This window comes from Tachypleus tridentatus, chromosome 7 (genome assembly GCF_004210375.1).
Source record: "Tachypleus tridentatus isolate NWPU-2018 chromosome 7, ASM421037v1, whole genome shotgun sequence".
NCBI classification, from domain to species: Eukaryota; Metazoa; Arthropoda; class Merostomata; order Xiphosura; family Limulidae; genus Tachypleus; species Tachypleus tridentatus.
This window is the reverse complement of record NC_134831.1, coordinates 171,249,696-171,393,874: the sequence shown is the minus strand read 5'-3', so window position 1 is coordinate 171,393,874 and position 144,179 is coordinate 171,249,696. Positions and strand designations below refer to the sequence as shown.

The 144,179-nt window shown below is 33.9% G+C and overlaps 6 protein-coding genes and 1 non-coding gene across 25 annotated transcripts in view; 3 read left to right on the top strand and 4 right to left on the bottom strand.

Moving 5' to 3' along the window:
- Positions 1-29,912: 29,912 nt before the first annotated feature.
- LOC143257221 (uncharacterized) lies at positions 29,913-37,866 on the bottom strand. Of its 2 annotated transcripts, none has more exons than XM_076515630.1 (3): positions 34,063-37,866; positions 33,492-33,581; positions 29,913-30,028 (listed from the first exon to the last, which is right to left on the bottom strand). In XM_076515630.1, the coding sequence occupies exons 1-3, from the start codon at positions 34,220-34,222 to the stop codon at positions 29,976-29,978; spliced, it is 303 nt and encodes a 100-aa protein (XP_076371745.1). In that variant the 5' UTR covers positions 34,223-37,866; the 3' UTR covers positions 29,913-29,975. The 2 variants fall into 2 exon arrangements, with proteins under 2 accessions (XP_076371745.1, XP_076371747.1); XM_076515632.1 differs by lacking the exon at positions 29,913-30,028 and having other exon boundaries at positions 31,108-33,581; positions 34,063-34,188; positions 34,508-37,866.
- A 2,358-nt stretch (positions 37,867-40,224) lies between these two features.
- LOC143257222 (myophilin-like) lies at positions 40,225-50,705 on the bottom strand. 3 transcript variants are annotated; one of them, XM_076515633.1, is made up of 5 exons: positions 48,080-48,159; positions 47,174-47,231; positions 42,966-43,102; positions 41,684-41,894; positions 40,225-41,057 (listed from the first exon to the last, which is right to left on the bottom strand). In XM_076515633.1, exons 1-5 carry the CDS (start codon positions 48,142-48,144, stop codon positions 40,887-40,889), a joined length of 642 nt encoding a protein of 213 aa, XP_076371748.1. In that variant the 5' UTR covers positions 48,145-48,159; the 3' UTR covers positions 40,225-40,886. The 3 variants fall into 3 exon arrangements, with proteins under 3 accessions (XP_076371748.1, XP_076371750.1, XP_076371749.1); XM_076515635.1 differs by lacking the exons at positions 47,174-47,231; positions 48,080-48,159 and adding an exon at positions 50,532-50,705; XM_076515634.1 differs by lacking the exons at positions 47,174-47,231; positions 48,080-48,159 and adding an exon at positions 49,703-49,895.
- Positions 50,706-57,876: 7,171 nt separating this feature from the next.
- On the top strand, positions 57,877-91,158 carry LOC143257220 (uncharacterized). 13 transcript variants are annotated; one of them, XM_076515623.1, is made up of 6 exons: positions 57,877-58,258; positions 70,211-70,298; positions 78,644-85,276; positions 85,836-85,980; positions 87,975-88,027; positions 88,776-91,158. In XM_076515623.1, exons 4-6 carry the CDS (start codon positions 85,944-85,946, stop codon positions 90,717-90,719), a joined length of 2,034 nt encoding a protein of 677 aa, XP_076371738.1. In that variant the 5' UTR covers positions 57,877-58,258; positions 70,211-70,298; positions 78,644-85,276; positions 85,836-85,943; the 3' UTR covers positions 90,720-91,158. The 13 variants fall into 13 exon arrangements, with proteins under 13 accessions (XP_076371738.1, XP_076371742.1, XP_076371736.1 ...); XM_076515621.1 differs by lacking the exon at positions 57,877-58,258 and adding an exon at positions 64,773-65,161; XM_076515622.1 differs by lacking the exon at positions 57,877-58,258 and adding an exon at positions 64,773-65,173.
- A 2,750-nt stretch (positions 91,159-93,908) lies between these two features.
- LOC143257219 (putative serine/threonine-protein kinase DDB_G0280133) lies at positions 93,909-102,800 on the top strand. 3 transcript variants are annotated; one of them, XM_076515614.1, is made up of 4 exons: positions 93,913-93,985; positions 99,109-99,153; positions 99,499-99,941; positions 101,008-102,800. In XM_076515614.1, the coding sequence occupies exons 3-4, from the start codon at positions 99,526-99,528 to the stop codon at positions 101,681-101,683; spliced, it is 1,092 nt and encodes a 363-aa protein (XP_076371729.1). In that variant the 5' UTR covers positions 93,913-93,985; positions 99,109-99,153; positions 99,499-99,525; the 3' UTR covers positions 101,684-102,800. The 3 variants fall into 3 exon arrangements, with proteins under 3 accessions (XP_076371728.1, XP_076371729.1, XP_076371730.1); XM_076515613.1 differs by lacking the exon at positions 99,109-99,153 and having other exon boundaries at positions 93,909-93,985; XM_076515615.1 differs by lacking the exon at positions 99,109-99,153 and having other exon boundaries at positions 93,944-94,126.
- A 2,546-nt stretch (positions 102,801-105,346) lies between these two features.
- TRNAH-GUG (transfer RNA histidin (anticodon GUG)) lies at positions 105,347-105,418 on the bottom strand. Its single transcript has one exon. It is a non-coding gene; the product is annotated as a tRNA-His (tRNA).
- Positions 105,419-113,457: 8,039 nt separating this feature from the next.
- On the bottom strand, positions 113,458-132,434 carry LOC143257218 (prostaglandin E2 receptor EP3 subtype-like). The gene is made up of 4 exons (XM_076515612.1): positions 131,616-132,434; positions 120,788-121,201; positions 118,306-118,558; positions 113,458-115,334 (listed from the first exon to the last, which is right to left on the bottom strand). Exons 1-4 carry the CDS (start codon positions 132,024-132,026, stop codon positions 115,219-115,221), a joined length of 1,194 nt encoding a protein of 397 aa, XP_076371727.1. The 5' UTR covers positions 132,027-132,434; the 3' UTR covers positions 113,458-115,218.
- Positions 132,435-135,011: 2,577 nt separating this feature from the next.
- The window catches only part of LOC143257217 (recQ-mediated genome instability protein 1-like), a 13,745-nt gene continuing 4,577 nt past the window's right edge, over positions 135,012-144,179 (top strand). The window contains exons 1-7 of one of the 2 annotated variants that reach the window (XM_076515610.1): positions 135,012-135,269; positions 137,938-138,084; positions 138,269-138,382; positions 140,034-140,153; positions 140,749-140,882; positions 141,671-142,184; positions 143,248-143,341. In XM_076515610.1, coding sequence (XP_076371725.1) covers positions 135,159-135,269; positions 137,938-138,084; positions 138,269-138,382; positions 140,034-140,153; positions 140,749-140,882; positions 141,671-142,184; positions 143,248-143,341 — 1,234 coding nt within the window. In that variant the 5' untranslated portion in view covers positions 135,012-135,158. Of the gene's footprint in view, positions 135,270-137,937; positions 138,085-138,268; positions 138,383-140,033; positions 140,154-140,748; positions 140,883-141,643; positions 142,185-143,247; positions 143,342-144,179 lie in introns of both variants that reach the window. The other variant, XM_076515609.1, reaches the window with a different exon arrangement.

The window sequence follows — 144,179 nt, the reverse complement described above, 5'->3', positions numbered from 1 at the left end:
ACTCCTAGCTAGACTAATTATCACAGTTTCTTAAATAACTCCTAGCTAGACAAATTATCACAGTGTCTAAATCACTCCTAGCTAGACTAATTATCACAGTGTTTTAGATCACTCCTAGCCAGACTAGTTATCTCAGTGTCTTAAATCATTTCTAGCTAGACTAGTTTTAAATCACTTCTAGCTAGACTAGTTATTTCAGTATCTTAACTCACTCCTAGCTAGACTAATTATCACAGCGTCTTAAATCACTCCTAGCTAGACTAATTATCTCAGTGTCTTGGATCACTCCTAGCTAGACTAATTATCACAGTGTCTTAAATCACTCCTAACTAGACTAATTATTACAGTGTCTTAAATCACTCATAGCTAGACTAGTTTTCACAGTGTCTTAAATCACTCATAGCTAAACTAATTATCACTGTGTCTTAACTCACTCATAATAGACTAATTATCACTGTGTCTTAAATCACTCCTAGCTAGACTAGTTATCTAAGTGTCTTAAATCACTCCTAGCTAGATTAGTTATTTCAGTGTCTTAAATCATTCCTAGCTAGACTAGTTATTTCAGTGTCTTAAATCACTCCTAGCTAAACTAGTTTTAAATCATTCCTAGCTAGACTAGTTTTAAATCACTCTTAGCTAGACTAATTTTAACTCATTCCTAGTTAGACTAGTTTTAAATCATTTCCAGCTGCACCAGTTTTAAATCACTCTTAGCAAGACTAGTTTTAAATCACTCCTAGCTAGACTGGTTTCAAATCACTTCTAGCTAGACTAGTTATTTCAGTGTCTTAAATCACTCATAGCGAGACTTGTTTAAATCACTCCTAGCAAGACTAGTTTTAAATCACTCCTAGCTAGACTAGTTGCATCACTTTCTCACACTATAATCAGTCTCCCATGATATAAAAACTGTTATAGATTAAATTCTTAGTTGCTGACTTGTTCTTCGCCAGTGACAAACGGTGTATCTCTCAAACCGTGCTGTTAGTGCAGAACTGCATATAAAAACTTAATGTTAAGTATCGCCATGGAATAAAGATAATTATTTACAAACGTTGATCGTGAAGCAATAAAAGATGCCGACATTTTGCACGTGGTCGTTTCTGGTTCGTTAGTGGCTCAGTGAAACGATTTCAACGACTATTACGTTGCTATAACGACAATTAGTATTTTCTCAGAAGTAGATATACGTTTCATCCGATGAGAATGAGGAAGACCAAAAGGTGAAGAGGACACAAATAGTTTCTTGAATGTGGAGAAACTTGGCCTGATTATACAACTGGTGGGACTTAAGAGACGCTTGCTTTGCTTAAAACCATTGATGTTAATTTCGAAATTCCTTAAAAAATTTGCTCCAGAACTGTGATGGTTGATGAATCAATCAAAGAAAGATTTATATAACTCCCCTCATTCTCAACGTGCTTGTTTCTTGTATGTGTTCTCTCTAGTACACTGACAGATGCTCGTAATAAATTTGTTTGTTTTTAATTGGTTTGGTTTCAATTTCGTGCAAAGCTACACGAGGATTATCTATGCTAGCTGTCCCAATTTAGCAGTGTAAGACTAGAGCGAAGGCAGCTAGTCATCACCACTCACCGCCAGCTCTTGGGCTATTCTTTTGACAACAAATAGTGGAATTGACCGTCACATTATAACGCCCTCACGGCTGAAAGGGCGAGCACGTTTAGTGTGACGGGGATTCGAACCCGCAACCCTTATATTACGAGTCGAGTGCATTAACCACCTGGCCATGCCGGCTGTTTGTTTTTGAATGTCGCGCAAAGCTACACGAGGGCATTTTGCGCTAGCCGTCTGTAATTTAGCAATGCAAGATTAGAAGGAAGGCAACTAGTTATCACCACCCACCGCCAACTGTTGGGCTACTCTTTTACCAATAAATAGTGGGTTGACCGTCACATTATTACGCCCTCACGGTTGAAAGGACAAGCATAGTTTGGAGTGACAGGGATTCGAACGCATGAGTCTAAGCCAAACCTAAGCAGTTTGAAACGATAGTTTTGAACTTTGATAGTTCGATTCAAAGTTTTAGTTTGTTTGTTTTGAAATTAAGCACAAAGCTACACAGTGAGCTATCTGTGCTCTGCCCACCACGGGTATCGAAACTCGTTTCTAGCATTGTAAGTCCGCAAACATACTGCTGTGCCAGTGGGGGTGAGGACAAAGTTTTAGTATCTCGTATTTTATGGTTTCCCGCGTTTATTCTTCTTTGATTATAAGTATTTAGATGTGATTTGTAATAAATACAACTAATCGCTGGAGTGAAAAGTTATCTCCAAATTCATTCGAACAATTTTAATTTTCCTAGATTTATTTTTAAAATTGTCTGCTTCCTTATTAAAAATGGTTATATTTGTTTGTTCGTGTTCAACTACAGTGCGACACAACTGGCCACCAGTATCAAACTTCAAACCTCACTGATAGGATTAACCAGTAGATGTGCATTTATTTATTGGTAGACAATTATTAATCAAAAAACAGTTGATGTTCGACGTTATAGGCCTCCCAGGGCTCAGAGTTAATCTTGAGTGCTTATTTTTGTAAAGTTAAAATTCGGGGCTCGCTGAGACAGTCCATTGCGTAGCTTTGCGCCTAAACCAATCTGTTGTCATCTTCAGCGAAGTCCTAAGAATTATTCGATCATGGGTCCTCTTGATTCAAATGATGGCATAATAGCTACTCGAAAGGATCCTACCTCAAATATAATCCCTTTCAAGAAGTTCCTGAGACTTCAGCAGATTAGTAATTAGTAAATAGTTAGTAATAAGAAAAGGGTGAGAAATTAATAATTACACTTAGGCAATTGTGTAGTCTACTAACCATAACAACATTAAAGAAAATACAGTTTAAGTGGTTATTATCACAAATATTAAGCCTACTGGGTTCTATTGCTTGGCTAACTTTCAGCTCTTAAACTTTAATTTTCAAAATCTTTTACGTCATACATGTAGTTGGAGTTCCTATTAAACTTTCCTTTTTTTACAGACCTTTTTATTTTGATTTTACTCAAAGTTTTTTAGAGTTCTTTCTCTAGCCGCTTTTCCTAATTTTTAAGTAACAGAGAAAAGACAGTTAATCTACACCACCCATTGTTAACGCTTGTATTATCTTTTTACCAAAGAAAAGTGGAACTTACCCTGACGTAATAGCCTAACGACAAGCATGTTCGGTGGTGACAAGACGATAGAAAAATCTGAAGTTATTTTCACATAATTCTGGCTCGAAATCCTATAAATAAATTAAAACAAAAGGGTGATGTTTTTTTAAACACACTCTACGCAATGTACTATCTGTATTCTGCTCACGACGAGGAATCGTACCTGAGATTCTAACGTTATAAGTCCAGAAACGCACTGCTGGCCCCATTGAAGTGAAATAAAAAAGAATAAGACATGTCGAGACTAAGTGATTTTTTTATCAATAACGTTCGTCGTTTGTCTGATTCTCTATACACATTTGTTTCCCAGTATTACTGTTATGTCATATATTATTAGGTTGCTAACATCTTCCCTTGTGTTAATTATACTTGTCATAAGACATTAATATCAGGCCTGTTATATTTCAAACTCTGCATTCTTTATCTAGTCCACTAAGAATTTTCAGGAATTAATAGAGTGTATAATAATAGTGTTCCAACAACATTATATTTGTCAGATCCATTGTCGACAATGCGTTTTGCTTCATCCAGAACTCATCACACAAGCTAGAACACAATAAAGGCAATAGGGAACGGAACACTATTAACATAAGGCATTTATTACAACAGCAACTGTTATAGTGTGAACGCTTTTTCCAAGCTGGTGAAACGTGATTGTAATTAATGCATTACACTATGTAACACAAATTTTGTTCCTGGATGGTATGTGTTATTTCTTAATTGTCATGTCGTAAAAGTACAGAAAATGGTCATTATTCCCTTCAAACTTTGCTTTTGTGACCTGGATAATGAAATTTAGAAATTAACATTTTCTATGTGAAAACGGACATATTTGTTCATTTTTCTGTAAAACAACATAGAATAAATACATGTATTTATACTTGATACAAAATCATATGTTTAGAAGTGGGTTTATTCAGATTTGGGACTGTAATCTGAAATCATGTGTAATAGAAAAATATAGTATCAATCATGTTTTCGTTATACGCTCCCAGGTCACAAAAGCAAAGTTTGAAGAGAAAAATAGGTCTTTTCAATTTACTTTAGTCATAAGTAATAGGGAAATAACACTTTCTGTCCAGGAACAAGAAAAAGTAAAACTTTTGTTGCATAGTGTTATCAATAGGCTTATCGTATTTTTTGACAATACATTCTTTATCTAGTCCGTTAAGAAAATTTAAGAATATTCCCCGTTTCTGTGCTTTTCTTACAAGTTCCAGAGCGCCATGCAACTCTATAGTAGATATTTGCACTTCAGAATAGACGAACCCAGTTCGAATGTGTGAGGCACCTCAAAATATTTTTGTCGCTTCCACCTGTTGGTGTGTTACAAGAGTGACAATCATTTTACATTGCTGGTGGTATTAATATAAATATCTCTTAATAAATCCCAAACACCGAAAAGTTGTAAATCAAAAAACCTTTTCTTTCAAGTAAACTAGTCGTACGTATTAAGTTTTTAACATCTGCTGTCATCTTGTTTTCAACCAAACAATCGGGTCTAGATGCCCACGGTTTTTTATGCTCATGTTTTTTTTTGTAATCTAATAATCATGTTTCCACGTCCACACCATCGCCATGTTTTATTGATAAAAACGAGATTTAAAACCTTTATGTTAGCCGGACGTGACAACATTTTTAAACTATTCACGAAATGAAATAGTGAACGGTTTTTCTCTTCTTTTCGACACTCAATGAGCCACAAGGTTTCTTTTTAGCAGTTTCCTGTATTTCCGTATCTAACAAAGAAATATAAAAAAGACAAATTTAACAAACTAGTATAGCACCAGGTTTTCCCAAATACTACACTGCTCCGTATAGAGTTTGGTTTATTTTAAATTCCATCCGAAATCGAACAGAACCAATGTTCTCCAGCTACTATGTCACTGTCTTTGCTTACAAAAAGTTTCTTGGATAATATCCTATCTTAAAGAGCTTTTAACTTTAATTTAGTATCATGAGAAATATTACTGAAAATATCAATTATAAAAGAACATTTGTCATATCAAACTTTGAAAATCGATGTTTGTTATTATCACGTAAATAATTGCATTGTTGTTTAACGACAAAGTTGGGATTCCTCTTAATAAATTTTAACACGTTTTCGTAAACGTGGAACAAGATGTGCACTTGGCTTTTAAAGATCGGAAGGTCTAAGGTTCGAGACATTTCAAGCTTTGGGCAGTTTTAACTGAGGCTGTCCACATCGTTTGAATCCTGGTCGCACCAAACATGCTCGCCCTTTCAGCCGTGGGGGCGTTATAATGTTACTTTCAATCCCACTATTAGTCGGTAAAAGAGTACCCCAAGAGTTGGCGGTGGTTGGTGATGACTAGCTGCCTTCCCTCTAGTCTTACACTGCTAAATTATGGACTGCTAACACAGATAGCCCTCGAGTAGCTTTTTGTGAAATTCAAAAACAAACAAACCTTTTCCATTAAATATATGACTCTATGTTCGTGTTCTTTCTCTCTTACGCAATAAAGACCAATTCGAATCGACTCATTTCTCTTTACCAGCATTTTTATTTACTTCTGCTTAGTTTAGCAACTTGTAACTTTAGATTGGTTTGCTTTGAATTTTGCGCAAAGCAACACGAAACTTATCTGCGCTAGCTGTCCCTAATTTAGCAGGGTAAGACTAGAGGGAAAGCAGCTAGTCATCACCACCCACCGCCAACTCTTGGGCTACCCTTTTACCGACGAATAGTGGGATTGACCGTCACATAATAACGCCCCAGAGGCTAAAAGGAGCGAGTATGTTTGGTGTGATGGGGATCGAACCCCCGACCCTCAGATTAGGAGTCGCTTACTTTAACCACCTGGTCATGCCGGATCGTATATTTTTGGTAATTATTTTGTAGTTATCATTGCTTTAATTTCTCAACACTTGAAGTATTCACGTGAATAAGAGGCAATGTTTCAGTTATTAAAAATATAATTAGGCAGTTTAAAATTATCTGAGTTATGCAGAGAAATAAAAGCTATTTATTGATTCTACGGCGAAATTAAAATTTATGCAACCCCAACCTAAGTAAAAAACGACTTTAAAAATAACATTTAAGATGGTGTTTGTTTTTGAATTTTGCACAAAGCTACTCGAGGGCTATCTGTGCTAGCCGTCCCTAATTTAGCAGTGTAAGACTAGAGGGAAGCCAGGTAGTCATCACCACCACCGCCAACTTTTGGGCTACTCTTTTATCAACGAATAGTGGGATTTACCGTCACATTATAACGCCCGCACGGCGCGACGGGGAGGCGAACCCGCAACCCTCAGATTACGAGTCGCCCGCCTTAACACGCTTGGCCATGCCGGGCCTAAGATGGTGCTATGTATAATTAACTCAATTCTGTCCTCAACAGTTATTTAACATTTTATTTTTATCAAATAATAATAATAGAAAATTTATCCATTTTCTTTAATCTTTTGACGGGCCATTAATCATACTGTCTGGCTAACAGTCACCGCTCCCCAAGGAATAAAAAAACAAACTAAAGCTAAGATTATATAGTTGGTAACACTGACTTAGACTTGACTTTACTAAGACTAGAAATTCAGTCTCTGATTATGCAGTTAACCACTTGTTATGTGGTCGTGTATAAATTATGCAAAAAATGGCGTTGCGAACACGTAATCGCATCATATTCAGGTCTGAATATAAAAATATTACTATTTTTAAACACCGGTGAAACTGAGCCCATGGAGACATAATATAGTTTCAGTGCAAAGCCAAGCAAGAAGTTGTCTACGCTTTAACCACCACACATATCGAATCCTGGATTTTAACGTTGTAAGTCCCTAAATTTCATTTCAAATTACTTCGGGTCCTTTCGTGTAGGAGTAAGTCTCTCGACTAGTAATATGAGAGTCGCGGGTTCGAATCCCCGTCACACCAAACATGCTGACCCTTTCAGCCGTGGGGGCGTTATAATGTGATAGTCATTCCCACTATTCGTTGGAGAAAGAGTAGCCCAAGAGTTGGCGGTGGGTGGTAATGAATCGCTGCTTTCCCTCTAGTCTTACACTGCTAAATTAGGGACAGCTAGCGCAGATAGCCCTTGAGTAGCTTTGAGCGAAATTCAAAACAAATCAGTTCGTGTTGAAGTTTACGTTTTTCACACATTACACTGAAGATTTTTTCACACATTATATTCAATAAACGAACTGTGTAAACACCGTGTAGACCGTTTGTATTGTGTTGAAGAAAGAGTGTTGTGAAACCAAATCTCATGACGACATAATACGCACGCGCCAGTTGAATAAAAATATTTCTTAATTAATTAACCCTTTATTTTATTGTATCAATATTCCCTGTTGTAGCACATTTATAGATGGCGTCATAGGAAGATAATTAAAAACGAAAACAGTGAAACGAATAAATAAGTACTTCTTGAAGTTGTCCTGCTATTTATTGTTTGGTCTTTAGAACTCGATGTTTTGCTTCACGAAATGTTATTCCTGGAAATGAAAATTTTATAACCGTTTTAAAATTGTTTTAAACCACTTATTTTCAGCGTGACGTAATTCTGTACCAAAATTGTTATAATTATGTTAATTCTTGAACTTTATTTTCCCCTTGTAGTAACAGACGATTTAAAGAAACTTTGATCCGCACATTAGTTTAAACGTAATGTGTTAAACATCTCCAGAAATGAAGAGATGGCAAACTGAGATGTCTAGCTACATATCTCGTTATTGTAATCCCAAGATTTGATCATCAAAACATACTTAATGTGTCGTTTCATTTTATGCTAATTGGTACAATGAATGTAAAGTTTTTTTCTGATGGGTAGACACGTGTATATTATCCTAATTAACAGAACAATTCATAAATGTAAACACTTTATGTAGAAAACTTATCAATCGCATGTGTCACCCAAATAAACAAATTTTGTGAAATAACTTGATTATATACAGTATTATATACAGTGTTATACACAGTATTATATACAGTGTTATATACAGTATTATATACAGCATTATATACAGTGTTATATACAGTATTATATACAGCATTATATACAGTGTTATATACAGTGTTATACACAGTATATATACAGTATTATATACAGTGTTATACACAGTATTATATACAGCATTATATACAGTATTATATACAGTGTTATATACAGCATTATATACAGTATTATATACAGTATTATATACAGTGTTATACACAGTATTATATACAGCATTATATACAGTGTTATATACAGTGTTATACACAGTATTATATACAGCATTATATACAGTGTTATATACAGTGTTATACACAGTATTATATACAGCATTATATACAGTGTTATATACAGCAAATCCCACATTTATCTTTTCCTCTCTAACTTTCGTGAATTTAAAGTTATTTTGAACAAGAGTGAATCTGTCAAACATGTTACCATCTATATTAAAACGTTCACTACCAATGTCAAACATGTTACCATCTATATTAAAACGTTCACTACCAATGTCAAACATGTTACCATCTATATTAAAACGTTCACTACCAATGTCAAACATGTTACCATCTATATTAAAACGTTCACTACCAATGTCAAACATGTTACCATCTATATTAAAACGTTCACTAGCAATGTCAAACATGTTATCATCTATATTATCAAGTTCACTACCAACTGTCAAACATGTTATCATCTATATTATCAAGTTCACTACCAACTGTCAAACATGTTATCATCTATATTATCAAGTTCACTTCCAACTGTCAAACATTTTATCTATATTAACACATTCATTTCCAATCGTCAAACATGTTATCATCTATATTAACACATTCACTATCAACTATATCAACTATATTATAACTACAAAACAAAGATGTTCAAATATTATAATTACTCATAAAGCGGACAACAGTGCTGTCGTTAAACAGTATTGAAAGTATAACAACAAACGACTTTATTTCTAAACTAGAATTTTCTGTTTAATTGTATACTCAACGTTTCGCTTTACAGTTTCTTTAGTAACGCTTTGCTAAAACTAAAACCATAATTTACAGTACAAAACTTGATCAGTTTATAAAACTGTAAAGCGAAACTTTAAGTTGTTAATTAACTAAATAAATAGTTTAATATTGAAAATTTGTATGTAGAAAGTGCGCAACTTGGTCATACTGAGTCTAACTTGGTCATACTGAGTCTAGACGTGCTAGGGTTGTGAATATAAGTATCTTTTACTCTATGGCCTGTCGTTGCTTTCTCAAAGTCAAGCATTTACAAACAAGTGTTAAAATTTTGAGAACTCTGTCCTCGCTCTATTGATTCTATGATCAACTTTTACCGAACGGATATTTTGTATTTTAAATATTTTTTTAAAGAAAATCGTACGTTTGTGTTTTATTGTCTTTCGAGTTTTAGAAACGACATTAAATGAACTGGAAATAACAGTGAACTACTCGCAATAGTTGCCCCTACTTGGCTCGATAATAAACTTGAAGACTTATGACGCTAAAATTCGAGTATTTTTACTCGTTGTGCAGTTTAACGCTTGACAACAATAGTAACTGACTCTAAGTAACTCAGTTGTAAACTTGAAGGCTCATAACGCTAAAATTTGGAGTTCTATATCAGCTTACTGTGCATCTTTGCGCTTGACAACAAAGAAACTTATGATAACTAAATAATTTATTCATCGTTTCTGCCTAATTTGGTTCTTTTCTTCGTAAAAATGCAAATGTAACCAGAAGTAAAAATAATATTTTTTTACTAAACAAACAACAGTAACAAAGCTGAGAGTATTTTAATAAATAGCATTTGATTGCAGCTCACAAAGTCTGCGTTTTGAGCCGTGTCATGTTACCCTTGGCAATGTTAGTAATTGTGTCATGCCGTTTTTGTTTGTTTGCCAAGTTAATAAATAGCTAATGACTCTCTATTCCGGGTCAACAGTTCGAAATTTTGGATGGCCATGGATCCTCACCAAATTAGTCAGCCCATATTTAGTCCTGCTTAAAATACCAATGAGTAATTATTATGGTTATCCTCAGCTGATTAGGCTTATCTGAATACAAATGATATGTGTTTTATTTACACCCCGTGTTATGACTCTCTTTGATTTTTGTCCTCTACCTATAAAAATCTAAACACTTATTATGCAATTATGCAATAATTTTTGCATAAATTCACAAAAATAATGGATCGCTGCTAACTTCATCTAGTGATGAAATATGACAAACACTGTTAAATAGGCTCTGTCATCCTCTCACTGATTATAACAGCTGAGATTGACCAAGGAGTTAGCGTACTGGGCTGCAAAACTAAGGTTTCATGGTTCAGGTTCTTAGCTTAGTACTCTATGGTCATGGGTCCGTTATAACAGTAAAGGTCAGTCCCACTATTCGATCTCAAGAGAAGCCCAAAAGTTGGTGACGAATGGTATTAACTACCTTTCTTCCTGTAGTTTATCACTTCGAAATTAGGGTCATAGAGGGCAGATAGTCCTGAAGTATGGAAGAAACCCTGGACTACAGAAATGTTTGGAAGAGGAACAACAACAGAGACGTTTGGTTTTATATCATTGTTTTAGTGTCTCGAATAATGATTAGGTCGATCAATCATGGACTAGTTGATGTATTGTTTACTACAGGTTGAGTCCGCATGCTGCATCATATTGATGTATTACAGAGATGGCTGGTATGGGTGTTAAAAACTTCAATTATTGATGTATTACAGAGATGGCTGATATGGGTATTAAAAACTTCAATTATTGTTTACTACAGGTTGAGTCCGCATGCTGCATCATATTGATTGATATTTTACAGAGATGGCTGGCATGGGTATTAAAAGCTTCAATTATTGATGTATTACAGAAATGGCTGGTATGGATATTAAAGACTTCAATTATTGATGTATTACAGAGATGGCTGGTATGGGTATTAAAAACTTCAATTATTGATGTATTACAGAGATGGCTGGTATGGGTATTAAAAACTTCAATTATTGATGTATTACAGAGATGGCTGGTATGGATATTAAAGACTTCAATTATTGATGTATTACAGAGATGGCTGGTATGGGTATTAAAAGCGTCAATTGAGATAAAGTAGAAGAACAACATTTAACCTTCTTAGGTCATCTTCAGGTTAACAATGACAGTTTGAAACTGACCATTGCTGGGAACCTGTCTTATGGAAGAGAATGTGAACGGATACGAGATTGTAGGGGGCGTAGCAGTTAGATATTAAGTTAGTAATTTATATAGGTATAAAGGTGTTTCTTTATATTGGTTTAACTTCTTGTATAAATAGGGTTTCTTTGATTTTGCGTTTGTTTTTCTTTGTTTCTTAACTTAATATGTTGGTGTTTATTTGATTTTCTGAGTTCAAAAACATGGGACAGTATTTTTTTTATGTTCATTAAATCTGGTTTCGTTTCTATTTCGCTGCTCGTTTCTCCGATAGAGAAGTCGTAGCAGCTGTTGCATTGTATTTTATAAGTACTGTTGGTGTTACGTTTGTCACTGTAGTTTTCACAAAGTGTAGATTTTAGGCTCGTATCCGGTGTTTGAATGAATTTAGAGTTTACTGGAATGTTATGTTGTCAGTTTTTCAGATGTTGGTTATTTTATCAGAAATATATGTTATGTGTGTGTGTGTTTTCTTATAGCAAAGCCACATCGGGCTATCTGCTGAGTTCACCGATGGGAATCGAACCCCTGATTCCAGCGTTGTAAACCCGTAGATTTACTGCTGTACTAGCAGAGGGCATATGTTATGCAACAGTGTAAGGTTTTATAGTTTGTTGTTTCTTTGAATTTATCATCGTTTGTTTGTTGTTAACCATGTTGTTGGTACAAGTGTGTGTGTATAATTTTTTCAACAGTCTTTGAAGAAAATTTGTTGATGTTGATGAAGTGTTGTTTTATTTTGTATAATTCATCGTTAATTTTATATGGTAAGCATAGTTTTATGGCTGTGTTTATTTGGTTTCTTAATATGTTGAGCTTTCGTTTTGTTTCATGTTCTGAGTGTCTAGTGTGGGTGATTTTTCTGTGGATTTCTGTTTTGAATTGTGTATTGGTTCTTGTAATCTTGAGGTTGAGAGATGCCATTTGGTTAGGTTTTTTCCTGTTCATAGGTGAACTTAATGTTGGGGTGTATTGAGTTAACGTGACTGAAGAAACAAGGTGTGCGTTCTGTAGATGTCATTCCAGTGATGTATCATTAACATACCTGTACCAGTATAGTGGTGGGTATGAAGATGAATAGATCGTTCGAGATTCAGTCTGTGTCATGATAATTTTGGCCAGAACTAGACACTGGATAGCCCATACTTAAGCCATTTATTTGTAGGTAGTTTTGGTCATTGAGCATAAAGTTAGTTTTACTGCTAATGAATTCTACTTACTGGATGTGTATTAATTGGTTGGGGTCTTGGATATAAAGTTTTAAAGGTACCTTGCAGGCTTCAGTTGTTGGGACTTTTGTGAAGAGAAAGAGATGACATCAAAACTGGCCATTAAGGCTTTATGGTTTAGTAATTCAAAAATAGATTTAAAATTAAAATGTTTTTTTTTTTAATAAAGTAGGCAAGTGGTGTTACATATGTAGAAAATGTCCATGCTATGTTTAACTAACACCGATTTTGGTAAGATATAATCGTGTACACAAAAACCTAACACGTTTCTACGAAATATTTATAACTGGTTTTAGTAGCTCGTTAAAACAAGTAATAGAAGACAGTGGATGTTATATACAGCAACAAATACGAACTGCAAGCAAGGAGCCATGATAGTGTGTGACCGTACAGTAAAAACAAAATCGTTATTAGACTATTAGTCTCGGAAGAATCTCGGTTGTTTCGAGACAGCTTCGTATTTCCCAGAATCGATAGACTGTTGGCAGGGATCTTCTGATAAACAATTGTACATGATAACGGGTTGTTTCCTGGCACACTTTGTATCCATGGAGAAACCATTAAAATATTTTTAGTTCATTCTATGTTGTTGTTTTTTATTGTATTTAGCTGAAAAATCAAGCAAAAAAATTGTCCATTACCGTGATAGAACGTTGAATCAAATACCCTAAAACAACAATGCACATGACTTTTAAATCAAATTGTAGGCCATCCAGTGTCGGAAACAAAATACTAATTTACTGTTTTCTTTTGTCTTGAGGATTTTAGTTTTACTCTATTTTGCGATTCATTTAGTCGATGTTTTTAATCAATAGTTAACCGAATATAACTAACCTTCAAAATGAATGCATGATTCGTCTAAAAGTTTGTATTCTTTGTTATTCTACACACGGTAATGATAACAAATGGACAGAAGCTAAGATAAATCAACTGTTGTGAAGCTTAGGAAACTTCTTGGTGTTGTTTGAACAGAATAGGCACAATAAGTAATCTGTCAATCAATACTCTTTCAGTTGTTTAAAAACACTGAAAATGGACAAAAATGAGTTTTCTTTCTTTCTGGGTGTTTTTTATTAAATATTTTTTCGTAGAGACTTTTCTTACTCTGACATCGGCCTGAGAATATATTTTATGTATTAGTTACCTCGAGATGGAAGTGTCCGCAAAAAATTATATGTGTTCTAAATGTTCGTTTTATATGTAAACCTAAAACAAGGCATGAGGACAGAAATATGTTGATTGAAGTAACTAACTTATATATCTGTTCTTCTCACGAATTGGAAATTCCAAAGAAGTAAGAATACTACTATTATTCCAGAGTTTCACTAAATACCCTTGACTTAAATACGCGAAATGGTTGTATTATTTGCTATGTACATCTATACTACTAGATGGCGCTACAGTCAAAATTGAATCACTAATAAGGTAAAAAAAAGTGCTACTGTATCCTAGATTTATCTATTTTAAATTTTCACAAAATAGCAGTTATAAATTTAAGATTTTGTAAAGTTATGACAGATTTGTGAACTAAAAGTTATTTTTTACAGAAAAAAGTTTTCCAAACTCACTCGTTCAGCTCTTCGTTAAACACTTAATAAAAACGATCCATTTAATACAATGAGGCTCCAATTACATTATCTTTGGGGTTACGAAAACGAGTTTGATCTTTAGTTTTATCTATGACCGATAGAACTTGTAACTGTTCCAAGAAGGAGTTATTAAGTTATAATCTTTTCGTCACTGACAGTAATCTCAATCAATTTTATCGATAATAAAATCCAAAAACATTAAAGCCATTATCACATCCGTCTCTTTCTAAGCGATAATTTTGGAACAACTGGACCATCAAAGAACTTTGCTAGTAAATCAGCATTAGTTAAATGATTGGTGCATACCTCGGTAATGTTTAAATATCTGAGTTAGGAGCAGTGCATTTATTCTGACTTTCCTTTTGTTTAGAATAATATTATTACTGAATTAAAATAAATAACCCAAAAAAAGAATGTGCAACATTCGATAGATCAATCATGTCCAATCAAAGCATGAGTAACATTCGATAGAACAGTCGTGCCCAATCAAAGTGAGAGGAACATTCAATAGATTAAGTATGTCCTATCAGAGCGTGTGGAACATTTTATAGATCAAACATATCCAGTCATTTAATTCATAGCTATTCATCAAGTAAATTATCTTTTGGTGATTTAAACAGTCACAGGCTGTTTAATAATAACCTAAATTTTAGATTTATCCATAATGAATATTTTGTCATTTATTGAATCAATATGGAGACTACACGCGGTGTCGCTGATGTTTTTGTCAATATCATAGTGTTGTTCTTTGAAACTTTTAGTAAGTAGTTTTTCATTCTTCGTGAATATAAACACAGTTATGTTGCTCTCTACTTATTTATTTTTTACTAATTAATAAAAACTTGAGCACATTTTTGATTTCACTAACTCCCGCTAGAGTATGCACGGTATTTATTAGATTAAACACTCATTATATCTGTTGTACTACAACTTAGTGAAGTTCATCAGTTTAACATAACAGTATTAGGCCTAGTTTTACGGTAGTGTCAATATCATCCACCTAGATCAAATTCAAGAATACTTCTATTATACTAATTAGACGTGAACGTTAGCTGGAACTTCTTAATGCTTCGGTGTTTTAGAATTATTTGTTTGTAACCAAGGAGAAAAACTGTGCAATAGGTCACCTGTCCTGCACTCACCACAGGTATTGAAATGCTGATTTTAGCGTTATAAGCCGCCAGAAGCCAATGGAGATACGGTTGTTGTTTGTAATTAAGCACAAAGCTGCACATTGGGTTATCTATGCTCTACCCACCAAGAGTGTCGAAACCCGGGTTCTAGCGTTGTAAGTCAATAGACATACCGCTGTGCCGCTGGGATCTGGAGGTTCGGTCCCTCATCGGTAATTGTATGGTTGAGTAATTTGCATATTGTATACAGAGAGATGAAAAGTAAAAATAATTTAGTCTCCCGATAGGACAGTGGTAAGTTAACGAACTTACAACACCAGGATATGGGATTCGATTCGCTGCGGTGGACACAACAGATAACTCAATGTGACTTTTCTGTAAAAATAAACGAACAAAAAAGAAGTTTTAGTCTGTGGAAGTTGGAACGTACTTTTAAAAAATGTAGATACAATGTAACAGTATAAAGTACCTTGTAACCCGTCATGGCTAGGTGATTAGGGGCACTCGACTCGCAATCTAAAGGTCGTAGGTTCAAATCCCTATTCCATTAAACTTGCTCACCCTTTTAGTCATGGGGAGTATTATAAGGTGTCAGTCAATCCCATGGCGATGACCAGCTGTCTTCCTCTAGCCCTTTACTTCTAAATTAAGGATGGCAAAATTCAAATCAAACTCCTTTGTGTAATATACAACGTAATTAGTTCTATCTATTTCATTTTATGTTTATTCGCAGCCTGTATTGTTTGGGATAAAGTCATTTGTCCGTTATCAGAATGTTCGCTGCTTCTGGACTTCTTAGGCTGTTATTTTTTATATGTTTTGAAGTTAATGGTTCTACATTATATTTATATTATAAATCTCGTCACCAATCATATCTGGGGCGTAATAATATCCGGTTAATCCTACTTTTTGATAGATAAAGAGTAGCCTAAGAGATGGCGGTGGGTGGTGCTAACTTTAGACTATCACTTCTCAATTACAAACGGCTAGCTCGGCATGGCCAGGTGGGTTAAGGCGTTCGACTCGTAATCAAACATGCTCGCCCTTTCAGCCGTAGAGGCGTTATAATATGTCGGTCAATCCCACTATTTGTTAGTAAAATAGTAGCCCAAGAGTTGGCGACCTTCCTTCTTGTCTTACACTGGTAAATTATGGACGGCTAGCACAGATAGCACTTGAGTGGCTTTGTGCGAAATTAAAAAAAAAAAAAAACGGCTGGCGTAAATAGCCCTCTAGTTGCAGCAAGAAGTTCAACGTAACAGTTTACAGCTGTTTCTCTAATACAACAATAAAGTTATTTGAGCTTTCTGTCTGGTTTTTAGTAGATCTGCTGTCCAAAGAAACTGAAAACAGTCAAACTTAGTAATAATCATTACGTAACTTACCAATACCTTGAATATTTTGAGTTAAAGCTATGTCAAGGTATAAACTGTAGAATATTTAACTATTTTTAAGTATTTTTGTGTCTGTTTTAAAGATAAATTTACAAATCTTTTATCTGTTTTAGCTCCTAATCAGTTTATGAAAACCTAAACATTCCATACCACTACTGTTTTGAACACTATTATTTGATTTCCAGCGTTTGAGGCAAAATCTCTAATTTTAAACAATACAATCTCAATTTTAAGTTCTAATTCAGTCTTATTTCAGGGGAATAGTTACCAAGTTTAAATCATTGTCAAGCATTAAGAAAGTAATACAGACTGTGAACGAAAGAATGGTAAAGCTAAAGTAATGTATTCCACTGAGTGAAATGAGTTTATCAGAGCAGATGTTTAACTCATTACAATATTCCTCAGTCATCGAACACCTAACGATGGTTTACCTGATGGAAACGTTGATGTATAAAGATTTGGCTGCAAAGTTGAAAATGGAGCGACACGAACAGATTTCGTCTGATTTAAGCCTAATGCGAAACGTTCAACTAAGTACAGAAGGAGGCAAAAGGTTTCCATCTGATGTAGGCCTAGTGCGGAAACGTAATGTTCAAGTAAGATAATGTCGAGATGACTGTCTTTGTTGATAAGACGTTTAAAAAAGTTACAACCATAAGGACAAGACTTGTACATCAAGGTTACCTTAAAATATAAGGGATCAACTTTTAATTTTAAAGGGATCTCTTACAATAATAACTGACAGAAAGGACAACGAAGTATTGAATAATAAAGTTTTAATACGGTAAGAGGAAATAAACTATTAAATTATTGATAAAGTTATCACAAGCTTTATATGGTAACAGCAACAGACCGCCAAAGTATATATATATCTTACATTAGATTCACATTTCTAGTTCTTTATTGGTTAAGATAGTGCAATGAACGAGGAATGCAATCAGCAACATCGCTGCTCATCTGTTATTTCTAAGTTATACTGTATTGTGACGAAAGTACTTTAGAATACAGGCTACGCAGCGCGTGGCTTTGAAGGTCGATGAAATGGTCGTTACGCACGTTCTGTAACAGTTTTGTCTATTCATTGATTTCACTGCTACCACACTCTTTACCAGCTGTCCTCTCCTGCTTAGTTTAGGACGTACTCACTTTCAGCTTGTTTAGTTTAGATGCTCAGAACAGTTTACAAGAAGTTATAAATTAAGATAATGGTCATGAATGCAATTATACAGACATAAAATACATCTTTGTTTGTGTGTATACCTTTTGTTCTGTAATAAAAATACCTATAATTATTATAAGTAACTACCAATTAGTTTACGTATTTCTGAAGCTAGGGTTAAAGAACATAAAGCTAAAGAATTCCCCATCAGATGTCGCTTTCTTCAGTATGTTCGAAAAGCGTTTGTCTCAACGTTTTGAAACTTCCATCATGCTGCCTGATCTCAAAACTTGAAGAACGTGAAATAATGGCACCAGTTGACTATATTGCAAAACGCTGAAGTCAACTTGAGTACATGTGCTTTTCCTTAAATTCCAGGCTCAATCCCATTTTAGCTTCAATTCGTTTTCACGTCATTTAAAAGCCACAATTACCCTACAAATCTTATATCCACTGTTTAGTGATCGCGAAAATTGCCTTAACAGACGGCACTTTAAATGTTAACAGCCGATGGTGTTATTCCGCACCATATAACACAACAGAGGAAAAGCAATTCCAATGTTATGACATAAAGTTCGACCCGTCACGTGACGCTTTCCACTCTTTTGAGTCTTCCTCTCATAACATGGATGGAGATCAGTCGTCCGACGACATTTTATTAAAATTATAAAAAAGTGGTGAAAGGATATAATCTCCACCTCACGTCTATAAATCAAGTCGTAGTGACATTTATTTGAATTAGAAACTCGGAATCGTACATTTTATATAAGATGTTTATAGTTATCACTTGTGTACGAAGTGAAGCAAAACCGTGTTAAGACTCAATGTAAGGATGTGTTTCCTACACGTCGATAAAATTTTATAATGTGTTCGAACATTGACTAAATGAATCTTGTTTATAACATAGCAATACTTCTACTGCGATTTCCTTGTCACATTCACCCCTGACTAGAACCACCTCCTTCAACTACTTCCTTGTCACATTCACCCCTGACTAGAACCACCTCCTTCAACTACTTCTTTGTCACATTCACCCCTGACTAGAACCACCTCCTTCAACTACTTCCTTGTCACATTCACCCCTGACTAGAACCACCTCCTTCAACTACTTCCTTGTCACATTCACCCGTGACTAGAACCACCTCCTTCAACTACTTCCTTGCCATATTAACCTCTGACTGAAACCACTTCTTCAAGATAGACTGATTTAAACTATTTTTTCCACTAATTCCGTGCAACATTAACGTCTGGTTTAACATACCTCCTTCACTAGTTCCGTGCGCCATTAACGTCTGGTTTAACATACCTCCTCCACTAGTTTCTTGCGACATTAACGTCTGGTTTAACATACCTCCTCCACTAGTTCCTTGCGATGTTAACGTCTGGTTTAACATACCTCCTCCACTAGTTTCTTGCGGCATTAACGTCTGGTTTAACATACCTCCTCCACTAGTTTCTTGCGACGTTAACGTCTGGTTTAACATACCTCCTCCACTAGTTTCTTGCGACATTAACGTCTGGTTTAACATACCTCCTCCACTAGTTTCTTGCGACGTTAACGTCTGGTTTAACATACCTCCTCCACTAGTTTCTTGCGGCATTAACGTCTGGTTTAACATACCTCCTCCACTAGTTCCTTGCGACGTTAACGTCTGGTTTAACATACTTCCTCCACTAGGTCCTTGCCACATTAACGTCTGATTAAAACTACTTCCTACAGCTAGATCCTTGCTATATGTTCCGGCATGAGCAGGTGGTTAGGGCGCTTGACTCGCAATATGTGGATCGCAGGTTCGAATCCCCGTCACAGCAAGCATGGTCGTCCTTTTAGCCATGGGAGCATTCTAATGTTCCGGTCAATACCACTATTTGTTGGTAAAAGGGTAACCCAAGAGCTGGCGGTTAGTGGTGATGACTAACTGCCTTTCCTCTGGTCTCACTACTAAATGAGGGACGGCTAGCACAGATAGCCCTTGTGTAGCTTTGAGCGAAATTAAAAAAGAAACAAACAATTCTTGCCACATTAACATCTGGTTTAAACTACTTCCTTCAGGTAGTTCCTTGCCATATTAAACTCTAACTAAACCAAATCTAACGGTTAATTTCCTGCCACATTAATTATATAGATTTAACGTTTACACATCACGACAATAATTATTTAATCAGCTGGTCATCATTTAACCATAGTTGGTCACATTTACACACACAAAAGTTATCACAATGGAAATGTTACATCTACACACACAACTTTAGTCACTATGAAACGTTACATCTACATACACAACTTTAGTCACTATGAAACGTTACATCTACACACACAACGTTAGTCACTATGAAACGTTACATCTACACACACAACTTTAGTCACTATGAAACGTTACATCTACACACACAACTTTAGTCTCTATGAAACGTTACATCTACACACACAACTTTAATCACTATGAGACGTTACATCTACACACACAACTTTAGTCTCTATGAAACGTTACATCTACACACACAACTTTAATCACTATGAAACGTTACATCTACACACACAACTTTAGTCACTATGAAACGTTACATCTACACACACAACTTTAGTCTCTATGAAACGTTACATCTACACACACAACTTTAGTCACTATGAAACGTAACATCTACACACACAACTTTAGTCTCTATGAAACGTTACATCTACACACACAACTTTAATCACTATGAAACGTAACATCTACACACACAACTTTAGTCTCTATGAGACGTTACATCTACACACACAACTTTAATCACTATGAAACGTTACATCTACACACACAACTTTAGTCACTATGAAACGTTACATCTACACACACAACTTTAGTCACTATGAAACGTTACATCTACACACACAACTTTAGTCACTATGAAACGTTACATCTACACACACAACTTTAGTCACTATGAAACGTTACATCTACACACACAACGTTGGTCACTATGAGAAACGTTACATCTACACACACAACTTTAGTCACTATGAAACGTTACATCTACACACACAACTTTAGTCACTATGAAACGTTACATCTACACACACAACGTTATTCACTATGAAACGTTACATCTACACACACAACTTTAGTCACTATGACATCTACACACACAACTTTAGTCACTATGAAACGTAACATTACATCTACACACTACTTTGGTCACTATGAAACGTTACATTTACACACACAACGTTAGTCTCTATGAAACGTTACATCTACACACACACTTTAATCACTATGAGCGTTACATCTACACACACAACTTTAGTCACTATGAGCGTTACATCTACACACACAAACTTTAGTCACTATGTCATCTACACACACAACTTTAGTCTCTATGAAACGTTACATCTACACACACTTTAACTGTCTCTATGAAACGTCACTACACACACAACTTTAGTCACTATGAAACGTTACATCTACACACACAACTTTAGTCTCTATGAAACGTGGCGTTACATTTGGTCTCTATGAGCGTTACATCTACACACACAGCTTTAATCACATCTACACACACAACTTTAGTCACTATGAAACGTTACATCTACACACATCACACTTTAGTCTCTATGAAACGTTCACTATGAAACGTTACATCTACACACACAACTTTGGTCACTATGAGAAACGTTACATCTACACACACAACTTTAGTCACTTTAGTCACTATGAGTAACATCTACACACACACAACTTTAGTCACTATGAAACGTTACATCTACACACACAACTTTAGTCTCTATGAAACGTTACATCTACACACACAACTTTAGGTCACTATGAGAAACGTTACATCTACACACACAATGAAACGTTTGGTCACTATGAGCGTTACATCTACACACAACTTTGGTCACTATGAAACGTTACATTGTCACTATGAAACGTAACATCTACACACACAACTTTAGTCTCTATGAAACGTTACATCTACACACACAACTTTAGTCACTATGAAACGTTACATCTACACACACAACTTTAGTCTCTATGAAACGTAACATCTACACACACAACTTTAGTCACTATGAAACGTAACATCTACACACACAACGTTAGTCACTATGAAACGTAACATCTACACACACAACTTCGGTCTCTATGAAACGTTACATCTACACACACAACTTTGGTCACTATGAAACGTTACATCTACACACACAACTTTAGTCTCTATGAGACGTTACATCTACACACACAACTTTAATCACTATGAAACGTTACATCTACACACACAACTTTAGTCTCTATGAAACGTTACATCTACACACACAACTTTAATCACTATGAGCGTAACATCTACACACACACAACGTTGGTCACTATGAAACGTAACATCTACACACACAACTTTAGTCTCTATGAAACGTTACATCTACACACACAACTTTAGGTCTCTATGAAACGTTACTATGAAACGTTACATCTACACACACAACTTTAGTCTCTATGAAACGTTACATCTACACACACAACTTTAGTCACTATGAAACGTAACATCTACACACACAACTTTAGTCACTATGAAACGTAACATCTACACACACAACTTTAGTCTCTATGAAACGTTACATCTACACACACAACTTTAGTCACTATGAAACGTTACATCTACACACACAACTTTAGTCTCTATGAAACGTAACATCTACACACACAACTTTAGTCACTATGAAACGTAACATCTACACACACAACTGATCATTATAGATCGTTATCTAAATAAAACTGTGTGTTGAGATGTTAAATTAGAGTATACATTAATGACATAACTGTGTGTTGAGATGTTAGATTAGAGTATACATTAATGACATAACTGTGTGTTGAGATGTTAGATTAGAGTATACATTAATGACATAACTGTGTGTTGAGATGTTAGATTACATTAATGACATTTTTGTAAGAGTGTGTCTAATAGAAAGTTTTTACAAGAATGTATGAAACAAAGACCGAAATAAAACAAAACAAAACCCGAGGAAGCTTTCAAAACCTTATAGAATGTGATAGTTTAATGATTTTTATAGAAAGTTTCTTTATGGTGTAAATTCGTGTTACGACGAAACTTTACCCATAATGCTCAAATTATCTGGACTGGGCTGTTTGTATTCATGAACTGGAAGCCATCATTGGTTGAAACTGCTTTACATGATTTATCGTCACGATAGCTCACAGGAGACAGTGAATAGAGTAAAGCCATTAAGAGGTGATTAATTAAATCATACGCGAGTTCAGACACGATATTAAGAAATCAAAACTGAATAAGAGCTAACTATTTCTGGATGTGATGTGCTTTTATTTAAATGTAATTATGTTAACATGACACAGGTGATCTTAACCTATTTTAAACTAGAACTTGAAGCGTTTGGAATAACCTTACTAAACGGTAAGAATTATAAAATTTATTAGTTTTACCTGTCTTTTGTTTCACTTAACTTTATAAACCGATTGTTTACATTGTGGTTTACTAATACATTCTACAAATTTATCTTTAATTTCTCACCACAACATCAAGTATTTCACATTACCCGCTGACCACAGTCATGTCGTAACAGTAGAATACATCATTTATTCACGACCGTGATGTACCAGGTCATCCCATATGTAATGTCTGAAAATTTAATACAGAAAGTGCATCATTATTTCTGTCGTTATAGAAGACTTTAATGACTAAAATATATAGTAGGACGTGTATAAAAATGTTCAGACAAATAAAAGAAACTAACCAAACTCCACCTTTTCATATCATTAATCAAATAAACCATTATGAAGATGGATGTGTCTGAGGAGCACATTAGACATACAATGCTTTATGAGTTTAAAAAAGGTAATGGTGCAGCAGAAACTATACGAAACATTCAAGGTGTTTATGTTGAGGAGTCTTTGAATGAAAGAAAATGTCGAAGGTGGTTTTAGAAGTTCAGATAAGATGACTACAACTTAAGTGATGTGTCACGTTCAGGTCGTTCTGTTGAGTTTAATGATGACTTGCTGCTGGCTGCACTTGATGAAAATTGTGCTGTAATAGTTGAAAAACTACACTGAAGCTTAATTCAATCCATTCAACAGTTCACCATCATCTGCAACAGCTTGGAAAGGTATCAAACTTGGAAAGTGGGTCCCCCATGATTTGACGAAGCTAACGTTAGAGCAGGAGTGGACATTTGTACTTCTCTGCACTCTCGTGAATGTAACATACCTTTTTTTTGGGACAGGTTAGTGACTGGAGATGAAAAATGAATATTTTATAAAAATGTTAAACGATGCAGACATAGGCTTAGTGCAGGTAAACTGGCTAAAGCACAATCCAAAATGGACCTTCACCCTAGGAAAGTCTTGTTAAGTGTTTGGTGGGATATTATTGGTGTGATCCACCTTGAGTTGCTGCCATTGTCAACAGTTAGAGCGCTTGAATGTTGCACTGAAAGAAAAGAATCCTGCTTTAATCAATCGCAAATGTGTTGCGTTACACCAGGATAATGCACGGCTCCATACAACAAGGATCACATCTACAAAGATAGAAGAGCTAGACTGGGAAAAACTTCCACATCCTCCTTATTCTCCAGATCTTGCCACATCTGATTATTATCTATTCCAAAGTTTGCAGATCCATCTTGATGTAAAAGAGCTTGGAACACATGAAGATGTCTAAACTACCCTCTCTACATTCTTTTTCTCCAAACCCAAAGAATTTTATAGAAATGACATTCAGAAATTTGTGAATCGTTGGCAGGAAGTAATTAATAATAATGGAACTCACATTATTGATTAAATAACATTAAAAGCGTTTGAAATCTTTTCTGATATTCTAAACCTAAAGTCAGACATTACTTAAGGGATGCTCTGATATTTAATATTTAATATAATGGTAAATCCTTGTTCGTGTAGCAACAGGTTTCACCAGCATCCTGATTATAGGTAGTAACATCCTATGTTATACTTATTTACGATTACTCACACGTACATAGTGGTAAAGGTTTCAGCTTTGAAAGAAGTAAGGTCTTTATTGTATCTTTTAACTTGAAATGTCACAAAAGGAAACGATATACTTATCATTTTCAATTGTTTTTTGGGCTTTTCGTAAAGCAACTTTTCACCAACAGGATTTTAATCATTGTTTCCACAATTTCCAGTTTGTTCCTGTTGGGCTATTTTGCTCTCTTCCATTTGTTTTAGAGCAAAGCCACATTGGACTAGCTACTATGTTCATCACAGAATCGAAACTCGCATTATAGCGTTATAAGTCTATATACTTAACACTGTCTCATCGGAAGATTATTCCTTTTCATTGAAATATCTTTAAAAGATTATTCTAGTTTTTCTCAAAGAAAGAAAGTTTATCTTCGAATAAAACGTTAGCGATGTTTTTGGCCATAATCCCAATAATATATTATGAGGTTTAGCCAGCTTAAGGTAATAATTCAAAATAATTCTTATCATGAAAGTATAATAAAACAACAGGAAAAACAATAAAATAAACATAACAAATATTCTAACTCATAATGACAGTAACACCACATTAAAAGATAGAATAGAGTAAAACTTACTTACAGTATACATAATAAACTCTTTAATGGTTTTCTTCATGCACTATATGTATAAAAACAATAAACAAAACAGTTAACCGATTAACAAAATTGGGTTAAAACGATTCCTTGGGCACAAAAAGACAAATCAAATTAATGATACCAAACATGGTTTTTTCCATTAGTAAGATAAATAACGGTTCTTGAAATTCTTCATTTGTCAAATGTGGTGTACTTCATCGTCTGATCAATAAAAGTACTTGGTTAACAAAACTATCCAGTCAACAAAAATGTATTAAACAGAATATTACTCCGTCTATAATGAAAATACTATGACATAGCTAACAAAACAGAAATAAAACGTTTTATAAATGAACCAGATGGCTTCTGGGACGGCTGGGAAAGATTGATACCATGAGTAGAAAAGGTTACACAGAGTGGATGACAGCCCTCGCGAGGGAGCGAATAACGACGTTTTAATTAACTTTCACTACCACGTGGTTTTCGCGTGCTGTTTTAACGAGGATAAATTAGTCGACTGAGATGAAGCTAGAAACACTAGATCATTAATATCGATATATTCTTAATTCATGATCGTTTCATAGCCAAAAAAAAATCTTGCATAATTTTGGCCCTTGGTTTTTAGGTAATCGTTATTCGTGGAGTTTCAAAGCTGTTTGTTTAACTTGTGTATTTATAATTCACTGTTTCTCTGTAGTTTAATTTAGTTTTTGGTTTCAAAGCTGTTTGATTTAATTTGTGTATTAATAATTCACTATTTCTCTGTAGTTTAATTTAGTTTTTGGTTTAAAAACTGTTTGATTTAATTTGTGTATTTATAATTCACTATTTCTCTGTAGTTTAATTTAGTTTTTGGTTTCAAATCTGTTTGATTTAACTTGCGTATTTATAATTTACTATTTCTCTGTAGTTTAATTTAGTTTTTGGTTTCAAAACTGTTTGATTTAACTTGTGTATTTATAATTCACTATTTCTCTGTAGTTTAATTTAGTTTTTGGTTTCAAAACTGTTTGATTTAACTTGTGTATTTATAATTCACTGTTTCTCTGTAGTTTAATTTAGTTTTTGGTTTCAAAGCTGTTTGATTTAATTTGTGTATTTATAATTTACTATTTCTCTGTAGTTTAATTTAGTTTTTGGTTTCAAAGCTGTTTGATTTAACTTGTATATTTATAATTCACTATTTCTCTGTATTTTAAATTTAGTTTGTGTTACCCTCCGCCCCTCTTGGCGACACTTTTTGTTCGCTTGTTTCTTTTTGAGCACAAAAAAGCACAATGATCCATCTACCTTGCCCACCACAAATAATAAAACTCGGTTTCAGCTGGGTCACTAGGAGGGGTCACATTTACTGACCAGGAAATTGATCGTCATTGCTTGCTGTAAGCAACGAAAAGTAAAAAGAATTGGATTATTTCAGCTGGGTCACTAGGAGGGGTCACATTTACTGACCAAGAAATTAATCGTCATTGCTTGCTGTAAGCAACAAGAAGTAAAAAGAGCTGGATTATTCAGAAGCAACAACCAATCATAATTGAGCAGGTTTCGTGAAGTATTAAGTATATCTAACTAGAATGTATCTCCCGCGGAAAATTAAGCGGTGCAGAAAGACAAAAATTTTCTGACCTAAAAGAAAAACTGAAATTTTGGTTTCACTTGTAATGATCATAACAATAGATTAAGCGTCGTCTCTCTTACCGGTTATATTTTTGGGTAGCACATTTTAGGATATCAAAGCGAGCTATATACAGTATAAATTACATCGCGTTTAATTAATCGTTCAAAATAAAATCGAAAATTTTATAAACCTCCATCAACTTAGCAACAGATGTCGCTTTTTCACTGGTGAAAACAATATTTAGATTATCTTTTTCTTCACAAAGGATAATTGAGTTTTGTTTTTGTTGTTTGCTGTTTGTGTCGCGTATTATTGTTGTAGATTTTATAATTCATAAGTAAAAGATAATAAAGTTAATGGGTAAAATTAAAAATAATTGAAGCTTAAAATAATGATAAATATACTCAATAATTACAACAAGTTAAACTTCTTTCAACAAATTAATCAACGACACAAGCCAAAAATTAACAAAATGACTCACCTTAAGAGTGGTTCAAGTTGACACAAAATTACATTAATTTACAACAGTTTAGCTAAAATACAGTTTCTTTTAGTGCTGAATTTATGAAGCGTAATTTAATGAAAATATCATTTCTCTCTCTATCCTCATTAATACCATCCCATTATCTTTATCCTTAACAATACCATCCTTATATCTTTGTCTTTATTTATATCATTCCTCTATCTTTATCCTTATTAATACCATTCATTTTTCTTTATCCTTATTAATACCATTCCTCTATCTTTATCCTTATTAATACCATCCCTATATCTTTATCCTGATTAATACCATTCATATATCTTTATCCTTATTAATACCATTCCTCTATGTTTATCTTTATTAATATCATCCCTATATCTTTATCCTTATTAACACCATTTCTCTATCTTTATCCTTATCAATATCATCCCTATAATTTTATCCTTATTTATACCATTCCTCCATCTTTATCCTTATTAATATCATCCCTATATCTATATCCTTATTAATATCATCCCTATATCTTTATCCTTATTATCGTCCTCTATCTTTATCTCTATATCCCTCCGTCTTTGTCCTATCATCCCTATATCTTTGTCCTTATTATTATCATCCCTATATCTATTCCTATCCTCCGTCTTTATCCTTATTAATATCATCCCTATATCTTTATCCTTTTTAATATCATCCCTATATCTTTATCCTTATTAATACCATTCCTCCATCTTTATTTTTATTAATATCATTCCTATATCTTTATTCTTATTAATATAATCCCTATATCTTTATTTTTATTAATATCATTCCTCTATCTTTATCCTTATTAATATCATTCCTCCTACTTTATCCTGGTTCATCAATCTTTCTCCTTCTTTGTTCTGGTTTATACAGTTCTTTAACTCTCTTCGTTCTGACTCACCCAATCTTTCTCTTTTTGTCCTCATTAAACTAGTCCATTTCTCTTTGTCCTAGTCAGTGCAGTCCTTTTCTCTTTGTTTTCATATATTCAATCCTTCTATCTTTGGCCTGACTCATCGAATTCTTTTCTCTTTGTACTCATATATTCAATTCTTCCTCCTATTTTTCCTGACTGTTTTGACAAAATTACCATCTCTAAACAATTAAACGACTTTTTTGGTTTCAGATTTAAGACTCCTTTGTATTTGAGGCAGTAAAAAATAAATATCAGGATGCATTATTGATTGCATAGTTTTGTTCCCAAGTGCTGTATTAGTTTACTACATCAACGATAAAAGATGTGACGCCATAAGTTAATTTCTTACCCCTTTTACGTGCACCCGAATACAAAGAACCTTTGTATTACTTGATCCTATAAAGCTGCGTCCTTAATGTTATCTAATTACATCAAACGAGCTTTGGGGTATATCGAGTCAATTCATAGCACTAGATAATAAATCAGTTCAGTTATTAGACTGACAAATGTGTATGATCTGTATTCCAAATATATAAATATATATATATGTGTGTGAGTTATTTGTATTATCCAATCATGGAAGAGGTATATATGTGTGTGTGTGTGTGTATTAATTGCATTCTATATATATGATTATATTAATTGTCATGGTGTTTAAGGTTTAGTTCAACTGTCGTCTAGAGTGATCCTATTTTCACGTGATAACCCCTTGAATTTATTTTGTGATCAATATTTATTGATAATCAAATAAATTGTATTCATTTTATCGTTTTATTAGTCATGTATGATATTTTTGTAATGCCTTTCGCTGTGGGTGAAATAAGTTTATTCTCCTTAAAGACGGTGAAATCGATTTCCATCCTTAATTTTACCCGTCAGATGGCGCTTTGAACATAATTATATAAATACTATCTTTTTCGAAATGTTTCATGATTCTGTGAATACCGAGCTTCACACTAACTTGTATTAGTTACTTAGAAATCTTATCAAAAATGCTGTTACTCTTAACCGATTTTTTTATATGCACGTCAGATGGCGCTCAAAGCATAAAGTTTAAAAATGAAACCGTTTCTCGTCCATCTTGAAATAGCTTCTCAAAATCTATTGTTCTTTTTGTGACTTGTTAAACCAATAGAATATAACTATCTTACGTTTGTGCACCATGATATATTGCATCACAACTCCAACTAACCGACTTCCGAATAGCACTAAATATACTAACTCTTCCAAAACAGCTCGCAGAACCTACAGACATGCTTTCATCTCTTGTAGACATTTTGAACTGTGTATTAAGTTAACGTTTACCGGCTTTAGCAGTTATATGAAATTAACTAAAGTTTAGCTTAAACATTATTATGAATCATGAAATGAAAACATCATACTTACTTCTACTTAACCTAACCGTAGTTAAACTTTAAACAAACTGGATTATTGGCCAACAATCACAATATCTTTCGAGTTCAGAAAAAATTAACAAACAACAAGACAGTAGGAAAGAAGTTTTGTTTGTTCTTTTTTTTAGCAGAAAGATACACAATAGACAATCGGAACCTAGATTTTAAGCCTTCTTTTAGTAATGTCAATCGTCCCTCTTACCTCTGACCCTAGGGAATAAAATGAATAACAATCAGTTGTTAATAAAGTATCATGGTAATTGCTTAAACAAATTACAGGTTTAAACATAAGTTATGAATGCCATCTAGCGAGAAAAGTTTTATTGAATACGTACTTAGCATAGGTGGTGCTATCTCATGAAATATGTTGTACAAAATGCACCCCCAAACAGAGTAATGCTATCGAGTAAAATAAATTGTATAAAATACACTTTAGACATAAGTAGTGTCATCTAGTAAGAGAACTTGTAAAGAATACACCTCGAGCATGGTTTCAAGCGTTGTATGTTCGCAGATATACCGTTGTATCACTAGGGGGCTATCTTATGAGATAAATTACATAAAAAAACACTTTAAGCATACAGTAGGTAATTCCATCTACTTAAATATGTCGCATAATATACACATTAACCATTTGTTGTTGTATCTACAGAGCGTCGAAAAGTCTGGAACCATACGGGATTTGTATCTTTTATTAATTTTAAATACACAACTGACTACGGTAGTGTCAAAGTACCAGATGGTCGAGTTAAACTAGTTTCGAATTACAAGGACAGAACATAGCTGTATAATTCGTTGAAGTGCCTATGATTTTAGACTTTTCCCTGTAGGGAAATAAGTCGAATAAAATAAACATTAAACACAGGCACTGTCTACTAGTGAGATAACCTCTATAAAATATACATCAAACGGTAGTTATGGTATTTAGCGAACTAATTTGTTTAAAAAAACACTTCACCAATATATGTGGTATCGCGAACTAGTTATATCAGATAATTTTAAACATTTGTGCTGCCATCTAGTGAACGCATCTTGCTATTTATTTGAAAATTGTTATTTTGATGTTTCACTTAACAGCGCTCGTTGTGACAGACCTCAGCATATTTTAAATGTTTCTTTCCGTAACTGATTTTCCTTGAGGTGAATATTACAATGATCCAGTCTTTCATATTTGTACATATATATTTATACATATAATTTACTATTACCTGTATTACATTAGGCGATTATTCAACTGTGACAAGATAATTATGTAAAAATATTTTTTTTATTATAAACGTATGCCAGCCAAGTTGTAAATAAACACAATGTAAAAATGTAAATGACATATTTATTTATATGTACAATATTAATACCAAACAGTCAAGTAAAGTAGAACAAAATGAAAAGGAAGGACTACATTTAAAACAGCAAATCTAAATATTTGACTAATATTAGCTTGTTATAAACAAAAATAAAAAAATCTTTTCTAATCGCAAGGATCTCCAGAGTACAGGCTATAATGTGGGATATATAATCATCCTAGGTCTTGGAGGTGACTGAACAGGTAGGACCAACATTGTGGTGGGAATACACCGTCTATCAGTCTTAACCTTCGTTCGCCAGTCTTACGTGAAGAATAATTAAACAACAAAATAACCTGTATCTTGGGGATGCTTTCGATTACTGCAGTGTTTCTGATTTGTGTTTGAGCTTGTTTTTGTTTATAACAAATTATATATATATATATATAAAATGTTACACGCAATAAATGTGTTCGCGAAAAATCGCCCATTCCATTTTTAATAGAGAAATCCATAGAGACTAAAAATCCGCTTTGATTCAATCCAACTGTAGGCCATACGATAAATAAATAATTATTTTTATCATCCCTATTTTGGTCGTTGTGTGTGGATAGTTAATCTGAATAGAAATTAGAGATTAACATACGTTAAGCCATCATATACGTCACAGGGGAGTGTTGGATGACCCTCTTCGTAAAAGCTGTTCTTGTTTTACGATTATCGTTATACAATGAAACACGTTCAATCATCAACAATACAGCTGTTTCCCTGTTTGAAAGTTTTGGTATCATAGCATATTATTAATGGTAAGAATAGAACCCGAGATCAGATCTTCTCTAGGAGTGTTATGAGACAAAGCTACCACGTAACTGATCGTCAAAAACAATTTGAAAATATATATTAATACGAACTTTTAAGTGAAAGTGAGAAAAGAATGTATAATAATAAGTCGCCCTAACTATATCTAAATGTTAAGGCCTTTCGCCCAATAATACCAAGGGTCGTCAGGCCAACCGGAATGTAACAGGCAGAGAAGTGGGTGCGAGGCTATTTAAATTGGAAAGTTTTTGGACAACAAATGTTTCTCTGTGAACTACTATTTCATATTTTGTAAGTTGTTTTATTTATATCATCAGTCATTACAATTAAAACAAGAAATATTTAAGTACCACATTATTTATTTATTTATTTTAACACATTATATTAGTATTACTAGCAGAAATTCCGACCTACTGGCAGCTATTTGTATTAACAATTGCTATTCGTTGTATTCAAGCCTCGTTGAAAAAATTTATAAAATTCGGATATTTTCAGTTCTAGTATAAGTAATACAAGTCATGTTCTTGTTGTGAGTAGAGTACGTTATTTAGAAGTGTTGAATAAGTAGTTGTTATACACACCGTAGTTATTTTTAAGTCTGAATCGTGAATACTCAAAGCGTGAAATATTTTATGAATTTTTGTTTGTGGTGTCATTTTATTTAATCTTACAGTCACATACATAGATACGTGTATACATGCAATGCTCATTAAAGTATTATTTACTTTAAATAACAATTAGCGAAATTAATCTATACACATGAGGTTGCATTGGGGTTCGATTATAAACATCAAATTACTTATACTTGGTGTAGGACAAGAGAAAAACATATTTTAGGGCAACAAAAACAAACAAATACAAGCTTTATTAGAGTATTAACGGTCATAATGGACAAAGGTCTAGATGATTGGTTGATTCACAGGAATTTTGTATTAAGAAAAGCCGTCAGTCAAGTGTTAAAAATTTACTACCTCCCTCTAGTGGCTGTTAAATACGTCAAATATAAAAGATACAATAGCTTATTATTTCAGTCGTCTTACAATAAACTCCGTTTTAATAAACTATTTGTTCCCCAGTGGCTGAAGGCTAAGCTTACGTTCTTACAGAACTTTCTATAAAAACAATACTAGTCTAGTAGAGTTAATAGTAATTATGCCACCTAGAGGCCGACCGTAAATATATAGATAATACACACAGCTTTCAGAGTAAGTCTTTCAATTTGTATATCTGCATTCTTAATTGTCTTCCTACATTTTTATCTATCATTTTATTGTTTTCTGGTATAATAACATTATATAACTAACATATCCTTTGAATAACGTTGTATATTAAGTTAAAGGGTAACATTTCCCGTCTGGGTCATGAGATTCTCCAGAGATTCTCCTTTTCGGACAGTACTGATCGTATGAACGTTATCACTTCTCCCATTGTGTCACGGTGAACAATTGTACCGTCTTAATACCGGACAGGTAATTTTACTTCCACCGTTTCGAAGAACGTTGCTTGTGTAAAAGAGAAGCATTTCGCCACTCCTTTTACAAAAACAACACATTCTGATTGTTTAAACTTACATGAAAATAACGGCTGTTCCGGAGTCCCGAGATATAATTCCATGTCCTTTCCGTTCAACTGGAAATCGTCACGGTCAACTAATCTCAGCACTGAAAAAAAAGAACAAATAGCGTTTATTATTTGTCTTACAGTAAACAATTTATACTCAAATAGCAAGTTATTAATCACGTTGAATCGTGTTTTATCTACATTAAATTATTATAAGTAATTTAAACAAGAAACATTCAATCTTGAAAAACCGGAGCGAACTCCAGCTTCGGAAACCAATTTCTGATCATTTTCTTCAAAGCTTCAACCTTTTGTGCTTTTAGCGGTTCCGGATCAAATATTAACATTAAAATCAAACTCACGTCTTCTTCGATACGACGTTCTAATATATACACTATACACTCGGTAAAAAATAAATATTTCAACATTTCTTTTTTCAATTCAAGGAGGAATAAACATTGAAAACATTAATCACTTAAACCACATAACACTCAAACTTAAACCTGAACGTTTTGTGTGTTTCACAGATTAATCATCTGGCGAAATGTTAGGAGTTTTGTTATCTTATTTAGATTCTCCTACCTGGTTTAGCTTCCACACCAAGTGAGACGGTTGACGTTAGCAGGTGTTTTATTTTGCCCACTAAAGACGTATTTTTGGAGATTGGATAACTCATCTTCAGAACGAGGTGTATCTCTTGTATAACCACTGAAAACAAAATGTTACATGAAATTTGCAGCATGCATCAAGAGGTATTGTTAGCATCTCGTGTTCAGCCAATCAGAAGCGAGTAATTTCCTGATTGGTTACCTGTAGATTAGGTGTCGCTCGAACACAGTGTAAACACTTCTATAGTAATATCTGTTGATTAATTAATGTTTCTCGTAGCTAAAGTCTCTGTTAATTGATATTTGTGTAAGCTAACGTATCTGTTAATTAAGTAATATGGGTGTGTAAGCTGTTATTTAATTATTTTTTTCTGTGAGTTAAAGGAACTGTTAATTAATATTTGTTTGAGCTAAAATACCTGTTGGTCGCGGGTTCGAATCCCCTTCGCACCAAACATGCTCGCCCTTTCAGCCTTGGGGGCGTTATAATGTTACGGTCAATCCCACTATTCGTTGGTAAAAGAATAGCCCAAGAGTTGGCGGTGGATGGTGATGACTAGCTGCCTTCTCTCTAGTCTGCTAAATTATGGACGGCTAGAGCAGATAGCCCTTGTATAGATTTGCGCGAAATTCAAAAATAAAAAAAACACAAAAATAACTGTTAGTGTTTGTATGAGTCATCTACACGCAGCCATCTCAGACTAAATGTTTAAACAACTTGAATGAACGTATCAGAAAGCAACACACAACTTGAATTAAAGTATCAGTAAAACATTACACAACTTGAATATTTTATAGCTCACAACACACAACTCGAATGAACGTATCAAAAACAGCACACAACTTGAATTAAAGTATCAGAAAGCAACACACGACTTGAAAGAACATATCAGAAGATGACAGAGAACTCGAATTATTGTTCGAATCACTTAAGCAAAACTATTTTCTGTCTACATACTAAACACGATTTAAAAATTAGCAATCTGTAACAGAATTGGACAGTACACCTGAATACACGTGGTAGTAATCGTCCATCTGGTTTAGTACACATGAATGCACGTGGTAGTAATCATTTACCTTGTTTTAACTTTAGGGCTAGTAATTATACAGTAAACTTTGCAACGTCCCCACAAAGTTGATGTCTCTCACTGAAAGGTGATGATATTCACGCGCCATTATAATTTGTTACGCCCTCTGTTTTATCTTCGTTTGTACTCACGTGACAAGAGTTTTATAGAATATACAGGTAATAATATCCGTGCATACTATTTCCACTCATATACGGGATTTAGATGGGCCGGAAAATTCGTTAAAATAAACACACGTATCTTGTTCTTTGCCGCCCTCTAGTAACGAAAAATAATGTTTAGATGAACGTTTTTATTTCATTTTCTTAAGCTAATATACAAGAAATTAAACACACAAAACTGGTATAATAGGTTTCACACTCTAGCTTCTGCTAAATATTTAGATCATACCAGCAACCAACGTCAATGTTATTTTTGTTTTGTTTGAAATTTTGAGTTTAATCCCTGTGTGTTCAGAGATTATGAAAGTTACTTTTACCTCACGAGATAGATCGATGATTTGTTTCAAACTGGACAGATAATATGGTCATGCACAGGTAGCAGGTGACACTATTGCTGGACAACCGCCCATTGGACTTATGCTAATAATAGGTCATTTGTTGACAACTCTTCTAACCTTTTAGAACAACATATTTTAATTTTTCTTTCTCGTTTGTTTCGCCCGTTGAAAACTGACCACCACATACACACTTTTCTCGGATGACTTATAAACAGGTCTCTGTTCGAACCTTCTTTTGCTACCTAAATTACTTATTTATTAAAAGGATGTCTTTCTTCTTGACCAGATGTATCGAAAACCTTTAAACTATGTCAAATATAGACAATCTATAGCACAGAAAGACTTTCACATGTTGGTTTGTTTATCTTGGTGTTAAAGATAAAGCTACGTAATGAGCTATCTATACTATGTCCACCACGAGTAACGAAACTAGGTTCCTAGTGTTATAAGCCCTTAGACTTACTGCTGAGCCACTGAGAGACAATACGTTCAACAAATATAACCGTGGAGATAACTTTTGTCTTAACGACACGTTTTTGATTATTCTGACAAACTGTAGAGATAACTTATATCTTAATGAAACGTTTTGGATTATTCTGACAAATTGTAGAGATAATTTACAGTAATGTGAAAAAGTTAGGATACCCTATGAAAGCCTATGTATTTTTGTAACATTTTTGGATATATAGATATTTAATCTCAATTTTAACAATACTAAACAATTAAAACTGAAGAAAAGACTTTTCAAGATCTTCTGTAAATGTAATTCTACAAAAATGCATATTCTAACTGAGGAAAAAGTTTGGACACCCCCACATTTATTCCCACTTAAAATGGTTCAACTCACACACAGGTGTGTCACACCAGGTGCACTGATTAGAAGATCGTTACTCTGCATTTTGAATGAGGCTTGCCCTATTTAAACCTCAGACATTTAGTTTGGTATGCTCCTGACTGTTGAAGTGAGAGTGAGCACCATGGTGAGAGCAAAGGAGCTGTCTGAGGCCTTCAGAAAAAAATTGTAGCAGCTTATGAATCTGGTAAGGGATTTAAAAAGATCCCAAAGGATTTTGAAATAAGCTATTCCACTGTCCGGAAAATAGTCAACAAGTGAAGGGCTTTCAAAACAACTGCTAATATGCCCAGATGGCCTGGTCCTCCAAGCAAGCTCACCCCGAGAGCAGACCGCAAGATGCTAAAAAAGGTCTCCAAACACCCTAACACGTTATCACGGGACCTACAGTAGAACTTCTGGAATAATGTTCTTTGGACAGATGAGCCCAAAATCCAATTATTTGGACACCAGAACAGAGGACATGTTTGGCGTAAACCAAATACAATATTCCAGGGAAAGAACCTCATACCAACTGTGAAGCATGGAAGTAGTAGTGTCATGGTTTGGGGCTGCTTTGCTGCAGCTGGACCTGGAAAGCTCACAATCATAGAATCAACCATGAATTCTACTGTGTATAAGAGGGTGCTTGAGGATCATGTTAAACCATCTTTAAGAAAATTAAAGCTGAAGCGAAACTGGACCCTGCAACACAATAATGACCCAAAACATACCCAAAACTAAGAAATGGAGAGTCCTGGAATAGCCGAGTCAAAACCCAGATCTTAATCTCATTGAGATTCTGTGGAGTGACTTAAAACGGGCTGTACATGCACGAAACCCCCTCAAACACCTCACAGCTGACAAAATTCTGCATTGAGGAGTGAGGCAAACTTTCTTCAGACCGATGTCAGAGACTGGTAGATGGTTACAAGAAGCATCTCACTGCAGTTATTTCAGCCAAAGGGGGTAACACTAGCTATTAGGGGGTAGGGTGTCCTAACTTTTCCTCAGTTAGAATATGCATTTTTGTAGAATTACATTTACAGAAGATCTTCCGTCTGCCTTCCCTCTAGTCAATTAGGTTAAAATTAATGACAACAATTTATAAGCTCTTCGCAAAAAGGATGGAAGAAACACTCATTTTATACCATCTGGACATTATAGTGTATATTTCTCAACTATCTACTTTGAAGTACTTCCTAATCTGGTGAAGTTCTTGTGAAGACAGTAGTACAGCAGAATTTACAAGTTCTAACTGTTAAATATACTTCAGTTAATGTAAAAAATAAACATCAGGTTACGTTAAAATCGTTTATATTTTTATTTCTACATTACAGACATCTTTGGTCTGTACGTTTAGGCCCGGCATGGCCAAGCGTGTTAAGGCGAGTACTTCGAAATCTGAGGGTCGTGGGTTTGCATCCCCGTCGCGCCAAACGTGCTCGCTTTTTCAGCCGTGGGGGAGTTATAATGTAACGGTCAATCCCTCTATTCGTTGGTAAAAGAATAGCCCAAGATGACTAGCTACCTTTTCTATAGTCTTACACTGCTAAATTAGGGACGGCTAGCGCAAATAGCTTCGAGTAGCTTCACACGAAATTCAAAAACAAACTGTACGTTTAGGATTCTTTCCCATAAGTAGCTCAGAGATCTGATAGATTGTAATGCTAAAATCGGGTTTCGATACCTGCGACTGACAGAGGGCACGGAGGACATTATATTAGTTTTTATTTAACAGGAAATAAAATCACGTAAAATGTGTTATTGTTACTTCCTTAATTTTAACCAATTTATTCTCCATAAATTTCAAAACTAGTTTTAGTTTATACAACACATGACAGATGGCAGCACTTAACACTTTAATACATTTTACGTAATGTATATGCGTGTGCACAATTTAAATGTTTTTTATTTAGCCTTGTTCGATTTTAATATCAAGTCATTCAAAACTGAGGTTCCTCGATCTTTAAATTACATTTTAAACCTATCCATTAAATTTAGATTTTGTATCCGCTGAAATTCTTTAAATTCCTTAGGAGTATTTCTAATATACTGCAAATCACAATGAGAAGGACTCGTTATTTTACGTTTGTTTGTTTTTTTAATTTCGCACAAAGCTACTCGAAGGCTATCTGCGCTAGCCGTCCCTAATTTAGCAGTGTAAGACTAGAGGGAAGGCAGCTAGTCATCACCACCCACCGCCAACTCTTGGGCTACTCTAACCAACGAATAGTAGGGTTGACCATCACATTATAACTCCCCCACGGCTGAAAAAGCGAGCATGTTTGGCGCGACGGGGATGCGAACCCACGACCCTCAGATTTCGAGGTGCTCGCCTTAACACGCTTGGCCTTTGTTTTTTTAAGGAGACCCGTATGAGAAAAGACGAGACTTTTGACGACTTAATATTAAAAAGTGTGTTTTTTCTTATATCAAAGCCACATCGGGCTACCTGCTGCGCCCACCGAGGGGAATCGAAACCCTGCTTTTAGCCTTATAAAGGCGTGGACTTACCGCTGTACTAGCGGGGAGCGACTTAATATTGAAATACCTGTATATTTAGATATATAATCTCACAGAATTTTTCGAATACATAAATAAGATCTGGCAGTAAGAGAAACTTGCACCCGTACTACTAAAGGTGTTATCTAGAAGGTTTAATTAAGTCGGAAATATTTGCTACATTCAACCAATTTCACTTGTGTTTCATAATAACCTAAGTCGTACACTATAACTATTGTCGTTGCTTCATTTCATTTTAGCGCACAGTAACAATGGGCCATCTGCACAGTGCCACACTACATGGCCGGAGCCCTGAATTATAGCTTAATCATAGAATATCTTAAAATAAAATAAATGAAAAGTGAATTCTTATTCTTATTCAGTGCCCTCTGACGTGTAGGTAAAAGTTTACCTCCACCCCATGAAAAATAGCGATATTTTTATTCGCAGGTTTAACTCAATTTTTCCTACATGTAAAAATTATAACATTTGTTAGTAACTACAAAGCTACAAGATGAGTTACCGAACCCCGGTTTATTAACGTTATAAACCCTCGTCTTACTGGCTAGTCTCTTCCAAACAACTCGGAATGTAATAAGAAATTCGTACTGATAGAAAGTAAAGGAATCTAGAAAAACTTAAACAGTTGAAAACTGCTATTATGGGTTTATTTGATGCAAAATGAGCCAACACATGATGGAATTGAGGGAAATAGAGGTTAAAGTGGAGATTGTTGTCGGCCAATGTTTAATTGTAATTAAGCTCACAAGGTACATGATGGGCTATCTGTGCTCTGCCCACCACGGGTATCGAAACCCGATTTCCAGCGTTGAAGACAGTAAATGTTGATATAATTAATATCTACTTAACCTTTCTGATACCTTTTGTTCCTTGCGGAAACGATAGAGCGTGGTCACATAGTTATCATGCACGGTCGGACAGTGAATCGGGAAGCTCAAGGTTCGAGTCCCGCTGCCGCAGAAACACTATGTAGGTGTGGTCACACTTTAAGAATGTAGTTCAAATCCTACTGTTTGATCAAAAGTAGCCTGAAAATTAGCGATGGGTGCTCTCCCTTTAGCCTACAAATCCAATTTTGAAAACAATCAAGAATAGCTTTGCGCTAAAATTCTACAAAAACAACAACTTTATAATCACAACAGTGTATGCAAAAGAAACAAAAAACATTAACAAAATATTCACAAGTCAATATTTTCAGCTTTCAAAGTTTATTAAAAAACAATATATTTTACAACAGATATGAAGCACAGATAACCGACACAAAAATTTACTAACAGAGAGGATCGTAAATCATGAATTTATTAAACGAGTAGATGGCGCGGCAATCGAAATATAATTTGGTCCCTTGGATACATGGAACTTTGTGTATCCCATAAAGCCTTACGGTACAATATTTATTTTTGAATCCAATTTATACAAAATAATGTTATTTATGTTCGGATGAGTCATGTCTCCCCAACTAAACAATGACATATAATCTAAAGATAGCATAAGAAATCTTATACACACTAAACTTATCGAATTAAAAAAACAACATATAATAAAAATAAACAGAGAAGTTATTTAAAGCTGAAAACATATATATAAGAAAATAATTTATTTAATGGTGATTACTTCGTTATTTTTCGACAACTTGCTCAAATATTAAACAATACTGCTCATAAACTACGTGGGCACAATTTCTCACAGCTGTTTAATTTTTATTTGTTTGTGTGTTTTGTTTAAAATCTGAAACTTACTGAAAACAATCAAACGAAAGCAAGAGCAATCAAATCCCAAATATCCTTATACTGATATATTGGTCTTTTACGAAAGAACTGTGATAAGTGAAATTTCATTGCTTCGTTTGGGATCTACATGTGTCTCGTGTTGCCAAAATTAATACCGCTGGCAGTGGCTCCTTTGTTAGATCCGTATTGCAAACTAATGACGGTTTCTCCGGCTTTCAACTGTTCATCTGTCCATTCTCGAACATTCCCTTCGGATTCTTTTGGTCCTATGGACCTATGTCCAAATTTGGAGCCCTGTATAAAAATACGAAATGAGACAGAGAATTAAATATTAGAAAAAAACTGTTTTGTTTTTAAATGATACTGTCACCTAAATCTGGTGAAACGTTGTGAATACAGCAATCAAAAGTGTTAAGCTATACAACTAATAAAAACTTGTGAAAAACATTGAAAACTATCCAGTTTCAACATATAGGCTACTGACAATATTACATAAGCTTTCTATTTTCAATACGAAGGCTACCCGGTTAAGTAAGGTCATGTTTACATAGGATCACTCCAAACAGTTCGTGTTCCAGTAGAAAATTAGTCTGGAACACATTATTAGGTTTGTTAAGTGTCAGACTTCTTCCTTGAAATTTGACTATAATTTCCAAAACTGCTTTATAAGTTAATCTACTTTCTCTAAAATGTCTACTAAACTGACTTCTAATCCTAACTAAACTTCTGTGTGAAGACCATCAGTTCCTGAATACTAAAACGAATTAAAAGATGCGAAAGAAACAGAATAACCAATCACGAGTTTTCTTTTCAAAAGTATCGATAACACCAAAACCTAAAGATTTGCTAAGTCACTTTAAGCCAAGCAAATCTCAGTCAATATTAGATTACCTTTGAGGAAGTTTGGGTATGTCACTCACCTTTCTTGCGAGAGACTCGAGACAAGTGACAACTGAAGCAAGGTTCTGTTGTTCCCATAAGTCCACAGTTTGGAAGGATTCTTGGCTAGGCACGCCCAGCTTTAGGGCAGCATCGAGGAAATAGTTAATATTCTCCATCTGTTTGAAAGCCATGGAAGAGGTGTTTATTTTGTTCTCTGGGATGGTGTTGGGCTGAAGAGCATTGATGAGTCTGTGAAACGGACACAAACAAATTGTACAAAAAATATTGAAGAATATTTTACCATTATTAGCTCTCAAGGTTACCACTGATACATGGGGATAGGGTGGACTAGAGGGCGAATTTCGTTCTCAAAATAAAAGGAATCATTCAAAGTTCAAAATACGATTCATTTAATCTACTTAATAAATGTGGTTCAATTTCAATTCAGCATTTGAGACTTTACTCAACATACTTTGGTATGTCCTTAATTGTCTGATTTGTCGTGTTTACCATGGTCACGTATCTTGTCACTTTATGACGCTGAATGTTGAGTTCAATTCCTGAACCGTGTGCATAATATAGTTTCAGTGGTAATGTGATTTTACAGAATTTCCTTTAGAAATTGCTTGATTAAATCAAGCCTATTTTGTAAATTTCTCCAAGTTCTCTCCCCCTTCTTCAGCGGAGAGTCTAAATGCTTAAAATGCTAAAACTAAGATTTGATATCTGTGATGAGGCATATTATATGTAGCCCATCTGTGTTCAACAACAAACTTAACTTTTTCGTTACTCGTTAAAACAATCATAAACATGGGTTTTTGTTGTTGTTTTTTAATCTTTCATTGTGACTATAGGGTCTTAAAAAACATGCCAAATAAATACTTCTCTATTAACTGCAAGTTAAACGATCAGTGAAAAGGGTCTATTTTAATTATTACCTGCATGGAACTTAATTTATGAATGCTATGGGTTACAACACAAGGCCTAAATAAAAATGAACCGTTATACACAGCATAGAACTTGACTGATGTCATGAAATATATACGATTTACAGAAAAGTCCCAAACTAAAATTAATCATTACATACTGCATAGAATTAGGCTTAGCAAAATGGTATTATATGAGTTACAGAACAAGGCCTATATAAAAATCAACCACTATTAACTGTATAGAACTTGGCTGATAAAATGAACAATATACGGGTTACAGAAGAGGCCTGGATAAAAATTAACCATTACATACTGTATTGAACTAGGCCTAGCAAACATGTATCATAATGAGTTATAGAACAAAGCCTAAATAAAAATTAACCATTATTACTTGCATAGCACTTGACCGTCCTTCAGAGTCTTATGAAAATCGCCCCATTCTCCACTTGTATTAATGTCCAGTCCGGTCACTTCTTTCACCCATTCCAGCATCCTTCCTGCTAGCTGGGAGTCAAATTTTTTCTTTATCTGCAAAAAAAGGCTTCTGTCTTACGATCTTTCGCAAAATTATAAAAGTTTATGAACCTTCAGAAATAAAAGGTGGACTTACGTGTTTAGAAGGGTGAGTGTGTAATAATAGCCTTGGTAGACTAAATAGATTTTTTTCTGTCCAGGTTTTATGTTCTAAATTTTATTATTACTCGAAAAAGAGAAAGAATTGCCTGTTAATCACGTAATTTGAAGAGTCCTGGTATAGACGAGAGGTCTTGTCGTCATTGAAAGTAACAAATACAGTATAGTTGTTTATAATACACTTTTTTCTTACTTTCAGTTAAAAAAAGTTGTATTAATACTTATATATAATTAGCTTGGCATTTACACACTCGATAACTATACAAGTTTTCAAACTTTTTTTGTAACAACAGAAAACTTTAAATATTAATTAATCAGTTACAATTTTTAAATAATAACAGAACGTTTTGCTCAATCAAGTGCAAGCGATATCTCGTAGGGACGTTTTTACAACTGGTTGTAACCTTAGAAATTACCCAAATTTTATTGGTGTTGCACAATATCCCACAGATCTGCCTGGTTGGTGGAAAAGGGCCTCAAGAGTTGATTCGACTTGAACATATATATTTCAAATTTAGTAATAAAATGACGTCTCAGAAGGTACAACCAACCGCCCCTATTATTGACCACCAAACAATTTCTCACCCTCCAAAATGTTGACCTAAGTACCAAGATCTTTTTTGTATCTCAATTTCTCCTCTAATCTTAACTGCTTTTGAACATTCTAATTTGCTACAGTTATAACGAAAGTGGTTGGCCTTGGTTGTGGCCAGTTTATATAACTAGCCTTCTATTATATATAGAAACAGGAACAAAACCACCCCCGCTGTTGGACGGATGTAATAATCTTGTTATTGGACACATTTGGTTAGCTCTGTCTTTAGTCTGTTAAGTTTGTTTTTGAATACGCGCAAAGCTACAAGAGGCTAGTCTGCGCTAGTCTGTTAACGACATTTAAATACATTTAACAGATTAACAAAACGTCAATAATATATTGCTTTTAATAATGATATTTAATAATTGCAATTAAAAACAACAAACTAGCACTTAGTTTCAAGTTTGTATTTTCATTTTTAAGCAAATACTTGAGGATTATATCTTGAATTATTGTTACAAGTTTCAAATAAAAAATATGGGATGGTAGCAATGAATGAATTAAATAATAATATAATTTAAATAAACAGGATAGTCTTGCCATTATTTATCAATTATAATTTTGAAAATAAACTGTATAACGCTAATAAAAATTAAATGTTAGCAATCAACAGCATAATAAAATTAATATAGTGACGGAATGACTTTGTAAAAAGATATACTATAAAATTGAAATTTTAAATAACACAAAATTAATGAACTGTTAAGTAAAAAATAATCCTGATGTTTTTTGTTGTTTTTTTAATGGAATTTCAAAGGTTCAAAAAGAAATATGTCTAATTAGGCCGACAGTTTTCTAAAGTACATAACGAAAGATATTCAGTTAGGCTTATAGTCAGGGGTTGTCTCAGTCAATCTGAAGCCCCGGGCAGAATTCAGTAAATGGGGACACATAATAATAATAAAATTTGGATTAAAAACACAGCATGGTGGTGTCCTTTCATGTGTGGCACCTCGAGCAATTCTTCAATTTGCTCAGTAGATAAGATCGCCTATGTTTATCGTTTCCTAATGTAAATACAGAACATTTAATTAGGCCTAATGTTTTCTAAATTATATAAGGATATCTAGTTAGGCTTATAGTTTCCTAATGTAAATAAAGAAGAATGTTTAATTAGACCTATAGTTTTAAGGTACATAAAATAATATGTCCAGTTAGGCCTATAGCAACAAAAACATTTTTCGAGGGGGGCAAAACGTGTGTTGTCAACAGACTAAAAGAATGTATCATATGAGGTTAAATGCATACATATATTTACAGTTTTAATAAAATGACTAAAGATGTTTGGTTCAACTACGGTTTTAAATTTACATTATAGTATGTGCAATTTTTCGTGGTATGTGAGGGTGCGACTGCAGGTGTCTATGATTAGGCCTATTGTTTTCTAGGGTGCAAAGAAGAATGTCCTATTAGACCTATAGTTTCTCATGTAAATGCCTATATTGATGAATAACCTTGTTCTACTGATGAATGAATTTACGATTAAAAATCATTTTGAATTGTTTAAGAAAGTGAAACGCTAATTTTGATCAAAACTAAAAATCAACCTGATAATGAGAATAGCTAATTATATATCGTTATCTTAGAGCTAAACCTAAACTAACGTTTATGAATATATAAAATAATAAAGAAATTAGACAAAAATCTGACTCGTACAATAACTAGATATGATGATTTTGTAATTAAAATATAGCAATGTTACACGAAGAAAGCAACATACTAAATATATTACGATGTATGTCTAATTCGATTTTAACTAAATACAAACACGAATGATCGACACCTATGTAACTGAAAAATAATTAAATAAAACACAAGGTTTTATATTTACATAATTAAAATGTTTATTAAGTTTGTAAATGATCTCCACTTAAACAGTTAAGTGACCCTAAATCTCGAGTTCATACTTTTTGTATTTCTGATTATTTCCAATGATTCTCGGATATAGAAAGATATATTATTGTCAGGTTGCGCTAAGACAGTAGTTTTATAGGGTGTTAATTAATCACTTGTACGTTTTGTGCAACAACTTAAGTTTCTATTTTAACGGTTTTTTTACGTAACGCTTTATGTTCCTGTAAACTGTAGTTTAAGTTTCTTTTGATTTGACCCAGTTTTATCTTTGATATTCAACAGTATTTCTTTAAGCCTACTTATCAGTTGGATAGGTTATCTATTAAACTGTTAGGATGAAACGTTTTCTTTGTTACTACTTTTTTAAAATAAAAGAACTAACACAGTATATTTCACCAATGACCCGAGATATTTTCACTGCAAACCACACCAACTAGTCTATACAGAGGGGTAACTTACTTTTATCTATTTCATTTTACAATCGCTCTTTTTTCTTTTTTCTTTTGCTTCTTCATTTTTTAAAAATAATTTGTTAATGACAATATTCATGATGCACAGTCAGCAACTGTCTGTTGTAGAAATACAAATGTACAGAACGACGTTTCGAAAGCCTTCCGCCTTTCATCGTCAGAACCTGAAGCTACATCCCCTTTTTTGTTGTTGTAATGGAACATTCTTAGTTATCAAGGTCATTTACTAATTTTTTTAACATACTATTGCTTCTAGGGCGATTAAAAACATAATTCTCTACCAAACGTTCTAGTCGACCGACAACAGACACAACGAGTTGAAACTTTTACAAAGGAAGGGTTCAAAGCAGGAAGTAGAAGAGAACAGGAAATGCAATATCCGGAGAGGAAGAAGCTTTAGAAGTTTCATTCTCTGAGAATACTTTTGCCATTTGCTTCAGCTCTTAACTTTAAGAAACACATCTCAAAATATACATAACAGATTCCACCACTATTAAATATCTGAAACATATTAGGTGGTGTTATTGGTGTATAGTAACTATAAAAAAACACGCTCCCAGTATCGCAGTGATATGTCTGTGGACTTACACCACTACAAATCGGATTTCGATACCTGTGGGGGCCAAAGCACAGATATCCCTTTGTGCTTAATAAAAACAACGAAAAACACATCTCATATTAGGCTAAAATATACATAAAAGACCCTACCATGATTAGAGATTTGGAACACATTAGACGTCACTGGTGCCTAAATCACAAAATGTAACAAACGTTTATAGAGAAAAAATGAAAATTACTACAATTTTTATGTAACTGATGTTGTCTAATAAGATACTTCTTTATATTAACTAACTTTTCAATTCTGTTCAACAATGGAAAAGACTTTAATAAGCATTATACGTTCCTTCGCCTCTTTTTTATAAGAAACTTCGATTGGACCGATTAAATTTGTCGCTAATAACAGAATTCAAATATATGGAATTACTTTATTTACAGCGCCATCAACAATGACCCGGAACTGTTGTGATGAAACGAGCTGAAACTTACATTACAAACAATGGATTTCAACTGCGATCTGGAACTGTTGTGATGAAAAAGTTGGAATCTACAATACAAACAATGGTTTTTAGGAAGATGCATGGAACTACTAAGACTCAACGCACTGAAATGTTTTATACTGTGTTATCACTGTTATTATGCCGTCACGACTATATTTTGTCTAATACTTAAATATAGGCTTAACAATCAGAAGCACATACATAATACAGATATTTTCGCGTAGTATACCTATTTTGGGCATGTATCTGGTGGTTAATGTATCAAACTGTGTATCCCATGGTGGTTAGAGTTGGTTGCGATTAGTTGCCTTCCTTTACAGGCTACCAGTTTAAAATTAGGCCACGCTTTGATAACCCTTTTCGTAGCTTCGTGTGAAAATTCTGAGGCTATCAAACAGACCCTTAACAGGTTCAGCAACTATAACTTGATCCATCGACATAGAGTCTGGATTTTGTTTAATAACCCTAAGCACACTGCGGGTTTCGAAATTCGATTTTTACCATAATATACTTGCAGACTACCACTGAGCCATCCAAAGAATCAGTGGAAATACCATGAAGTAGTCCAACCAAACCACATTATTATGATGGTGTACAACTTCTCTGGTTACCAGCATCACCATCAAATAGCAATACAAGTAACGACTTCAGGTTACCATCCTTAGATAAAGTCAACCAGTAGTTACGTCATTTTAAAAGCACGAGAATGCACCTTTACGTCACAAATTCCACGATCCCCAACACGTGCATATTTAAAAGTAAAGTCACATTAATAATCCGAACTCACAAGATAAGGTGACTTGATAGTCCTGAATTATATACATATATATTTATCAAACTATTAACGTCGTATACCATAACCTATTAAAAAGGTACTAGAAAAGTGACTGCCTACGTATCGTATTTCAATTTGTGATGCAAGCCGCCAACACGTATGGTCACTTCTGAGATGACGTTCATTCTGAAGTTTCTATAAATAAACGGTGTGGGTGTAGAGAGATCACCAAAAATGACATCCATGTAAGGCTACTCCTCGTTTTATCAGCAGAAGAAAGGGAAGACGTTCCTCTACCCTGAGTGGCTGAACTATTTGTGGGTTGGGTTTAGTTTGATTAGACTACAACGTCCGGTTTATGCTAACAGTCACAACTTGGTTGTATACTACCCTTAGTGACTCATATTTTCACTAGCTTCTTGTACCTTCACACTTTCTTACCGATACTTTCTTACCAAAACAGTTCATTTACAAATAAACTTCCATATTCATGATCTATCTGTCAATCAACCACAAAATTCAACAACTGTTCAAGTGCTTGACGTAATGTCCACCAGATGGCGCAATGATCACAAGGTTTTGAAAGTGACAAAATCTTCCAGACCCGAGATATGGATTCTTCGACTTACTAAATCATATAAATACTTATTTAAATATAAATTTCAAAAATTTCATACAACCACTTCAAGAATTCTGAGAAATTTTTAAAAGCATATTTTCAGGAACAAACATTTTATGTATCCTGATGATCTTTCTATATCTTAAATTTTGAGTTACAAGAGCTTATAACAAGTACTTTTGAGTGAAATTAAAAAAAAAAAAGTGATACAATATGTCAACTACACAAACATTGCTATATCTTGTGCCGACAAGGCCTTTCGCTCAATGCCAGAAATTATCGATAAAAGTGATTGAAAAATATTTGTCATCAATTGTTGGTAAAACTGTAATTTATATCGATAATATACAAGTTTACAAAATTAGGTTTGTGGCTTATATTAACATAAGTTATTTACTTATTTGAATTAGCTTTATTCCTCCCATATAAAAATCAACTGGTATAAGTCAAGCTACACTTCTTAGATTATAGCTATATGAAGCTAGACTAGCGTAAATGGTCCATTCTCTTCAGCATCCCAACATTGAAGCCACCAACTCCAAATCATGTATTTACTATTAGTGGCGGTCCGGCATGGCCAGGTGGGTTAAGGCGTTGGACTCGTAATCTGATGGTCGCGGGTTCGAAAACCCGTCACACCAAATATGCTCGCCCTTTCAGCCGTGGGGACGTTTTAATGTTACGATCAATCCCACTATTTGTTGGTAAAAGAGTATCCCAAGAGTTGGCGGTGGATAGTGATGACTAGTGTTTTCCTTCTGGTCTTGCACTGCTAAATTAGGGACGGATAGCGCAGATAGCCCTCGTGTAGCTTTGCGCGAAATAAAAAAAACAAAAAACTATTAGTGGCTATGAAACTATCCTAATTGACAGTAATGTATTCTCTCCTTAGAAAGTCTCGATTAGTCCGTATATATTTCTATGCATACATAATAAACAGGTCTGTTATAACAACATTTAAATACTTCCAGCATGGAAGAGATAAGTTACTCAGTTAACTCAGTTCCTGCGAATGGATACATCACCGGCTAACAAGTAAAAAGGTCCATTTTTGGTTGAACGTTAAAACTCCAAATTCACCGTTTCCGCTTAGCGGACATTAAAAATCAGTAAGTCTAACTTACCTTTCCGTGAGCTTCTGCAGCAAATCCAGACTTTGTTGCTCTATTTTCGGCCATGTTGTTGGAATTCAATCAACTTACAATCTTCTGACCAAAATTGTGCGCGGGGCGGCGAAAGACGTTCCGTACTCCAGAACAAACTCAGAGGGAACTCGCCAATACCGGTCTGTGTGCTACTTAATAAAGTCGTCACGTGACCGCGCTCAATGTGATTCGCTAATATTCAAACACCAGCCGATAACGTTACAAGCTACGTCATTCAAAAACGCCACACCTATGTCCATCATTCTCTGTTGTCCACCATTGTGTACATGGTCCTAACTTCTTTATCTGTTTGTTTTGCAATTAAGCACAAAGCTACACAATGGGATATATGTGCTCTGCCCAGCACGGGTATCGAAACCCGGTTTCTAGCAGTGTGAATCAGCAGATATGCCGCTGTGCCATTTGAGGGAAGGGGGAACTCAGCTTCTTTGTTCTGAACATCTAAGCAAACAAGTCTGAGTTACAGACCAACACGTCTTACGCTCGACCAAGTTAAAGTGAAAATCAAATATTTTAAATTTTTGGGATAAATAATTCGATATATCCTAACTAATATATTAATATATTTCTACGGTTTAACTCCCCTCGGAAGGCTCAGCAGATAGCCTGATGTGGCTTTACTATACAAAAAAAAACACATACTCTTTAAGCTATTTGAACTTTATAAAATAGAGAACTGAGAAACGAAAGACCAAATTAACAAGCATAGTTATTTGCTTATTTTAATGTAAGTCTTAGAAAAAAACAGGTAACGAACAAACATTCACTTTCACTCTTTTATACTTACATTTATGTGTGATTTATCTGCCTATATTTTTGCTTTTCTATTTCTTAAACTACATAACAGTTTCTCTTTACATATTTCTTATGTGCTTCAGTACATCTGTTCGCCTACGTTTATCACATATTTGATTTATCGGATTATTTTTCTCAATATGCTAGATAGCTAATTTAAACATGACTTTTGCCTTCTTTTTCAGTTTGAAGAACGTTCAAGACTTCGTGAAGAGCCCCGCCTCTCTACTGCGCAATATCCGGGACCTCTTTAAGAAAACTGTTGAAAATTTGCTGTCAGGTTCTTCCGACAGTTGAGAATTATTGTGATCTTGTGTCTTTAACAATTATTCGAAGTTTCATATTTTTTCACGAGTGCGTTGTTTCATTTAAAAATCATAGAGTAAGGTTGGTATTGTTATATCTTGTAACGTTTAAACACGATATTGCGTAATATTTGATTACTTTTAAATGACAAATCAGTTCATTAATAACTTATAAGCCGCAAAATGCGTTTTTAAAAAGGCTGGATTACCAAAAGTCACTCATTCTCGAAATCTGTTTGAAGTCGAATTAAAAGTATTTTTATAATCACACCGTGAAGGAATTCAAGCTCCATATGGCGTGAGACTACCAGTTATGCGAGTTGCAAAACAAAATGACCGGTATAACTCGCTGGCCGTTGCCAAAAGCAACAGACACAAAGTAAGCGCTCATAACCACGTGTTATAGAGTAGTAGTTTTTTTTTACAAACTTTAGTTGATAACTGCTGACAGAATTGTCTTAAGAACACGCCACCAGGTCGCATTACAAATTCACTGGCTCTGACAGGTCCACTAATTTAAATTGTGAATAGAAATAGTGCAACGAATTACACATTATGTGTATTAGTGTTTTTTTAGCACAGTCTATCGGTTTATTTGTCCTCGATGGGCTCAGCAGATAGCCCGATATGGCTTTGCTATAACAAAACACACACTAAATACATATGCAAAGTGTAATTTGTATAAGTAACTCCAATTACTCCATACTTAGGCCCGGCATGGCCAGGTGGGTTAAGGCGTTCGACTCGTAATTTGAGGGTCGCGAGTTCGAATCTCGGTCGCACCAAACATGTTCGATCTTTCAGCCGTGGGGGCGTTATAATGGTACGATCAATCCCACTATTCGTTGATAAAAAAGTAGTCCAAGAGTTGGCGGTGGGTGGTGTTGACTAGCTGCCTTCCCTCTAGTCTTACACTGCTAAATTAGGGACGGCTAGCGGAGATAGCCCTTGAGTAGCTTTGCGCGAAATTCAAAACACAAAAAAAAATCGGTTTATTTGTGTTTTAGCGCAAAGCTACTATAATGGGTTACTTTGCCCTCTGTCCACCGCAAGGAATCGAGGCCCGAATTTTAACATTGGAATTCCGTGAACTGACCATTGACCTACCGGGAAACAAAACGATTAATTAAAGGCTAAGGAAAATGAAAAACAGAATTTCCACTTACGTGCAACCTCACTTACTCTTCAAATCCAGGGTTTGATTTCCCATAGTAAACAGAGAGCGGATAGCCCATTGTGTAGCTCTGAGCTAAAATTCAGAACAACTAGAATCACATCCCTTCAATTGCATTACATCCGATTTTCAGTTCGTTATCAACTATTGTAACTGCCAAAAGCTGAAATCTGACGTTTTGTTCTTTGTTTCGTTTTTTTTTTTTTATGTCTGAAAACACTACCAAGACTACCAGTTTTGAATTACAGACCACATGGAAGACAGCTAGCCAGAAGCACCTGTCACCCACCAGTCGTTCATTTAAAATAAGAGATTAACTTATTAAACTTGCACAGTTTAAAGTGCAAGAAATATATCTAGTATGTTATGTGTTCTAACCCCAGAACTGTTAGCCCTACTACATTTTATAAACCTGCCAGTTTTACCACGATTTTGCAGTTAGACAACAGCTCTCAAAATGTATGACTCAGTGTTTGGTGATTGATTTTATCTGATTAAACCTTATCTCGAGTGGATTCAAATAATTAACTAACTTATTACTTTACGTCTATATCTCCCCCTTCCAAGAGGCTCAGCGATAAGTTTGTTTTTATAGCAGTCACATTAGGCTATCTCCGATGTTCATTACTAAGAATCGAACCCTGGATTTTAACGTTGTAATTCGATAGGCTTACCGATGTCCCATCTGAAGACTCAATATGAGGGCTGGAGGTTTGTAACAGGGTTTCGATATTCGTGGTAGGTACAGCACAGGTAGCCGCAAATGTTGAAGTGTCTTTAACGTAACGTATTTGTTTAGGGCGAATATCTGAATGACTTGAAGATAATCTCACAACAGATGATCGAGTGAAATAACTACTTTGTTGATGTGTGCTATTCAGAGTATGTATTGGTTCACTTTAGCTTTTATTGTACTTGTTTCTTCCTTTCTTAGTTTTGTTTAATATTATGTTACTGAATGTGAGTTACAGCAGGTGTCAATGTATCATACGTCGGTCGCGGGCTAGAGTCCCGTCACCAAATATGCTTGACCTGTTAGTCGTGGAGACGTTATAAGTCATGATCAATCCCATTATTCGGTGATAAAGAGTAATCTAAGAGTTGGCGGCGGATGGTGTTGAATTGCGGTCTTCCTTCTGGCCTATGACTTCTAAATTAGAGCCTACCATTGCAAACGTCCACAAGTGACTCAGCTTATAATACTAAAAGTCAGGATTCGATACTCGTAGTGGGCACAACTGAGATATATATCCCTTGAGTAGCTTTGAGTAAAATAATCAAAAGTCAATCTGATTTGTGAGTGTCTGCTACGTCACTCTAATGTTGCCTGTTAATGTTTACCTTAAGATTACTACTAAGACACCAGGAGTCTACGAAGTTGATAATTTATTGATGAAAAATGCATTAATAAAATTTGAATGTCTTTGAAATTAAGTGATCGAGAGTATGAATAGGAACCATGCTCATAAAACCAGTTTAGAAGAAATAAAATTCATTTTTAAAAGTTAACTTCTCACGCATCTAACCTATCCAACACCTAATGGTAAAGCCTGATCCAGTGGCTTCAGTCCCGGGATGCGTGTCTAAAGGCCCAAGGTTTGAGCATACCGTATGATAGTTAATTTTTTATGTGGTTAATAATTATCGTGTAGGCAGCAATTGCTTCTGATTGATTGCCTTTCTAAGCATTCCTAATTAAGGATGGCTAAGTCTGAATCTTGAAGTCTTTGGCTAGGCTGTTAAGTCAATAGGCAACTGTTCAAAATAGAAATACTAAATTCTCTGAATGAAAAATATACATTAAATACACGTGTTTTAAATACGTAATCTCGTACTTCTAGGGTCGATCGCTTGGAAATCAACGTGCTGGACTGTATATATAATTTTCCATGGTTCGTGTCCCGTTACTGCAAGAAAACAATCGCCCTCCGCACTTTATTGCCCTGGGTGCGTTATAGTAGTTACAGTCAAATTATTTTCTATTTGCCAAACAGTCTCAAGAGTTGGCGGTGGGTAGTGATGATTATCTGCCTTCTCTCTAACCTAACACTTTACGATTAGGGACAACAATTGCAGATATCCCTCGTGTAACGTTGGGAGAAATTCAACAAACATGATTTTCGTTTTCCTCGTTAAAGATTTACGACCACTACGCCTTCTTATACTGAAGGATCCCAGACATTACTTAAGAGTGTTTTGTGTCACTGCATTGTTTGTATCTAGTACACTTGACAACGTTGTGGTATTCTAGTTCAACAAGTGAATCTATTTATTCTTTCAATATTCAGTTCGATTTAAGCATTGTTACTTTGTTTATTATTTCGCGCAAAGTTACAGAAATGTGTATTTATATTTAGCTTTCTCATCTTGAACTGGTAGACTAGAGGGAAGGCAGCTAATCAATAGCACCCACCGCCAACTTTTATGTCATTTCATTGTTCTCGCAAAGAGTAATAGGATTTGACCATCACTCTTATAACGCACCAATGGTCCCAAAGCGCAGAGTGTGACACCGCAACAGGATTTACATTTTTAGATTACCAAATACATTTAGGAGTAACGTAAATCTCCTAAGCTGGTCCAACCTCGTCCAATGATAAAATACTATTGGAATTACGATCGAAATGTAGTTACCAACCAGGGGTACTCGCACCCCCAAGGTGTGCGAGATAACAGTTGTTTTGGCCATCTTCAACTTTATTCTCAAATAAATAATTACTGTAATGGGTGCGAGAACATATTAATTTTTTTTAGAGGTGCGGGGCATAAAAAAGGTTGGGAACCACCGAACTAGTACATATTAGTTTCTAAACGTTCTAGACATCTCGCACTCTGAAAAGCAATACTTACGTTCCTTTGACAACTCGAATATCGAATTCCATTCTTAAGCCTTTTTTAATGAAAATTGTGCAATTTTTTATTGTTATTGTTCATTGGATTTCATACAAAACTACTGGAAGACTAACTATGGTTATCAGTTGTTAATTTTGAAGTGATGAATTACAGAAAGAATGCAGCCAGTCAACACTGATCACCGTCCAGACGTGAGCTATTCTAATCAGATAATGGTAATTAACGTTCTTTTAACGCTCGCAGGCACCAGGAACCTAAAGTATAGACCTCTATTTTTTTCGTAGATGGAAATGGAACACAAGTTACAGAAATTCGGATTTAAAACCCAGCATGCTAAACCACTGGACTACGCATAAATTTTGGGAAAATCTCAGGTTGGCGAATGAATTAGGCTTTAAAAGAGATTAATATAAAGGAAAAGTAAAAACAACAAGTTTATTACATAAGCAACAGTCGGTGTAATTTATCTTGTGAATTTTACGGACTCGTAATGCAGACATCCGGAATTCAGTTCCCCATGGTGTAGCTTAGTGTTTAAAACAAGCTAGCCACTCGACTCTCGCCCACATAACAAAGCGCTCGCGTGAATGCAACAGCGTACATGTAGAGTTTTAAACTTTAAAAGGTAGACTCGTAAAGCGTTGTTTATATGACGTTTCCTGAACCCTAATCACAACCACCTGAAGAACGCCAGGCTGGGGAATGTTTGCCATGTAGAGGTGAAGCAGGAAAAGGCACGAGTTGTGTTCCAATGTACTACAGTCATCTACGTTAAATGCCAGCTTATCAGACTGTTTAGTTTCGCATTTGATGTTTCTATTCACAAATAGACAGAAAACAATTCGTGAATGGTGAATATTTAAAACAGAAAACACTAACCCTAAGTTTATTTAAGGGTAGAAAATTCTCGCCTTCAATCGTACAAAATAGAGTTAAAATTGCGGGTTCCACTAAAGGGAACGCTAAAACAATTTCTTTGTGCATTGTTAAACACAAATAAACGGGTTTTAGAATTGTAAGCTTTCGAACTTACCATTGAGCCACTGAAAAAGGCGTTGATACCAAAATATTTAATTAACCTTTAAATTTTCTAGTTGTTCATCATGGAATAAAATTCAAGCCACGGCCGCCATAATGGAAAAACTACTCAATTTCTTTGAAGCTAAGCTTTGCTGTTTTTTTAAAGAACATACATGTATATATATACCTTTATACATCTAGCTTAATGTAACACTACTTGAACATTATTTACAATGCAACAGAAAACCTAAATGTGTTTTATTTAATAAAACGAATTATTAGTTTTCAGAAAGGCAGGTGAGATTTGTAAGAATGTACGTCTGGTATTAAGGTCGCTGAAATGACAGCTGTTGCGCGTGGTAGTTTGCACGTTCTGAGTCATCATAGACTTCCAGGCACATATAATCGATTGGTCGCTGAGCCCTCAGTTTTTGACGTTTGCTTTCTGCATATATGTGATGTCGCAACTCTGATTCGTTCAAACTACGAAATTCAGCATTCAAGTGATAACGAACGTGTTTCTTCATAGCAAATCCAAACGGTTAAGTGTAATCCGAAACTATGAAATAATATAAAAGTTACGTTAGAAGAACAGCAATAAATGTTAGCCAATGTTTCTATCAAGGATTCCATTATGACAAACGTTAAGCAATGAAACTGTAATGTAAGTTAGGAATCAAAAATATACATTTTCTACAAATGTTGATGATGGCCCGATACGCGGCGCTGTAGTCTTCACGTGCAAAAAATTAAGACTTAGCTGTCTTACGTGTTCATTTTGTTTTTGTTATGAAGCTTACAAAAACCAAACGTGACCGTAAATAGCCGTGAGGACATCGAGGTCGTGTTCTCGGTGTCTTTATCCCTCCATTCTTTCCCTCACACACGTATGTGATTGGAAGTTATAGTTTGAAACCCACACTAAATCAGTCTGAAATAGCATCGGATACGATTTACAGTTAAATGTTTAGTACTGGATATATTATTAATACATTAATGTTACCTGCGAGTGTGGTTTAACAGTGTAACAGAACTGATCTTTGTAAACACTGGGATAATATAACAGGCGATCCTAAATTATATCAAGACAATGTAGTGGTGTTTATTGTTACAGAGTAGCAGGTGATCTCTGAGTACAGTTTAACAATGTAGTGATGTTCATTGTTACAGAGTAGCAGGTAATCTCTGAGTACGGTTTAACATTGTAGTGATGTTCATTGTTACAGTACATCGAGTGTCATAACGACGCGACGATGTCGAACCACATGGATTGGTAATTAGATTATTCGGTGCTTGAGTGGTAATTAAGTAGATGGGTAGGTATATTGGTAACTAATAGAAGGTGAAATGGTAACTAGGTAGATGGGTAGGTATATTGGTAACTAATAGAAGGTGAAATGATGACTAGGTAGATGGGTAGGTATATTGGCAACTAATAGAAGGTGAAATGGTAACTAGGTGAATGGGTTGGTATATTGGTAACTAATAGAAGGTGAAATGGTAACTAGGTAGATGGATAGGTATATTGGTAACTAATAGAAGGTGAAATGGTAACTAGGTGGATGGGTAGGTATATTGGTAACTAATAGAAGGTGAAATGGTAACTAGGAAGATGGGTAGGTATATTGGTAACTAATAGAAGGTGAAATGGTAACTAGGTGGATGGGTAGGTATATTGGTAGCTGGTGAAGAGAGAAATGTGCTTAAATTGGAAATGATCTGGTAATTGAATGTGGGAATAATTGATTGTTAATTAGGTGAATGAAGAGATGTACTGGTTGTTAAATGAGAAGAAAGATCGTGTAACTTGGTGATGAAGAAATGGGTTGGTAACTCCATGGAATGAGAGGTCTGTTGAACAAACAGGTGTCTTTATAACTAGGGGTATAAGTAACTTTGGGTTGGAAGCAAGTTGGATGAACGATATCAGGTTTAATGCACTAAAAGTACTTGTTAAAATTATTGAAGTTATTTAATATTTCATAATATACCACTCTTTTGTTCACGCAGGTAATGATATTTTGACGCCCTTTAAAGGATAAAAACAAATAATAATAATAACTCGTCCTTGTTAATATGATATACATCATACGTATAGAATTCGTTCTGAATATCTGGACACATTACGTCATATTCCAAACTAACTTCAAATGGGGCAAAATGTTCTGGGAGTAAACATTTCACGTCCACCTTGCCCTACGTGGACTAAGAAAGCCTTTCTTTAGTTCGACGACCTTTTGCGTTACGTCCTATGGTGGATATTTTACGAACTATAAAACATGTAACAAAAGCGACGTTCTCAAACATCTACTAACAGGTAAAACACGCTGTTTGTCACGAGGAAAAATTCGCTTAGCTGTATCTCAGGTAATTGTTTATTATTACTAATTTGTTTGAATAAGGCGCAAAACGACTTAGTGTTGGAATGAAGTTAATCACTGGGCTACACAGTGGGCTAACTCTGCTCTGCCCACCACGGACATAACGAACAAATTTAAACTTCGATACCCATGGTGGGCAGAGCACAAATAGCACACTGTGTTTAATTACAAACAAACAAACTAACTTAACCTGTGGCCACTATTTTAAAATGAGAGATGGTCGTATCTACATAATCAAGTTCGTGTTATTAAATCTCCGTTGAATTTTAAAATAACAATTATTTTCTTTTTCCAATACATAAAATTAGATATTTTATATATTCAAGTTATTGTATAAAGACAGTGTGTGTGAATTATAATTCGACTGAATTCTTAAATTATTTTGTAGATTTAAATCAGTTTCAAAACTATTTCTGAGAGGTAAGTTTACGTTTTTACAATGCTACATTCCTGGATTCGATTCCTTGCGGTGGATAAAGCACAAGCTAAATAACGTTTCTGGGAAAATTCTAAAAATTACAGAAAAAATTATTTTATTTTTAGTCAAGTTTGAAAAAAGAGAGAAAAGAAAAAAACTCGAACTTTCCGAAGTCCAATCGGTCACCGACTGTACTCACCAGAGGAGAAGATGTATACTTAGAGATTTAGAGTCTAATTAAGAACAAATCACATTACATTACAGTATCATGGCATGTTATAAAATCATAATTATCGAGAACATACTGATGTACCAAGATAAATTCATTTCTCGTGTTTTATCTAAGTCAAATATTCGGAGCGCGCAACTCGACGAATGACATCAGAAATCTCATGTGCCTTTATACGCACGTGAAGAGGTTGAAAGAGCACGTGTACTGGCGATCCAGTTGCTTCTTAGGGTCAACTGTTTTTCTAGGAAACGTTTAGTGACATATGGAAAATAAATGTTACCAGATAGTTCTTAACTTTCCCGGATCTCTATTAAGCTTTTAATTAAGCTCCAATATAAACTGAAAAGTTGCTGGTATTGTAGAAACTTCTGCTACCAGTTTTTAAGTAAAAATTGCCGAATCACCATACTTTTTGCTTCTAAGCTTGCCCGGAAAAATATATGGAAATTTGCCCTTTCGGTCAGAAGTGTTGCAATCACTTGTGACTGTTTTGTTGGATATACCCTAATATACATGGGTTGTGCACTTTGTGCTATATATATCTTTGGGAATAGTATTACAGGTCACATTAGTGAAATGGTGATTAAATGACTGACTGGCTGACAAAGACCTCATTGTATTTACCAAGACACTTAAAATAACAAATGGCTGCCAATCTTTATTTTACAAAACACATATACTATTCAATTTTAGAACATTTTCTATCCGATAAAGCTGTAACTTACTGTTTCTATAAAGACTATTTTTCTCTACACCTAACTGTAAAACCTGCTTGGCAGTACCAAATTTAATAACACTTTTAGGCATAAGTTGTTACAAGTTTAGGCTTAACATGTTTTAGGTTTACGATGTATTAATGACATTCTTGGCTTAAAACAAAACGAAACAAATATTTCTGAAAAATCAAAGTTAAAACTTATTCTTCTGAGCATGTAGTTCGAAATTTATTAAGCGCATTATTTACACAATCCTTTAAACTAAACTTGTTTCTGTCAAATACGGTGAGCTTTATAAACAACATGCTACACTTCACAACTGTCCCTCGCTGGTATACCGGAAAGTTTACGGATTTATGCGGCTAAAATGAGGGGTTCGATTACCCTCGGTTGGCTCAGCAGATAGCCCGATGTGGCTTTACTATAAAAAAACGCACACATTTCACAAATAATAAATAACGACTTATTCGTATCTTATGAATGTATCATATATAATCATTACTAAAGACAATATTTCACGAAACAACTTTATCAAGAATTACACTAGTTTTAACCATTACAATAAAAACATTAATTAATTCCTAATGATGTTTATTATCTTTTGTTTATTGCTATTTGTCAATTAATGGATTTTATTATATTGCACAATTAGATAACCGTGTTTCCTTTGATATAATTTTCAAATATTTTCTTCTATATATGGCCAGAAAAGTTTTCTCGAAATAAAAACAATTTCTGTATCGCTGACTGACTAACTACTTCTAAGCCGCTGTTTACTTCCGGTCGCTCTTTTTGGGATATTAAAAATTATTTTTTGAAGATTCTGACCACGTAATACCCTCTTATGTCCTTAGAGAAACATCATGTGAGCTGTACGTTCGTAGAAAATACAAATTCATCAAGTTTCAGAATTGGCACACTAAAGCACCGCGTTCACTTGCTGGTATGTAGAATCTGACTGTTTTATAACGTCATTTGACGTCAGAAGCCGGGACTTCCAAATAAGGTAAAATGGAGTGAAAGCTCGCGAAGAGAGATAGAGAGGTGTAAGTAGAGAAGTATGTCTGCACGTGGAGTGAGGATTTTGTGAACATGTACATAACTTTCTGTGTTTGACTGTTTGTTCATTCCGTTTCTCAACGGAATATTCAACTTTTTCTTATCGTTAAAAACAATAAAAAGCGCTATTTATTAGCATTTAAATTATTAATATATATATTTTGTTAAACCGACCCATTTCTTGTAAATAAATAGCCCAATAACCAATACTAACTTCTGATAAGTACAAAATGTGTACTTAACAATTAGTAAAACTAATTAGATAAAGCTTTCTCAAGTTTTTAGCAATAAATATTAGAATATCAAAAGTTTCAATTTACATCTTTCTCAAGGGCTCGATATGATATTAACACATGTTAAAATCATTTGAAGGTAACAGTTTACCACAAGATAGAATTTTTAAAAAATAGATATTCAGCCTCATGAAAGTATTAGAGTAATAATAAAAACAAAACTTAAATATCATACTGTAAAAAAATTCATTCGAGTCCAGAACAACTCTTACATCTAGATGTGTGATAAGGTAATTGATACATTAGCATCTCAAGGTCAAATGAAAGAATAACTTGAAACATTTCATTCCAATAATTAGAAAGAAAACGTTTTATTACAATAGTTCGAAAAATCAACCAAGTGTTATTAATTAATATCATCTTTTGATAACAGCTATGCCTATTTAGGTCAAAATTAAAAATCAATCGGTAATGAGTATAGCTTAGTAAATGTATTTTTTTCTTAAAGTTTTGGGTGTTTTTCTAAATAATTAAAATGGATGATTATAATGTTACAGTCGATCCCACTACTCGTTGGTAAAAGAGTTGGTGGCTAACTCTACTTTATCACCTCAGAATTTGGGACGACGAGCACAGATGGCCCTCGAATGGTTTTGTCAGATTTAACAAAACAAACAAACTATTATTATTATCTTATAATGTCAAGATCACCGTAATTTGACATTCCACAAGTATTCACAACTAAAACCAAAATTAAACCAATATAAAGGAACACCTTTATATCAATACTAATTAATTACCTAGCATATATTGCAACGCCCTCTACAATCCCGCACCCGTTTACATTCTCGTCCCTAAGACACGTGCCCGGCAACGGTCAGTTGCAAACTCTCTTTGTTAACCTAAAGATGACCTAAGAAGGTAGAAACGTTGTTCTCTACGTTATTTTAATAAAAGTTTTAATACCCATACCAGCCGTTTTAATATAGATTTTTACTTTAAGTGGGTTTCTCGTCATTATTTAGTATTCATTATAAACCTCACTAGGGCAACCACTGTTTATTGTGAAAAATTAGTTTCCTGTTTGTGAATTTAAATTAAAAAATGTTTTGTCTAAGAGTTTAGAAACTGCTCAACGTGTTAAATTACAGTTTTTGCTGATAACTGTAGTATGCTGTTTAGTCCCGCTTTACCAATCTATTTTGACGCCATCTGTCGAGCACGTTTTACTTCAAATACAAAAGCAGCCATTTCAGCTGTGCTACGTGCATTTCAAAAAAAACAACAAAAAAACAGCATTTGCAATTGAAACTTGTTTAAATAATATTTAAGTCTGAAATACTGAGTTTTTTCCCACATCTTTTGTCTGTTGTGGTTGTAATTGAATCTCAAATCTGCCAAGAGTTAGAGCTACAAGCTAAAAGTTTGTAATAAAAAAAAACAAACTCGGAGCGACTCTATAAGTCACTATTCCGCGTCGAGAAAGATTGATGTTTATTTTATAATGAGAGACGTGGTAAAACAGTCTACAATTTCTAAGGTATAATTCATACTAAAGCATAAAAACACAAAAATCTTAACTATTGTTTACGTAAATGCATATCGTCTATACTCAAATCTTTGGAAAGAATTAATTTTCATATCACTTACAAATTATGTCAGTATTTTTTATTTAATTTAGAGCAGAACCACAGTGAGATATCTGTTTTGTCCTCTCTCGTTGATCGAATCCCAACTATTAGGTTTCTAAGTCCCACCGGGAAGACTACAGTAGTGTAATAGGAAACTGTAATGTTTTATGAGGTTCTTTCAATAAAGCAGATGTTAGCACTTGATATACTATGTTCCAACGTCTAAGTTTGTGCTTAGGCTTTTCTTACAATGTAAAAAGTCCGCTAACAGCGTCCAAATTAAATTTAAGTTACCTTCTTACTGATATGGTTAAACGTTTACTGTTTGGGAGCATATAGATTGCAGTTGATTTAACTAACTGAGATGAATTTCCCAACATAATAGAATTATAATATTACTTGAATATGCTTGGAGAATTTAAAATAATTTCATTTTCAAAAGTTTGAAAAATTAGTGACAGTACTTAAAACGATAAAATAGAGAATACAATTTCTAAAGAAAAAATGAACAAGTTAACTTTCTAATTAACTGAACAAAAACGCTTTATACACTATTATAAAATGAATTTATCTCGAGACGTTCCGGCCTTAGGTGCTCTCAGTGGCAAAGCAGCAAGTCTACAGACTTTCAACGCTAGAAACCAGGTTCGATACCCGTGGTTAGCACAGATAACCCATTGTGTAGCTTTGTTTCAAACTTCAAAACAAACAAACAAATTGTGCCTTAGGATATTCTTGCGAGATAAATTCATTTTATAATAATGTATAAGGAATATAATTAAGTTTAAAAAAAGGGAAAGGTTGATCACCTATTTATTCAAATGAATTTTACCCTTATATATGTATATTAATTCCTTTTTAATAAACAAAAACATAGGTATCTATTTTAAACTTGGAAATAAATTTTAAAACATTGTTTTTTATCTCCAATATCTACAAGTTAATTTAATATAATGGAAAAAATATGAGTATGAAAAGGCATATATAATTTTTAACTATAGTTTAAAAATGAAATTTATTTGTGTAAATTTACTCTTACCAGTAGAAATAGCTTATTTTTTGTTACAAAATTACAGATGGTTATAGCCAAGACAAAACAATTCTTCATATATCAAATTGCTGGGTGATATTTTCGCAGGCGTTCAACTCGTAATCTGAGAGTCGAGGGTTCGAATCCCCGTCGCACCAAACATGCTCGCCCTTTCAGTCATGGAGACGTTATAATGTGACGGTCAATCCCATTATTCGTTGGTAAAAGAGTAGCCCAAGAGTTGGGTGTGGGTGGTGATGATTAGCTGCCTTCCCTCTAGTCTTACACTGCTAAATTAGGGACGGCCAGCACAGATAGTCCTCGTGTAGTTTTACGCGAAATTAAAAACAAACAAACAAACAAATCATTTGATACTTTTGCAACTTAGTATATGCTAGCTAGAGTAACCTCACCCTGGACGGAAGTTATGTAAATTCATGATTAATGATAGGTTATCTTAGTACATGAAAAGTTGTTTCCTTTACATATATCATTAGAAAACAACCAAAACGCTCATAAAAACAGCAAAACGCATAATGTGAAACCGTATATTTGTATGTATTTTTCATGGACCAAACAAATCTTCATGCCAAATTTGTTAAAGATCCATCAACAGGGGCAAAATAGTGGTTTAAAAAACCGCAAGAAACACTCATAAAACCGTAAGATGCAAAACTGAAAATTTGTGGGTTTTTTTTTCCCCCATGGATCTGTCGAACCTCCTTACTAGTTCTGGTGAAGATCCATCCACACCCTTCCAGTTATTTACATGGACATACAACAGACAGTACAATTATATTTATACAGATGGCGCCAGTGCATAAAATCCGCTTGTGACATACTCATGACGTGATATTTGCACCATGACAGTTTGTTTTTTGTTTTGTTTTTTTTGGAATTTCGCACAAAGCTACTCGAGGGCTATCTGTGCTAGCCGTCCCTAATTTAGCAGTGTAAGACTAGAGGGAAGGCAGCTAGTCATCACCACCCACCGCCAACTCTTGGGCTACTCTTTTACCAACGAAAAGCGGGATTGACCGTCACATTATAACGCCCCCACGGCTGGGAGGGCGAGCATGTTTGGCGCGACGCGGGCGCGAACCCGCGACCCTCAGATTACGAGTCGCGCGCCTTACGCGCTTGGCCATGCCGGGCCACACCATGACAGAAAATGGACGTGAAACGTAAAAGTCGTGATCCTTATTGCAAATCTACGTGGACACAGGGTAATAATTTAGCGAAGTTGAGGTTGCACATTGCATAATAAAAAGTTTGGTCTGTATCATATAAGCAAGAGTTCCATTATAGTATGAATACACAGATATGGCAACAGAAGGAAAATCACCACCAGATGCGACAAGTTGCACTCAAGTAACCGAGATCACAGAATTTCGTGATGTATATATATTAAACAAATATAGTAACAGAAAGAAAACTACCACAAGCTACGATGTGTCGCCTTCAACCTAAAAGCAAACTTTAGATGATGCTTAAGCAGTTCCAGCAAATTTTCTAGAAATTGATTCAACCTACACGTGGTGTAGCAAGTAAACGGTACACTGATTGCGAAGTAAGAATGAGAGTATGTTTTATTTACTTTTTGTCTGTCATTGGTACTATAACTTCAACGTTAGGCTTAATTAAATATAATATACGCTCAACTTATTTATTTATTTAGTTAAGTGACTATTTTTTATTTCACAGGTTTCGTATTTAATTACATATATTTTAACAATAAAAATCTCACTCTATTTTTAATACTAAAAATGTGATTTTAAATACGTCTAAGGATTTATTACATCTTAACCCATGCTAAACATGATGGTAAACGCACTAATTCTTAACTGACATTAAGATTTTAAATTTAAAAGTAATTAGACGGAGATAAGAAATAGCTGGCACCATCCACCTAGTGCTATTACTACGGCTGATGAGCATACTTATAGAACTATCTCCCACCTGTGGGGGATTAGAATTATACCCTGTTTATACATATAAAAACACCATAAATTATAGGCGCTCAACAATTTCAGTTACGACGTTGTGTAAGGTGAAAGAAGATAAATTGTATTTGGTGAGAAGAACTAGTAATTACTGTTATACCTTACTGTAATTTAATTTTCAAATATCTGTAATAATTCAAGAATATCTAATTTATATTAGTATTGTTGATGTATGCATATAGGTGGAAGGGGACATTTTCCCCTCATGATTAGCACTTATAGCAGTTACACTTAAAGTTTATGTTATGTGCTTACAAATAAGAAGAGATACATTTTATTTACAGAGGTGAGAAAAGTTTAGAATACATCTGCTATTGTTAACCAATTTTACCTACCCGATGTCCACAAAACGTCTGTTTTCGCACATCATGATCTCATCTGTATTGCATATCACATGGTTGTGCGTTACCACGTCAATAAAACCCAACTGAAACCTCGTTGATTTCAAAATCTGTGCTGGTTTGTTTTATGTTGATTAAAAAAGACTAATATAATACCTGAATATTACCATAACTCTTATAGATAGTTTGATTTTACCTGTTAAGGAACCCTGCCATACGTGATTTAATCTAGTTGATAAACGGGTAAATTGTTTTACTTTATGCTATTAGAGATGTCAGAAAAACAAAAAGAGAGAGAGTCTAGGTCATATATCAAGTAGAAGTGGCTTAAGATTGTTATCAAATAATTTAGTAACAAATTGGCTGTTGATACTGGGAATTCAATGACCTAAAATATAATTAACTGTCACTGTTTCAACTACTGTCTTCAAAGTTCAGTTATTAGAACTCTAGGAAATGAGAGAATATGCTAGATATGGGATGTATTCCTGTTTTCAGAATTAAATCTCTCGTTTGGGAGACGCTACTGTCAGACATACTTTACGTATTAAATGTACTTAGAAGTTTCTTCAAGAACAGAATGTTATATAGTACTATTTTAGAATATACTTTAATAGGACAGTGTTTCTCTAGTAACAAAATTAAGACTGAATGTATGTTTTTTAAAAAGTGAAAAACGATATATTAGCAACTCGGTGAAACCTACTATAAAAAACAAAAGAGGGAAGTAAAGTCCACTGCATGAAAAAAAATTCGAATGTGCTGCATAAAAAACAAGGGAAGTAAAATATACTGTGTGAAGAACAAAGAAAGTAATATTTACAATAAAAAAAACAAGGGAAGTGAAATATACTGTGTGAAGAACAAGGGGTATGAAATCTGCTATGACAAAGAAAGTTAAGTGCATTCTGTGTAGAACAAGGAAAGAAACTGACTGCAATACCTAATTTCCATATATAGCAGTTCAGGAATAAGATATATCTAACTTTACTCATTTTTTTACCATAAGTGACCAACATTGTGTGGCATGAAGCACTAGCTCTTCCATGTTTGGTTATTTGCAAAGATGACATGTCAGTGGTTTAAAGACAACCAAACTTCCACTTGTATGGAAGAGAAGTATTATTATATGTAGAAAGTAAACTTTGATATAATCATTAAATTAGATTATCTGTTGTAGTGAATTTCAAAATGAAGCCAGCTTTGGATTATAGTGACTGTTAAAATAAGAATACTTCCATACATACTTGGTAAATGAAGTGCATATGTGTATTCTGTCATAAGATATAATTTCTCTTTGGTTCTGGTTGAAACTTTTGTGCTTATCTGTGATATTAATGAGATTTAAGATATAATTATTTACCATATTTTATAGGCAATTTTATATTAACTTATTGCTGGATATGAAAAATAATTGCTGAGGTCAATTTGAGAAGGGTATAAGTCATGTTTTCAAACAGTTGATGCTAGATCTGGGTGATTGTTTGTAACTGGTGCTGATTTAGGGAAACAAAATCTAACTGTACGTCTTATCATTCTGTTTGAAGCTCTCATAATAACTTCATATGCAACAGTCGTAACATGTATTGGAAATCTTGATAACTCTACAACTTGTTTTGAAAAGGAAAGTGACAAAATATTAACTAAAATATGCAGTTAGTTTCTAAATTCATACTGCATATTTTTTATCAATACATTTTACCAGTTTACCACCAGGTAATATTACTGCTTTTGGGGTAGATGTGTAATAAAGAAAGCAGGAAACTTATCCCAAAACTTGGTAAAGTCAGAAAAATATTTTTTTATCTTTGAACTTACACATATTTACAAACAATGCTGTTTATCAATAACAATTATTAATATATATTTGAATTTCCTGATGAGAGTCTCCATTTTGTATTTTACTGTAGATGGTTTGTTAATTTATCACACTTGATAGTTGGTTAGATTAAGTTTCCATTTAGAGACTGAAACAATGCCTACCATGAAGTTACAGTGTCTGTGTTTATATGATCATTTTATTTGTTGTATCCTAGACTGAAATACCTATATTCCAAAATAACTAGTTGAACTAATGTTCTTTCAATAGACTTATCAAGGAAGATTAAAGTATGAACTAAAACTGGGTTATTTGATCAATATAATTGGACAGTGCAACATAAATTGATCAAAATTATAATTAAACTGGTAAACAAAAATTGGTATTTCTAATTTCTACTAATTTGGATTATCCTCTATCTACAAGTAGTCAAATTAATGCCATTAAATGTGGCCACCCAGTCTTTGTTGTGGAAAATATCATCTGCCACTGTCACTAATTTTGAAGAAGTGACTAGAGGGAAGACAACTGGCTAACTGCACCTACTGGATACTTTTTTCTTGTTCAACTGCTAACTAGAGGGAAGACAACTGGCTAACTGCACCTACTGGATACTTTTTTCTTGTTCAACTGCTGACTAGAGGGAAGACAACTGGCTAACTGCACCTACTGGATACTTTTTCTTGTTCAACTGCTGACTAGAGGGAAGACAACTGGCTAACTGCACCTACTGGATACTTTTTTCTTGTTCAACTGCTGACTAGAGGGAAGACAACTGGCTAACTGCACCTACTGGATACTTTTTTCTTGTTCAACTGCTGACTAGAGAGAAGACAACTGGCTAACTGCACCTACTGGCTACTTTTTCTTGTTCAACTGCTGACTAGAGGGAAGACAACTGGCTAACTGCACCTACTGGCTACTTTTTCCTTGTTCAACTGCTGACTAGAGGGAAGACAACTGGCTAACTTCACCTACTGGCTACTTTTTCCTTGTTCAACTGCTGACTAAGGGGAAGAAAACTGGCTAACTGCACTTACTGGCTACTTTTTTCTTGTTCAACTGCTGACTAGAGGGAAGGCAACTGGCTAACAACACCTACTGGCTACTTTTTTCTTGTTCAACTGCTGACTAAAGGGAAGAAAATTGGCTAACAGTACCTACTGGATACTTTTTTCTTGTTTAACTGCTGACTAGAGGGAAAACAACTGGCTAACTGCACCTACTGGATACTTTTTTCTTGTTCAACTTGTTCAACTGCTGACTACTGGCTACTTTTTCCTTGAAAACTGCTGACTAACTGCACCTACTGGCTACTTTTTTCTTGTTCAACTGCTGACTAGAGGGAAGAAAACTGGCTAACTGCACCTACTGGCTACTTTTTCTCATTCAACTGCTGACTAGAGGGAAGACAACTGGCTAACAACACCTACTGGCTACTTTTTTCTTGTTCAACTGCTAATTAGAGGGAAGATAATTGGCTAACAGTACCTACTGGATACTCTTTTCTTGTTTAACTGCTGACTAGTGGGAAGACAACTGGCTAACAACACCTACTGGTTACTTTCTTCTTGTTCAACTGCTGGCTAACAGCACCTACTGGTTACTTTTTCTTGTTAAACTGCTGACTAGAGGGAATACAACTGGCTAACAGCACCTATGGTTACTTTTTCTTGTTCAACTGCTGACTAGAGGGAAGACAACTGGCTAGCAGCACATACTGGCTACTTTTTTCTTATTCAACTGCTGACTAGAGGGAAAACAAATGGCTAACAGCATCTGCCATTTATTGTTTTTCTTGTTCAACAGCTGTTTAGAAGGAAAACAACTGGCTGGCAGCATCTACAGCTTATGTTTTTCAACTTTTTGCATGTTATTATCAGTTTAAAAGTTTTTATTGTTATGATATTATCAATCTCTATATAAAAAGAAAACCTTTAGGCATGACTTAAACATCAAAACTTGAAATATTAAGAAAATAGTTAGGTATATACAGTAAAAGATGTGTGATTTGTTCAAGTTGATGTCTCAATGATATTGAATTCATATTCCTACTCCTAACTTTTACAGTTTCCCCCTGAAGGAAACAAGTTTGTATGTATGTTGTTTTGGTAAAATAATTTACTTTGTAAATTAAAAACTTTAAATTAGAGTAAATTATGATGCTGGATATATCTAAATTAAGACACTGAATCAGTAGTGAAGGTTTTTAGAAACATTCCAGGTTATTGAAAGGTATGGAAAATGGGAAAAATGTGGCTCTGATTTAAACTACATTCCCAGATTTTCCAGTGTGTTTGATATTACACATCCTTCTTCTAGCAGTTAATATGTTTGAACCTAGATATGTCTTATTTCATACTGCTTGGTTTGAACTTTAAATTAAAATTATTGTGTGTATATGCAACTGAGTTGATTAGGTCAAAGTTTTTTATAATGACCTCTTTATTGTCCAGATGAACCTGCCTGTTATCAAGATGAAAGAGCTGAGCATAAGGAGGCATTACAGTGACCGAGTGGTTAAAAACGAACTTGAAAGAGACGGTAAGGTAAAAAGTGTGCAAATGAATTTTAACAGTTAATTATTGTGACTAAATGGTCCCAAAAAATTTGTATTAATTTGGTATATATGTATGGAGCTGATGAGTTCTGCTTTTATATTTCTTAGTTTAAAAGTTTATTTTCATAGCATACAAGGCCATCATACGTGATGTAAACAGAGGTGAAACATCCAGACATTGTCATATAAGCCTTAGAGTACACTGAAGGAAATTGTTACATCTAAATTTCAGTATTAGGGATTTATAATTTTATCATTTTTTTGTTGATAACACTAACTGTGGATAAATTTTTTAAAAATATATTATAAAAGTTTTAATTGCCCCTCAGTGGGTCAGTGGTATGTCTGGGGACTTACAACGCTAAAAACTGGGTTTCGATACCCGTGATGGGCAGAGCACAGAAAGCCCATTGCGTAGCTTTGTGTGTAACTCAAAACAACAACAACAAGTTTTAATCACTGCAAATTCTAGCTTGATCTGTTTATTATTTCATTGTTATTGAAATACAACTTAATAAGTGTACAGTTCTGTTTTGTTATATCTCTCTCTTAGTAGTAAGTGTGTGAACTTGTATGTATATGTAAGTTGAGTTTCTTTTAACTCTGTTATATAAGTTTTACTTTGAAAAAGTAAAGTGAAATAATAGTTTTTAGTTTTCAGAGTCTGTTTGCTCTTTATTTTAAACAGATGCTCATTTGATAAATGTGTGGCCAGAAACTGTATTCAGTGTATTTTATTACATATGGAAGTCCACAGCACACATCTCATCCAAACACATCCATTGTTTAAAGAACAGAGTACAAATATTTTGTAATACTTGAAGTAAATTCTCTCACACACAATTTCCAAAGGGTCATGTTTGTCCTTAGTATTTTATATTTTGAAAATATAATTGTCTGAAAGAGACAACAGTTTAACTACATTACAACATTAACATAGTCTACTGCTACTTTAAAATTACTACACTTGGGTAAATGGTGTAATGGTAGTGTACTTTATTTTACTTGATGTAAGTATAAAAAGAGGTGATATATTTAAGTTATTAATTTGAGTTTTGTGTAAATGTACCTGTTTTCAAGTTATTGTCCTGGAAAACTACTGAAATTTCAGTATTAATAAAAAGATCCTTGTGAAATAATTAATCTAATTAAGAGAAAATTAAACAAACAGAAACTTTGTTTATTGGATTGGGTTTGTTTTAATTTTGTCAGGTACTGTGAACTTTGTGTCTTTGTATTGTTAACCACAGGCAGCATGTTTGAATTGAAATACAAGTTTAACCATTATGGCAGAACTCAAGAAAAGTGACAATTAACGTGTGTGTTCTGTAACTTCATAATATCTGTAAAAACTCAAATACCGAACAGCAATGTACATATCTTGCCAGTTAAAGAATGACAAGTTTCACTGAAGATGTTAGTATGGAAATCTTGTGTTATTTGGTATAACATCACATTTCCACTGTACCCTAAATGAGTTTGTTTTTCAGATTGTAGTTCCAACACTACCAGGCAAGTCTTCGAAAACACAGTTTCCTTTCAGAATAGACAAACTAATTTTTTATGAAGAATTCATTGAAGAGAGCAAGAAAAGACTTGAAGTGTCTATCAACAAGTAAATTGTAAAGAGAGTAAGAAAAACTGACATGGGGATGAAAGTAGGCAACAAATAAAATATTGTAGTATAAATTTACCATATTTAATATATTGAACAGTAATAAAATATTGTAGTATCAATTTACCATATTTAATATAATGAACAGTAATAAAATATTGTAGTATTAATTTACCATATTTAATATATTGAACAGTAATAAAATATTGTAGTATTAATTTACCGTATTTAATATATTGAACAGTAATAAAATATTGTAGTAGTAATTTACCGTATTTAATATATTGAACAGTAATAAAATATTGTAGTATTAATTTACCGTATTTAATATATTGAACAGTAATAAAATATTGTAGTATTAATTTACCGTATTTAATATATTGAACAGTAATAAAATATTGTAGTATTAATTTACCATATTTAATATATTAAACAGTAATAAAATATTGTAGTATTAATTTACGATATTTAATATATTGAACAGTAATAAAATATTGTAGTAGTAATTTATCATATTTAATATATTGAACAGTAATAAAATATTGTAGTAGTAATTTACCGTATTTAATATATTGAACAGTAATAAAATGTTGTAGTATTAATTTACCGTATTTAATGTATTAAATGTTAATAAAATATTGCAGTATTAATTTACCCTACTTATTATATTAAATCGTATAATAAAATATTGCAGTATTAATTTACCCTACTTATTATATTAAACGTTAATAAAATATTGTGGTATTAATTTACCATATTAATATAATAAACAGTAACGGAATATTGCAGTATTAATTTACCATATTTAATGTATTAAAACAGTAATGAAAATTTGTAGTATTAATTTACCATATTAATATAATAAACAGTAACGAAGTATTGCAGTATTAAGTTATCATATTTAATATATTATACGGTAATGAAATATTGTAGGATTAATTTACCATTTTTAATATATTATACGGTAATGAAATATTGTAGGATTAATTTACCATATTTAATATATTAATAAAATATTGTACTATTTTTTACCATATTTGATATATTAAACAGTAATGACATATTGTAGTATTAATTCACCATATTTAATATATGAAACGGTAATGAAATATTGTAGTATTAATTTACCATATTTAACATGATAAACAGTAACGAAGTATTGTGGTATTAATTTACCATATTTAATATAATAATGAAGTATTGTAGTATTAAGTTATCATATTTAATATATTAAACAGTGAAGAAATACTGTAGTATTAATTTACCATATTTCGTATATTAAACAGTAATGAAATATTGTAGGATTAATTTTCCATATTAATATAATAAACAGTAACGGAATATTGTAGTATTAAGTCACCATATTTAATATATTAAACAGTGATGATATATTGTAGTATTAATGTAATATATTTAACATATTAATAAAATATTGTACTGTTAATTTACCATATTAAATGTATTAAACTGTAATGACATATTGTAGTATTAATTCACCATATTTAATATATGAAACGGTAATGAAATATTGTAGTATTAATTTACCATATTTAACATGATAAACAGTAATGAAATATTGTGGTATTAATTTACCATATTTAATATAATAAACCTTAATAAAATATTGTAGTGTCAATTTACCATATTTAACATATTAAACAGTAATGAAATATTGTAGTATTAATTTACCTTATTTAATATATTACATTTTGTAGTATTAACTTACCTTTAATGTATTAAATGGTAACAAAATATTGTAGTATTAATTTACCATATTTAATATATTAATGAAATATTGTACTATTAATTTACCATATTTAATGTATTAAAACAGTCATGAAATATTTTAGTATCAATTTACCATATTTAATGCATTAAAACAATCATGAAATATTTTAGTATTAATTTACCATATTTAAAGTATTAAAACAGTAATGAATTATTCTAGTATTAATTTACCATAATTAATTTATCAAAACAGTAATGAAATATTTTAGTATTAATTTACCATATTTAAAGTATTAAAACAGTAATGAATTATTCAAGTATTAATTTACCATAATTAATTTATCAAAACAGTAATGAAATATTGTAGTATTAATTTACCATATTTAATATATTAATGAAATATTGTAGTATTAATTTACCATATTTAATATATTAATGAAATATTTTAATATTAATTTACCATGGTAACAAAATATTGTAGTATTAATTTACCATATTTAATATATTAATGAAATATTGTAGTATTAATTTACCACATTTAATATATTAATGAAATATTGTACTATTAATTTACCATATTTAATGTATTAAAACAGTCATGAAATATTTTAGTATCAATTTACCATATTTAATGTATTAAAACAGTCATGAAATATTTTAGTATCAATTTACCATATTTAATGTATTAAAACAGTCATGAAATATTTTAGTATCAATTTACCATATTTAATGCATTAAAACAGTCATGAAATGTTTTAGTATCAATTTACCATATTTAATGCATTAAAACAGTCATGAAATATTTTAGTATTAATTTACCATATTTAATGCATTAAAACAGTCATGAAATATTTTAGTATTAATTTACCATATTTAATGCATTAAAACAGTCATGAAATATTTTAGTATTAATTTACCATATTTAAAGTTTTAAAACAGTCATGAAATATTTTAGTATTAATTTACCATATTTAATATATTAATAAAATATTGTAGTATTAATTTACCATATTTAATGTATTAAAACAGTAATGAAATATTGTAGTATTAATTTACCATATTTAATGTATTAAAACGGTAATGAAATATTGTGGTATTAATTTACCATATTGATATAATAAACAGTAACAAAGTATTGCAGTATTAAGTTTCCATACTTAATGTATTAAACAGTGATGAAATATTGTGGTATTAATTTACCATATTTAATATATTAAACAGGTATGAAATATTGTAGTATTAATTTACCATGTTTAATATATTAAACAGGTATGAAATATTGTAGTATTAATTTACCATATTTAATGTATTAAAACAGTAATGAAATACTGTAATATTAGTTTACCATATTTAATATATTAAACTGTAATAAAATATTGTAGTATTAATTTACCATATTTAATGTATTAAAACAGTAGTGAAATATTGTGGTATTAATTTACCTTATTTGATATATTAAACAGTAGTGAAATATTGTGGTATTAATTTACCATATTTAATATAATAAACAGTAACAAAGTATTGTAGTATTAATTTCCTGTACTTATTTTGTTAAACGGTAATGAAATATTGTGGTATTAATTTACCATATTGATATAATAAACAGTAACAAAGTATTGCAGTATTAAGTTTCCATACTTAATGTATTAAACAGTGATGAAATATTGTGGTATTAATTTACCATATTTAATATATTAAACAGGTATGAAATATTGTAGTATTAATTTACCATATTTAATATATTAAAATGGCAATAGTTGTGAAATATTGTAGTTTTAATTTGTCATATTTAGTATATTTAATAGAATTATTTAAAAACAATGTTTGCAATTTTTTATATGTTTGTATGTATGACATGGTAATGAGCTTGTCTCATGCATTTGCAGGGTTTTTATTCCAATTCAAGGTTGTTGAAACTGAAAAACATTAGCTTTGGACCACTAAACAAATAACAAATAATACATTGTGTTATTAACTATGTTTATGATTTTTTTTTCTAAATATAACTTTATAAACCTCTGATCTGATGCTTCAGATAGTAGGTAATCAAGATAAATATTTTAACTGAATTACAATTTTTGTTTGTTTTTTAGAGTCACTGGTCATCTACTAGCTCAGAACGAGCATTGTCTACACATTTTTAATGAAGATTCAGTGATCGACAGGCAATATGTTTCAGGCAAAATCAGGAACTTGTGAAATAGAGACTTGCTGATTGATTTAAAATTTCTAATTTAATAAAATAGCAAAATTTTCTTAAGTTTTTTAACCCTTGACTTGGGACTTTGTTTTGTTATTTTATGGTTCATTTTGATATTGCTTTCAGGCCTGGCATAGCCAGGTGATTAAGGCACTCAACTCGTAATCCAAGGATCACGGGTTTGAATCCCTATCACACCAGACATGCTCACCCTTTCAGCCCTGGGGGCATTATAATATGACGGTCAATCCCACTATTTGTTGGTAAAAGAATAACCCAAGAGTTGGCGGTGGGTGGTGATGACAAGCAGCTTTCCCTTTTGTCTTACACTGCTAAATTTGGGATGGCTAGTGCAGATAGCCCTTGTGTAGCTTTGCACAAAATTCAAAACAAACCAAACCATATTGCTTTCAACTGATTATAATCACTAAGATAATATTTGAAGTTTAAATAATTCACCAATTTACATCCATATTTTCAAGAGTTGTAAACAGCAGCAAATTATAACTTGTATATTTGACATATGGGTGTGTAGGTGTGCTTCTGTATATACTGTTTCTTTATTTCTAAGTGTTCGTAAAACTCGCCACAATAATTCATAACTTTGCCCCTGTAGGTTACAAGTTTCATACAGTTTTGTCAATTTTCTATTTCTATGATGAAAACTATAACACATATTTAAAATAAATTTTGCCATGGCTTCAGTTTCACTGAGCTATCAAGTAAAACAATGTTCAGTGTGTAGACTCAAGAGAACAGCTGGTATCTGTTTTTTGAGCTAGTGCTTACATCTATCATTTGTTATTGTTTCTCTCCAAAAGTATTAAAGTGAATGTGTGTGTATACTTCTCTGTGTATTAAATATAATGAACTTGACACTGAAGTGTCTGGATATCTTAATGCTGTATCTTTGCAACATTGAAAAGCAATAAGTTATAGAAAAATTGTATTTGGTTTGTTTCAAAATGTGTCAGGATTTTTTATAACTGTTACAGTGAATATTTAGTCAGTGTGTGTTGTCACATTAAAGGCATGTCAGTGTGTGTTGTTACATGAAGCATTTAGTCAACGTGTTATTACATTAATCACATTCCAGTGTGTGTTATTGCACCATTGTTTGGATAATCAAAGCTCAGTGTTAGTATGCTGGACTGTGGATCTAAGGTTTACATCTCGTTTTTGTAAAGAAACATATTTTGCTCTGCATTTTGGACCTGTGGGTGTGTTATAACAGTGATTTCTAAATCCTACCATTTGGTGTTGTTGACTAGCTGCCTTTTCTCTAGTATATAACTTCAGCTATCTTTGTACAGAGTTCAAGATACATTTATCACTGTGCCTAATTCTATGATTTAAATATCTTGAAATAGGATATTCGTATTTTCAGTTATTTTAAGCTCCGTCGAAAATTTGTATTTCTGTAAAAATACATTTTCTGAGGTCAACATTGAAAGTCAAATCTATTGGTAAAGAGAGTGAGGTCAGTGTCAATAAGTGTTAGAGATCAAGTGTAATGGTAAACATAATTTAACCAAAACATTTTATATCTTAAAAACAGCCTAATTAGAGTAAAGGACTAGCTATATAAAAATGTGATGTATTTAAAAAAACAACTAAATAAAACATTTTAGATAAATAATATTTTTAAATTATAATTTTCCACATCACAAATATTTGTTTCAATTATAATAGATTTTTTTTACATACACTTGGTTTAAGCGAATTATGAACTTATTTTACCAGATAACGTGGAGAATGAAAGAAAACGTATTTCATTTTACTTTATTTTTTAATTACAATGATTCTAATGTATACGTTTTAATTTAATCAAAATAGGATGAAAAATTAAAACTTCTGTTGATTAGATAGTGCTGCCATCCTTTAAAACATATTGTTACTAATCTTAAATTTACTGTTGAAAATTTTTAAATAATATTGATAACGGGTTTTATTCTCTAGTCCATGTTGGTCTGAACAAGTTGATGTGTTTATATAGTAAGTAATTCTTTACTCTGTATTTTATCAATTTTTTTCTGATTATTTTTCAGAGGGTTCAGATCTGTTAAGTGAAATAAATTAGTGATACTACAACATTTAAAATGTCAATAACAGACTTAGTCAAAAGTTTAGTGTCACATTTTTCTACCTTGGTTGGAGTTGTTAATGTCACTTTAAAGGTCAAGTTCATACCTTAACATTTATAATGTAATGATCATTTATCTCTTCAATTTTTCAGGAAAAGAAAAGAAATGCCAGATATTTGTTTTAATAAGTTTTGTCATTCGGTCAACTTAAGTGAAATATCAGATTATACATTTTATGTTCGACAAGTGATGTTTGCGCTCACTTTGTTTCTTAAGCTGATTTAAGTAGTGTGAACTATTTGTAATAAATTTGAAAAACAGATAGCAAATTGAAATAAAACGCAGCTACACATAATTTAAAACAAACAAACTAAACAATAAATTGTTCAAAGATCTGAAATCGATTAAACATTAACAAAAGTTTCATCATAAATATACTTTTGTTTTGTTCGTACAAAGCTAAAAAATTAGCTGCTTATGCTATGCACATGGAAATAAATCAAACCCTTTGTTTTAGCATTGTTAGTCTGGAAACTTAGTGCTAACCCTCTGATGGACAAGATACTATGGTAAAAGCTACTAGGTGGAAATTTTGCAGGTTTTATTGCTTTTAAATCCTTTCAGAACATTTTTAAATCCTTTCAGAACATTTTTGTCGGCAATTTTTCCAAATCGTAATTTGTTTTCACACATTTCCTGTAGATTAGGACAAAACACGGTCCTGGTGGAGAGAGGCAAACAAACAAACGTTTGATTTTCATTTCTAGAACGAATATCTCAAGGATATTAGATGTGAAAACAATTTATCTAGAGTATTACTACTGTCGGTAAGTTTACAAACTATTGCATTTATCACTGGTGATGGGCTGTACGTATACTATTGTATAAAAGAATGAACGAAGATATGTGTGAAATAGTAAAACCAGTTGCAGTAAGAAGTTGGTTATTTGAACTAGTCTTCAATAAAGAACGAACTTCACACACATCCGTAGTACTAATTAAAGATAAAACAGAAAACCTCTGGCCTTTGACCTTCAGGAGAGCATGTAATGGTTGATAACAAAAGATAAATGTATACAATTTATAGGCCAGGTGAGAAACATGTTTAAAATCAACCCTACTTATTACAAAACGGTGGTATAAAAGTTACGGTAGGGTTTTACAGAGAAAAATAGTGTATAGCAGCATAGGTGCGATTACGGCTGTTTTTTTTTGGGGGGATCCCCTTTTTTCTGTGAGGTATAGTGTGCATAAAACGTTCGTAATAATCAAGCCCGACCCTTTATCTTTTGCTCTCTACACATTATGGTCCCAAAACTATTCTACCTTTTGCGAGGCACCCTGTCAGCGCAATTCCTGGGATTGTCAAGTCAGTTGCTACATATTGAATATTGGATCTATAGCATTACGCGTCAACGCACTATCATCATACCCACTGTATTCATCACGAACCACTAAAAGTAAAGTTAAATAAATCAACTGAACTTAACAACTTCTACCCGGAGGGCAAAAGCATACGGGGGCAATCTCCACTGAAATTATGTGTTTTTCTACACTACTTTGATATATGTGTGTGTGTGTGACTCAATTTGAGATTTGGTCAAAGAACTATAAACATCAGCAATAATCCTAAGTCGCAATAAATCGCAACGTTCAGGTCTCTTTCTACACTGTGGATTTTTAAATGGTATAGAAAATCCTCGCTCGTCTAATTGTTTGTCTCAGATATTCGCGAAAATCTGTGTAAGAAATATGTGTTAGCCGGCTTTAATTTTGAACTCTTAGATACACCCCTAACAATTCACTGGTTACTAGTGAGATTTGACCCACTGGCATCTACGTCCTAAAGTACCGAGCGCGAATTATTACGGCAACGGGAAGCGAACCATTGGTCCTTGGTCTACAGTCAGACACGCTAGTATGTAGGCTCAACCCGATGTCTTCCGAGTATTAATTCTATTTCCGGAATTCTTTATTAATTGACATGTTCGTGTGAGGTAATAATCAATCATAGTTCACGAACTTTGTTTCAATTTTTGGGGCAATTGGAATTCGTCTCGACGTGTTAATTTAACAGTTACTCTTTATTTGTTGTTAAGTTCAAAACTGTACGATCTATGCATTGCCCAACGCGAATAACGACACCTGATTTTTATTTAGTGCAAGTTCTCAGACTTGCCGCTAGGCTACCAGAATGGAAGCGAGATAAAAATATGGTTATAACAATATTAAAGGAATAACGCCGACTCGTGTGAAGGAACACAATTACTATAGTCATTCGTCTGAACACTGATTTCCTGGTAACAAGTCGGACGTGGCCTGACATATGTCAAGGCTACCGACTCGTGGACCTGGGTCTATTTAACGAGAAACTCACTTAAAGTAAAAATTTATAATAAGGATGACTGGTATGGGTAATAAAGCTTTAATTAAAATAAATACCCATACCAGTCATTATAAATGTTGACTCGCTACTTCAAATTAGTTTATTATTTCAAAATGAGGGATGGCTAGCGACAAAATATCCTCGATACTGTCAGCGTTAACATTCGAAAACACAAACATCTAAAAGAGACAAAAGTGACTAGTTATGTACATAATACCTACACTCATAGTTCCAGGTTGTTCCACTAAAGGTCGTGTTACTAGAAACGGAATGTTCCAAAGTGTACGACGATTTTCTCGAGCGTGCATATAGTTTGTGAGCGAATCACCAGAGGGTGTCGTAGATTAATCAGATATCAACTTCAACAGTAATAATAAAGAATCTTTAAGTAATTTACCATGAAAACAAACTCGATATTTAGGACATCGGTAAATAAATATAAGGGCGTGTTACTAGGTGTGGAATATTCCGAAATGTAGGACTATGAGATTCGTGAGCGGTTCGAATCCCCTTCCCACCAAACATGCTCGCCCTTTCAGCCTGGGACGTTATAAAGGACGATCAATCCCACTATTCGTTTGTAAAAGGGTGGTGATAACAAGCTGTCTTACACTGTTAAATCATGGAAGCCTAGCACAGATAGACTTCGTGTAATTTTGCAAAAATTGAAATAAAACATACATTTATGCACAAACACTGATGAAGAAGGTGACTAAGTGGACGATAGATATCGAGGATTTGTGGGAGAAATCCTACCACCCCCTTTATATCGAGGATTTGTGGAGCCCCAGGGAGAAATCCTACAACCCCCTTTCCTCCCTTTCTACGTCTGAGAAATAAAAGCAAATCACGGAAGCGAACGTGATGCAAGCAAGAAAAGATAGTAAGAATGGGAAAGGTCTGGGGTAGCGCTCTAAATTTCTTCAGCAGGGTCAGGGGCAAGGGCTCAGAGACAGGGGGTGTACATGAATTTTCTTTCTAAATTTAACATTTGTGAATAATACTAATAGTTCGTTGCGTTTTAATATTGTTCTCTCTTCATTCTAATATAAAATGTATTACATTATTATAATTTATCTTATCCTTTATCTCGAATTTTGTTGCGTTTTTTTTACGTCAAAGATATACAACTGAAACTAATAAAAGTTCATCCGTGCTTCACAGGCGCGGGATTCTAGGCATAAGTCTACTTTCATTAATTAGAATTTATTAATTGTTCGAAATTAAGCATAAGGTATCTGCGGTCTGCCATCCACGGGTATCGAAGTCCGGTTGCTAGCAGTGTGAGTCCACAGACGTACCGCTGTACCATCACAGCCCCGTTAATTAGAAATATGGCACTGTGTAACATTACTCTACCTTGCCGTTTTCAAAACACAGGCAGACATATTTATACGCAATACGGCCGGGTATGGACAGGTGAATAGGACACTCGACTCGTTATCTGAGGGTCCCGGGTTCGAATCCCTGTCGTAACAAACATACTCGCCCTTCGAGCCGTGGGGGCGTTATAATGTGACGATCAATCCCACTATTCGTTGGTAAAAGAGTAGCCCAAGAGTTGGCGGTGGGTGGTGATGACTAGCTGCCTTCCCTCTAGTCTTAAACTGCAAAATTAGGGATGGCTAGCGCAGATAGCCCTCGAGTAGTTTTGCGCGAAATTCAAAACTAACCACACAAATATACAACACTAATTCAGTTACACACAGATCTTTCGAAAATACTGTTATTAACAATATTTTAATACTAATGCTAAATGAACAGTTTTGGTCTCTTGAACAAACGAAGGCCAAGAAAGAATATGTGATATAAAAACTTCAAACTTCCATTGAATAATATATGTATATGTACACTGAATAATATATGTATATGTACACTGAATAATATATGTATATGTACACTGAATAATATATGTATATGTACATTGAATAATATATGTGTATGTACATTGAATAATATATGTGTATGTACACTGAATAATATATGTGTATGTAAACTGAATAATATATGTGTATGTGCACATTGAGTAATATATGTCTATGTACAATTTATATTTTTGAACAATAACTTTGGTTTTATTCTCAAGACGGCTGGTATGGGTATTACAATTTTAATTGAAATAAAGTACAGAATAGTTTTTCTACCTTCACTTCAAGTGGGTTTCTTGTCATGACGAATAACTTTGGTTAGCCTTTGCGTCGTTTCTAAAAATTGTAAATTTTCGGTAGAATGTTGTCTCCTAATCTTTGAAATTATTTATTTTCTCAAGTTTTCATTTTCTAATAACCTCCATCAGAAGAGCTGTTAAAATCTACAGTTTAATTACAATTAACATTAATTAATAAATAGACCTATCAGTAACAGACGCCAGTGTACAGGGTGTCCGAAAAGTATGGAACCATAGACTCTTCAATGTATTCCACGAAATATGTTCCACGTGTCGTCGTTGTAATTCGAAACGAGTTTGAATTAACAGCAAAATTAACCCGACCTCCTCGTGTTTTGACAGCGCCATCACCGATTAGTATCTGAAATTAATAAAAGCTGCAAGTCAGCTACGATTCCAGACGCTTCGGACACCTTGTTCAATCAAATTGCACTGACATGACTTTGATTAAAAAGCACAAAACGGCTTTACGTTATTTTCTTTTAGGGTTATGTGTGGTTGAGTGGTTAATGTGCTCGGACTGTGTATTAAGTTACTCATGGTTCGAGACCGTTGCCGCATTCTGGGGATCACGGGTGTGCTATAAGAAGAAAAGTCAGATCTCACTATACAGTCAAACATTTTAATTCTTTAACTCCTCTAAGCGATTAGTAGGAATTGACTGCCACTCTTATTATAACGCATATAAGGCCGCAAAATCCGAATACGAATATATAACAACGGACGATGGATCCTTGGATTCGCAGACTGGCGTGCTAACCACTAGGCCACACCCAGCCCTTTTCCTTTTTTGAATTTTTTTCAAATATCTCATAAGCAGTTCGCTAACACTGTCATCATGAAAAGAAACATTAATTCACTTCAAAAAAGTGAGTCCGAACAACTCGTTTGATAAATGCTAGCTCTACTTTTGATTTGTACCATTGTTGGCTTGTGGTGGGAGTACCAGATTGTGAACCCTAGAGTTCGGGGTTTGCATTCCACTGCCTCAAAATCGCCCTCAACCCTTTGGAACCATTGGAACATATGTTATAAACGTGATGAGCAAATCCTACTGTTTGGTCAATGAAAAAGTAACCAAACAATAACGACGAGGATTATCGATTAACTATTGACTCTAAAACCTCACACAGAATAATACTTGACTCTAAAACCTCACACAGAATAATACTTGACTCCAAAACCTCACACAGAATAATACTTGACTCCAAAACCTCACACAGAATAATACTTGACTCCAAAACCTCACATAATACTTCGAAATTAAAGACATAGATTTTTTCAGGCAGTTGTTTAGATGTTGTTTTTCAATATATAGATAATTCAACATTATGAATGACAACTTCAATCACTAAGCTTTGCTAGGTTGAAAAATTCCACATATTTGGAACCAGAAAGTTTTTAAAATGCTGACAAACTATCGTGACTTCCAATTAGGCCTAATTTCTAGGTAACACTACTAAGTGACATAGATGTCTACCCAAAACATCGCATAAAGTAAATTACAATCAAAGTTTCCTTCAGATGTGTGTTCATTTATCTGCTAACGTTTTGTAACACAACGGTCACTCAAGAACGGGTTAAGTTTATTAACACTAAACATTACGTTAACTACTTGTTAGATTGAAGCGTTGACAATGATTAAAGAAGAAAAAAACAACAAACCACTGAAATCCAGTAAAAGTTAAATTTAAGGAAATCTATAACAGTTTCAAGATTTAACACAAAATATATGGAACTTTCTTTTCTTCAGTTTTTTTTTTTTACTATACCTATACATGTTATTTTGACAACCTATAACTACAAATACTGTTAATTCAGTTTAATAAACACTATTTATATTTTGTAATGTAGTCTGCCATTCGGATTATTTTAAACTTTTTATTGGTATTATTCGTTCCAGGTAACCTGCAGGAGTTGATACCTTAAAATAAGGAGAATAATTATTATTGTGGTACTGAGAGTGGAAAGGAGATAAAATTGTTCTAATTTGCTGTTTTAAGATATCTAACCGTTTCATATATCCGTGAAATTTGAGAAGAGAGATACGCATTATTTCCTATAAATAAATAATAACAGAGTTTATAGACCTTTACACAAACACCAATACAGTATCCAGTTGTTTCCATTACTAGACTTACTGGGGTACTATATATAAGAAACAATCAGTGGTTTTTAAGAAAGCTTGTAATTCGTTCAATCGAAACGAGGCCGCCCGTAATAACATAAGCTTTATACACTAGATAGGCTCATCGTCCTGTTATAAGAAAGATTTATTTATAGATGGATATTTTCCGATGTATAGTTTTGTTTCGTACACTTCAATACCTATCATTTCGTTATCGTTGAAGAAAACTGGATAATACATTCATCTCCAAACGCATGCAAGCTGCTTACTAACAATAACATTGTAATAATTTTGGATCGAACGACTTTTTCTGTTCACACCAAACGCTTGTCTGGCCTGAATTTAGGTTACCGGACTGTGATGATTCTTAACAATTTAAGGCTAAAATAGCCGTAAGCTAAAGTAAACGACCTTGCTAAGAAAATTAGGTTTGGTTGAGCTTATTTTAGGGCTTGTCTCACCTGAATAAGCCTCAGTTAAGACCTGATTTTTCACAGAGCTCACCACTGAAAGCAAGAAATAATATACAGAGGGTATACATGTAACTGCAGTATATAAAACTTACCTTTTACATTTAGTTAAAAGTTTATTTCAACATCTTGCAGAAATATTATCATATTTGAATTTGTCGACTGCAAAACCGCTACTTTTGAGGTGAGATACCTGTTAAATATTTTTTGTAATAATTGTTTAAATACTGAATTATTTTGTAACTGTTTGCATGCACAACTGTTTTTCTTAAATCTTGTATATTTTAAGCAACTTTAATTATACTTTTGTGTTGTTAATAACGAAGGTTTCCCCTTACCAGTGATAACTAATATGCCTCAGCTCTAATCATTAGATGATTTTATGGCCTGCTATTTACTAAGGGTATATATGTATTTTGTTCGATATATGGAAAATACTTAAACATAAAATCTTTTTGGAATACATTTTGAGCGACTAATGTTAACTAAATCGAGTTTTCGCTGAAATCTTAAATTTGGAATTTACAGGTATTTAGGAAAATATATACTTTACAACTATAGAGTAAGCAAACGTATATTTACGTATTTTGCATGAAGAATGTATTCCAGTTATAACTTGTCCGGATATTACATATCATAGAAACCTGTTATAAATATTATCATCCACAATTATTCGGCAACTAAGACATTCTATACTCCAACATTTGTTACACATTTAAGAATATAACTTTATTTCCTACCAGAAATAAGACACCATAGAAACTTGTCTTCTACCCAGTAACAAGAGAACCAACTCAACCTTATTTGGCACTACAAACAAAGCACAACCATCGTGCTTTCAACTTCTGACTATGAGGACACCTTGGGTTTTCATAGGCCTGTTCTTGGGTGAGTAGTTTTGAATTACAGTAGGTCTATCGTTTAGTGTGTGTGTGTGTGTATATATATATATATATATATATATAGAGAGAGAGAGAGAGAGAGAAATTATGGTTTAAGCTTGACAAAATAGTTAAATGTGGCTGGAAGAAAATTGGAAGGTTGAAAGTACGTGCCGCCATGTCTTTTAATAATCCACATAGGCGTGTTTTGATAGTAAGAGCCAATGTGGCGACGGGTGCTGGGGACTGATTGTCTTAATTCTGGTTATTCTCAGTAACTCAAAATTATACCTGTCGTTTATACCTGTACCGTAGGGTCTTTGACCGGACAATTTAAAGATATTACATGTAAAGATAAATATAATGAAAACAAGTATTAATATATATATATATATTATGATATTTGAGATACAAAGCATACATAAATAAATGGACGGACACATAAGATACAACTTATTGTGTTGTCTCTGCACCTGTTTATCTGGAAAAGTTGTTTTTCGGGAATTTTCTCTTACTTGCTATTAACCCCCACGAATTGGTGTTTCTAGGTCAAAAGAAGACTTTACACTCGAACTGACTTCTACGAGGGTGAACGTCTTTAAATCCACCTAAGGCGAATTTCCACGATTCGTATAGGTCAAATTTTTGTAGATGCATTGAACTCTCAAGACGTAGCCCCAGTTGTAAAGGGCGTGTTAACAGACTCGCTTGTGCTTACAATGAATTTGTATACCTTTAAGTCTCAGTAACGAAACTAATAACCGTAGATGTGGATGACGTGTGCAAGTGTTGATACGCGAATTATTTATATCGCTTGAAGCCTCATTAATGTATCACCTCTTCATAAAATGAAGCACATATCTTAACATTAGGCAGTTTCGTTACTGATCGATTTGTGAAGTAAAATCGTACCTCTTACGACGACGTGAGCGAGTGTGATGGGGACACTTTTTAATGTTAACCATAATAATAAAGTTAAACATTTAAACAGTTGGATAAATATAAGTTTAGAATAAATATACATTGATACATGTATCTACTAAACCCATTAACAGAAACTAGTTCTCACTCTTAGCTCGTACCAAATTCATAAAAGGGAGGTAATTACCTATGCTATGGATGAGTACGTTAGACAGTGCTTTATAATTAATAATCAATCTGAACAAATACTACATATTTGTTTGAGTGCGTCGGCTTAGGACTAACTTAAGTATGTTAAGCTGGATGGACAGAGAAAAGCACAGTGGGTCTCATTGTTCGCGTTAAGATATCACCAATACAAAATCGCGTTTCACATTTTGGAGTCGTGAATGGGTTATTAAAAGTGTGGCCCAAGGTGTGACACTGGGTTGTATTAACTAGTTGCCTTTCTTCTAGGACGGCTGCCACAAATAGTCGTCGAGTAGCTTTGCGCGAAATTCAACGAAAATCAAAACTGAAACTACTCAAACATAGATATTATGAGGACTAAAGCTGAAAATAGTGTTAACAGCTAGAATAAGTAGCTTATAATCTACTGTTATCTAATCGTTATTGGTTTAGCTTTCTAGTGTATTGGTTAATAAAATTAAGTATTTCCATTCCGGTTGTTATTCTGAATTATTTAAATCGTAATTTGTATCAGTCATAGCTTAGTGTGCTAGTTTATGTAAACGAGAGCCCATGGCTCGCGTCCTGTTTCCATAAAATCACATTTAGTACTTTTGAATCTTGAGTGAGTTTTGATATTGATGGGTTACATACCACTGGTCTAAAAGTTGGCGGTGGACTCTGTTTACTAGCTTCCTTTCTTCTGGTTAATCTGTTCAAAATTATTTTCGGTTAGCACAGAAATCTCTTGTCGAATATCAAACAAAAACCAGAATTTGTATCTATGTGGCTACCTTACTTTTCATAAGCAAGTTTTAGCAAACGCGAGTGTGAGTAACACTTGTTACTGAAACACAGATGTTAAATATTTACTGCTAATACATGGTTAGGTTTTTTTGGGTTTTTTTTCAGGTTCACTAGTCGTAGTGAAGGCAGATGAAAGGGATGACGCTGTAGAAACTTTGGTACGTGCTGCTACCTTTTGGTGACACTAGTAGTTAATAAATATAAATTAATGTTTTAAACTTTTTACACTGCGCTTGTGATATATTTATTTTGATACACGTTCCAACTAATAAGTTCTGAATATGAGTTATTGCATACGTACTACATGTTTTAGTTGTTTAAAATAACACACCAAAAACTTTTGGCAATTAAAATAATAATTTTGAAAAAGTTTTATTTATTACTATCCATTGCTAAAATTTCTAAATCCCTCCAGTTTGCACTACAAATTAGTAAAACGTCAAACTTTGCATTCAAAATTTATTTTACTTTCGTAAAGGAGAAGCAACAGTGTTTAAGGTTACAGTATATATCTGAATCAGGGCCCATACTTTTAAGTGACATCATATGTACAAATGATTTAATTTCTGCCACGTAATAATCACTTGTAGCTTAACAATTTTCGTGTAACTCGACTTTTCTCCACAGGGGCGCTGATGTCTTCAAAATTGTATGTGTTAATTTTCGTGATAAATTTCTGTTTACAAACAGTTATCTCAAGAAACTGATTTGTAAAAAAAAAAGTTTGAAAATCTCCACTTCTGTTTCAATGCTTATATCATTCATAATTAAAATGAAAAATGATGGAAAACTTTCCATACAATCTGTATAAAATCTTAAGAATTTGTTAATAGTTTACAGTTATTAGTATTGTTTCTGTTTCTTTTTCTACAAAGTATGACATTTTTATATATATTGTTATTGTAGATTCAAAGTGCCACCAATTCAGGTATTCTATCAACCTTTGCCCCAGATTCTACTAGTTCTGGCTATGTGTTAGCTTATCCTTTAGACGAAACATCAAAAGATACAAAGGAAGAAGAACAGTACCTGACAGCAGAATCACTCGAAGGTCCTTCAGTACTTCTTGAGCCCCCGAAACCCCAAGTCAATGAAGAAACCAACCAGAACGAAGATGATGATGAAACTGACGAGGCATTACTTTTGATTGTCCCAGAAGAAGAAAGTGAAGAAGAAAGAACCGAAAAAGGTGAAGAAGAGAAAGAACAAATTGAAGAAGAAGAAAAAACTGAAAAGGATGAAGAACAGATTGAAGAAGTTACAAATACAGATGACACTGTGGAAGAAGAAGAAACGTTAATCAGGAAGTTACCTGAACCTTTTGAAGAAACTGAAACCTCAGAAAACAGAAGACCAAAAGAAGAGGACCTAAGAAAAATTCTGGGCTTGGAATCACCATCCCATCCTTTTCTCAGAAAACCAAAACCTATTCCGGAAGACAAACCTAGACCATTTCGTTTCCCTCCGGCTTATTCAAAATCTAGTTTCAAACAGGAGCAATCTTTTGTCCCATTTCCTCTAAAACCAGAGTCTAGATCAGATATTCAGTTTCTGCCCTTTCCACTTTCTCAGGTGGCAGAGTCCATATTGATCAGGCGCTCTTTGGTTATCGGTAATGGCATAGATGAGGAGGTTGAGGGACAAGCTTCCAACGAAAAAGATGAAATTATTGTTGCAGAATCAGACAAAGATACTGAAGAAGATAAAAATCCATCAGAGGAACCTCATGTTAAACCATTTTCTCCAAATCATTTTGAGCCTATCAGAAGACCTGATAATGAAATCAAACCCAGCTTGGTCTTTCTCCCTCCACAATTTCAATCAAGATCAATCCGAAGGCCAGATGTCAACATACAACCAAATTTAGTGTTTTCTCGACCACAGAAATATCCCGTTCATGTCAATTTCGGTTTCTCTATGAAACCTTCTTCTTCTAGAGATATTACTATTCCCCTCTACCAAGACCAGGTCCATACTTCAGTTCCATACTCTCCTATACAGCCAACATTGGTACTCTTGGGCTCCCCTCAACATTCACCTCAAGTACATAGAGATCCAAGACTACAACCTCTTTATAATCCAGAAACAGATAACTACCCTTCACCGCCAATGCCGTATGGTGTTCATCCTTTTTATCAACAACTGCTTAGCTACAGAAGTCCTGTTACTTCCCCTCTTCCCTATTCTCAGCCACCTATGACTCCCATTTTCGTTCCTGATATGGCTCAAAGTGAACATTTTCAACTAAAACAGTTCCAAACACGTCCCCAATTTTTTGGTGCACCGGAACAAATTCAACTAGTGATGCAGGACCAACTAATTCCTCTTGTTGATAAACCTCACTTTTTACCAGAACCATTATCTTCAACAGATCAACCGGTACAATATGTTATGTATCCATCACTTCAGGACCAGCCGAAACAACAAATAGTACCGGTTCTTATCCCAGTTCCGATTCCTTTTCCAGTACCTGTGGAAGGCATGCCATCTTCCTCAGACGAAGAACAACACTTGTCTTACCATGAAGGCCCACCTTCTAAACAAAACCAACAGGAAGAAGAACAAAGCGTCATTCTTGTACCTAACGAAAACAGCAATGATGAAAGAACTGAAGAAACTCCAGAGGATTCACAAAATCTCCCTAAACCTCCAGAAGATCAACCAATCATCAAACCTTTTCCCTCCGAAGAAGTACTTCGGGAAATGAAGATGTTTCGAAAAATCATTCTAGATAAACTTATTCCAAAACCTGAGAACAAGAACAACTACATTCCTGCAGATGAGAGGGAAGTTTCTCCTGCTGAAAGTGGAAGTGAAATCGTTGAAATCTTTGTACCTTTTTCTAACTAATAAGAATGACTGGTCATAATTCCATTTCTCGGTGTTACAATAAACATAAACGTAGAATTATATTATCGCAATATTAACATACGACCAACAGTAATTCACTCACACGTTTTATCTGATATACTTGTTATCTTTGTTTTAGGGTTAGTATTCAAATTTCAAATATTGAAATATTGATCCTTCGAATAATCTCCAATTCAATAACAGTACAATCCTTACATAGAGGTTTATGTTCTAAAGTTGGACATTAGACATCATTGGCTTTTAATAATTTGATATATATATAAAATATTTTGTACTAACTTAAATATTTTGGGAACCCGTTTTTCACTCCTCTTTTCTTGTATTATATGAATGTACTTTTTAACGAATTGTGAACTTGAGTGTTTATAAGCAGGCCTTGTAAAGTTATTTTCTTGAAAAAAAGAAGTCTAAAGATGTCCATGCTTGTATAATTCACAAATAACAACGAACATTTTCCTAAACAGTTTGTATTTTATACATCCTTAATGTCTTGTATGAATGTCACACTGAATAGTAATAATAAAATGTTCATACACATATTCGTCCGCAGAAGCTAAGTTATATATTCACTATCACCAATAATAATTTTGCATAAGTCTTTGAAGGCTTAGCGCCACTAGAGTAACTTTGAAAAGTAGTCCTAAGCTTCATAATACATTATCAATAATGTCTCCACTATAAGCGTCAAAATTTGTTTTTTGATGTTATACGCCTTCATTGAAGAGGGGTAATCAAGAAACGTATTATAACAACCAGTGTTGTTTTAAATATAGGAATGTTTACATGATAGTTTTTTCAATATGCTGCTGGATTACACAAAATTAATTAGAGAAAATCCAATTTCCATTGTATTAATAAACGTACGATACAAATTGTAGTTATTGTTTATTATAAAGTATTACCACACACAAGAATGTTAATCTCGAATACAGCAGATAGCCCATTGTGGCTTTGCTATAAGAAAAACATACACTCACTCTAACATATTGACAATAAAAGAAAAGGACAGACTATCCATATTACAATGGCTTCTACCAATTAATCTTTAAATACTATAAAAGTCGATGTCGAACGGTTTCGAGCCAGGATCTTTAACTCCGAAATCTAACGAATCAACTCGCACGCATAGACAATATTAATGTTTTTTTACGTAGGAATCAGGGGAAATGTTACAGCACATAATGTGCAGACGTGGCCTAGTGGCTAGCTTGTCGGAATGTGGATTTATAGGTTAATGGTACTACGTCCGTTGTTACCCCAAAATTCAATCCTTGGTCACGTTTTATGTGAGGATCAAATCCCCATTACTCCTTTAAAGTAGATCAAGAATATATATGTTTCAAATACAGAAACCGAGAATGCTAGGAATTTAAACTATCACCTATTTCTTAAACGGTTATGTTTTAATTCATTTCAAATGAAATATCAAATGTTTTAGAAATAATGAATATTTACATTAACTAGTGGAAAACTTTAAAAAGCAGAAGACTTGTTTAATTGAAAGTAGATAAATGAAATGAATAGTGATATAAAACATTTTAGTCCGGATGGAAAGCAATAGATGTCACTAAGCACAGTTAATATAATTAGAAAAAATTAAATAGAAAGTTTTTAAAAAAAAGTTGTCCAAAGAAACTTAATATAATTTGACGAATTTAGAGATGTAATAAGATATTTCTTCATTTAAAGTATATAATTGTAACAAACTAACATGAAATGATATGCTTTAAAAATTACATGAAATCGCTAAATCCAAGTGACGCCAGTTACTTAAAATGTGTCGAATTGAAGAAAAAAACATGTATTCAAGTAAATATTTTTTGAAATAATCTGTTTCGTTTTAGAGAAAAATAAGCGATAAACAGGTTTTATTCACTCGTTTAAATTTCTACAAATTCTCAGTGTTAAGACGTTAATTCCTGATCGCTTGTTTGGATCCCAACCATTAAACAAGTTAAAGAGGCTAATTTACCCACTTTTTTCACTTTTACATATTTTTATTTTTGTGTACCAGTAGTGTTTATTACAACATATTAAGGACACTCAGTCACTAAGAACCTTTTTTATTAATTTCTTTTTCACCAAAAGCGTCACTAGACACAGGCCTAAGAGGACCCATGCCATGAATCCCCAATTGGTGCCTTGTGAAATCAGAAGCATTATCATACCAAAACGTTGAAAATTCATGTGTATGGCTACGAACTCCACTTTTTTTAAGCATCTAACGACGTCTCTGTTTTCACCACAACAACACTATAAAAATAAATTGGGTCTGGCATAGCCAGGTGGGTTAAGGCTTTCGACTCGTAATCCGAGGGTTGCGGGTTCGAATTCCCGTCGTACCAAACATACTCGCCCTTTCAGCTGTGGGGGCGTTTCATGTTACGGTTAATCCCACTATTCGTAAGTAAAAGAGTACTCCAAGAGTTGGCGGTGGGTGGTGATGACTAGCTGCCTTCCCTCTAGTCTTACACTGATAAATTATGGGATGCCTAGCGAAGATAGTCCTCGAGTAGCTTTGCGCGAAATTCAAAACAAACAAAGAAAAATAAATTGTTTCAGCGTATAAGAAAACTTAATAATGAAAACGTGAGAAAACGTTATTGTAGTAATTAAATAATACTCTACGGTTTCACTTTGAGTCTCACATAAAATACAACAACAACGGAAACTAAAAATAATTTGAACTGGTAGACAACTTAAGGTCATCAAAGATAAAATATTTGGACATTCATATTGCGACGCAGTACATTTATAGTAGTTAATAATACGCTACATGTAAATAAAAATAGGTTATTTTTCTTCTTCTACATTTAATTAGTTTCTACGCGTAAATGAACAAGTTTATTTGAAGCAATATTGATAGGCGTTTTGTGAAAAGTTATTATCCCTATCAAGTAACAATATATATATCTTGTGATGACAAGAAACCCACTTGAAATGAAAATGTATCTCAGGACAGCTGTATTGGCATTAACACTTTTACTAATAAAGCTGTTATATAACTATATGTTACATTTTATTAAAAATTCCAGTTTTAGCAACTATATAATATTAAATGTATCCTTATAATATGTGAAAACAACTGTCATTAGAATATTCTTGCTCTGGAAGTAAAAACAGAAAATATTTTATGCATTAAAATATAAAATAGTTTATTTGAAAAATACCGCAAGTGGCGCTGCAGATTTTATCTGTGATTGAGTAAGGGACCTTTCTTTACATAGTTGGGATTTTTTAAGAACGTAAGAAATTAACCCTTTTTGTATTGAATATTTTTAATAGTACCTGACTTCATGTAATTTTGATTTCTTTTATATATGATTTTATGTGTCTACCGCATTTAATCGCATAATGACGTGTATTTCATGGTGCAACAAGCTAAGGTAATAGTTACGTAATGTTAGGCTTAAACGTAGTGTTTGTAATGTGTGTATAGGCTTAACACTATAATTGTTTATTTTATCCATCCTTTAAAATAAAGGTTAAATTGGTAACGTCGTTGGGCGAAACCTGACTGAAAACGATTAATTATACTATAATTAAGATATAACAAATCATAACTTATAGTACAATTTGTTATTAAAAATTTAAATGTTCTTAAATGTGTGAAGTTTTGTTTACATTTAAAAATTGTATATGTTTCGTAAATGCACATTTTAATAATATTCAAATATATATTATTCAACCCCAAGTTTTATTGTTTCAGGTACAAACTGTAACTTAATCTAAAAACTGTGAAGTAAATATAATATACATATATATTTCTCTACAAGTGGGTTTTCTCGACATCACTGATTAATATACATATAGGTGTGTGGTATTGGACCTTGCATTTTGTTTGCAAAAGTATTACTAGTAATTCTTGCATTTGCAGTTACGTATACATGACAATTTTTGATTTATAGTTGTAACCATCGAGTTTGCCTCAGGTAGCCATTCTAAATTGGGATAAACACTAAATATACTTTTTACCTGACATTTTGCAGATTCTGTATAACTAATACTGAGTAATAGTAATATTTTAGGTCAACTATAGTTGAAGTTATAAAGATTTGGTTAGTAGTAAATCAGTAATGAGGTTACTAGAATAAAAGGCACTTAAAAAGTTGTGAAAAAGTGGAAGGTTCTGTAAGTAAATATAGGATCCTAGTTTGAACATATAAACATTTATTTATTACAATAAATATAATGTTTTTGAAAGAAAGGCTTATTTTAGCACTTATTAACAGTTAATTCATTTTATTGTGCAATATGCCCCTTTGAATTTGTATCCAGTAAATATTATCACAAGTATGATAGGTATTTTCCAAGCAGTTTAGACAAAAGTAGTATTATTACCCTTAAAGCAAACTAGAATTATTATAAACCTTTCTTCTGTCATATATGCAGGACTTGGAATTTTTTGTAATGGTCAATTCACTTGTAGGACAAGTGATGTAAAATTTTTACTGGTGTGAATAAATGTTAGAAAATGTGTATAGAACATATTGTAAGTGCATGTACTGTTGGGTAGAGCAGAGATGTGGTGCTAAAGAACTTTTTCTTTACGTGTACTTTGTAATTATGGATAAAGTAAGCATCTGTTTTACAAAATATAAGATGTTTTGTACATGTTATTACAAGTGTTTGGAATCATGGCCCTAGTTAATGCATCGGAGGTCATGTCACTATAATATATATACTGAAAAGAGGCATCTTTCAATTTTTCATAGCAGAAAAATTAATAAATAAACCAGTATTAAACGTTGGGACAAAACGTGGAACACAGCAGTTGGTGGAATTGTAATCAAGTAATGTTGCATGCATATATATTTAAAAAGTTAAATAATTATCTGACTGCTGATGATTTAAATTTATATTATTTAACTTTATGTTTCTCTGCCTATGAACTAAGTTAATACCTTTTCTAATGTGCACCTATGAAAGAACATGTATCTGCTGTTTGAAATACTGCTTATAACAGAAGAAATGCTACATTAGACTTTCATTAAAAGCTGTCAACATGAAGTAAAACCCTCACCTTCCTACTAAGACTACAACTGATTAATTAATCAGTATATTCAACTGCTTATAAGCAACAATTAATTATGATTATAAGTGAATTCATTAGTGTCACAAAGAGTCAATAAATAGTTTTTCAGATTGTTGCCATTTTCAATTATTGAAAATTTAAAAATATCTTTATAATTTCTTGTTATTACTTTCAATTAATTCAAAGTTGTTTTATTGGTTAGTATCAGGACACACACAAATAATTAACTCACCAAAATTATTCTTTTCAATCATTACTGTTTTAGATCAATCCAACCATTCAGGTCTTGCAAGAATAATCTATTATTTGAATGTAATTGACTAATAAACATAACAGTTAATCAATTAGTAAATTTTACTAATCATTCAACCTTGCCAGATATGTTGTCTCTATTTATATATGTATGTAAGCTTGTACTTCACCTCCCAGTTGTAAGTTTGCTGTATCACTTACCTTTAAACATCAAATACTGATCATTGTGACAATAATCAAATTAGTGTATCTGTTTATTTCAGTTTTTAATTTTTCTGCTTGTTACGTGTGACATGATTGGTTATACTTGCTTAGTTATGTTGATAAATTAATCTGTTGCCAATGTCTATTAATCTTACATTTTGACTTAACACTCCTACGAAAAGTGGGGCATAATAGGCCCCAGAGCAACTTGAAAGGTTATTAATATTAGGCTAATAATTTTGTATTTAAATGAAATTGCCATTTAAATCCATTAATGAATGGATTAACGAGATTCCCACTGTCCCTATCTACTATCTAGCGAAACCACAGCCAGGGGAACGGGCTTGGAGAAATCAGGACTAGAAACGTCTTTTCGTAGGAGTGTTAAAGTATACATATGATTGACTATCTAGATTTAGTTGTGTTTGTATCAGTTTGTATTCTTAGAACTATGGATATTTAACTGGTGTTAATCTATACCTAGTAGTAATCTTACTGACATTAGTCATTATTATGTCTATTATATCTGATTTGTAATTAATATCATAAAGGAATGTTTATTTTAATTTCTAAAAAATTAATAGCCTAACCCTTTCTTAATGGTCTTAGCATAATATATATGGGTTAAGTATTTACATTAAGTATATGTACCTTCAAAAAAATATGGCAGACTTGTAGTGAACATTACAAGTCTTTTGTACACAAAAAAATAAGTTTTTAATGGAGTTTTTTTTACTAAATAATTGGTTGTGAAAATATTGAGACTGTTTCTTTACTTGTCTGAGTGCAAAGTAATTTTCATATTATGATTAAAGAAACAATTTTTCATCCCCAAAATCTTAAGTATTATTTGTGCAATCTCTAAAACCTCCTAAATACATTTCAAACATTTGTCTTCAGTAAACCTTTACTTTGTTTTTTATTTTTTCTACCCTAACCATGTGGGGTCTGTGAATTTGACCAGCCTCATAATCACCTTAAAAATTAGGAAGTGAATATAAATTATCGTTTATTCATTCTGAAATGATTACAGATTACAACTTAAAATCACAAATGTTTAGTCTAAATAGTTTAAATCTCATACCATTACATATTTATCATATTGGCCTTCCAGTCATGCCTCATTAATATTACAGAAATTGCATTGATATTGTGCATGTGCACTAATATTACTATATCCAGTAATATAAAACTGGCCTTTAGTCTTTACGAAGTAACAACCTGTCTTAGATATTCTTTAATGGACTAGTATTTTTTATAAAATAGTCATGTTTCATTTATAATACATTATATATGTGTATAGATTATTACTATTTACAAATAAGTTATGAAACTTATTTTTCTTAGAATATAGAACAGTGAATAAATAAGTATAGCAAACAATTATATCTTCTAGTTATGACAACGTTTGTTCTTATTTAATGCTTGTTGCAGGTTGCTAAGTCTTTTTAATTATTGCATGTGGGGTTGTGAAATGAAATAATGTTTTTTAGGTTTTATTTTTATACATACATTCTAAATAAGCACAAAATCATAAATAACTATATCAATACCATAGAATTCTACTAAAGTTTATCAGGATTATTAACTATTTTGTATTTTATCTAAACAAATTAGTAGTTTCATACAGGCTAAAAATACAACCTACCTGCTTGAAATACTTACAGTGGCTGAGAAAGCTACTAGGTGGACATTCTGAGCTTTTGATTGGTTGCTCATATCATATACTGAAGTAAATGTATATAAGGCACTGTTTCCAAAAATGGAAAGAGATGAACAGATCAACTGTGTTTGATTCAGTGCATAAGTCATATTTTCAACAAATAGAAAATATATGAGGTTCTTATTTTATATTCTAGTTTTTCAGTATTGGTAATTTGAGTTCCTAATTCATATGAAACTAGAGACTTTGTGTTTGGACATCAAAAACATAATTTGAACCAATGTTCCATTCAACTTACTATATGATAGACAAAAATTAATATTTAGGTGTTTTAACATTTACTTTAAGAAATTAACTAATATAAAGTGCTAAAATTTAAATCATCTGCAATTTGATAACAAGTTTATCGAAATAAATTCACAAAATAGTAGTTCAATTAAGAATTTGACTGCAAGTCAACAAATGCAATGATATGACCTGTGACCCATCATATACAAATCTTAAAGATATTTTATCAGCTAAACTGTCTCCTGATTTAATACCTTACTTAAGTTCAGATTTACTGAGATTTCATGAACATTGGTTTTACATTGTCATTATTAGATCTGTATCTCCAACTGTCCTAATTATACAAAATTGTTTTAAAAAAATCAACTTCTCTCAGAGTTTTCCAGCCACTGAGGTTTAAATAAAAGTTAAAACTTGGTGTAGTTATTAAATATCCAAATAACTGAAGTACCAGAATTCTGTTTTGTTGTATTTGTTTATAGCACTCTTAAAATGTTTCTGTTTCATAGTAATTTTCAATGTTTCTCATGTTTAGTAGTAGAACACTAAAGCCTGTCATTTTCTAATCTTTTGTTTATTAACTCCAAGAAATATGCTGTTCCTAGATGCAGGACAAACAGGGTTTTTAGTTATATCTACAGAAATATTGAACACAAGCTTAAAGAGATTATAATTTCATTGTACATTTCACTGGTTAGATCATATTGTATTCAGTCTCGAGCTCTGTACTTTATAAAAAATGTTGAATTATTTAAAAAACTCAGGGGAATGCCTCTAATATGATACCTGAGATAAAGTTGTCATACTAGGACAGGTTTTCTGAAACTGTGTTCCTGAAGGCAAGATTTGGAAGATTTCTGATTAAGGTGTTTCAGATTGTAAAGACAATGGACAGTGCTAATGTGTTTTTTTTTTCATGTTTATAGGTGAGAATAATAAGACTAGGGGACACAAATATAAATTCTGGCATGGTAAGATTTATCTTTAACTCAGACAGCTTCATTTTTTCTAACAGGGTGATTGGATGTTGTGAAGGCAATAAATCCTAGGAAACTTAAGAGAATGTTTGATAAATACTTGAATCATAAGGATTGGCTATGGATGTTTTAGTATAGTGGGTAGGATGACATAGGTAGACCAACAGATCCTTTGTTGCCCTTAAGATATATGTATATTTATTAAATAAGCTATAAATTAGTAGTATTTTCAACCTCTGACTTGTTAAATATGAACTAAATTGTAACTGTAAGGATTGTTTAAGACATTTTGTCTGGTGTGTTAGATTTATGTATTTTATCTTTTTGTTTATATAACAGAGGAATCAGTCAGATAGCTTAAAATAAATGGCAAAAATGCGACATCACCACCACCATCGCAGAGCACAAGAGTTAGAACGTGTAGTCAGTGACCACATTCAAAAGAGGGGAAAAGAAAAGAAATATAAGGAACATCATGGGGATAAAGAATTTAATGATTACCAGAAACAACATGCTAAGAGAGAAAGATATGATGAGAGAGAGTGGTATTCCAGTGATGATCAAATTCATCATTATTCTGAGAAAGATCGAAATAACAAACGGGATGCTGTAAAACGAGACAATGACTTTGATGTTTTAGAAAAAAGAAAAAGACATAAAGGGGAAAATGAACAAAAGTATCATATTCACAAAAGAGACAAGCATGGAACTGATGGTGATGTATACAGTAGAAACGTGGACAGAGAGAAGTTGGACCACTTTCCACACAGTAAAAGAACCAGGTGAGAGACTAGACACATTATTAAATGAGTGATAAAGTTTGAGAATTGTTGATCAATAAATAATATATGAATATTAATGATGGCTTAACTAAATTTTGTTGAATTTGAACATTAGGTACTGCTCATTCTTGATTTAATAATCAAGTGTTTTTTTCAACTCTGTCTTTCTTCCACACTGCTGACTCTGAACTTTTGAAGCATGATTGGTAATATATGTATATCAGGATTTCTTAAACTGGGGTTGTCTGTGAAAGTTCATGAGACATCTTACATTCCATATGAATATTATAAAAAAAAAGGGGGGGGGATTTATAGAATAAAATGTATTTTTCATAAAATAAAACTTGTATCATTTAAAACATTTGATTTTGTAGCACAAGTTACATAGAATCTACTTTTCCAGACAAAAAACTGGTAGGTTACAAGTACATACAATAATTTGAAGTTAAGAACAGTTCTCATATTATTAAAGTTTGAGAACCACTGAAGTAAATAATTTTTATATCAGAATGTTCTTCAATCCCAGTGAAGAATACGTTGTTTAACTCTTTCTTCTCCAATCAGTAAGCTGAAGTGCTAAACTGTTTAGAACAGTAAAGAATATTTGATTTGAATAAGCTGTAACTATATATTTTCTGTATTCATATTTAACATCTAGTGTTGAATTGTTACATTCTGTGAAGTAAAACTAAAATGATTTTTAACAACTTGGACACAGTTTAAAGGATATTTCCATTTAAGTATCAACAGATATGCTAACTTTGAAAATTTAAATATGACCACAGTGAGAAAAATATTTAAATCCAATCTGGAAAAGGTGACAGAAATGTATTGTAAAGTAACCTGGTAAGATAAGATTTAACTTGGAAAAAATGTAGGATATTTTTTCTTTTATAATTAGTTGTGAAGGTTTTTTTTATCAATGTTCTGATAAAATAACTTGTGTAATTTTGATATGTTGTAATAGACTTAATGAACAAGTTAATGTAAAAAACTAAATACAGTTTTATTTTGAGTTCTCTTCACTGCAACTTTGGTATCATTGTTTTGGACATTATGATTGCAGAAATGAAGTTCATGAGCCCAACCGACAAATCAAGCAGGAACCTGAAGATGAAGAGGATGACCACCATGCAAGAAGAAGAAATGACAGACATAGAATTGAAGACAGAAAACGCAAATTAGAAGAAGGACATAAGTGGGGAAAACAGGAGAATGAGAGAAATGTCTCTACAAATGTAAAAAAAGAAAAACCTAACTTTGGACTGTCGGGAAAATTGGCTGAAGATACCAACACTTATAATGGCATTGTAGTCAAGTACAGTGAGCCATCTGAAGCTAGGAAGCCAAAGAAGAGATGGCGTTTGTATCCATTTAAAGGAGACCAGTCTTTACCACATATTGCTCTTCATCGCCAGAGTGCTTTCCTCTTTGGAAGGTCTCGTCTTGTTGCCGACATTCCCACAGATCATCCGTCTTGCTCTAAGCAACAGGCAGTGCTTCAGTTCAGGTTAGTGGACTTTGAGAGAGCAGACGGAACTCTTGGAAAAAGAATTCGACCCTACATTATTGACTTGGACTCAGCCAATGGAACTTACGTAAACAATAATAAAATTGAACCACGTAGGTATGTGGAGTTAATGGAGAAAGATGTTATCAAATTTGGGTTCAGCACAAGAGAGTACGTTCTTGTCCATGAACAGTCAAAAGATGAAGGATATACAGAGGAGGAAATCAGCTAGAAAGATGTTGCATATATGTCTGTAAATACTGTTGTAATAATAGTGTAGTGTTTTGATGGTACAGTTACCTTTCTGTTTGTGCTGTAAAAGCAACTCGATATTTAATGTGCATTACTTACTGTTTCTAATTATTTCTGGGTTAGATGAAAGTTAACAAAAGTACCGTGTAAGTTAGTAAATCAGATGCTCACACCTCAGGCTGTGTCTTAATCTGGAAGAAAAAGTTAACATTACTATGGGTTACTTTGTTTTTTGGTTTAAAATAAAAATCGTACGTTTCCACGTTTATACAAAAAAAATTTAATGTGTGTATTTATAAGAATGGTTAGGGATTTTGCTGTTTTTTAGCAGTGAACTTCTTGACAACTATTTTAATTATATGCTGTAAACACATCAGCTTATGAAGCAAACGAGATAGTTATTGTGAATTATTTTCAGTGTTGAACTTTAATCTCTGCAACATATTTATAAAGTTAAGAGAATCTCTTGCAATACAGGGCCCAACATGGGATTATAACGCGTCTCGTTTTCTTAAGAAATCACACTTAGGACGTGAATATATTATAACTGATAAAGTAGCCCAAAAGTTGTCGATGGATGCTGCCCACAAGCTGCCATCCTGATTGTTTATGTTGCTTAAAACATGACACTTGTGTTAGAAACTTTCATTACGTATATCGTAAATCGCGAAATTTTTCAATGAAATATGTCATCATTTAGGAGTTATGAAGTGTTAAATGCAATTATAATAACTTTTTTTAACAAGAAATCGAGTCTCGCAAGCAACAATATTAAATAAACGTTAATTCCTTAAAATATCAAAAGATGGCACTACTATAGATTGTAAAATTTTTAATCGCATTGAACATGGCGTCAGTTGCATGTGCATGTTTCAATGTTGAATTCCTACAACTATTTTATTCAGGTTGAAAAACTGATAGTCGTGTTTTAAAACGAATGATTTTTTTGGTTTTACTGAACTTTTATTTCATGGTATATATATATATATATATATATATATTTTAATGTGGTATAGCTTTTGCTCTGTTACATTGTCGACATTTTGATAATACCGTAATAAATTAAATGATTGTTCACTGTTTCATATTTAATAAAATCGTAGGTTATTTTCCCTTCAAGGTTACAATATTTACATAGTGTTGAACGTACACCACACTACATCATGGTTTACCAAATACATTCGGCAAGGTGTTTAGGGCACTCGACTAGCAATCTACATACTGCGGGATCGAATCTCGTCACCGAACATGAACGTGGGAGTGTTATTAAGTTACAGCCAATCCCACTGAACAATGAAACCCATATTAGAGTTGGATGTAGTAAAAACGCTCAAATTCTAACCTTGCGATGAAATTTATTTTAAAGAAATGTGTGAATTTCGGTGTCGTAATCTTATTAAACTCCTTGGCTGTATAAAACGAAAGTGGCAAGCGTTAAGAGGAGTTATTACAATGGAAACTTGCTTTAAATAAAGGACTATCGTGTGATTTTGGGGTAATTTATCTTGATATTAGCAGTATAAAGGTTACAAAATTACTCATTTTGGAACCATTGGTGCATTATAAATGTGGCAGTTAAATCCCACTATTTGGTTATGCAAGAATTCATAAATTAACGGCGGTGGGTACTGTTGACTGTGTCTTTTGGGTATCTATTTCAAATGAAGGGCGGCTTGTGAAGGTAGCTCTCGTTTACATAATAAATTCGCCTTGTCCTTGAAGCAGGGAATATTGTAGACATATTTTCGTTATTTCTACGTGTTCTTCGTCGTAGCTATGTTTTTCCTGTTACGATTGAACCAGTTGTTTCAGTTATTTGTAAATATATTATAACGGGGTTAAGCCTACTCCAACCTAACACTGTGTTGTAACATGTACTTTTGAAACCAAAATCTCTGCAGTACAGGTCATTAATTTCCTATCGGTCTAGTGTTTGTTGTTTTTCTTTAGGGGGGAACTGTTGTGAGTGAAACCTCGTACACTTGTCGAAACACGGTTCTACGGTGGTATTTTATTTCTACTTTCCCTACATTCATTGCTTGAGGTCAGTGAGGTTACCGACACATTGATACTTAAAAGAGAAAAGGTTTGAAAGAACCCTAACGTTCCCTTCTCTCCTCATGTAAATTTAAGGACTTCCATATTAATAGTGTTTTATTAAATACTGTGAAAACTTTAATAGAAATAAATAAAAACCTTGTGATCCAATCGATTTCGGAAGATTGACCTTTTTCTTCAGGGGCAAACTGGGAATAGAGAAATGGACATTTCCAGGAAAACCGGATGACCTTCATGATATCACTAAACTCCCTTTATGTATATCATTCATTCGATTACACCATCATTTCCAGTTTGCCTCTGAAGAAGAAAGGTCCACCTTTCTAAAAGACCCCTGGTTAGATGGTTTTTATTTCATTTTTGTAAAGTCTTCTTGAACCTATGTGTTTTTCTAACGTCATGAGTGAAGAATTCACAAAGTGTATCTTAATCACACTTTTCTCTAATCTACATCAATACGCTTGATCAGATGTCTTCTTTTTACTTTATTAGCCAAACCTGTGAACGACCATTGGAGATAGCTGTCAACTCTGTTTTTAGCGGCGGCAAAGTGGCTCATAGAGGTTTTTCAAGTACAAACTTTTAGCTCAGCTCCGTCATCGTTTCACCAAGTAGAGATCTAATTACAGTTTTTTGCTCGGGGTGTCAAACGCTTTCAACTGATGTGTTTGACCACACCCAAAGTTTGATAGATCAATTTATTCTAATCGTGCCTAAATTAATTTCGAGTGCCTCGGCTCTTGTTTATTATTATTTCATATTAATCTATCTAAAACTGTCAAGATAACCCAGTGAGATGTGGCATTTTCTAGGAAGATAAATTAAGATGATCTAATTGTCTCCTACCTTATACAATGATCAAGAAGGAAAATTACAACAACAACTAAATGATTATAATAATTAATTTTCAAATACGTAAGCTCCTGTCAATGGCTTAGCTGTAAGCGCAGGTAGTGTTCCCCCCTCCCATACATAAGATTTTAATTCAAAGGTTTATTTTGAGTTGTCGCGCAAAGCTTCACGAATGTTACCTGAGCTAGCCGCCTTTAATTTAGCAGTGTAAGACTTGAGGGAAGGCAGCTAGTCATCACCACCTACCGCCAACTCTTGGGATACTCTTTTAGCAACGAATACTGGGATTAACTGTGACATTATAACGTACCCACGATTGAAAAGGCAAGCATGTTTGATGTGACAGGGATTCAAACCCGCGACCCTCTGATTACGAGCGAGAGTCCAATCTGTCTGCCCGAGTCAGGTCCTAATTCACAGCCATGTTTGAAGTCATACATGTAACATTTTTATTTTTGTAGATGTCTGTGTTATAATGATAAAAATGAAGGCTCATATATCAGAGCTTTGAAGAGAAGACGTTGATTTATTTAAAGACTTCTATAATATACATATGTATAATAAATATGATAAAATATTTAACTTTTCTGTAAAACTGTGATTCGGCGAGATAATGTAATAATAATTTTGACTGTCATATTTTCCTTACATAACGTATATTTTTAAGTCACGTGCTCTTTATGTTGTTACACTTTCTGGTGTATTAGTTATGAAAATAGTCAAAAGTAAGTTATGCCGTGACCAGGATTTGAACCTGGGTTATTGCGGCCACAACGCAATGTCCTAATCACTAGACGATCACGGCCGCGAAATAGCTTTTCTTAAATTAAATTGAAGGTTTTGTCTCTACACGTTTTCTCGTTCGTCACGTTGCTTCTAGTGGTAAGTAATGATCACGTGGGCCTAACTTGTCGGAATAGAGAATGTAATAAATCGCGTTAGAGGTCGCGACGTACTGTTCTACACAGAGTATGTTTTGTGGTGAACAAACACGATAACAACTCCCATACAATTTCTAGTTGTTTATTGTTCGTTTACTCCAGTCATATTAGAATTCCTAGAACAGCCTTCTAAGCCTGTCTTCAACTCGTGTCTTATTTGATTTGTTACCCAGATATTAACAGAATGGTTATATCCTTTTGTTTACACTATAATCAAACTATTATCATCATTAACAAGGAAAATATTTCAAAATTTGAATAAATCGCACACTGTTCTCCAGTTAGAGAATAAAATTCGGTATTTAGCAATATTATCTTCATGAGTCGTTTTGAGTTACTATCATAAATGTAAATATATAACTCTGTTTGTGTAAAATTTACATATGTAACAACAGAGGGCTGTGGTCCATGAAACTCAGGACAAAAGGCTTAAACTGGCTTATCCACTCTAATTGTACAAAGGGAAACTATCAGCTGCCGTTTGTTTTCATCTTTTTGATATAAAAATACGACCAAGAAGTTATATTTATACCGACCACTTCTATTATCAACTTTCCTTTTAAATTAGGCGGTGCCCCTAGTGTCACAATGGTACGTCTGTGGACTCGTACTGGTATAAATGGGGTTTCGATACCAGTGGTGTGCAGAATAACCCTTTGTGTAGTTTTGTGCATAATAACAAAACAAAGAAATTAGGCGCCCCGAGACTGGCACGAGGAGGGTCGAGGGAAAATCTGTGATAAGTAAAGTAGCGATTTTAATAAAAACTGCTTTCGATATTAGAAGGTTGGAGTAAACTGTCATTTTATGTGACGAGTGTTTATAGGTTACACCCGCATTCTTCTTTATAATGATGTGGTGATTAGAGCACTGGGCTCGCACACAGCGGGTCGTAGTATCAATTACAGTCTTGTTTTGTTTGTTTGTAATAAGGGACAAAGCTACACGATGGAATATCTGTGCTCTGCCCATCACGAGTATTGAAATCCAGTTTTTAGCTTGTAAGTCCGAAGATATCCCGCTGTGCCACTGGGTGGGGATACAGTCACAGAAATTGTTGCCCTTTCAACTGTGATGGTGTTATGACGTAACTGTCAATCTCACTGTTCGTTGGTGAAATAGTAGCTTAGAAGTTGACGGAGGGTGATTTTTGACTGACGTTCGTAAGGCTCTCTGGTCTGTCACTGCCAAGTTAGGAACGGCTTGTGTACTTTGCACGAAGTTCCAAAACAAAATACATATGATTATAATGCCTCCACGGCTAAAAATATGAATGTATTCAGTGGCATATTTGGGCTTGAACCTTGGAGTTTCTGATACAGAACCAGTAGCGCCGACCTATACAACTAGCCATGTCCTAGATAGAAAAATGAAAGAGATACCAAAACTAACAAACTCAGAAAATGTCAGTCACAAATACAAACTGGTGGTTATTAATACCAGGAAACATACATAGATTGCTATACATTACCAGTATAACATAAATATACACCCAACTATCTCTACGACACATTTGATATATTATTAAAAAATTATGTTATTGCTCTACGTGATAAATTATAAATGTTGAAGACCTAACAATTATTACTGTGTACGACGTGGTTTCCATGGGGATTGCAAATAGTGGGCTATCAAATTTTTGTATATAGGTTATATAGCTTATTGTGTAGTTCTACGATTAAACAAATAATTTTTTCTTCTGATATTTACCAGAGAATTCCGAAATTTGACTGGTTCTTTAAATCAGAAATAGTGTTTTAATCATTGCTTTAAAACGCTGTTTTCATGCCCGAGTTAAAATGAGTTGTGCACGTACTAGCTAATTTATTTACAAATGTTAGAATATGTTATGTAGAAATTTATAAACAAGGCTCTGACCATGGGCCGACTGAACTGTAAAATTATACCAGAAAAAACCTAAAAACATGCCTGCCAAATATCCATTTAATGTTGTTTTATCTCCTAGAAACTGGTATGTCACAAATTAATGACATTACAGTCACCCATTCTCTGTAGCTTCACTAAGTTTACTTTAGATACATGCAGGATTTGATTTGCTCAATTACAAGGAAAAAAGCAGCTAGGGAGGAGTACTCCCCGCCAACTCTCCAGCTACGTGATCGAAGAGTGTGATATAACCCTCGCTCTTGTTACGCGCCTATGATTTCAAAGTTCGGTTCGTGGGTTTTCAGGAACGGGTCGCGAACCATGAATCCTAAGGATTACATGAGTACGCTAACTGGTAGGCCTCAAGTAAAGTTTGTGAATTTTAATTTAAGAGCGGCTGATGTGGAGAGTACGTTACTTAACAATATGAGACAACATATCCGGTTTCTTTGACGTTTCAAGAGAATTTCTCATGACACTTTATTTGAGGTGTATTGTTATTTCACTTTGGAGTGGTGGAACCCTTGTCTAATAATCCGAAACGTTAACTGTACTAATAAATAGATGAACAGTATAGCAATATTTAACCAGTTTGTTCTTTGTGGAGCTAAGGGGCGTATTTACATTCTGTTACATTTCCAGTCCTGCAGAATTATCCAACATAAACAAAAGTAATTGTTGGTCTTTAGATTACACCTTCTCCTTCAGTGACTCAGCTGTAAGTCAGAGGGCTTATAATGCCAAAACTGCAAAGATGGCAAATTGTGTAAATTTAAGAAAACTACCAAACTTTCCAGATATTACTCTGTTTGGTAAAGAAACTGACTTTTACGTCCACGTTTATCAATAAGTACCTTGTAATGCTTTCTTACTTTAGAAACAACAGAAATCTTTGTCTGTTCCAGGTCTACAAGAAGCCTGCATATTAAATGTTTACGACCACCCTCTGCACCGAACGTGCAGACTAATAATACGGTTTAGTTATGCTGAGAAATGTTACACAAGTTGACTGCATTTTGTGTAGCCCTAGAAACAAACCGATCAGATATCAACGCCATAAAGGTCACTGAAGTCAGCGTCTTATTTCATTCCTGGTTCCTAAGTCAGAAAGAGTTGTTTTTTTTCCCAAGTATATTTTTGGTGTCACTTTGAAGTATATATTCGTGGTCGTTATTTCGAATGGTAGACCTGCTTCGGTTTGCTTGGCCTGTTTAGGTGCAAAGTAATACAATGGGCTGTCTGCACTGTGCCCACCGGAAGAATCAAACTTATAATTTCAAACTTGATTTATTTAAGCGCAAAAGTGAATGTACACTGAGCTGTCTGCACAGTGCCTACTGGAGAGTCAATCCTCGAATTGCTCTCAAACTTACCATAAAGCCACTAGGAGGCGACAAACTAAGTATTTATTCAGTTCTCCCAATTCTTGTAACGCATCTTATGAAGACTATAAATGTATTAAAGTTTAATACTCTTTAACAGTGATAACAAAATTAAATAATAAGCCATTGTGTTTGTAATTTTTTAATCAATAAAGGCTTGACAACGTAATATTCATCACAATTATAACTCACAAAATCCATTCTTTCACTTTGTTCGTTATTCTGCACATAATGTTGTACTAACCGCGAGTGTCGATACCCGCCCCCTAGCGTAATATTTTATAAACCGTCAGATTTACCACTGTTGTTTTAGGCTACAAAGACGACGATAAATCAGTCTGTTTCAGATCTCTTTTGTTTTGGTTTTGTATGCTTAACAAAGATCGACTATTCTAAAATGAGTAAATGTGTGGGTTGGTTGAAGTGTCTACCAACGGTTTTTATCCGTGTCCTTATTATTAATGCTGCGAATGTGTACATAAACACTTGAAAATGTACGTCGTATTTCTCTTATATAAATCTGTTTCCAACGTAAGCTGAGAACACAATAACTTCAAGCGAGTTTTAATATTGACCTGGTCCTTTTATAATATGTTAAAAGACGAGTTAAAGGGGTGGGAAGAGAAATAAAAGATGGGTCGTTATTATTTCTCTGTGGAGTAATGGCACATTGGGCTGTGCCCATCGCGGGAAATCGAACCTAAGATTTTAGTGTAAGTTCGTGAACCTACCGCTGTCCCATCAGAGAAACAATCAGTTGTTAGATATACAGAAGGAAACCAGTTACTTCCCTATCTTCTGTATTCATTACAATGATAACGTTGTTACATTGCCCTCGTACAATTCCAAGGAACTAGTATAATATTTCATACATTTGTAAGTACCCTAAACAATTTTTTTAAAATTGAATTTCCTTTTTCCACAGAACACTGTTATTTAAAACGGACATCAAATTAAACATTTTAGTCCATTACAAAACAAAATCCATTACTTTAGTCTATTACAAAACTACTGGTAACACTCTTTCCTGGACGGTCCGGCATGGCCAGGTGGATTAAGGTGTTCGACTCGTAATCTGAGGGTCGCAGGTTTGAATCCCCGTCACACCAAACATACTCGCTCTTTCAACCGTGATGGCTTTATAATTTTTCGGTCAATCCCACTATTCGTTGGTAAAAGAGTAGACCTAGAGTTGGCGTTGGGTGATGATGACTATCTGCCTTCTCTCTAGTCTTACACTGTTAAATTAGGGACTGCTAGCGCAGATAGCTCTCGTGAAGCTTTGCATGAAATTCAAACCAAACCAATCAGAAGCTTGGAAAGATAAACCTTCACCGGAAAATGATTTTTAATACTGTTCAAAATTATTTATTTGAAATTACCCGTCACACCAAACATACTCGCCCTTTCAGCCGTGGGGGCGTTATAATGTGACTATCAATCCTACTATTCGTTGGTAAAAGAGTAGCACAAGAGTTGACGATGGGTGGCGATGACTAGCTGCCTACTCTCTAGTGTTATACTGTTAAATTAGGGACTGTTAGCTCATATAGCCGTCGTGTAGCTTTGCGCGAAATTCAAAACAAACCAAACTCTTACCTGGAGTACAGCTCTCGACACGTAATTTTAATGTAAAAAATCTACTACTTCAGTCCGTCACATTACAATTAGTAGACACATGTTCCTTATTTTGTTATATAAAAAGAATCGATTCCTAAATCTCAATTTATACTGTTCTGATATTCATTTTGCTGATAAAGCTATAGAAATGTTGTAGTGCTTTAACCTGCACCCAGTAATCTATGACTAAAAATATAGGAGATGAATATCAGCTGCCATAAAACTTTAAAGACGTCTACCAACGTTATTATTGGCCTATCTTTAATACTCTAGAAACACCAAAAACGCTCGTATTATGCAAAAAAAAAAAAACTTTCACGTTTTAACAAACAAATCTACAGTTGGTGTAATATTGAGAAAGAAACCTATTATATTCTCTAGTCGTGTTTGTTTGCCTAATAAACAGTCTACCTATGACATTGTTCTAGCAATACGATCTTATATTTGTTCCTGGTGTAATATTTATCTTTATATTGATACTAAAACACGTTGTGCCTAATTACACCTTCAATATCAAACAATCATTTATATGTACTTCAATCCATTTAATTTACTGGATTATCTACTTATGTAAACAGCTTTATATAGGAGAAACAGAGCATATAGTTGTAGAACGCGTATGACAACGCATCCTCCGCCAGGCCAGATGAGAGGGGCTGGTAGGGGATAGTGCACTGAGGTCAGTTCAGATTCCCGTGTCAAAGTTCTTTTTTTTCTTCAAATGCCACTTTAAAGGTGTCCCGACAAGCTTGTTTATCCCTGGGCCCGTGCTGGCTCTGAACTCCCCCCCTCCACCCTGTTCTCAGCATAAAAAAATAAGGACATGGACAAATCCCCTCACTCATATATTCACTTGTACGCTTTAAAACTTCGTCTTTTTTGACGCTTCCCAAATTAAGCTTCCATGTTTGTTTTAGCGCAAAGCTACATCATGCTATCTGCTTTGTTCATCGCTTGGAATCGAACACCATATTTTTGCGTTGTAAGCTCTTAAACCTACAACCGACTTAGCAGGGGACAAATAAATGGAAAGTAATATACTAGAATAAACTAATCTATCGTCTTGGTAATCTCATGTGCTGGTTGTGAACAAAAGTATTTCATTTTTGTAACTTACAATGTATCTTTCGCTGGTGCATTCGTATTTTTAATCTCTTGTTTTTTTATTCTTCTTGAAAATGAGGTTTGAAGACGACTTGAATGGATGATGAAAGATATTTTATTACATTACATTTGTAATAACATTTCTTTTGCTGTTCACTCAAGGCATCTCCAAGCTTTACAATATTCGAATCAGTTAGAATGACAACTGTGGACGATAAAAATAAAGAAACAAAACGGTGAATTTTTAGAGGCTCCTTCTATCAGACAGTAGAAAATTACACAAAACCCAGTAAACCTAGATAAGCTGGTAAACTCCTTGTTTATAAAACAAGTATATAAAATGGTGTCATTGACTGGGGTGACAATGAGTTAAATGACGTCAAATCCTGCTAACTCACTTCTGTACAAGTTCGTGGGAATCGTTCGTTATTACGTGGCTTTCTACTAAAAATAGCACAACGTTTGCGGTCGTTATAATATAACGAGCTAACCACCTGTCTCTTTGTCCAATATACCGTAATGTTTTCAGATGTATATACACTGTAACACAAAAGAACGAATAGATAGATAAACAGTAAGGGACGGCTAGCACAGATATCCCTCGTGTAGCTTTGCGCAAAATTAAAAAAAAACAACAACAAAACAAATAAACAGTAAGAGGTACAGAAGAAGAAATAGATAGATAAGCAGTCAGAGGAATAGCTAGATAAATAATGTTTCAGAAGTACAGTTAGATAAACAGTCAGTGGAACGGATAGATAGATAAATAAACAGAAAGAGGAATAAAATAGACATACGGATAGTAAGATTACTATAACAAAAACAGACATAGAGCTAGATGGATGAATAAATAAATTCACAGAAAGATAACTGAGAGACGTAAGGTTTGTTCCTTTTTTTTAATTTTGCGCAAAGCTACTCGAGGGCTATCTGCGCTAGCAGTCCTTAATTTAGCATTGTAAGACTAGGGGGAAAGCAGCTGGTCATCACCACCCACCGCCAACTCTTGAGCTACTCTTTTACCAACAAATAGTGGTATTGACCGTCACATTATAACGTCCTCACGGCTGAAAGGGCGAGCATGTTTGATGTGACGGAGATTCGAACCCGTGACCCTCAGATTACGAGTCGAGTGCTTTAACCACTTGGCTATACCAGGCCGATTCTGAAGTGTAAGATTGAAGACGAGAGACAGAAAGAGATTGGATGTGAAATATGAATTACAAAAAAATGATACAGGAATAGTGAACTGAAGGTATCGTTTGTCAGAATATGAAAAACGTTGTGATTGATTGTCTGGAAATATTCAAAGTTTTTGTCACCGTGACTACAGAGTTCTTTTTTTTTCCCTTTTTCCGAAACATGCTGAATCACTTTGAAAACAATTCCAAGAATTTTGTGTTTGAAATTTAAATTAAATTAGAAATGAGGTCATTAACTTTCAAAACGTACATCTTTTGTCGAAACTTAATTAACAGCTAACTTATTTAGAATAACAGTTAAAGTATACATTCGATATCCTTTTATTAACTTAAAATGACGATTGTTTTTGTGAAGATACGTACTCCTAGTTGGACTGGTATATTAAATTATTAAGATTTCCTTTCGAGTTATACGTTACAAAGTGACACAATTAGAGAGTGAAAATACGTCCGGGGAGGTTAATAACTATGTGTATACTTTTCATACGTAGAGAGATACAACAAGAATGAAAACAATAAACCAGGATGGTGTCTAAGTAGGGTTATCTTGTTCACTCACAAAGACACCCAACAGGAGTTGAAACAAACCCTGGGAGGGGTAACTAGGATATAAATGTAGGGAAATGCTACTTTTATTCGAGTGCTAGCACAAAAGATGTTATGCTATTCAGTTTGAATATCATAAGGTGCAAGTGAAGAGAACTTCAACTAGAACCACACTGAATATTTTTATTTATAATGTTCATACCTCACAATACACACTTCCTTACAAGAATAACCCTTATTCATTGCTGCAAAACGAAGCAGTAAGACATATATTACAAAAGCACTTTTCAGTGAAGCGAGACTGATAAAGAACCTTGAGAGATGAGGGTAACTGAGTGATGCGACCAACAGGAGGACTTGTATTCCCTGGCAAAAGGACTCCTTTGATGTATCTGGATCGACAAATTCTGGGGTGGGTCAGACAAAAGTATTTTCAACCTGTTATTGATAGTTTAGTTTTTCTACGTTTGATAGTTTTTCATGAGTGGACAGTTTGGAATATTGAACGTGTACCGGAAGATGATTAATTTGATATTTCCAAATAAATTCTCACTTATTGTTTGTCAAAACACTTCTTTGGGAGAATGATATATATCAGTAACTGACACATGAAGGTCACCAGAAATAAGTGTTAGTTATACGTTTACGTTGAAAAAAAAGAAGTCATGCGGAAGACTGAGTTTCGATAAGTGTTCCAAAGAAATAAAGTTTTCTATAATCAGGAGAGAATGAAGGGTCTTTTCAAGGGAATCGTGTGTGGGCGACGCACTGGTACCAATGACCTTTCAGTTGTAAAGAATAATCTATTCACTAGAATATTCCAGTTGATGGTGAATGTTCAAACCCTAAAGTAAGAGGATTTGATTAAGTTTATATAAATTATCATTACTATATGCTGATTGTGGTAAGTTGGCTAAGATTTCAACGATCGAAGTGCTGAAATCGATTTATTTTATCTAAAAGACAATTGCAGTTTCCTCGTTGTGGTCAGTTGGTTAAGATTTCAATGATCCAAGTGCTGAGACTGATTTAGTGTATCTAAGATAAACTTACAACTTCCATATTGTGGCCAGTTGGTTAAGGTTTCGTTGGTTGTAGTGCTGAGATTGATTCACTCTATCTAAAAGAAAGTTACATCTTCTCTACTGTGGTCAGTTGACAAAGTGGACAAAGTGCTGAGACTGGAAGGTGAACCTAAAATCTGTTAAATTAAATGCTAAGATTAAAAAAGGGTAAATGAATAGTGATGAATAAATTAGTAGATTCTGTATTAAGGACAAATGAAGGTTTAGATTCTGTATTAAGGACACACGAAGGTTTAGATTCTGTATTAAGGACACATGAAGGTTTAGATTCTGTATTAAGGACACACGAAGGTTTAGATTCTGTATTAAGGACACATGAAGGTTGGCAAATTACGTGTCAGATTGTGAGGACCTGAGAGGTGGTGGGTTCTGTAACGGAGATGACCAGATACTAGGTTGGTTTATTTCAAATACTTATATTTCAGGTCGTATTGGTAGTGAATGTTTCGTGTCATATCTGAGGACCTGAGTAGTGGGTTCTGTAACGGAGATGACCAGAGACTAGGTTGATTTCAAATATTGATTCCATATTGGCAAATGCTTCTTGCAATTTATGGCGAGAAACTAAAACGTCAAACTGTTATTACTTCAAAATCAGTTGAGACTTAAAGAAACGCCAAGTGATGAAGTGAGTAAGATGATAGATTCTGATTACTTCTGACTAGTTGAACCATTTGAGACAATGTCTGACCATTCTTTCATCTCTTGACTTCGCACACGAACACATAGTTTATGTTCATCTTGAATTCTAGATCTGAACCACAGTGGACCCGTGAAAAATAAGACCATAACTCAAAAATCCGTTTCTGAATCCATGTTCTGTTTGACTCATTCAAGCTCACACCCAACTCGTAGTGCCCTCTTTTGTCCTCTCTTGAATCTCAATGATCGAGCTCATTCCTATGGAACTTTGACATGCATTCTTTTTCTCCAACTTTTTCTCTGTTGGCGGGGCTAAAATAAACAGAAGTTAGAAATTAAGTTTTGTAAAGGTTTGACTGCACGCACGCGCCAGAGAAACATAACCGTGTTGTTGTTTTTTCAGCATTACAACTTTCTTAAATTCTCCCAATTCTGTAAATATATTAGTAAATTTCAATAAATAAGTACTTAACATCACACAACCTTTCTATTGTATTTTATAGTTTGAAATATTCAAAGCTGTAACCTGAGAGAGTGAAAGCTGAACCTTTTCTTATTTCTATGGGTATAACTTTTGAGAAGTATGTTTATTTGACCTCAAACTCATAAAGATCGGAATTCATCTCATAAAATCAAATCGACGACAGATATTTGAAAATAAAATCAGAATCCATACACGTATATTTAAAAGTGCGTTTTTTATGATTTTTGAGGAAAAGAGGAATATGTTATTATTTTAGAAAAATTATCCACTCACGGCTACAACGTTTCTCACAACAAGAATTTGTTTTTAATTAATAACAAAGCTACCCAATGGGCTATTAGTGCTCCACCTACCATGAGTATTGAAACCCGCTTTGTAGCGTTGTAAGTCCACAGACGTATCACCGTGCCACTGGGGATCACCAAAACATTTGGAGAAAAATTATAAGTTAAGGGTATCCTATTTCCAGGGAAATAATTCTATCGTATGTAAGTGCAATATGTTAGGAGAAAATGAAATAAACGCTGTCGTTTTTTTCCATTAAAAGTCAAGTTTTAAGCATTACGTGAAACACACGAAAATTAAGCCTTATTAGGTGTAACAATGGAAGGATAACATGTCCGCGTCTATTTAGTGTAGGAAAACAGAGACCTCTTAAGAATACTAAGATAAATGACTTTCGTCTCAATATTACAATATTGGATGTCGTAGAAAGCTCTTAGGTCGGGAGTCACGAACTTGACTGATCGGTGAGTTCACCTCTCTAGGTCACGGAACCATCCTTTCTACAGAGAGTTAAGCCTATTTCCTGTATCAAATTCAATGACTAACTCTAGCTGTGGCGAAGTGATAGTGATTGGTCAATGAGAGACAATACTGTGTTCAGGGCTCTTCCACTTAGCTTGTCTCCAGTGTAATAAAGAGGTTTAACATCACGAACTGTTTGTCCCGAAAAAGATTTCGAACAACAATTTAATTATAAAATTTGTATCTTTGTATTTCAAAATGTTTGTTTAGGTCTATCTAAACTTAAAATATAACAACTACTATTTAAGTTTGTTTGGAATTAAGCGCAAAGCTACACAGTGGACTGACTATCTTTGCTCTACCCACTACGGGTATCGAAACCCGGTTTATAGCGGTGTGAGCCCGAAAGCATACCACCGAACCGCTGGGGTACACTATTTAAGTTCGCTGTCAAGTGAACAAAGTTCAAGATTGTTGGTTTGTTGTTGAGCACAATAGGATTTACCCATCACTAGTATCGAAACATTTTAGAAACGGGGAAGTTTAAATTACACAATTTCAATATTGCTTTGTTAATTTTCGCACAAGGTCAAGGTATGACTTTTTGTACTAGAAGCTCTTATTTTAGAACTGTTAGACTAAAGGAAAGACACTAATCAATAATAGTTTGGTTTGTTTCGTACAAAAAGAGTGAAAGACTAGATGGAAGGCAGCTAGTCCTCACCTCCCAACGCCAACTCTTTTACCAAGAATAATGTGTTTAACCGTAACAATAAAACGACCCCAAAGCTAACTGGGCGAGCATGTTTGGTGCGACGGGAATTCGAATCCACGCCCCGCTGATTGCAAATCGAGCGCCCTAATCACCTGGCCATATTAAGCCCCTGGTCAATAGGACTCACCGCCAACTCTTGGGCTACTCTTGAATGATGTAGTAGTTGGTTCACTTGTATAGTACACCCATGACCCCAAAGTCTGAAGTCCATTTTCACCTCAATGAGGCGTATATCACGAATACTCGGATTCACTGTCCGGACACACTAGTCTTGACGCTGGCTTCGTCTAGCCCATATGGTTAATGAGTATTTATGTTAAAAAGGAGAAGATAATGTCTGATGAATTGTTAATTAGTTTTTTTTTAATTTCGTGCAAAGCTACACGAAGGCTATCTGCACTACCCGCCCCTAATTTAGCAGTGTAAGACTAGAAGGAAGGCAGCTAGTCATCACCACCCACCACCAACTCGTAAACTACTCTTTTACTGACGGATAATGGTATTATGCTTCACATTATAACGCTCCCACGGCTTAAAGGGCGAGCATGTTTAGTGTGACGGGGATTCGAACCCTCGACCCTCGGATTGCGAGTTGAGTGCCTTAACCACCTGGTCTGATAAATTTAAGAAACTTACTGAGAGAAAGGGAATAACAACAAACGACAGAAAAATGAATAAAATAAATAGCCTGAGAAATAAGGAGTAAATATACGAAGAAATAGCTTGAAAATGGTGAGTAAAAATACATATAAGTAGTCTGAGAAATAATGAGTAAAATATGTAGGGGCCCAGCATGGCCAGGTGGGTTAAAACGTTAGACTCGTAATCTGAGGGTCGCGGGTTCGAATCCCTGTCACACCAAACATGCTCGCCCTTTTAGTCGTGGGGGCGTTATAATATGCGGTCAATCCCACTATTTGTTGGTAAAAGAGTAGCCCAAGAGTTGGCGGTGGGTGGTGATGACTAACTGTCTTCCCTCTAGTCTTACACTGCTAAATTAGAGACGGCTAGCGCAGATAGCCCTCGTGTGGCTTTGCGCGAAATTCAAAAAACAAAACAAATCAATACTGTCGTCGTGTAAGAAATACAACTTTAACACAGTATTTTTAACGCATAAAATTTTAATAATGTTATATGAAATATTACACAACCAACAGGAGAAAAATTATATTAAAACCTAAGTATGAAAATTAAATTATGTAGGTTACTACATATTAAAAACAGAGTAACCAAGTAAGGTTGAGAAACATGGTAGTTTATTTAATTTGTTGACTTACTATTAACGTTCCACGAGATGGCGCTGTTCTCGTGGGACTTCCTGTTGTTGCTGTTTTTCATCCACCTTAGTTGAGGGAAACAGTAGAGACAAAAGGATTTGAAGAGGCTCCATAAATCTTGTCTGTGTGGCCTTCTAGATAGTACGTAGATCACTGGATCGAGAATGAAATTCAGTGCCATACAGATGTCAGCTACTCGGTAGAAGATTTGGTGTTTCCGTTGCAAATCCCTCTGAGCTATTATAATTGTCAACTGCAAACGGATAGAGTTATAAATAATCATCAGTTGTTTTCTTTAGAGAAGGCTTAAGACAAACATTACTAGATAAATAATGAATACCTCTCAGATTTATTTCCCTCTAATGTCCAACACAAAGAGAGTTAGACGACGGAAGTTAGCTTGAGCTAAAGAAAAATCCACGCCGTGAATTTTCTTATTAGAATGTAATTGTTAACTATTTTAAGCTCTACATTCTGTTGAGTTCGTAATGAAGAAAGATCTTCATTCCAGTTGTTTGGTTCTTCTTAATTAAACATAAAGTTAAACCATGGGTTATCTGTGCCCTCCCAAGTTTTTTTTTTTGCAGTGTGAGTCCCCAGACATACCGTTGTGCCACTAGGAAGACAACTTCAATCAGAATAAGGTTATTCTGCTACCTGTTTTTTTTAAGTGTGTGTTATTTATATATTTTGGGGCCAGGCATGGCCAAGCGATTAGGGGCGTTCGACTCGTAATCTGAGGGACAAAAGTTCGAATCCCGTCACATCAAACATGCTCGCCCTTTCAACCGCGGGGGCAAGGGCGTGGATTTTTTACACCCGATGGGAGGGGGATGATTTTTGCAACCACTTATGTGGACTGTTCAATTTGCAAATGGGTAATATCTGATTACGTGAACCTGAAAGCTGTAAACATGCAGTTACAGAGTAATCTTGTTGCCACGATACTTGCATGTATACTTAGGCCTACTGACTGATACTTACGAACTATCGCTTAGATCTAAAAGCTTAGAAGCAGGCCTATATTAAAGATGTGCATTTCGGCTACTGAAAAAGCCTACATCTAGGCCTAATTATGTAATTCGATTGGTAAGAACACGAGAATCACAAGAACAAACACATAATTTGTAGGCCTGTGATGCAATGAAACAATTCAACAGACCAAACTGTAGGGGGGATGATTGTATGCATCATACCCCCCACCTAAAATGAAGGGGAGATGTATACCCCCATCCTCCCAGGATCTACGCCCCTGCATGGAGGCATTATATTGTTACGGTCAATCCCACTATTCGTTGGTAAAAGAGTAGCACAAGAATCTTTATGAAAGTGTGTGTGTCTTTCTTATTGGTTAAACAAAGCAAACCAAACAGAGTCTTTTTTTTTATTTCGAAAGTCTGAATAACCACCACAGTATATAACGGAAGGAAGTTTTAAAAAAAAATTGTGTTTGTATTTACCAAACACAATAAAAATCAGAATTAAACATCATTGTATTTCACTGAGACTGATGCACGAACTCGTAATAAGCACAAAAGAACTGAAGTTGGAATGGACGATTCCTTCTTTCTTAGTCTATATTTTATTTCAGGTTGACAACATTAACACTGCCTTAAGAGTCAATAAAACAAACGTTAATAAACCTTATTTAAACAAAAACTGTGTATTATGCTAGATCGGCCCGGCATGACAAGGTGGGTTAAGGCGTTCGACTCGTAATCTGAGAGGCGCGGGTTCGAATCTCCGTCGCACCAAACATGCTCTCCCTTTCAGCCGGAGGGACGTTATAATGTTACAGTCAATCCCACTATTCGTTGGTAAAAGAGTAGCCCAACAGTTGGCGGTTGGTGGTGATGACTAGCTGCCTTCCCTCTAGTCTTACACTGCTAAATTAGGGACGGTTAGCGCAGATAGCCCTCGTGTAGCTTTGCGCGAAATTCAAAAAACAAACAAACACTTGTTTCATATAGGTTTCATCGATCAGAAGTAATATTAATAAATATAATTACGGTTTTAAAATGTTTGTAAGGAAAAAATAGCCTAAATAGGATTTGAATATTAATTATCTCAAATCAGCTTTGCTTATTAATCTAAGTAGACTTTGCGTATTAACCGAAATAGAATTCTTATATTTTATAACGACGAAAAATGATTGTCTATGTGTTACATTACTAATAATTCCTTTTTAGAAAGCGGACGTTTCTTTTTTACTTGTTAACTGAACACAGATTCTGTTAACAATATTTTAAAGAATGTAATTATTAGAGGAAAGTATACCTACCATCAGTGGTGTCCAGCTGACCAGGAAGAACAGACAGAATGTAATTATTAGACGGAAGTATACCTACCATCAGTGGTGTCCAGCTGACCAGGAAGAACAGACAGAATGTAATTATTAGACGGAAGTATACTTACCATCAGTGGAGTCCAGCTGACTAGGAAGAACAGACAGAGTGTAATTATTAGATGGAAGTATGCTTACCATCAGTGGAGTCCAGCAGACGAGGAAGGACACACAGAGAACCACCATTAATTTTGCAAAAGAAATTTCCTCTTGAGTGGTATGATTGAAGAAGAGTTCTCTACTATTTTTACAGATGGTTGTTCGCCCCATACGACCTTGCGATGTGTTCCCCACTTTAGTTAGAACAATGACCACCGTGAGGTTACAGAAGACGATGACCACACACAAGGCCATACCAAAAATAAACATGAAGTAAGCGTAGGCAATGTCCACTGTTTTGGTGGCAAAGCGATATCGAACACACATGTGACGGCGTGTGGGGGCGTTGATGTCATAGTACAGACCAAATCCCATGAAAGGAAGACACACTATAAGCAAGGACACGGCCCACAATGACGCAATGGCTACCTTGATCGTTTTGTGACTAATATTCTGAAAAAAAAAAGACGGCTTAAAATACATTACGATGACAGTTGTAGACTTAATATAATTTAAATATTTATTCCATAACTAACCCACAAAAACATTTAGTTTACAAACTGATATTCAGTATACACTAAGTTTAAAGTGATGGTATATTGGATGTTTGACGTTTAAGGTGATGGTGTAATTGGCTACTCTTGTGCGACCATATAGTGGGATTTAATTGTCTTATAGCGTAGCCATGGTTTTTGCTGGAACTCTTTGGTTCACAGCTCAAGCTCTTTCACAACTAACCTAAGCTAGGCCTAACCATCATATAAACGTTTGAAATGATGTTTTAAAAATTTATTAAAATGCGTGCCCTCTAGAACTGAGCAGTAAAGGCACAAAAACAGTAATTAAAGTTTGGTTTCCCAAGTTCTTAATCCTACTGTTTGGCGGGAGGTTTGATACTTGTAATTTTTTGTTAGCTGGAATTCCTAAGTTGAAGTCCCTCGCGAGAACAGCATAAAGTCTTCGGATTTACAACGCTAAAATCAGGGTTCGATTCCCCTCGGTGGACACAGCAAATAATCCGATGTCACTTTGGAGCCCCCCGCTAGTACAGCGGTATGTCTTCGGATTTACAACGCTAAAATCAGGGGTTCGATTCCCCTCGGTGGGCTGAGCAGATAGCCCTTTGTAGCTTTGCTATACGAAAAACACGTCACTTTGGTATAAGAAAACACACGTACACGCACCCTATGTTGAATTCTAAATATTTTTGTTAAATTTCCAAGCTAAGCAAATTTAAGTCAGTGTCACCAAACGATGTTCAACGTTTTGTTTTAGTAACTTGTTAGTTAGCAAACTTTTTATCAGGTGTCGTTCTGTTCTGCCACATAATATCAGCTCTCAGTGAAATTTTATGTTTGTTTCTTCGACGTCAAAGCCCCAACGCGCTTATCTATCGTGTGGAATCGAGTCCCTGTTTCAGAGTTGTAAAAAAAAAACAGTTGTTTTATATGGTGGACCGTTTGCTCCACTTTATGAACTACTTCGATTCAAGTTGACCTGAAAGTATATAGACGACTCAGACTCGAGACTCCTTGAAAGAAACGTGCTTGTAGACTTATCTGGTTGTGTCACATGGATAGTAACCACTTGGAGTCTCAGACCTTACAGTTTAAATGTCGAAACGTGGCAAGAATTAAATATCAACGGCCCTAACATAATCTGATCATATACTGTATTATTGTATTCTAAAGACGGTTGGTGTGGTTATTAAAACCTTCATTAAAACAAAGTACAGAACAACATTTCAACCTTCTTATGTCATCTTCAGGTTAAAAAAAAGAGTTTGTAACTGACCGTTGCTGGACACATGGCCGAGGGACGAGAGTAGGGGATTGTAGGGGGCGTTGCAATTATTTGCTAGGTTATTAATTAGTTTAGGTATAAAGGTGTTCCTTTATGTTGGTTTAATTTGATTCGAGTTCTTGTATACGTTGAAAATCTTTGATTTTGCGTTTGTTTATATTTGTTTCCCTACTTAATATCTGGGTGTTTTCTGTGGTTATGTTGCGTTTATTTGATTTATAGTGTTCAAAAATGTGTGAATTTGTTGTTCTTTAAGTCCGGTTTTCATTTTTCTGCTTGTTTCTCCAATATAGAAGTCGTGGCAGTTGTTGCATTGTATTTTATAAATTATGTTGTTGTTGTGTGTGTCAGTTTAATTTTTACATTGTATGGACTTTAGTTTTGTGCCTGATTTTGAATAAACTTAATGTTCACTGGAATGTTGTGTTTCATTGCACGTTTCTTCCAAAATGTTGACTATGTTTTCGCTGATGTCGGGAACATATGGTATGCAGCAGTGAAAGGTTTTGTATTTTGTTGTATCTTGGAATTTATTATCATTTACTTGGTCGGTCTAGATGTGTGTGTGTGTGTGCCTGTATAATTTTTTCAGCGGTTTTTAAAGGAAATTTATTGATGTTGATGAAATGTTGTTTCATTTGGTTGATTTCAACATTAATTTTATCGGGTGAACATAGTTTTGTGGTTTTGTTTATTTGGTTTCTTAATGTGTTGAGTTTTAGTTTTGTTTCATGTGCTGAGTCCCAATGAATGTATAATCCAGTATGGGTAATTTTTCGGTGAATTTCTGTTTTAAATTGTGTATCAGTTCTGGTGATTTTGAGGTTAAGAAATGTTATTTAATTAGTTTTTTCTCGTGTTATGAGTACGTCTTTGATATGTGTTTCAAGTCTTACATTTCAATGGTCTGGTGTGGCCAGGTGGTTAAGGCACTCGATTCGTAATCCCCGTCACACCAAACATGCTTGCCCTTTCAGTCGTGGGGGCGTTATAATGTACGGTCAATCCCACTATTCGTTGGTAAAAGAGTAGCCCAAGAGTTGGCGGTGGGTGGTGATGACTAGCTGCCTTCCCTCTAGTCTTACACTGCTAAATTAGGGACGGCTAGCACAGATAGCCCTCGAGTAGCTTTGTGCAAAATTCCAAAACAAACAAACAAACAAACTTGATTGTTCTTAATTGTCCATTTGTGTCTAACAAAGGAACAGTTGAAGTGGTGTAAGAAGGAGGCTATAGATATATTCAACATTGATGAAATAATAAAAGAATGTCCTTTTGTGGACAGCCCTGAAACATAAAAAATTATTAAACTGTGGTACATAAGTGCCAAGCGCCAGGTGGTGTCCCAGGGAGTGGAGAACGACTTTCTAAAGCGAAACGTTGTCTTGACGACAGATAGGAATGTCATTATTAATTTGACATCTACATGTTAATCACATGATATTCAGTGGGACTGAAAAGATCATATGACGTGAACTAGATACCAGTATAAAGAGTTGTAAAGTAATGTATCTTGGTCCTAAACCTACTTTTCGGTCGATTCACTAGCAATATGGACGTGGAAGTTAAGGAATTGCCCAGAAAGGTTTATTTATTCGGCGTAGAAGCGTAGAACAGTGTATCAGACATTATCGCATCTGTTTAAGTTTAGTGAGGTTGTGGTGATCGTTAGATGTTATCATATCTGTTTAAGTTTAGCAAAGTTGTGTTAAACTGTGTATAAAATCTTATGTGTTTAAGTTTAGTAAGGTTGTGTTGAACTGTGTTTAAAATGTTATCATACCTGTTTAAGTACGTAAGATTGTTCCGAATCGTGTATTAAATAGCATACCAGTATTTAAAGGGCAAAGTTGTAAGAAAAAGGAACGCTGGCTTTAATTAAAGGCGTAGTGAGATTAATAGACACTAACTAAAAAACAACTGACACTAGAGGTATGATTGAAGCAGTTAAAAACAAAACAAATCTCAGGTAATGATTGAATTCAAACTCTGATATTTTTGTTACTTGACGTTCTTGTTAGTAAACTTTACAGAGTATGCAACCATTACTGACAAAAATGAAATATATTACAATAGAATTGTTATTGTAAAGACTTCTTATAAAACAAGTTACTTAAAACATTTCGTCTGTAAGTCGAAGTGAGCACTAAAATGTCACCAACTTAATGATAGATAATTTTGTTTTGACAGATTCTTTGCCATGATATTTGTTTAACCTGATAACCCTTTAATACGAACCAAACTTTCCACTTTTTAATAACCTAAGTTACATCAATCTAATTTGCTGATAGAGAGGAGCTTTATCAACAACTAAAAATAACTGAAATCAAAACTTGATTCTGCAGTTTTTGTTTTTCATTTTACAATAATGGCTACACTTTTCTATCAGCTTATGCCTGAGTAGTTAAGGTGGCACTCAAGAAGAGGAAATAAAGAAACACGATTTTGACCCAACTTTGACAAGCTGGTATAAAGTGTTAGGGACATTGAGCCGTGAGCAATACCAGGGAGCTTGTTACTAGGCGATGTAATAGGATTACTTCATCAACACCCATGACCCATGATATAATAAGTACTTCAGTGACACTAGATGATATAATAGAATTATGGTAAGGGTGTATTACAAGGCGTTATAATACAGTCTAGTGAAAAAGTTAGGACACCCTATGAAAGCCTGTGTATTTTTGTAACGTTTTTGGATATATAGATATTTAACCTCAATTTTAACAATACTGAGAGATTATAGGAATATAACTAAGCAATTAAAACTGAAGAAAGGACTTTTCAAGATCATCCGTAAATGTAATTCTACAAAAATGCATATTCTAACTGAGGAAAAAAGTTAGGACACCCTACCCCCTAATAGCTAGTGTTACCCCCTTTGGCTGAAATAACTGCAGTGAGACGCTTCTTGTAGCCATCTACCAGTCTCTGACATCGGTCTGAAGAAAGTTTCCCCACTCCTCAATACAGAATTATTTTAGCTGTGAGATGTTTGAGGGGTTTCTTGCATATACAGCCCGTTTCAAGTCACCCCACAGCATCTCAATGGGATTAAGATCTGGGCTTTGACTTGGCCATTCCAGAACTCTCCATTTCTTAGTTTTCAGCCAGTCTTTGGTGGATTTACTGGTATGTTTTGGGTCATTGTTGTGTTGCAGGGTCCAGTTCCGCTTCAGCTTTAATTTTCGTATAGATGGTCTCACATGATCCTCAAGCACCCTCTAATACACAGTATAATGCATGGTGGATTCTACGATTGTGAGCTGTCCAGGTCCTGCTGCAGGAAAGCAGCCCCAAACCATGACACTTCCACCTCCATGCTTCACAGTTGGTATGTGGTATTTTTCCTGGAATACTGTATTTGGTTTACGCCAAACATGTCCTCTGTTCTGGTGTCCAAATAATTGAATTTTGGGCTCATTTGTCCAAAGAACATTATTCCAGAAATTCTGGTCTTTGTCTACATTTTCTCTGGCAAACTTCAGTCTGTCCTTGATGTTTCTCTTAGAGAGTAAAGGTTCCCTCCTTGCACACCTCCCATGCAAATTAAACTTGTGCAGTCTCTTTCTGATTGTAGAGGCATCAACTTTCACATCAACAGTGGCCGGAGCCTGCTGTAGGTCCCGTGATGACGTGTTAGGGTGTTTGGAGACCTCTTTTAGCATCTTGCGGTCTGCCCTCGGGGTGAGCTTGCTTGGACGACCAGACCTGGGCATGTTGGCAGTTGTTTTGAAAGCCCTTCACTTGTTGACTATTTTCCGGACAGTGGAATGGCTGATTTCAAAATCTTTTGGGATCTTTTTTTAAATCCCTTACCAGATTCATAAGCTGCTACAATTTTCTTTCTGCAGGCCTCAGACAGCTCTTTTGCTCTCACCATGGTGCTCACTCTCACTTCAACAGTCAGGAGCACACCAAACTAAATGTATGAAGTTTAAATAGGGCAAGCCCCATTCACAATGCAGAGTAACGATCTTCTACCGTGTTTACTCGCTTATAAGACGGGGATTTTTCCTCGAAATTTCGGGCTCAAATTGGGGGGGGCCCGTCTTATAGGCGAGGTCTACAGACATAGAAAATAAATTTAGTTCACTCAGTTTATCAGATCGTTCCTCAAATGCGGAATTTCGAATTCCATTGACGGCCGTGAGGATGATGAACTTTTCAGTGAGTTTATCGGCGGCAGAGATGACGTAGAGCAGGAGGAGAACACGGAGGAATGTGACCTCTACGATGATGGATTGTCCGAGGAGCAGTTTTATGAACTGTTTGGAGATAGCGACAACGAATAATTTGAAGGCTTTTGAATTTCATAACTTGCATACTGATTTCCTGTGTTCTATTAAAGTGCAGTTTGCGTAAACTCTTTTAATACTTTGAAGAAATGTGGTTTAAAAGTTAGCATAAACGTACTTTGATACTGAAATATGTTGTGATAAGTTTTGTCCGTTAGATTGTTCTTTGTTATGTGTTTTAAATATGAATATTTATCATACAGTAAATAAAATAGTTGATGAAATTCCATTAAACGCTTGAACACCGAGTTTGGATTTATTCATTTATTTTCACTTTTCTATCTCTTCTATTTTTCTCCTTCTAATCTGAAATCGAAATATCGTATACGAAACCCAAATTAGGTTTCTATTAATTTCCATTTTTTTCACTTTTCTCTCGTTACCTGCTTTCCTTCCTTCGTCTTATAAACGAGTCTAAACAGAATATCGACAATCTCTCAGGTGAAGTTGGGACCCGTCTTATAAGCGAATCGTCTTATAAACGAATAAAAACGGTAATCATGTGCACCTGGTGTGATACACCTGTGTGTGAGTTGAGCCATTTTAAGTGTGAATAAATGTGAGGGTGTTCTAAATTTTCCTTATTAGAATATGCATTTTTGTAGAATTACATTTACAGAAGATCTTGAAAAGTCTTTTCTTCAGTTTTAATTGTTTAGTTATATTCCTATAATCTCTCAGTATTGTTTAAATTGAAATTAAATATATATTTATTCAAATATGTTTCAAATATACACAGACTTTCATAGGGTGTCCTAACTTTTTCACATGACTGTATATTGTGTCATCAATATACGACTCTTGATCTCACATGTACATCAACAATACCATAGGCATGTTGCTAGATGACATAAACTGATTATGGTAAGGGTGTGTTCCTCGGCCTTATAATAAGATTGTACCATCAACACCATGACCCATGATATATGTACATCAGCAACACCAGGGTCATGTTGCTAGATGATATAAAATGATTATGGTGTTGGTGTGTTGCCATGTGCACAGTGTTAGATGGTATAATAGGATTACATCAGCAACAGAAAGGTACATTTCAATTGGGTATAATGTTTATTTATTTCCAGGACTCTTAAGAGTCTAATATGTTGTGTCTCATAAGGCAGTTTCTTGTGTTGTTAGTTGTTTTTTTAGTTGTAATAATGGCCCCTATTTTTATCCCTCCAATGTAATTTCGAATTTCTGGACAAACATTTTCTCAATTATTTTTACCTTGTGATGACAAGTTTCTAAAAGTCATTCCAGTACACTTGTTCTTTCACCCCTCTCAGTAACTCAGCAGTAAGTCTAAAGACCTATAACACTAAACCATGGTTTTGATACCCATGGTGGGTACAAGTACTTCATCATGTGACTTTGCATTTTGGAAGAAATGAATAAACAACTATTCTTTCAATATGGCTAAGGGGAAAGGGATGGATTAGCATCTAGTTAGACTGTGAGAAAACTCGAGGGCTTATGGCTCTCATCCCTTTGCCACAAAATCACACTATGCACTTTAGGGCCATGGGTGCACTATAACAATAACAATCAAATCTCCTGACTTAGTCAGACAAGAATATACAAAGAGATAGTTTTAGGTGCTGTTCACCACCTGCCTTCTTTCTATAAGTTTAAAATTGGGGCTTTTTACAGAGAGCACTCTATGTTATTCTGCACGAGAATTCTGAATGATCTATAATTAATTTCTAAGGCTACAAATATTTACGCAAATGGAAAAGGATAAAGAGAATGAACATTAAGTAAACAGTTTTAAATTTACATCACATTTACATCTAAATATGTTATACTAATATGTCGTTCTTGTGTAGGATGGCTAATATTTTATACTAGCAGAGACCCACAAAATATCTGTGGGCAAATTAGCACCTTTATTGCAATACTACTTTAAATACTGTTTTTTAAGAAAAAATACAAAATGTTCCTTAATCATAGGCACCAAAGTCCATAAGTCCACTTGTCTTAGGCCTAAAATTAGTTAAGCCATTATTAAGCACAATTGTAATCGATAACAAAATAGATTAACACTGTAACTTGTGTACGTTTTTTGCTTTAGCTTTGTTAAGGTTAAGCTTTACCTCACCTTACACTATCAATAAATAAACTTATAATATAATTATGCTACCTGATTTATAAAACATTTGTTAAACTTTAGATATGTTGTTGTACAAATGTCTACCAAAGTATAGTTACATCTGCCTTTTTTTTTATATTCAGTTGAAATTAAGTTTGCATGTATGTACACTTAAATAGTATGAGGTACACATTTTCAGGACAGACAAAACCTGTGTTATATTATAATAGATTTTGTTTTGTGATCGTCTTAGATTATCACATAATCTCGAAAAGTAACGTATCCTTACTGATATAAACGATTTAGTTATCCGTAGAAGAACTGATGCACCTTGACCATTAGCTGTCTGTTTATTTTGGTTCTGAGTGTGTTGCCGAATATGGTGTGTATACTTTGTGCTTGTATCTTTTTTTTTTTTCTCTCACAGAAAGAGAATATATATTTTTTGAAATGGCGATCTTGACCTTTGACCTTTTAATAATAAAATCAGTAGATACTTCACCCATCTCAAAAGGAAGTAACTTGTGAAGTATGATTAAAATATCTAGTTAAATAACTGGTTATCGTGCGGGAAGTTGAAGTATACTGACGAAAGTCGTTGTTCTAGCCCCCACTTACAAATCTTTTCAGTCGAAGGGAAGGGATGATGGAAACGGAACAGAAAAACTATAATGTTTATCGTGGCTTCTAAATGCATTTAATGTAATGCAGTTCGTGTGAGCCATAGTGTTTTGTTTTTATCTGAAACTAAACGTTCCACATAAGTTATATTGGAAATTCTGAGAATAGATGCTGTGTTATCATCACTGTTGTATAAGAATAACGATGAAAACAACAACAATGGATATTCTGTATGAGACGCTGTGTTAATATCACTTTTGTATAACAATAACTATATCAACAGTAACAATAGATATTCTGTATAAAGAGAAAGAAACAATTTCACAGCACCCGACACCTGAAACAGCTATTCTTAACTGGATAATGAAATTATCTTTAACTCTCATAACTTCCCCTCCTACTGAAACTGCGAGGTATCTTAGGTTGACCCGCGTCTTGAACTCGCAATCCTCGGACCTCTAGTTTAATATGTCAACCATCAGGCAGCGCTGGTGTAGTAATATATATATATATATATCAACTACACTAGTTCAAAGTTAGGATATTAACCAAATTCGTCTTGTAATAAACAGCTGTATGCATTTATTTATAACACAGTATGTTTGTGTTTTTCTTATAACAAAGCTATATTGGGCTATTTGCTGTGTCCACCAAGGGGAATCGAACTCCTGATTTTAGCATTGTAAATCCAAACACTTACCGCTGTCCCAGCTGGGGACATTTATAACACAGAATCATACGTCTTTGGATTACGACTAGTTAATAATTAAAGTCCCAGCAGAATCAACATTAGCCAGATCCTGCGTCAAAAACTTAAAGCTATAATTGTTATAAATAAAGGTTAATGAACTGTAACACGTCGTTTGCCCCCTCCCATTGGCCCACTGACAAGTCTAAAGGTTTATGATGCTAAAAATCGGATTTCGATACCTGTTGTCAGCACAGTTAACAAGCATGTAGCTTTCTCTCGACAACAAACAAACAAACAACCATTAGCTTCAGGATAGTGTTAAACACCCAGTAGCTCAGAAGTAATATTGAGAGACCGACGTTTGATCCCCGAGATATAAGAACTTAGTCAAATACGTGAATTTTAAATATTTGCTTAATTCTGTGTTATTTCTATTTTAGAAAAAGAGAAATAAACAGTCATATATTAATAAGACGCATAAAAAGTAACATATGAACAATAGCATATGAATAGCACATGGGAACAGATACAAATGAATAGCCCACATAAACAAACACTTATGAATAAGGCAAAAAAGTAATATATAATCAGTAAAAATGGTAACAACATATAACAAGAGAGACGTAAGAATAGCACATATGAACAGACACATATGAATACTACACGGAAGCAGCCACATATCAGCAATCACACATAAATAGAGCAAATGATAAATCGCATACAAACGTCCACATATGACCATTCGGATATTATAAGTTAAGTGTTATAAGTCATATATTACAAGGTCAAATACGGAACCTACGAAAGGATCATGTGCCCTATTTCGTGAGCCATCAACAACTACAAAACCTTTGAAAATTTTAATTAGTTTAAAGATGCCGTCTAGTAGCTCAACCGTAAGTCAAAAAAACGGGGTCCGATATCCGTGGTGGGCACAACACAGAGAGGCAACTGTAAAGCTTTGTACTTAACAACAAACAAACAATTAACAATTTCATTATGTTCCCATTTCAAAAACACATCAACTCGAGTGGCTCCCGTCCTTTGATAAATACCAAGTTTATCGCTATATTTGTTTCGTTATGATTTTTGGGCAAAACTACCATCGAATAGCCATTCTTCGTTTTAAACAGTTAGTGAAAAACACCCACCGCCAACTCTTGGGTTAGCTTGAATTTGATCTTTATTCTTACCCACGGCCACAAAAGTGCAATTTTCATTCATCAACGGGTCTCGAACCACAAATCGTCGTACTCACAGTTCATCTATGCTAATCGCTCATTACTTTATTTCATACATCTAGGTTTCTTTATAAATCGGTGTTTAAGGTAAAATAACTTTGTTTAGAGATCAACTGCGTCTTACCTTTTGATAAAAGAAGGGCCTAGTTAAAGCTAACCACCTCTCTACAGCCATTACTGTAGCCACACTGCCAGACGAGAGACCAAAAGTTCGGAGGAGGACTCGAAGAATACAGAGCCATCGAGGAATGATCATCTCTTTTGGCTCGAGATAAAGCTGTATGTACATGAGAAGAAAAGATCCGATAAGGGCTAATATGTCATTCCATATCAAACACCGGACCATTAGCGTCTGTTTCCGGTTTCGAGGAGTTTCACCTCGCCTTAAAATGATCAAAGAGCAAATATTTGCTCCAACACCGAAGACGTAAAGAAAGCTGATAAGAACCTGGTTTAATGTGGACAGATGTCGTATGGGTCCATCAGTTTCAAACTGTTCTTTAGCTGACCATGTGACATTGGCTTCGCTGACCATACTGACTACAGATTTATTCAATAACAAAGAAAGAGTTTAATAGCTCTCTGACGGAATAAGTCGTTATGATCGGGGCTAATAAATCGATCAGATAACACTACAATACCAACATTTTCCTTCTCGAGTTTTCCTTCAAGTATTCATATCCTATATTTAGGCTGGAGAGATCTGGTAGTGTAGGAAATCAAGTTAGTGAAGACGCACACTCGGTACATTATGAATGATTGACATTTATTTACGTTAGGTGGACACTTCACCGGTCAGAAAACACTTAACAGATAGAATATACGTCACACGTTCGCCATTTCAGCTTGTAATAAAACAAAAGACTAATTAGACAGATATGACTTTTCTATTTTTCTTACCACGTGCTGCACGAGACCCGAAGGCTCAGATCATACGAATCTTATCGCTCAGCACGAAAGAGTATGAAACAAAAGCGTCAGTAAATGTCGCTAGAGTGCAGCACATCCTAAGATGTCTTTTTCTGAAAGTTCACTTTTTTCAGTACTTATGTTTGTGAATTATTGTGTGCTGTTGAGTTTTGGTGTGAGGAAACGTCCGAAGCACAACAGTCAACCCTTTATTGTGTGTCAAAGAAACTCATATGTATGAATATGGAACTAAATATTCCAGGTGATCAAAGCAAATAAATGATATAAAAACTTTCAGTGTAAACTATTTAGTATAGAAACTCAAACGTTAGTTTTGTACGTCAGCTCTTCTATTTCGTATTTTAATATTGTTTGATATTTTTTCTCTTCCATATTTTGACATGGATTTACTGTTTAACTGTTTTATAGAACACTATTTTAGTATTTTTTCATTGTTTATCTTTTCCAGAGAACAGTATTTTAATCATATTTTTATTGTTCTTTTGTTCCATGGAACAGTATTTTAATGTCATTTTTATTCTTTATCTGTTTCATAAAAAACAAGTTTATTATTATTTTCATTGTTCATCTGTTCCAGAAAACATTGTTTTATTATTATTTTCATTATTCATCTGTTCCAAAAAACACTGTTTTATTATTACTTTTATTGTTCAACTGTTCCACAGAACACTGTTTTATTATTATTTTTATTGTTCATTTGTTCCATGAAACACTATTTATCCGATTCGTCTATAAAAAACAAACAAATTGGTATTACTTATAAAAAACAACTACAACAAAACAAAACAAAACTAATCGGTGAGATTGGTTTTCAGCTTTTTAGTCAGTGAAGATATTAGTCTAATATTTTATCGATATTTTCCCACTAGGTGTATTAACTAGAATGATATTTTAAATTAGCTAGGCATTACATATCATACGTATCACACAAAATAGTGAAAGGTATATATTACCCTGAAGTCAGTAGAAGGATAAAACAATTCACATATGTCAAGAATCTGTCTATACCATTTAAAATAGATCTTTATGGTTGGTCAAGACGTAGCTGAGTACTACACGTGCCCGAACTGTAAATCCGAGAGGTATATTTTGTAATATCGCATGGATTCGAACCTGGAAAACCAACTCCGAAACCTGAGCTTGCCTTACCAAGCTTGCCCATTGCCAATTTGTGATAAAAACATTCACACTTACAATATTCCTTTTAACTTGTTTATTTATGTAAGTTACATTTCTACCAATACAACTTCTTAGCACTTTCAAGATTCCCTTGAAAGTTCCCTCTAAGTTTACACCACATAGAAAAGAACACTCTTGAGTTATATCGAGACTACCTGACAAGTTTGGTTCTGCTAGTTCCAAAATTGTGAGAGGATTAGCTGAGCCAAGGTACAAGATAAATAAAAAGCCAAACATGGCACATCCGGGATATTAAAGGAAGTAAGAAACACAAAATTAGATGCTGGAGCCTGATTTAGTGTCCTCGAAAACTTTCTTTAGATATCTCTCATATCTGGATGACCTTCATGGGGCATTTTAGGTCCCATTAGTAGGAAGTGGGCTACATGATATAGGTGAGAACATCCTTCGGGTCATCCCCGAGTCCGCTTGCCATATTTGGTCTTGCTATTTCCGGAAGTGAGGGAGGAGTTAGCTGGACATACATATAAAACTACAAGCTTAAGTAATATATTACATATATATTAAATAGATGTTATGCAGACAGCTCGATTATGCTCACTACTCTGCACAAATTTTGCTGTTAATATATAATAAAGAGATTACTTTTTGTTTAAACTTAAGCACCGAGCTACACACAAAAGGATACCTGCACTGTGCCCACCACAGGTATCGAAACCCGGTTTCTAGTGTTGTAAATCCGCGGTCATATCACTCTACCGCTGGCAGGGCACAATAACAAGATTATATATCAATGTATGCAAATAATTGTGAGCTTGTGAGAATTATTGTAAATATTTTATTCAACATCAGTAGCTTGCGAAGTAAGGAAATCAATAGGCCTAACAGTTGTGATGAATATCACGATGGATTACAGATGATTTTTCTCTGCATATTTTCATTGACTATTTTAGATCTATTTATTTTATCGATGTCAGTATCGATGTTAAAATTGAAAGATATCAAATTATATTCTGGTGCTGTGTATTGTGTTTTCAATAATGATTTATCGTGTCACATTTTTGTATCTATTTATTAATATGATTGTCGTAACCAATCTAAGAAACTATTGTGTCTATGTTTTAGGATCTTAGAGCAGAGCTATATAAAGGACTATCTGTACAAAGCTCTTTCCAATTTTGCACTACAGGGAAAGTAATCAACTGCTATTACTGCAAACTTTCGGGTTAGTACTGTCTTTCCGAATAGTAGGATTTGACCATCATTCTTATAGTGCACCCACAACCCCAAATAAGTAAAAAAGTAGTTATTAATGATGCTATTACTTTTTACCATAGTTTTTTTATCCTATGCACTTAATATATTATTTTTATTTTTGATAAAATTTTATTTATTTAAAAAGAAAATATTGTGCTCAAACATTTACATTAAATTCATTAGAGGTCGCCACATATATTACCGGTAAAACTGACAATGAGTAAATTTACAGTATCGTTCGTATTTTCAAATATGGGAGAAACTGACTTGAAAATTGACTTTTGAGTTGATTAATAATTTATTTGTTTTAATATCTTCCATACCAGGGCTATATGAAACAATGAACTTTTTGAATGAAGTAAAGAGCTGGCTAAATAACCAATATATTAGAGTTCCCGAAAACTGGACAGAGGCTTGTATTGAATGGGTGACTGATGAGCATCAGGCGAATGTATTTCACAATTTATGTTTCACTTTCATATCTAATTTGATATTAAACTGATATTTATATTTTATGTGCTGGCCTAACATTAGAATAGAATTGAAATAAAAGAACAGTTATACTTTAGCTGAAAATATATAGTTCCGGAAATAACATTTTGTTAACAACAAGGGTCCGTTTGGTCATAATTTAATTTAAAATTTTAAGACTTTCTTTGTGGTCATACACCCAGCACTGATAAGTGCAAAAACTTAAAGCTAGAAGGTCCATCTGTTCTTTTCGTAAAGACTGTTTTTTTTCTTATAGCAAAGCAACATTGGGCTATCTGCTGAGCCCACAGAGAGGAATCGAACCCCTGATTTTAGCGTTGTAAATCCGGAGACTTACCGCTGTACTAGCAGGGGGTCGTAAATACTAGTAAAATGCTTACTTTTACTATTTATAACAGTTATTCTTACCATAAGCCAGTCACCTGATTACAATCTAATAAAAATGCTGTTTAAATTTTTAAAAAGTATTATGGTTATGAAAAACTAAAGTTTTGGAAGTTATATAACTTGTGATTTTTATTATAATTTTTCCAATTAGGGCTAGGCCTAAATAACGTTAAGTTTAAGAGTAGGGCTGATTTGATGACCTTTGTGCACATCATTCAGTCATGGTCAAATAAATTGTTTGAAAGCTTACCTTTTGAGAATTCTGCTTCTCTGTTAGATTATTTTGTTCTTTCTCATGTCATTAGCAGAGTTTATATATTATAATTACTCTAAATATATAAAAATCCAGTTATTTTTATTTCACTAACCACCTTTCTTTATCTGCTTATAATATTATGCTGAGATATGATTAGTTATAAATTTCATGCTGCTTTAATTATTATTATATTATTTACACTCTATTCTGTTTTATGAAAACTGTTAGAGGGCATAACAAATATTTCAGGGTAATATTATAACTAAGCACTATCTAAAATGAAACAAACTGAATAGTTTGCAAATGTCATTGAACTTATTAACTATAGTAATCCAAAATATTTCCAAGTAATTTTTCATTGTATAGCTTCCAAAAGTGGATGTTTCAATCAAAGTCAAGACTCTTGATCTTTGTTTTTCTTAGATGTGTGGCAGATAAATGGAGTCAGTGCTCTGTTGCTATGGCATAGGCAATAGAATTTTAAGATGTGTACTTGCAGTTTATTAGATGTCAAAATTGTAATTGTATATGTATGTATAAATCATAGTTAAGCCTCACTTAAGGTATTAGCCACAGTTTTGTATCCTTATCTGAGAAATGATGTAGAATTATTAGAAAGCGTTCAGAGGATATCTACTACGATAAATCCAGAAATGGAAAGTTTATATTATGAAGATAGATTAAAATAACTTAATTTCCTCTTGCAAAAAGAAGGGTTAAGAGGCAAGATAACTGGAGAATCCATACTATTAACAATTCTTTTTTCTTTTTGTGCTATGGGAAGAGAAGACACAAGTTTAAGATTTGTGAAAGAGATGTTATGTTACAGTTAATAGTTCTTTAAGGAGGTGTAACTTGTAGAATGATTTGCTATTTGCACAGCACTGGCTGTTTTTTTTTGTTTTGTTTTTTATAAGAACTTCAAAAAGGTGTCAAGAGTTAACTGAAGAGCAGTGGTGGTGTAAAATATTTGATTTTCCTCAAGGGTGGGTGTGGAATTGGCAGTCTTGAAGGACCACTGATATCTCTATTTTATCATGTCTACAATAATTTTTTTTACTGGATATCTAACTGCACATATGATTAATTCAACCAAACCTCTTCAAGTTTCCTACAAGGCTGTTGTTTACCTAAATCTCTAACTTGTTTGAAGACATAAAATGCATATATCATTGAATGTCAGGATATTAAGACAAAGCATTGATTCTGACTCTCAGATTAAAGAAACTTTGACTTTTAAAATGGAGTAAATAATATGCATATAACATACTTATTAATTATTATGGTAAGTTGATCAAACTACCCAGATATTTACCCTTCAGGGGTGTACACAAATATTTAGATTTTTTTTTACATCCAGGCTAGGAGACATGAGAATTATACCACTCCAGACTGAAATTCAGTTAGTCCAAATATATACATATCTACATTAAATGCAATGACTTTTGTAATATCACAAAACTAAAAATGTTACAACATACTACAGCAAATGTGCTCAAATATCAGGTCAACAACAGATTAACCTCTTGCCAATAAACAGACCGGTGACCTTAGAGTAGATATTTAATAATTTGAAAGATAGATCAACAAGATCAGTGATGACGAGAAACCCACTTGTTGAGAAATTTATATGCAAAAACGGCTCGTTTGGGCTGAGAAAACACTTTACATAGAAGAGCGAACAACGTTTCGACCTTCTTCGGTCATCGTCAGGTTCACAAAGATAGCTTTTAATATTTAAAGTTTCACATGAGCAGCACCACAGTAACTTCAGACTGATGTGTATAGATTCAAAAATTGGTAGTTCTGAGCATCAGTTTAGTGGAATGATAGTTTTTAAAACTGGATACATAACTGTAATGGTCTGTTAAAACTGGATAGGAAAAGGAAAAACATATGAACTTGACACAAATGAAAGGTTGTCTCATTAAAGCTCTTGTACATCTGATTAATTTATTTTGCACTTTTTAAACTCTGATTTCAGGGAGAAAACTTCTCACTTGAGAGAGTTAAGAGATGTGTATATGACCAGTGGCTATTTGCTGATTTAAGAGAACTTGCAACTCCTTGCTTACCAGATGAGTCACTGACATTTCAAAAGTACATTCTGCAGGGCTGCTTCGTTTTACAGGTTTGTTATTTTTAGCAAATGTTTATTTTGTGTGTGTTAAACTTCAATATTTCCAAACCATTTGCTTTTATTAAAATTACATCTTCAAAAATGTTTTAAATGTATGTAATAAAATATAAGTACATAAACTGTATAGTTTTCCACAATGTGCCTATACTACAGATTAATATGTTTACTTTAACAGATGAACTGTGTGAAAGATGTGAGCCAGCCAGCCTATGCCCAGCTTTTGAAGTTACAAGGAAGAGAGAATGAAGACACTATGGTATCAGCTGCCCCAAAACATGTTTTACCACATGTGAGAGAGTAAATTTTATCTGTAATAGATATTTCATTTTGTACTGACAACATTTTATCCTGTAGGATATTCATTGGACTATATTGTGAAAAAAATTCAAAACTTGTAAGATATCTGAGGAAGAAGACACAGCACTGATTGATATAACATTTGAGGAGAAAGACAACACTGATTGATATAACATTTGAGGAGAAAGACAACACTGATTGATATAACATTTGAAGAGAAAGACACAACACTGATTGATATAACATTTGAGGAGAAAGACACAACACTGATTGATATAACATTTGAGGAGAAAGACAACACTGATTGATATAACATTTGAGGAGAAAGACAACACTGATTGATATAACATTTGAAGAGAAAGACAACACTGATTGATATAACATTTGAAGAGAAAGACAACACTGATTGATATAACATTTGAAGAGAAAGACAACACTGATTGATATAACATTTGATTGATATAACATTTGAGGAGAAACACTGACATTTGAGGAGAAAGACAACACTGATTGATATAACATTTGAGAGAAAGACAACTGATTGATATAACATTTGAAGAGAAAGACAACACTGATTGATATAACATTTGAAGAGAAAGACAACACTGATTGATATAACATTTGAAGAGAAAGACAACACTGATTGATATAACATTTGAAGAGAAAGACAACACTGATTGATATAACATTTGAAGAGAAAGACAACACTGATTGACAACACTGATTGATATAACATTTGAAGAGAATTTGAAGAGAAAGACAACACTGACAACACTGATTGATATTTGAACATTTGAGGAGAAAGACAACACTGATTGATATAACATTTGAAGAGAAAGACAACACTGATTGATATAACATTTGAAGAGAAAGACACAACACTGATTGATATAACATTTGAAGAGAAAGACAACACTGATTGATATAACATTTGAAGAGAAAGACAACACTGATTGATATAACATTTGAAGAGAAAGACAACACTGATTGATATAACATTTGAAGAGAAAGACAACACTGACTGATGTAACATTTGAAGAGAAAGACACAACACTGAACTAGTGTAATATTTCAAGAGGAAGACTGAACACTTAGACATTATTTTAGAAGGAATATTATATAAACAAGTTTTACTTTATTGTTTTTATGACCTTATTACAAGATTGGACATATTGTGATAAGCATGCTTGACCTATGAATCCAAAGATTTTTAATCCTTCTTACTTTCTCTCTATTGATGAATGACAGAAAATCCCACAATTTCTTCAAAGAACAGTAGTATGCCTGATGATACTATTCACTAACTGTCTTTCCTCTGGTCTATTTCTTCAAAATTTGGGTTTGATATTTAAGGGCAACCTGTTATGTGAAAATTCTGAAACAAACAGTAATACATTATATTAATCATCATTTTAAATTTTATTGGTAATTTGTTACTAAAAGTAAATTTAAATAGAAATTTATGCTGGAGAAATGACAAATAAAGGACAGTTTAAATTATAATATTTTTTTATTTTTAGTTCTTGAAAGACTTTACAATTTCCACTTTATTTATTGCAACACAATATCAGACTACTTGTACAATGTTTTTCATTATTTTGTACCTTTTGTGATAAGTGTATGAAAATTTAACTACGTAACAGTGGGAATCAAAACCAACTCGAATGCTGATGTTAACCCTAACGGATGGAATTAATTACATACAAGGAATGGAATATAAACCAATAACCAGTCTTAGTGTTGACTTGCCCCCTGGAACAAAGGTAAAGAAGCAACATTTGTATTTATCCTTTACAGACATTCATCTGAGATTATTATTTTAGTTGTATTTTTTAGGAAATCCATTTATAATCAAGATGCCATCATGTGAGTGTTTTTTTTTTTTTTTTTTTACATTCCCAGTTTTAATTGAATTTAGGTTTTTATTATCATAAGATTTTTTTTTTTCCCAGTTTGGATCTGACATGATCTGGTGGTTAGGACACCGAACAGCATCTTAGATTTCATGACATTGAGTCCAATCACTGAACATGTTTACCTTTTCAGATGTTGGGCCAAGTCCAATTTTTGTTGTTAAAGAGCATCTCAAGAGTTTGTGGTTTCTGACTAGTTACATTTCATGTAATCTATCACTAAAATTATGGACAGCTGGAGTAAATAGTCCACAAGTAGTGTAATGCAAATTTCAACAAAGAAACTTTCATACCAAAGTGTCTTCTTACAAACATGATCAGATGTAATTGAGGGGCTAGTTTTAATGTAATATCCACCAATGAAATGTCAGTATGGAATATTATTATATAATATAATATGTGGTACATTATTATTGTTATTATCACTATACCTTTTAAATTACAGTTATTAATATCGGGTCCAGTGGAATGTCGACTTGGAGTTTTGTTATTAACACCAAACAATGTTAAAGTTTTGGGTGGTGAAGTAGAATCCCTGCTGGAATACAACAGTAAAGAAAACATCATTATGAGAGCAATGTAAGTTTCATATCAAACTTTAAAGAGTGCTACTGATATTAAAATTCATGAACTTCCCTGATATAATCAAAGTTGCCCCCCATTGGTACAGCTGTAAGTCCACAGACACACACCTTTAGAAACCAGGTTTTGATGCCATGGTATGCAGAGCACAGATAACTCATTGTATAACTTTTCAGAAATATAGCTGTATGACTAATACTTATTTACTTCATTTTAAGAACACTAAGGAACATTAAACAAAGATATTTCCATCCTTTATAATTTGCAGTGTGCTGAATATGACATAGTATTTAATGAAAGAAAGTATTGGTTTATCAAAAAGAATTAATAAACAAAATAAAAGCTACAAACTGAAGAATAGAACATTTATTTCGAGTGGACCAGTTGCTTTATTTCAAGGCTATCACTTCAAAATTAGAGTCAGTTAACCCTTGGGTAGCTTTGTATGAAACTCAGGAAACATAAAAATGAAACAGATCTTACCCTTTTGGTTTTGGAAATGTGATTTTCAAATATTAACTGTTTAACACTACATTATCAGTTTGTAACTGCTGTTTATCTTGCTCTGTTTAACAGTATATTTTCAGTCTATAACTACTGTTTCACCTTATTCTGTTTAACACTCTGTTATCAGTATGTAACTGCTGAAATCCCATATAATGAGATTTGCTGATTGAGAGTTTTGAATTTTCCTCAAGTATTATTTATGTTTCATATTTCTGTATTTTTTCAGTAGATTAATTTCTCTGTGTTCACAGTCCCTGTTTATCTTGTATACTGTATAGAAGAGAAGGAGATGATAAAGAAGATCTTACAGCCTGTCAGTCCACATATAAACAGACAGATCAGAATAGAAATCTTGCAACTCTTCTAGAACTACCTTCAGATACAATGTTGCTGGCAGAAGATACCAACAGTAGAGGTATGTCAAGAAGTGCACAAAATTGTAACATACGTTCTCACAGTAGAGCCTCATCCTCTGTTGGCTGGAGAGCTCAGTCCAGTTCTGTTGTGCCTGTAACAGGAGAAGGTGTCACCAATGTGAGGAATCAATTTGAAGGAATTGAAAGAAATCCTGGTACTTTCAGAAAAGGAGCTGGGAGAGAAAGTTTCTCAGACTCTCCTAAATGTGTCAATGATGTTGGTAATGGATCAGAACTACCATTTCAAGAGCAACCAGTTGGTGTACAGCCCATCACTGATTCACAGGAATTTATAGAAAATTATGAAGAAGAAATGGTAGATGATTTTATAATCAGTGAGGAGCAGCTAGATGAGTTAGAGAGATTCAAGCAGAAGGCAAGCATATAATTATATGACAACTGATTCAGTTAAACAGTTTGATTCACATAAGTATGAACTTGATCACTTCATGTTAGAATACATGTTTTTAGAATGTTTCTTGTTGTCAGATGTGATGGTTCAAATACCCACTTGTTTAAAAATTGTTCATTCTCAGTCTTAAAATCTATGCCTGACATGGCTAGGTGGTTAAGGCAGTCGACTTGCACCCCAAGGGTCGCTGGTTCGAATCCCCATCCCACCAGATTTGTACCCCTTTTCAGCCGTGGGGGCATTATAATGTGATGGTCAGTTCAAGAGTTAGCATTGGGTGGTGATGACTGGCTGCTTTTCCTCTAATCTTTCACTGTTAAATTAGGGACAGCTTGTGTAAATAGCCCTCATGTAGCTTTGCACATAATTCCATGCAATTGAACTTTAAAAGCAAAGTCCAAATGCATGACTAATTGAATGTAGTGACAATTCATGCAGGAGAGCAGCATTTGCTGGAGGAACAAATTGATAGAAACAATACTTTTAGTGATCTTTTTATGGTGTTGTGGCTGCAGATGTATGTACGTCTGTTGTGATATAAACTACTCTTTCATTCAACTTGACTCCTAGTGGCTCATTGGAAAGTCAGATAGCTTATGATACTAAAAAACTGGGTTTCAATAACTAGTGGGCACAGCACAGATAATCTGTTGTGTAGCTTTTTGCTTAATAATGAACTAACTAAATTTTTAGCCTTATGTGTTCTTAAGGTTCCTGTAACCTACAATGTTGATGGGAGATCTATGTAGTCTTAACTGTAATTCTAAGGTCAAGAAACATATTGTAATTTTCAACTGTTTGTATGAGGAATTGCTACAGAGTCATTTTCTAAACAGATACAAACTGAGACAGTTATTCTTTAGAATGAATTGTATGCAAATATCTAATTATAAATAAGTGAACTAATAAGTTATTCCTTAGGATTCATCATATAAGTAATGGGTTTTTATTTTGAAAGTAGGTTAAATTAATTAGGCTGTTTCTCAGCTTCTGTTTTTGTAGTATTTGATGTTATGTAATTTTTCAGGGTGATTATTGTGAATCTGAATCTACTTCTGAAGTTTCTTGTCCTGAGAAACTTAAGTCCATGGAGAGAATGAAGACCATTTGTATCTTCAGAAGTAAGTACTATCTTGTTGCCTCAGTTTTTAATTAACATTTCTCACTCTGGTTGTATATCCAAGGATTCTGTATTCCCCAAGTGTTTGAGTAGCATCCAACAAAGTGATTTGTATTTTGTACTGATTTGAAACTAAGGATATGACATAATGTAATCATTGAACTAAGATTACTGTGTATTATGAAGCCAGTGGAAGGAACTATTTATAAAAGTTGATTAATTATTTCTTTTTAATCTGTCATAATGTACATCTGTAACTATACTGTTATAAAATAATAATAACATAATGTTCAAGGATAACAAGGGACCTGTTGGTCCATCTTGGCTGCCCAATCCTTTAAGCCAAACTAAAACTACTAAAGCAGTTAAAAGCCAAACCTACTCATTCATATATTTGTTAAGCTTTCTTTCAAACTGACTTAAATTTACTGCTTCCACAGCATCCAAAGGCAACTCATGCTATAGGCCAACCATCTGGTTTGAAAAATATAAACTTTATAAAGATATAAAGCTGTAAGCAATGTATTATTTAATGTTGTATTAGCTGAAGGAAGCTTCTACCTTGCCTTACTCTATACATGTGCCCCCTAGTTCTATAATTCTTATTGTTAAGTATGAAAAGTGATACATCAACATCATCATTTCCATTTACAATCAACAACACTTTAAGCTTGTTTTATATTTCCTTGTTTCAGTAGGTCAGACTCTATCAACTGTACTAAAGGATTAGCTCTAGCACTTGCTAATAAGAGCCTTTTGATAAGAACTTCCCCCCAGAAAATGAGGACTTTAATTCTTTCTTTATTCATATAAAGTTTTTATTCAGTTCCTAATTTCAC

Bases quoted from the DNA above. Each gene is read 5' to 3' on its own strand.
- LOC143257221 (XM_076515630.1), bottom strand. From the start codon at position 34,222: ATGCTGCAAATTTCATGTAACATTTTGTTTTCAGTGGTTATACAAGAG. The intron at 33,582-34,062 runs GTAGGAGAATCT...CTTTTTTTTCAG, and splicing joins TGGTGTGGAAGCTAAACCAG to TGCTGAGATTAGTTGACCGT. The intron at 30,029-33,491 runs GTAAGTTTAAAC...TTTATTCCCTAG, and splicing joins GGAACAGCCGTTATTTTCAT to GGTCAGAGGTAAGAGGGACG.
- LOC143257222 (XM_076515633.1), bottom strand. From the start codon at position 48,144: ATGAACGTCATCTCAGAAGTGACCATACGTGTTGGCGGCTTGCATCAC. The intron at 43,103-47,173 runs GTAAGTTTCAGC...CTTTTTTTGCAG, and splicing joins TGAAATCCATTGTTTGTAAT to ATAAAGAAAAAATTTGACTC. The intron at 41,895-42,965 runs GTAATAATGGTT...TCCGTTTCACAG, and splicing joins GACGGTCAAGTGCTATGCAA to ACTCATCAATGCTCTTCAGC.
- LOC143257220 (XM_076515627.1), top strand. From the start codon at position 85,944: ATGAGGACACCTTGGGTTTTCATAGGCCTGTTCTTGG. The intron at 85,981-87,974 runs GTGAGTAGTTTT...GTTTTTTTTCAG, and splicing joins TTTCATAGGCCTGTTCTTGG to GTTCACTAGTCGTAGTGAAG. The intron at 88,028-88,775 runs GTACGTGCTGCT...TTGTTATTGTAG, and splicing joins ATGACGCTGTAGAAACTTTG to ATTCAAAGTGCCACCAATTC.
- LOC143257219 (XM_076515613.1), top strand. From the start codon at position 99,526: ATGGCAAAAATGCGACATCACCACCACCATCGCAGAGCACAAGAGTTA. The intron at 99,942-101,007 runs GTGAGAGACTAG...TTATGATTGCAG, and splicing joins CCACACAGTAAAAGAACCAG to AAATGAAGTTCATGAGCCCA.
- LOC143257218 (XM_076515612.1), bottom strand. From the start codon at position 132,026: ATGGTCAGCGAAGCCAATGTCACATGGTCAGCTAAAGAACAGTTTGAA. The intron at 118,559-120,787 runs GTAAGCATACTT...ATCCGTTTGCAG, and splicing joins TCTGCTGGACTCCACTGATG to TTGACAATTATAATAGCTCA. The intron at 115,335-118,305 runs GTAAGTCAACAA...TGTTTATTTTAG, and splicing joins CATCTCGTGGAACGTTAATA to CCCCGCCAACAGAGAAAAAG.